The following is a 117,606-nucleotide window of genomic DNA, read 5'->3' as shown; positions in this document are numbered from 1 at the left end:
AGAAAAAGAAAAAAACTCCTCAAAACTTTTACAACCCAAGAAGAAGACAAACAACCCAATTTTAAAATGGGCAAAAGACTTGAACAAACATTTCTCCAAAGAAGATGTATAAATGGCCAACAAGCACATAAAAAGATACTCAACATCATTATTCACTAGGGAAATACAAATCAAAACCTTAATGAGGTACCACTTCACACCCACTAGGATGACTAGAATAAAAGTAAAGTAAAATAGAAAATAACAAGTGTTGGTAAGAATGTGGAAAAATTAGAACACTCATATATGGTTGGTGGTAATGGAAAATAGCATAAGCATTGTGGAAAACACTTTGGTAGTTCCTCAAAAAGTTAAACACAGAACTACCATATGACCCAGCAAGTCCACTCCTAAGTGTATATATACCCAAAATAACTGAAAGCAGATACTCAAACAAATACACATACACACACGTTCCTAGCAGCATGTTTCACAAAAGCCAAAAGGTAAAAACAACCGAAATGTCCATCAACAATGAATGTATAAATAACATGTGGTATATATACACAATGGAATACTACTCAGCCATGAAAAGGGATACAGTATTGATATACAATCCATGGAAGAACTTCAGAAACATGCTCAGTGAAAGAAGCTAGACACCAATGGTAACATATTGTACTAAGGTACTTCCAAAAGTTCATGGGAAAATAGAACTAAAAGATAATACAAATCTTTCCATGAACTTTTGGAAGTACCTTTGCATGATTTCATTCAGATGAAATATCCAGAGTAGGTAAATCCACAGAGGGAGACAGAAGATTAGTGGTTGCCAGAAGCTGTGGTGAGGGGGAATGAGGAATAACTGCTTAATGGGTACAGAAATACTTCCTGGGCTGATGAAAATGTTTTGGAACAAGATAGAAGTGGTGGTTGCACAACATTGTGAATGCATTAAGTGCCACTGAATTGTTCACTTTAAAATAGTTAATTTTAGGTAATGTGAATTTTATTGCATTAAAATAAAAGGGAATCGCCCATTCTCTACTGCTGCTTCAAAATGTCCAAGCAGTAAGTCTACATGATAGAAAAACTTGGGGTGAACCCATAATTCCCAACGCTGCCCCTCCCATCTCTTTCCACCATCTTTCCATGCTGCCGTAACGGTGCACATCAGTGTCCTGGCTGATGATCTTAAAAGCATCAACAATGCCAAAAAGAGAGGTTTTTACAGGTCATGCTCCGAAGTCACCATCCGGTCCTAACTCTGACGACGCATTGTTATGCTGGAGAATCTGAAATCACTGATGAACACAGAGCTGGGAAAATTGTTGTGAACCTCAGAAGTTAAACAAGCATGGAGTGATCAGCCCCAGATGTGATGTACAACTCAAAGATCTAGAAAAATGGCAGAATAATCTGCGCCTATCCCGTCAGTTCGGTTACATTGTACTGACAATCTTAGAGGGCATCAAGGACCACGAAGAAAGAAGCAAGACGAAAACATAAGGAAGGGAAATTCCTGGGATTCTTTTTTTTCTAGGAATATAATACATACATACAAATAAAATGCCTCGATGGAAAAAGGAAAAAAGAAAAACTTGGAGTGAAAAAGAAACCGACGTTATAAAGTGCGGCTTCTTCCCCAAGTTCTCCAAATGCAGGAAAGGCTGACAACCCCCAGTGTGTTTGAAGAGTAACTGTGACTACCTGCCAGTCTCTCCAGGGCCTGTCTTTGAAGACTAAAGACTTCGTCTAAACATTTTTTATGTTATATGGAATCAGCAAGTAGAGTCCACTTGCGCAATGACTTCTTCGCTCATCTATCTGCTTCCTGGAGGGAGGTCAGCCCAGATCCAAGTCAGACTAAGGAGAGGTTAAGGGACAGGCTGCCCAATGGTGGGCAATAAACCAGGACCCAAGTAACAGGTTATCATTTACTGAGGGCCACTGCTGTGCCAAGCAGTGGGGTAAGCACTCGACCAGCAGTATCTCACTTAATCCTCACAGCAGCACAACGGAGTAGAATTATTACCATGCCCATTTTGCAGATGAGGAAACTGAGGCTCAGCAGGCTGACTGCCTCAACTAAAGGGTGGGACGGGGTTTGGACTAGGCAACCTGGCACCCGGGCTGTGATTTTTCTGACCCGGGGCCACTTCGGTCACTGTTGACACGCTGGCCCTCGAGTTTGAGACCCTTGAGAGGCAGGGTGGGACCACGCCCGTCTACTGACTAAGCAAGGAATGCGGAGCGTTCAATATAGGCCAGGCCTTATTTCACTCAATTCTCACAGCCACCCTATAGAGTGGTCGGTCCGTTATCCCCAACTTACAGACGAGGACACTGACAAAGTGACGGTTCTAAGGCGCAAAGGGAATGAGGTCTCGGGCGTTGAGTCCGAGGCCACGTTCACAGACCAAGAGCAACACGTAACCCCTAATAAAATATCTCCGCTCCGCTCCCATATAAGCCTTTTTATACGCGAGCACTACGGGTCGCGCGCAGGGCCACGACCAGCCGCTATTTGGGCCCGCGCCAATCAGACTGGATGGCTTCACGGTCGTTGCGCGCGGCGTACTCTGGGAAAATAGCGGGAAGCGCCTTAGAAGGACCCTGCCTCCTCCACCTTAGTTGTCTTAACTTTTGCCTGCGAAAGATGCGTCATCATTGCACTCATTTTTGTCATTTCTTCCCCCAACAGCGACTGAGACTAGAACTGAAGGCCTTTCAGAAAAAACGCCTTTAAGCGGCTAAATGTTTTCAGGCGCATTAGGCATTCATTCGGACAGCTTGTCTCTCAGTGGTCCTTCAGTCCTGGCTCTACTGCTTTTTGACAACGGGCGGAAGCAGCTGCCAATGAGCTCCGCCAAGTAGCAGAGGGGGCAGGGCTAATCCTTAAAGGAGCCGCGACCCGTTAGCAGACCAGAGGGTGACCTGGATGATGGCGGCCGGCACGGCCCTAGCCCTGGCCCTGGCCCTGTGGCTACTACTGCTGCCAGTGGGAGTGGGTGGGGTGGGACCCCCGCCGATCCAGGACGGCGAGTTCACGTTTCTGTTGCCCGCAGGGAGGAAGCAGTGTTTCTACCAGTCCGCGCCGGCCAACGCAGTCCTCGAGACCGAGTACCAGGTAGAGAGGGTCTCGGGCCAGCAAGGTAGAGCAGCCAGGGGAAGGGATTACGGTTAAGCAGTGGCTTTAAGAGGGAAAGGGGAGGAGTCCGTGCGTGGGAGCGCAGGGGGTGGGGCTACGGAGTGCTAGTAGGAGGGGGCGGGGACGGCGCGTGGGAGCGGAAGTGAAGAAGGCGGGGCTAGGGCGAGACAGCCGGAGGGGGCGGGGCCAACGGGAAATGGAGGCCTCCAGAGGGCAGGACCCGCGCTAGCGGGCGTGGCCAGAATGCTGATAGGTAGGCTGGGCGAATAGGCGTGGTCAACACGATGATTTCTCAGGGGTTGAGCTAAAGAAAGGGACCTATATAGTCTTACTTGGAGAGGGGCTAAGACAGAGGGCGTGGTCAGGTAAACGTCGATCAAGGACTTTAGACGAGGACGTGGCCAGAGAAAAGACCTGACCGCGAAGCTCGTTGTCAGTGCGGTTGTAGGCAAGGGGCGTGGCCGCAGAGACAAGTAGGGGTAGGACCGGGTTGGAGGTGGAGGTGTACGCGGTCAGGTAGGCCTTTGGTAGTCTGCATGGGTGTGTGCGTTTTGGTCCGGTCCTAGTCTTCTCTTCAAGGCGCCCTTGACCTTCCCCTATCCCTCCACCCGCTCTTACCTGCCCCGCAGGTGATCGGAGGTGCTGGGCTGGACGTGGATTTCACGCTGGAGAGCCCTCAGGGTGTGCTGTTGGTCAGCGATTCCCGCAAGGCTGACGGGGTGCACACGTGAGTTAAGTCCTGCTACCTGCCTGGGTTCGGTTTCAGCCCTGCCCCTCCCCAGCGGCCTCGGGTTACCACCCTGCCTGCCCCGCAGAGTCCGACTGGCTGGCCACTCAGGGTCAAGTCTGTGTGTGTGTGTTTGGTCAGGGTGGAACCCACGGAGGCCGGGGACTACAAGCTGTGCTTTGACAACTCCTTCAGCACAATCTCCGAGAAGCTGGTGTTCTTTGAACTCATCTTCGACAGCTTGCAAGATGACGAGGAGGTCGAGGGCTGGGCAGACGCTGTGGAGCCCGAGGAGATGCTGGATGTCAAAATGGAGGACATCAAGGTGGGCCCAGGCTGAGCTGGGGCCACTCCTACCAGATCTCTGGCATTGGGTAGCAGGGTATCCCTGCCCTTCTTCCTCGACTGGGGTCCTCCCCTTGGCCTGACCCAGCCTTCTCTACCTAGTGGTGCTCCCAACTTAGTTATAACATTAGTAGCTCAGTTAAAATAGCTAATTTCTAGGTGTAAACCCTGTTTTAAGGGCTTAAATGACTCATATCTCATAAATAACTCGTATCATAAATCTCCATAACCACCCCATGATGTAGGCCCTATGCTTTAATTATCCCCATTTTACAGTTGGGGAAACTGAGACACAAGATGGCTAAGTAACTCTCACCCAAGGCCACACAGTGAGCAACAGGCAGAGATGTTATCTGAACCCAAGGTAGGCTGGCTTCAGCAACTATGCTGTTAACCACTGGTAAATATATTCTGTATACTTATGTAGGCATTCAATTTTCACAGTAATATCTGAGGTTTATAGAAGAGGAAACCGAAGCTCAGAGAGGTTAATTAACTTGCTCATGGTCACACAGCCAGTGAGTGGCAGAGCAAGGATTCGGACTTAGGCAGCCTGGCCAGTCTGTGTTCTCAGCTGTCCCTCTCCCACCTAACACAGTCTCACCCCGTTTTCCCCGGTTTTGTTGGTCTCAAAGCACAGAAGCCTGACCCTTCTACTCCCTCTGCTCTGCAGGAGTCCATTGAGACCATGAGGACCCGGCTAGAGCGCAGCATCCAGATGCTGACACTGCTGCGGGCCTTTGAAGCACGTGACCGCAACCTGCAGGAGGGCAACCTGGAGCGAGTCAACTTCTGGTCAGCTGTGAACGTGGCCGTGTTGCTACTGGTGGCTGTGCTGCAGGTCTGCACGCTCAAGCGCTTCTTCCAGGACAAGCGCCCCGTGCCCACATAGCTCCTGCCCCGAGAGGAAGAACGGGGAAAGAGGAGGGGCAGCGGGTAGTGTGTGATTTGGGGGTCCCTCCCCAACTTAGTTTCCTGCAGGAGGGGAGGCTGTGCAGCTGGGGCCTGAGCTGTGGCCCAGTGTATCTCATCCCTTCCCAGGTGGGCAGGGAAAATCACTGGCTTGCAAGCCCGGGCCCTGCAGGATGGGTGGCTCGGTGGTCACACCTACTTTCCTGGAAATCATGGATGATGGAACTCATGGATGGATGGATGTTCTGCCCCCCCCCCCCGCCACTGTAAATGTGCCTTAGCTCAAGTCTTCCAGCTTGCATTGGTGCGGGAGGGGACCCAGGAAGCCCTCTTTCCCCTGTTCTTTCCCACCTGGGCCCTCTGAGCCAGGTCATGGTGGGAGGGGGGCCTACTGCTTGTTGAACCCTGAGCCTTCCTTTCTCTCCTAGGATGGGGGAGGCCTGCTCATGCCAGGGGCCAGGAAGGAGACACGGCTGCAGAGTTCTTGCCAGGATAGTCACTTTATTTGACAAGAAGGGGCCCTGGTCCCTTGGCCCAGCGGAGGGCCAGCTGGGTTTGAGGTCTAGTAACAGAACTCCAGGAGGGAGGCCTGTGCGACCATCTGCCCCTCCCCCTCTCCCTGCAGGGGCCCCAGACAGGGTGGAGGGATGGCCCGGCCAAAGCCTACGCAGGCGCCTCAAGGAGCAAAGGGCCATCTGGCCTGGGCACCAAAGTCAATAAATTATGTTCAGAAAATCACAGAGCCTGGTGATTGGGGCTCAGGGACACCAGCCAGGACAGAACTGACCCCAAGGGGGCAGCCAGGCAGGCGGGAGGGGTCTCCCACGAAGCTCAGAAGAAAGGTCGGGCAGGAGCCGATGGAGGTGGTCGCCTGGGCACAAGAGAAAAATCAGAAACAAAGTTTAACTGTGTCCCTGGCTGGGCCACCAGGCCTGGGCTCCCCAAGATGGCAAGAGAGGGAGAAAGGGGGCCTGGGAGGGAGGACTGGGATTCCCTCTCCACAGCCGCGCCGCATCGCGGCAGCAGTCAGCCTGTGGGTTAGTGGGGTTGGGGAGAACAGGGAATATTTGCCCCCAACTTCCGAAGTGCTAAGGAAAGTAAAACTCTCCCCTCTAGAGTGTGGTCCATCTCAGAGCAGAGCCCCCAGTGAGCGAGGTGTGGGGGGCCCACACTGGGAGGGACGGGGGGAGTCCTCATAGGAGGCCTACTGGGGGAAGGTGACACCAGTGTCCTCAGCCTGAACACCAATACATAGGCCCACACAGCAGCCACCAGAAGCTTTTTCCCTTTATTTTACTTTATTAATAGGATACAGAGTGCAGGCACTTACAGTGGTCAAACTGGGCGAGGAGCGAGCGAGAAAGGCTCAGAGAGAGGCTGCCCAGGCCCACCCTGTGGGGTAGGCCCCAAAGCCTCCCCAACCCACACTGCCCCTGAAGCCCAAGCCACCCTGGGGGACCCAGGAGGAGGCAGGGACGGAGACAGCAGAGAGCGAGGCCAGCCCGGGCTGAGGGTTCCAGGCCTGGCGAAGGCACCTCTGGCGGCTGAGGCTGGGCCAGGCTAGGCTCTGTGGTTAATGTGGCTGAGGAAGGAGTATGTACAACTCGGGCCGGGCAGCCGGGGAGCCCTGGCTAGCTGCTGGGGAGCTTCCACTGATAAGAGGCGGTCATTCCTTGCACTCCAACAGGGTCTGGGGGATACAGGTACCCTTGGCACCCCAGCTTTCAGTAGGCCTGCTCTACGTGGGTTTGCCCAGCTAGAGAAGCCCCTGGCAGATCCCTCCAGCCCTGCCTGGATCCCTCATTCGAGATAGCACCCAGGGTACAGTTATCCCCTCTGCCCCCTGGAGACTCCATCCCCCAAAGTGCAACACCCCAGTGCCCCCCGCCTGGGGCTCCAGGGTCCCTTCACTCTGTGGTGTCCAGCCAGGGATGGGGGCCAGGCTTAGGGAAGAGGCAGGGTATGCCCGCGGGGAGCCTGGTCCCAGCACAGGGGTGAAAGGGCCCAGGCCACTGAAGCTCCTGCACTGTGGGTGCGCGAGGCCCCCGAGATCATGCCCCCCGCGCAGCCTAGTCGAGCAGGGATGGCTCGGCTGGGCGGATAATGGTGGGCCGGCTGGGCGCAGCAGGGGGTCTTCTGCTGCAAAAAGAATAAAGACAGATGGGGAAGGGGAGATGGTGGTGAGGCCAGAAGCAGGGCCAGGATGAAGCCCCCACCCCCCACCCCCAATGCTGGGGTGTTCCCAATGCTGCATGCCAAGGTGGAGTTTGCCAAACCCAGGCATCCAGGCCTTCACTGTCACTCGCTTGCTGTGTGACCCTGGGCAAGTTCCCTGCCCTCCCTGGACCTCAGACTGCTCATAAGAGAAGTGGGGAGAATAGAGCTTGGCCTGCAGGGTGGGTTGAGGTGGGCGGGGTCCATGATAGCTGGCACACATTTGTCCTCAGTACAGGAACAAAGGTAAGTGGTGGGACGAGGTGCCCAGTGCAGAGGCCCCAAGCCCACCCACTTAGCCAAAAGAGCTCTGGAGTCTCCCTGACCCTGACTAACACCCTATGACTTCGGGCAAGCAACTTGGCCTCCTTGGGCCTGAGTTTCCCCAGCAGCCATATGAGGGTGTTGATGGCAACTCCACTCTCTGCTTGGCACATGGTGAGGGCTCATTAGGGAGGCAGCTTCAAGGAGAGACCCCACAGTGCAGGCTGCTGGTTCTAGGTGGCAGGCAGGCAGCAAGGGGTGTCAGCCTTACCTGGGCACTCCAGGAGGTATGCCAGGGGGGATCCGAGCTGGCCGAGATGGGATCTGAGGTGGGGCTGAGAAGGGGTCATTGTTGGCAAATACACTCTGGGGTCCAGGCCGGGATGGGATGGGGGGTGCGGTGAATGAGGCTGCTGTCCCCACTGGCATGGGAATCAGGGGGGGCCCTGGAGTGGGGCCCCTCACCGCAGGAGGCCGGCCCGGGGGGTGCATGCTGGACACAGGTCGACGCTGCGGAGTGGGGCTGCAGAGGAAGGAGAGGGCATGAGCTGGACAGGGATGGCCCTGGTGGGATTCTTTGTCCTCCCCCTAGACCTGCTGAGCAGTGGCTGCCCTCCCACCCCCAACCTGAGCCCTCGCCCCAGCACCACCATCCTTTGCCCTTGGCCCAAGGGCTCCTGTTTCCCTCTGACCTCACCCCTTCACCTCTGCCAAGTCTTTGTAATGGTCTCTGACACACCCTCACAGCTGAAGATACTTCTAGAGCCCAGCCCTGTCCTCTAAATCAAGCCCAAATGCCTCTGGAGGCCACAGAGCTCGCAAGCCCCCGCCCAGGCACCACAGGCCCTCCAGGCCTCCGTCCCTACTGCTCCTAGGCCTGGGTGCTATGTCCTCTCCCTAAAAAACTCCATGGCACCCTGATGCCTCAGCAGGGCTGGCACCCTCTGAGATTCCCTGACCTACCCTAACAGGAGACAGGAGGGTAACAGCAGAAGGGAGCTGCAGCTTGACAGGCACCTTTAACCCCTCCCTCCCCTCATTCCTTTAGGCCTAGGCAGGAGAGCGGCTCCCACTGTGGCCAGGCCTGGGTGCTGCACCATCTGGGTTGGGTCCTGCCAGTTGCCTGCCAGGACTCTGATGGACACTCAAGGGAGCTGGGAATCCATGGGCAGCAGCTTCCGCAGCACGCAGGTGAGCAAGCCGCCCGCACCTGTGGCTGCTTGAGCTCTGGAGCCAGGTGTCGTCAACGGGTGGGGGCACAGGCGTGGACACAGTGCTGGTGCTGATGTCCCCGATGATGTTCAGTGCCTCTTTGAGTGCATGGTACATGCGCAGCATGTCGTCCCGCCGCTGGGCCTGGTCGGCTGACTCCTCCATAAGGCTGCTCTGGTCTGCAGACGAGTACAGGTAGGCCAGCAGCTCGTGGTGGATGAAGGCCTTTGTCTGCGGGCAAGGGTAGAGAGGTCAGGCCTTCCCACCACCTGAGCAAGAACTCACCAGGCCACTGTGACAGGCTGGAAAAGCACCTTCTCACAAACTCTTATTAAACTTATTCCCAGCATCTTATCTGTTTTATTGCTATCTTTTCTCCCATTATGTTTCCTAACTGGCTTTTGTTCAAACACTGCTAGTTTCTGCTCATTCTTTTTATACTTTGTCCCTTTTTGAATCTTCCTATGGGGTACAGTAATTTTCATTTTTCAGTTACTTTTCTTGGGGATTCCAGGTACACAAGCTCATGTGTACCCGTTTCTACAAATTGGTGTAAAATTGTTCCTGTTGTTTTGTCAATGTTCACACATCTAAAATTCTTTTTCTTTTCTAACTGCATTGACTAGTAACTCCAAAATAAAGTTAAATAAAAGTGGGAATGGCTGGGCCGGCCCGTGGCTCAATTGGGAGAGTGCACTGCTGATAACACCAAGCCCACAGGTTCGGATCCCTATATAGGGATGGCTAGTTTGCTCACTGGCTGAGCGTGGTGCTGACAACACCAAGTCAAGGGTCAAGATCCCCTTACTGTTCATCTTTAAAAAAAAAAAAAAAAAAAAAAGTGGGAATGGATGACTTCTTGATTTTAAAGAGGGTACTTCTGCTTCTGCATGAAGGCAGAGTGCCTTTGAGACTGAAATACATAGATTCAATGGATAGATGGTATCTCATGATGGAAGACTCCTTCTCCAACTGTCTTATTTGGAATGCATGTTGACTGGTTACAGCATGGTGTTGTAACACCGGCACAAACATAAAGGGTCCAGACCTCTGTACTGGCCAGCCTCCCAACAACAACAACAAAAAGAATGACGTTGAGGCTGGTTAGCTCAGTTGGTTAGAATGTGGTGCTGATAGCACCAAGGCCCAGGGTTTGATCCCTGTACCTGCCAGCCACCAGAAAAACCCCCCAAAACAAAAAAACGAATGGATGTGGAAGTTTCTCAAGTGCACTTTCAACATCTGCCAAGAGGACCACAGCTAGTGGTTTCTGAACTGTGAACTATGTGAATGCCTTTGCTATTCAGAAACTTAACTTTTGAATAACTAGTTAAAAGGGAAAATGAAATGCGGGTTGAACATACCTAATCCAAAAATCTGAAATCTGAAATGCTACAGAATCTGAAACTTTTTGAGCACCATTCTGGATTAGGTATGTTTGACTAACATGTATTATGCAAATATTTCAAAATCCGAAAAATCTGCAATCCAAAACACTCCTTTAGTCCCAAGTATTTTGGATAAGGATATTCAACATGTATAAACTAAAGGTACAAAAAGGGTACAGGGAAACGTCCTCCTTACATGCTGGCCTACCAAGCCCCTGAACTTCCTTCCTGGTAAGGTGTTCTCACCAGGTCTTATACAAACTTCCAGAGATTTCTATGCATATATTGTATACAAACATACACATGTATATATTTTCCCTCCTATTTTTTTTTTTGTAGCTGACTGGTATGGAGATCTGAACCTCGGACCTTGGTGTTGTCAGCACCAACCATGCTCTAAGCAACTGAGAGCTCACTAGCTAGCCCTTTTTTTCACTTTCTTTTTTTCTGGCCCCCTCCCCCACTTGGTACACAGATGGAGACTTCCTATATATTTTGTTCTGCTCCATACTTTTTCCACTTAATAATGAATGTTATAGACCTGGAGACGGTCCTCATAATTTTTTTATATTATAATAGATATGAATATTTACTAAGTGGATAGTTATTTCTTATCTTTGGCTACTATAAAACTGCTGGAAAGAATAACCATGTACATGCTCATTTTGCATGTGAGCAAGTGTATTTGTGGGAGAAATACAGGTTTCTATCTTTGACCATCATAACACAAACCAAACCCTGTTTATAGATCTTTTCTCAGTGGCTAGTGCTGGGCTGAAACATGGACATCCCCCGACTCCTCCAGACATGGTGGCCTGCACCTTCTGATTTCCCAAAAAGAACAGCAAGTCAGACTCATTCTCGATTTTAATTTCACACTCACGTTGTTGATCATGAGGTGCATGATGGTCTTTGGCATGAGGTCGCGGATGGACTTGTTGATGATGGCCACGTACGAGTCCACCAGGTTGCGAATGGTCTCCACCTGCCGCTCCAGCTGCGGATCCATGGAGAAGGTGTTCTCCTGGGCCCCGTCCTCGTTTTCTGCCTGCAGGCGGGGAGGGGAGGCGGTGAGGGATGACTGCGGCCTGAGGCGAGTGTGGCAGGTCCTTCTCCTCTGGGAACTGCTTGCCCTGTGCAGTGACAACTGACCTTCTGGGGCTAGCCCCTGACAGTCCTATAGGCACCATGTGGGCCCTGCCTACTCCTGGCCAGAGCTGCCCAGACCTGAGGTGACCTGATGTAAGCCAGGTTGGATTCTCTCACCTGTGGATTAGAACATGTTCATTTGGGGTCCGTGGATTGGCATGTTCACTCCACCTCAAGGATGGAAGGTGACGAGAGAAGAACAAAGCAGACAGGATCTCAGTCCATGTGTGTTTCTGTCCTTGGCTTCAGGTGGAGAACTTTCTGGGAACTGATGAGCCCACCCCTACCCTCCTGCTTTGCTTGCTCAAGTGGGTGTTGGTTATGTGCCTTCAGAGAGTCCTGGCAAACGCGGCCCAGAAATGACCACGGAAAGCCGGCTCTCCTTTCTCTCCCAGGTGAGGTATGCTCAGCCCAAGAGTGCCAGCTGAGCAGGGAAGCTCCTCACCTGGTCCTTCTCGGGGTAGACCCCAGCTCGGAGGAATGAAGCCTTCCAGCTGTCCACATCCTCCTGGGAGTCACAGGCCAGCTCGATCTGCCGCAGGTCCTTGTAGACGTTCCTGCGGTGGGAGGAAGGGGCATGCACTTGACCTTGTCTGTAGACCTGGCCAACTGCTGAAAGGCATGGGCTCTGGGGTCTGTTGGACTGACCAGGGACCCAAACCTGACCCAGGCACTCACGACGGAGGCCCCAGAATGGTACCAGCACTTTCAACCACTCGTGCTGAGGGGTCACTGTGAGTTAGTGCCTACAGCATACAAAACAGTGTCAAGCACAGGGCACAAACTCTGAGTGTCTGCACGAAGTAGCATCTGCTAGTTTTTGTTTTTGTTGGCTCAGCTGACTCCTCTCCTGTTCTAGAAACTGCCCATCCATCCCCCCTCTTTTGTGATCTTCTGTAAAGGCCAAAGACTGTCAACAAGCCCCAGAGGTGGGCATGTGTCCCATGACCCCCTGCCCTGCTTGGGGAGCTCCCATCAAGGTGTTTGCAGAGAAGACTGGAGCGGTGCTGTCCATCAGAACTTTCTGTGATGGCAGAAATGTCCTCTACCTGCACTGTCCAGCACGGTAGCCCCAAGCCACAGTGGCTTCTGAGCACTAGGAACAGGGCCAGGGTGACTGAGAAAGTGAATTTCAAATTTTATTTCACTTCAATTAATTTACATTTAAATAGCTACATGTGTCCAGTAGGTACTGCAGTGCACATCTGAGGTCTAGAATGTGCAGTGATTCCTGCGGGGCAGGTGGGGATGGGGAGCTGTTCAGGGACAGGACCAAGACTCCTGGCAAAGCCTTGTGAAATGTTCGGCCCATCCTCAAGACTGGAAGAGAAACAGGATGGACGCTAACTAGTGTTCATGGACAGTGTTCTACAGGCCAGGCCCCACGCAACACACCACACACACTATCCTGTCCCACACACAGGTATGGCCCACACGCCACACTGCCCCCAAAGCCTTCAAGTGAGACCTGGGCTTGTGGTTAGGTGCGGGCCCATAAGGGAGCTCTGGCCAACCAGAGGTCAGTGACTGGCTGCCCTGAGAGACTTCTGGAAGGAGTCATGAAGAGCAGGGTATGACCTCGTTGCTCCTCCTCCTCCTTCCCACTGCCTGAAACGTCATGATGGCTGGAGGATGAGCTGCCACCTTGGACAAAGAGGAGGAAGCCATGTGTTGAGGAAGACCGAGGACTGTCCCAGGCCTGAGGGCAGGCACTCCCATCTATTTTGCTCTCTGCTGACACGCAGTGGATGCCTCAATGTCTCTGTCTTCCCCATCTCAGCCAACGGCAGCAGCTTGGTCCCTGCTGCTCAGGCTCAAATCCTCAGGGTCACCATCGACACCTTTCTCTTACCCCCACATCTGCCAGGAGGATTGGGTTCAGGTCTGTCTGACTCTACCTGCATCGGCCCCCCCACCCTGTCTTCAATGACCTTGGCCCCACCCAGGTCTGATCCCATCACCTCCCACCTGGCCCAGCCCAGTCGCCTCTGCCTCGGTCTACCCCAGCTCCTGTTCTGTTCCCCCCACAGCCGCCAGAGGGCGTCTGTGCACACCTGAGCCAGATCCCATCCCTCTGCTCAGGAACCCTCCAGGCTCCCACCTCACTTGGACCCACACTTCGTCCCTGTTCTCTGCCCAGTCTTCCCTGACCCAGCATCAGAAGCACCCATGGCACTTTTCTGTTTCTCACTCCACTCCCTTTCTAGAATGTGATAGCCCAGGGCAGGGCCCATTGACAGCAAGTGCTCACTGAACGCTGTTGAATGTCTGTGAATGAGGCCATTGGTCTTGACCCCAAGCCCTGCCAAAGCCCCTGTGGGCCCCTCACCTCTGCTCCGTGTTGAAGATGGCGAAGACGTGCTTGTTGGACATGAAGCCCTTCTCCACGTCGCGGATTTTGAGGTTGTCCAAGGGCAGCATATACTTCTTCTCTTTCTCCTGCGGGCAGAGGAGGAAGAGGGCTGGCCGGTTAGCTCAGCTGGTAGAGGAGGGTGCTGACAACACCAAGGTCAAGGATTCGGATCCCCATACTGGCCAGCTGCCCCAAAAAAGGAAAGAAGGGAGAAGACACCGTGGACTAAGTAACAACTCAAGGGTGCTCTGGGCCAGGGAGTGCAGCGAGGGCCACTGCCAACACCTGGTGTTTCTGTGCTGGCCGCTTTACACGGATCAACTCATGTGCCACTGCACTTCTTTCCTCACACATCCTCCTTGACACTCCCTGAACATCCCAGGAACATTCCCCCCCCAGGGCCTTTGCACAATTGGGGCCTCAGTCTGGAACATGACTCTCTCCATGTCTCCTTCAGGTCTTTGTGCAGAGGGGACACACCTGCCCTCCCCCTATCCTGCACTTTCTCTCCCCCATTCCCCTTGGTGGCCACCCCCCATAACATAACACACCCCATATTGTGCCCTTATTGACCTAGGTGACTGCCTGTCACCTGGACTCATTGGTCTGGGGGCAGGGACTCCTGTCTTTGTTCACTGCTGACACAGGGGATGCTCAGATCAGTAGCTTTGACTCCACCCAGAACACAACCGCTCCTTCTGTCCAGGCAGAGCGAGTAGAACCGTGAACTGGGCTGTTTTCACAATGAGCCTAGGAGTGAGTCGCCACTGTGACCCTATTTTATTGAGGAAGACTGAGGCAGGAAGGAGCAGGGGAGGGGCTGGAATTTAAACCTCAGTCACTTCAAATGATCCCAGAGCCGGGACACTGATGCCAGGGCCCCTGTGCTACAGAAGTGTCACTCACATTCTAAGGGTGGCCCCATTCAGGAAGTGCCAATCAAGCGTGGGGCATGGCAGTTCCCTCCGCTTCTGGGAAGGGAGCTCAGAGACAGTGCTCCCTTCAGCCAGGGGTGTCATGGAGCTGGTGGTGGCACCCCGGAGCCTTGGGCTCACCCAGAGACATTGGCTAAGCAGTTGCAGTGTGCCCAACATGGAGCTGGGTCCTTTCAGGGGCATCACCATGGGTCCTCAGTCTTTGTGAGTGTATGCACGTGTGTGGCATGAACCAGCTTTTCTACATCAGGAAACCAGAGTCAGGGACCCTGACTTACATGCCCACATGACCCACAGCAACAATAGTAAGAGCAGCTCTCAGTGACCAGTGCCAAGCACTGCTCGTCCATCAGCTCCCGTAATCCTGCTCTCCAATCTGACACTGTGCTCAGAGAGGGAAGACGGCTGCCTAGGGCCACACAATGGGCAGCATGGGCCACAGAGGGATTTCAGAAGCCAGGTCCCTGTGACCCAAAGTCAGGTTCTCACATCCTGTCACTGTGCTGCAAGAAGGCCCCAGAATGGAGCCTACAGCAGCCCAGTGATGGAACGCTAGTTCTGCTCCTTCCCGGCCATGTGCTCTTGGGCTAGTCACTTCAACCCTTTGAGCCTCAGTTTCCCAATCTGTCAAATGAGGACAGACATGAAGTGTCAGAGTGCTGAACCTGGTGCCCACCACAGAGCTGGTGCTCATGAGGCACGGGGGCTTTTCTTTTGAGGCTCTTGTGAGTGGCTCCAGGGTAAGCCTACCAGGTGCTGGGCAAGGAAGGGGCAGGGAGGGGTGCAGGAAGGTGGGCCCAGTGGCCATGGAAGCGGAAATGCCCCTGCTCCCATTCAGGCTGCAGAGTGGGAGCCCCAGAGAAGGGGCTATACCATTCATCCCAGGCAAGGCCAGGGAATGCAGGACCTGGGCCCCTCCAACCTCTGGGGAAAGAGCTTTGGGGGCTTTTGAAGGGGCCAGGATGGGGGGCTCTGCAGGAAATCCTGCCCCCTGCCTGGAAGTCTCTGAGGGGCCTTTGCTACGCCCACCCTATCATGTCACAAGGCAGGAAGCTTCCAGTCAGCCCACCAGGCCAAGTAACTGAGTCACAGTCCATTTGGGCTCCAAACGAGACGCCACATCTGGAACTGTTTATAGTATGATTCCGCCCAGAACGCAGCGGCTGCCTTCCTGATGCTGCCGGCACGCACACGCGCGTACACGCGCGCGCACACACACACACACACACACACACGCATAGCCACGGCGGCAGGCAGGCGCCCTCCTCCCCAGCCCGACCCCCAAAGAGACCTTGTCCTGTGCACAGAGGCCACGGACCCAAACCCGCCCTCACGCCCACCCTCCTCCCCACCCCCTCTTTAGGATTTCCTGAAAACCCACAACTTTCTCCAGATGCGAGCTGGCCCCAGCCTTGCCACGTCAGAAGAGACGGAGTGGATCGTCGCAGGAGGAGCGGTGGCTTCCTCGCCTGGCATGGTGGCCCTGCTGCTGCCTGGGGGGCCTGCAGGATGGACAGCCGGCCCCGCCAACCCAGTGTTCAGACTACCTGTTCAGGAGGCTCTGAATGTGTACAGTAGTCTGCACATTGGTTAGGCTGGGCTCGGGCAAGCGGCGCGTCAGGATGGGCCCCCCACCAGCCCCCTAAGTTTGCTGCCACCATCAGAGCAGGGCAGACCCAGAGGTGAGTGTCATCTTCCTGTTTCACACTGGGGTGGAGACTCAAACAGAAGATTCTGGAGGGAAGAAGGGCCTGGACAGAAGAGGCTTCAGGAAAAGGCAGTGGGAGCCCTGAGGCCAGCTGAGGGGTTGGGGGACTCTGGCCAAATTGTCCCCCTATCCCTACCCTGAGGCTGTAAATGTCTCCTCTTGTTTATCGTTTAAATAAAGAAATACTGATGTCTCGCCTCTCACTGAGGCTTTTCTAAGTTAGCCTGACCCTTGGGGGTGGCTGCCACATGTGACTCCAAGGTCCCTACTGGGATTCTCACTTGGGCAGTGGGGGGACAAGATTTCATGCCTGCTCCTCCACCGTTAGGCTGCTTTGTGTCTGGGACACACACAGGGCCCCTTTCACGGGGCTGCTGGTTCTCATTACCGCGGCGCCCGACCCTCCGCCCAGTGTTTCCCCTGCCTCCAGTTTGGGGCCCTCAAGGAGGGTTGGGGCTCCTGCTTTCAACCCACAGTCAAGGGAAAGACAAAGGGCCCCTCCCAAGTTTAGGAAGAAGAGCTCTTAAAACTGGACTTACCATGCTGCCAGGCAGCAGATCACCAGGCTAGGGCTTGGGCCCAGGAGCCCCCAGGGCTCCCTGTCCCAGGCCTGGTGCTCCCAGTCTGAGTACCCCAATAGATCCTCACACCCCTGAGCCAAAAGGCAGGGGCTCGGCCTTCAGCTTGCCTGACAGCTGACATACCACAGAACAGACTGAGATTCAGCCCGCCAGGAGGAAAGAGCCGGGAGAGGTGAAAACGCTGCCCCCCGAACCTACACCATTTTGAGGAGCAATCAGATCCGGATACGTGGGTTCCTTGAGGAGCCTGTGGGGGGAGGAGGCCCCAGACCTGCCAGGCCTCCTCCTCCCTCTACCTCCCAACCCTCTGAGGCTCACTGGATCTGGGGTTCTGGAGGGTTCCGTGGGCACCTCAGAAATGCTTGTATGATGGCTCTGCTGACCCCAGCACCCTGGGTTTAGGAACAGTCCCCACCCCCCACCCCCCAGGGTCCTGCAAGGGGCTGAGGGCTCCTGAGACTCCAGGAACATTCCAGGGATCAGTCTATGGCCTCCTGTGGAGGAGGGTGATCACACTTCACCCCAAAACACCTTCCCTTGGAGTAACCGCATCTGGCCTGGGCCATGGGAGAGTGTTCCAGACATGGGGCTGAGGTGTCCCTCCAGTCAGAGAGCACATGCCTGCAGATGTCCACACGTGAGGCACCCACAACACAGGAGATCCTCTCCTGCTCTATGGAATGGGGCAAATCACTACTCAGATTTCTTACCTGACAAATGGGGCAACAACAGTGCCATCTGCAAGGTGAAGGTGAGGACATACTGAGGACGGGGGTAGGGTGTCCTTCACATGTGGCCTCCGTGGGCTCTTATAGCCAGTGAGCCTGGCACGGGGCGGGGGCTTCATAAACATGAGCACCCTCCTCCCTCTGCCCCTCGAGGGGATGGCTGCGGTCTTGACTTTGTAAGTGGGCAAACACGAAGGGGTGAGGCCATCTGGGTGAGGCTGGTGAAATTCCGGGCAGCGAGCCCCAGCTCTCATGCTCAGAAACTGCTGATCCCTGCTTCCCTCTTAGATAGTGCTAGAATTTTTAGCTGGCCTTGCGGTTCCCACACGCAATGGCTGTGTGACTAGGTTCTGGTCAGAGGCCTGAGAGTGGAGCAAGGCCTTCCTCGCCTCGTTGGGGCTGCTAGACACCACGTGGTGGGGGGCACAGGCAGCCATGTTGGACCACAAGGGGGAGCCCTCTATTAAGGTTGCACAGAAGAGGGGGAGCCGGGCCCTGGATGGCCTCACAGCACAGGGCCACCCAGCTCACCAAGACATGAGCAAGAAAGACTTCCATCTTTGTAAGTGCCTTCATTTTGGGTCTCTGTTACAGACCCCAATTAATAGGCCAGCTAATATGGCATTGGCTGTGGACAGAAACAGCTCCCCCGGTTGGTCACCCTCAGACACCAACCTGGTGAGCATCAGAGCAGCAACAGTCACATGCAAGAAGTGGCTTCCCTCCCAAGCTGCCAAACAGTGGTTACATGGTTACGTTGTTATGTTAAGAGAACTACGTAGGAAATGGGCCAATCAGGACAGGAGGCCAGGCCAGCACAAGGGGGAGTGACGTGGATGGCAGTTCCTGGCCATGCTGCCCACAGAGGGTGCCGTGGGGCTGGCTGCCCCCAGGTTCATCACGATCGCAGCTCTCGCGTTATTACAGCCACTGGTCCCAGAGGCCTCCCTACCTCCTTCTCATAAAGACAAGCATGCGTGGATCATTCTATAGACACCGTGGCTGAGCACCTCATGGTGGGCAGGGACCATTCTATCCAACTTTACAGACAGGGAAACTGAGGCCCAGAGAGGTTAAGGGCCTGGCCAAGTCCAGAGGAAATGGAACCTACACACCCCAGTAACCTGGCCATGAGCCTGAGTCCCAGACCCTTGGTGGTGCCCCTCTCATGACAGTAAGGGCCCCTCACAGTGGCACTGCAGGCTAGGGTCCACTTCCAGCCTGCCCTCCAACCCTAGCTATTACGGCCCTAATGGTCAGCTCTGAGCACACACAGTGGGCTCAGAGAACCTTTCTCAAATGCACGAGCAGTCAGTGAGAGAAAGAATGAATGAATGAATGAATGAGTGCTGCCCAGAGGCAGAGGGTGTGAGGAGCGCCCACCCATTCTCGCCAGCCACTCACCTCATCATCCTTGTACCAGGACAGTGACTCGGCTGTCAGCACAAACCAGTACTCCTTGGAACCGCCCTTCATCAGGCTGATGTTGTTGATGGTCAGCCAGCCCCTGCGGATCACCTGGAGGGGCAGGGAGCGCGGCTTAGAGGGGGACACCGTCCTGCCACCCCAGCCTACCCCCAACTGCAGCGGCCAGCACCCTTGCCCCACAGCAAGGCGGAAAGCTGGGGACCACGGCAGAGATACCACCAGCCCCAAGCCAAGAAAACCCAACTCCACCTTGCCCCAAGCATTTCCAGCTGGAAACCAATGCGGGATGCCTGAGCAGGTGAGCGGACAGACACTGAGTCACTGGCCCAGGGCTGATAGGGAAAGCAGGTTCCCCCAGGCGCCCTCCTGCACTTGGGGTTGTTAGGTTGAGTTAACTCAGGAGGCAAAACATGCTCTCAGGCTTGTGTGGGAGGCAATGGCACTTGAAGCGTGACATTAAAGGAATTACACTTATTTGGGGGATGCCCTGGCCCCCTCACACCCTCTGGAAGGTACTGTTGCAGGAGGCCTGGAGGAGTCGCCCGTGCTATAGAGTGGTTCTTTCTATTTAGGGGGCCAGCCTGCAGAAGTGCAATGTGCCCAGCTCACAGGGGTGGGAGACACATCCACCCAAAGGGCTGGGGACAAAGGTTTGAGCCCAGGGGACCTCCCCAGAGATCCTAAAGGGGACATCAGGGGCAAGGATCATGCCATAAGGTGGCTTCAAGCCCTGCAGTCACACTTTTCTGACTGACACATCAGGGTTCTGAGCTGGGAGGCTCCACGATCGGGTTGTCTAGCCGTAGGTATCATTAGAGTGGGGGTCAGAGCCCAGGCCTGCCCGGGGGACTCACCTGACAGCTAAATACATGCAGGCAGCCTGGGGAACCACACTCCCACACTCCCTGGGCCATGGAAGTACATGTGGGCTGGAGCCCCCCACCACTCTGGACTGGGGACCCTGGGGCAACAGGAAGCATGAGGACGCACCAGCAGGGCCCCGTGGACCAAGGCAGCGACAGACTCAACCAAGCTGCGGAAGGTGGGCTGACCGTGGCCAAGGACAGCTGGGAAGGGCTGGTGTTGAGCCCCCGTGGCAGGGTGTAGCAGGAGCACCAGAGACAGGGCCTCATGGGATGAATCTGGGGCATGGTGCCTCCCTAGTGGGTGGCTCTCTGGAGGAGCTCCACCTTGCCTACCCTGACCTGCCCCCAGGCCTGTCAAATCTGAACAGGGCCTCCAGTCTGCAGCCCCTGCCTCTCTTTGGTGGCTGGATGTGGGCCCCAAGCCTCAGAAAGCCATAAAGGTGGATGCAGTGACAGGGTGCCCAGGGAGCCCTGCGCCATGCTCAAGTCCCTGCCCAGGCTGTGGACAGCATGAGCGGGCCCTTGTTAATGCCAAGGGCACAGATGTCTCCCTTCCTGGGACAAGACAGATCTCGGGAGTGGGCAGTTACCTCTGGCCCGTGCTCACCCACGGGCTGCTTGGCAGGCAAAGGGGCAGAGGCTGGCAAGCCCAATGAGGTCATGGTATCCTCCCTGGCAACAGGGTGACTGGCTTATCCCAGTTTGCCCAGGACTGCCTGGTTTTAATACTGAAGGTTAAATTGAGTGTGTTCTGGGAATGCACTCAATCCTGGGAAAACCAGGATGGTTGGTCAAGCTACTGGCAAGACTGGTCTCCAGACGCAGGCCAAGGCTGACCTGTGCAGGACCCGGAAGGGAGCCCCCCTTCTAGCAAGCACACCCCACCCTGCACTGAGTGGGTTTCTATGTCCTATGTTCAACCGAGGCGGGGGGAAGCGGGAGGTGGGGGGTGCCTTGTCTGGTCTTAGCCCAGGGCCAGGCATAGAGTGAGCATTTAGCAGACAGTTCAGTCACTGAGTGACAACCAGGGAAACTCATTGTTGGTGCTCCCCCAGAGAAGAAATCCCTCCAAGTCCAGGCCCCTGCACTCCCAGGCCCAGCCATTTCCCATGGGGATAGATAGGCCCCCCCCCCCCAACCACCCCTGGGTGGCTGAGCTCACCTGCCCTCACCCTGGTTAGCAGTAGTCAGAGCTGGCAGAAGGCCCTGGCTGTGCTTCGGGGCTCAGAGCCACAGGGTGGGGCACACCCGAGCCTCAGGGCAGGAGGCTGGGAGCAGGGGCTGCTGGTCAGGCCTGGTAGAAGCCCCAAAGGCGCCCTTCCCCTCAAGCCACCGAGGGCTGCCTGTGTGGGAGCCCAAGGGGGATCAGAAACAAAATCCCACCCTGGGGATCTGCAAGTGATGGGCGGCAGACACAGATGCTGAGTCCAGAGAGAAGGAAGGCTGCTTCCTCATCCAAAAGCCAGATTTGTGCCCAGGGGGCACAGCCTAAGGGGACTGGGCTTCGAAGGAAGTGGCGTGGGGTGGGGGTGGCAGAGACTGAGAGGCAGGCAGGCTACCGTGGTCCGGGATGCACAGTGACAGGCATGCAGGTACGCAGGGACAGGAGGGAAGCCGGCCCCAGCAGCAGCAAGAAGCCAAACAGCAGGGGTCTACGGGTGGGCTGGGCTGGCCTCCTCCCCGGGCAGGGCTGGGAGTCCCAGGGCCCAATGGCCACACTCATGGCAGGGCTGGGCTTTGTGGCCAGGGTGTGGAATCTCGTAGGAAAAGAACAACTAAACCTATTGGGGTATGGAGAGTAGCAGGCTCCTGGCTTGGCCTGTTGGGGGAAGGAAAGCATTCAAGTTCAAAGGTGACTGGGGGCAACATGTGAGGGAAGTGGGAACCATGGGCCCCAGGCCAATTTATTCCTCCCACCATTGCCCCCCACCCATCCAGGCTCGCAGTTCAGCCCTGTCTGCGTCTTCCAAGACCTGGGCGCAATGAGGGCCTGGCACAGGATCGGCTCAGCTACCGGAAAGATCCAGGGTTGCCAGAAGATCTCTGCCAGAGGGCAGCAGCAGAGCCTGCCCAGTGGCCAGAGAAAAGGAGCCTCTGTTAGGGCTGGAGGCCTGGGTGGTACTACCCAAGGTGGAGAGCTGGGGCTGAGGCCAGCTACCTCTGGTGAGCAGCTTGACATGGGCTCAGCTCTCAAATTTGAGCGGTGTGTGCTCCCCACTGGGCTGGGCCAGGCCTCACACCCTCCTGATGCCCCAGCCCGGGCCCAGCTGAGGGCTCCGCACAAGGGGGAGAGATGTTCACTACAGCAGGGATGGCAAATACAAATCATATTGGGGGGCCACGCCAATCTGTGCAGTTCCTACACAGAACACTGCAGTTAGAATTCTGGATGTGGCAGGAAAGTGTGCTAGAATCAATTGGTGATGTCTGTCACAGGTAAAGGATAAGGGAAGTGGACAAGTAGAACAGAACAGCTTCATCAATTGTCCTATCTGCTATGAAGGCAGGAGGATTTTGGCAGCATCTAGGAAAGAGGTCTCTGATCAATTAGTCATGCCTGCCATGGGCAAAGGAAGGGGTACCATGTGGAAGAAAAAAAGAAAACCTTGATCAGTTAGTCACATCTGCCACAGAACAGGGAGTGGTGGCATGCTTATTAGGGAAAAATGCCAGGACTGATTAGCAACGTCTGCCACAGGCACGTGATGGGGAAAGAGTACGGGATTCATTAGCCATGCCTGCCATGGGCACAGGAGGGGGAAATCCACATATAAAAAACAAGCTCTAATCAACGAGTGATGTCTGCATGGGAGACAGAAGGAGATCAGCAGTGACAAGGAGGAACTCCAGTGGGGCATGAGCAGAATCTTCCGTGACCAGGGATGTGACAGGGGGCAGGGACAGTGTGTAAGCTGATATTTGCCATCCCTGACCTATAGCAAACCAGGTAAACTGCCAGGAATCAGGTGGAGGGAGGGTGGGCCTCCGACAAGGGTGGCAGGCAGGTTAGTGTCTCAGTCAACTTACAAAGAAGCATGGGATGTCCAGGTTAGCTCGATTTTTAATGGGTTTTTTTTGTTATCTTGGAAAGGGAAGGGAATGTTACAGGGTGGGTGGGGTCTCCATCACTACTAGAGTCTCTAACGTTTGCTACCACACTAAACAGGTACTTACCAGGATCTCCCCCTTTGAAAACGCAAAGTTAGGGTTGTGGGTAAATCAGGGAAGAGCAGGCAGAGGAAAAGAGACGGAAGGGACGTGACGGGACAGAGAAAAAGCAGGAAAAGCACAAAAAATGGGAGAAGAGAAGAGCAGGGGAAAAACAGCAAAAGAAAAAAAAATTACATGCTATTAATTATATTCATGGTGTTAATATTTAATTCATTATCATCATCAGAAACAAAAAAAGCAACAACATATGTATTACCTAAGGCAAGCGCAAAAAAAAAAAAATCATGCAGTGGTTACGTTCTTCTTTCCAAGGGGCTCTATCATCGTGCAAGATAAACAGGAGAACCCCCGCCCCACCCCCATCCCACATGGACGAGGGGGAAATATAAGCAGAAATTTTGCAAAGATGATGTGCTTTCTTTAAAAAGGGGGGTGGGGGGAGGCAATGAAAACTGGCATTTATAACCCATTCATATTTCACAAGGCCCCTGGCTGGGCAATGTATCTAGGTACAAAACCTTGTGGCCCAGCTTTCTCCAGGCATGGAGCTGGTGCTGGGAGACCCAATTTGGTCTCAGACTACACTGTGCCTGTCTTGAGGATCAAGTTCTAACCCTGCCTTGGATGTCAGACAGGGCCTTCTGGGGTGAGTAGAATTTGCCCCCTAGGCCGTGCCAGAGCTTAGGCTCTCAGACTGTTTTCTGGCTGGACCTCAGTGGTCCCTTAGGGCCCTCCCACCCTCAGGGTGCAGCGTTAGCCATGGAGGGGTGGGCTACCTGATTGGGGATGGCTCTCTTCTTATTCAGCTGCGTGCTCCTCTGCTGGGCGCTGAAACCGAAGTACAGAGAAGGGTCATGTGGACAAGAACCTGGGAGGGATGAGCAGCAGGAGGCCCCGGTGGCCCACGTGGGGGTTCTCTCCCTTGGGGGCCAACTGACCAGCTACAGGTAGAGGCGGAAAGAAGCCCCTTGCACACAAAGAGCTGCCCAAGGACAACAGCTTGGGCATGCGGAACAAGAAAATGTATCTGGTTAAACTGAGGCTTCTAGCCTCTGAGCTCAGCCACCCCTGAAAGTGCTGGTTATTTCCACAAGTCAAGGAATCCTGGAGCTTCCAGGAGGGAGCATGAGAAGCTGGAGTCCCAGGTGACCTAGAGGTAGCCAAGGTGGCTCTGGGGTAATAGGAGCACCAGGCTGGCTGGGCATCAAAACTTGAGGCTTCTCGCTCTATCTTCCCATCCCTGACCCCAACACCAGCATGGGAGTGGCTCTACCATAAGGTCCTCCAACCCAGGTCAGACCGCGGGAAAACTGCTCACCATGAAAACACCACTCATCTTGCATGGCTCCTGACCCAACGATATTCAAGGTCAACAGGGTTTCTACAAGGTCCCTATCTGTCCACAATCCCAGATCTCTTTTCTTTATCTATCCTAATTCCTGGCTAGTTGGTGCTGGCACAGATGAAGGCCCCTGGATTTAATACGTGGGCACCTACTCAACCCCATTGTTGGTTCTAACATTTTCTGCTCCAACAATCATATCATGAACCTGCAAACAGTTTATAACTCTTGTGACTTATCCATCATATTTTTTTTTATCTTATTGCTTTAGATGGAACTTTCAGAACAATAAGAAAAAGCAAACCAGCTTTGTCTCATTCCTTTACTAACCACCTCTGGAGTGTTGCCTTAAAGTTCACATTGGCTGTTGGGTAAGGCAGACTGTGGGTGTGTTAAGATAGGCTTCTATTCCTAGAGCAGTAAAGGCTGGAAAGTGAAGAATGGATGTGGAATTTTACCCAACAGTTTTCTTAACATTCGATGAGTTTATTACAGGGCTTCTTCTCTGGGTCCTGCTTTAGTGATTAGAGGGCATAAGAAGCCCAGAACATCTACACACAGGAAGGACTTTGACCAACAGCATCTGAAGGAGGTGTGACCGGGCGATAGCTGGGTGATAAGAAGTCCCAGAGGAGATACGTGCTAAGGGCTTCCTGGTTCCCACCCTCACCTGCCTCCCTTAAATGGCAGCCCACATGGTGGCTCCGCTCCTATGCTTGGACCCAGTCAGATTTCCCACTGCTTTGGGGGAAAGTCCAAAATCCTTCCTGCGACCTTCAGAGCCCTCTTGGCTAAAGAGCCTGGCTGCCACCTCCATCACTCCACCTTGCCTTGGTCTCCCCATGCTCTTGCCTCTCAGCCTTCCTTCCCTGTCCCCAATTCTCTGGGTTCCCCCACCTGTCACCTGGCTGTCACAGCTTCCTCAGGAAAGTCTCTCCAGGCCACATCCCTCACTCCCCTTTCCCACAACCCTCACCTACTCTCTGCCAACCTCATCTTCCTTGTGACAATTTGTAAACTGGCTCCATCTCCCTTGCCTGTGGGCTCTGCAAGGACGGGGGCTGTGGCCAGCTCGTTCACTGTCCTAGTGCAAAGACCCTGCACTGGACTTGGCTCCAAGAAGGTGCTCCATAGCTACTCAGTGGGCCCCTGGGACATCCCACCCAGGGCTGGAGCCACCCAGCCAGGGCGTCCCCATTCACACACCAGAGAAAAGGCACACAGCAGGCAATACCCACCCGGTCACCAGCTGCTCAGTATAATAACAGCTGGGGAAAGTGGGAAGGCCCAGGAATCCAGAGGAAAGAGTGGTCAAAGGAAAAACAGGAGAGATTGTGAGAAGGAACTGTGGATGAAGTGTGAGAGCAGAGACATCACGGTGAGGAGAACAGCAGCAAACCAAAGAGGGGGGCGGCCTTTTCAGTCCATACATGGCTGGGAGAACAGGGGCAGGAGGGGCTCCCTAGCCCACCCAGGGCCCTTGGTTCATCTGGGCTCAGAGAGGAGCTTCTGATCACACCCCCAACTGCTCACTCATTCATTCCTCACTCCTTCCTTCTGCTCACCTACCATGTGGCCAACCAAGCATAGATGCTCAGTTAACTTTGTTGAGAGCATTGATAAATGTTCTACCCAAGACGTGGCTCTAGCAGGCCCTCCTCAAGGAGGCCTCCCTGGACCTCCAAGGCCAGGACAGAAGGACACCCTCTGGACTCCCACGGGCCCTGCATAGCCCCTTCCCGGCACTGAGCATGCTATGTCTCTCTCTCATGTGGGGCCTGTTGAGGGTGGGGACCTGGGTCTGGGCTTGCTCGTTACTCTATCCCAGTGCCTGGCACACCAGCAGTATCTGCTAAATGAATACAAGGAAGCTGGCTACCACTGGGCAGTGATTCTATTAGCCTCAGGCAAGAAGACCTGCGTGAGCTACCAGAACAATCTGAAGGACACCCAAGCTCACTGAGGGGGCCCAGGGGCTGATGGAATCAGTGGGCAACACCCGAATCCACCTGCATTCATGTCTACACCCTACCATAATCAGAGGTCCCCACTCTGGCCCCTCACCTGGGTGCCATGGAAGGTTCTGGTTTTAAGCCTATAATGTATGGCTGGAAGCCAGAGAGATCTTGAGCAGCACTTCCCTAAGAGCAGCCTCTGGAACCCTGAGCCCATGATGCATTCCACCAAAGGGCCAAGTTTAAGAAAAGCTACACATAGGTCTATAAAAGCACTGAGAAGTCCTGCAAGAGAGGAAGCACAGGGCTGGCTGGCCTCACCCTTTCTCCACGTGTCTAACCACAGGACCTTTTCCTTTAAACTAACCACTGCGATGCCCCACAGAAGGCAATGTTGGTTGGGGACAATGGGATGGGGGCCAGTATTGGCCCAGAAAAGCTTGCAGATATTCTCAGATGGCTCTGCCTTCACCCTCAGGCGGATCCCAGCTCCATTGCTGCCCTCAAGGACTGGCTCTGAGGGCAGGAAGTGGCACCCACCAGCCACTGTGCTGAAAAGTACATACTTGGCAAATCCAATGAAGTCTTCGTGGTTGGTGTTGATGTAGGACTGCTCGATGTCGATCAGAAGAAGAATCTGGGGGAAAGTGGGGGGCGCTGTGAGTATACACTAGAGTGTGGCAAGAAGGGATAGCAGCTGGAGCACTTGCTGCACCCGCCAGCACGGGGGGCCCGGGAACCAGGCAACTTCCCAGGCAGGGTCCAGCCAGCAGGGATCACATTATGCACTCCGCACTCCCTGGGCTAGATCAGCAGGGGGCAGGGGGTATGGGGCATGAGTGCTTCCAGACGTCAAGGCCCAACAGAATAGAGCCAGGCAGCCCAGCGTGGAAGTCACAGGCATGGCCTCTACAGCTGACCACCCAGGCTGGAGTCTCAGCTAGACCACCAACAAGCCGTGTGACCCTAGGCCTCATGTCGCCAAGCTGTAGAATGGGGTGACAGGAGGCCCAACTGCATAGGATTCAATCATTTATAGTACGTAAAGTCTTTATTTTTGCTGGCTGGTTGGTACAGAGACTGAACCCCAGACCTTCATGTTATCAGCACTTGCTCTAACCAACTGAGTACATAAAGTCTTTGGCGCCTAGCATGTTGTAAATGCTGCATTAAAACTGCAAGCCAACTTGGCCCAGTGAGAATGTTAAAATAAAATACACACACAAACGGGCACCCATGCACGTGTGCACACATACATACACACACAAGCCAGTAAGAACACAGTCTCAAATAAGGGACAGGTGCGTGCAAGCCCACTGTACTGCTGAAACTCTCCCTCCCTGCTACTGGTCCTATTTTACCCAGGATGAGGCTGGTCTATGGGAACAATGGGCCAGACAGCTCACTGGCTTGGTTCCCGCTAAGAACAAGCCAAGCTTCTGGGGAGGAGGGGCTCTGGGTTCCCCACTGGGCTCCCACTGGCCCTGGCCAATCACTTCCCAACCTGTGCCTCCAAGCCCTTGAGCATAAAACAGGGCAAAGCACTTGGACCTGGTGGGGCCAATGGAAAATGCCAGGGTACCCCATCCGTGGGAGCCACTGTCACTGGTTTTTTGAGGCCTGAGTCTCATCATCTCTGATCTCTTGGATCAAGCCCGGCAGTATCAACAGGGGGGCACTAGGGGCTGTGGTGGCTTTGAGAGACACAGCAGCATTCTTGGCAACCACCTCAACGAAATGAATTGGAACTTCTCAGGCTGTTGGTACAACTTCCAGGCAACAGAAGCTACAAGACAACAAGGACAAAGTGGACTATTTCCCCAAGAAAGCAAGAGAAACTTGGGGACACTCTGAAGGACAAATGAGCTGGTTTCTTCCCCATCAATGGCGAGGGCACAGAACCGTTCCTGACAGTAAAATAACCAGTAAATACAACACGTAGCCTCATCAATTTGGTTCTGCTTTGAACAAACAGGTGCAAAGCGCTGGCCAGTTAGCTCAGTTGGCTTAGAGCACGGTGTTGTAACACCAAGGTCAAGGGTTCGGGTTCCTGCACAGCCAGCCACCAAAATAAATAAAATAATGAGAATAACAAACAGTTGCTAAAAGGCCACAGAAGACAACTGAGGGAAAGTGACTTGAAGCAGGTCGTGGGCCATGAGAAGGTGTGATGACGGCCCAGGGCTTGGCAGGTGACAGATGAGACTCATGCTGCAGAGGCAGCTGGTGGGAGCATGTCCCCCTCTACCTTTGCGTGTGCTTGGACATCTTAGCGAGAAAGGGCTAAAACATAAAAAGCAAACGTCCAGATGTCCCCCAGTGGGCAAATGGATAAGTGAGCTGTGGCCCATCCATACCCCGAAACACTATCTAGCAACAGGAAGCAACAAGCTACTGACATGCACAACAGACCACATGGATGAAACTACAAAGGCAACACGCCAAGAGAAGGATGTCAAGCATCAAAAGGCTACTAACTGTAGGCGTCTATTCAAAAACTGGAGGGACAGAGAGCGACCAGTGGGTACCAGGGCTGAGGGGTTTGGGAAGTAGCTACAAAGAGGCACAAGAACAAGAATTTGGGGGTGATAGAACCGTGCTGTATCTCAATCAAGGTGGGAGTTACTTAAGTTGCTGTGTGCATTTGACAAAACCCACAGAACTGTACACTCAACATTTACTGCATGTGAATTACACCTGGAAATAAGAGCAAAAGCCAATACCTGGTCCTTGGTTCTCCCCTCCCGTTCCCGGATGTAAGTGGTGACGATCCGCTCTGTCTCCTCTCGCAACCGGGGGTAGGAGCTGAGCTGGGGGGCAAGCAGAGTGTCCGCGTTGGCTGAGTACTCGTGGCACAGGAAGCAACGTGAACCACACAAGTAGAAAATGTAGGGGGGTAGGGGGCACACAAGGGGTGTTCCCACCGAGTCCTCACCCTGCACCTGTGTCATAGCTGCTCCAGCTGGGAGACAAGAGCAGGACAGTGGGGGGACGGTGGACTGGAGGTAGCAATAGGGTGCCCATGCAAGAGCAGAGATGCTTTTTGGGCTAGCAGCTGGGAGGGGGAAGGTGGCAGAGAAAGCAGGTGGCATGCGTTTGCCGCCTGCAAGTCCTGGGAACCCCCTCCCACCCAGCACCGGGTGACAGCGGGAATAGTGAGGGCCACTGCCAAGCTGGTGAGCTCATGTCACCTGTTCTAGAATAGTGGGGGTGGCATCTGGGCTATCGACCTCAGAGGGACCCCCTTGCGGAAAACCAGTCCTGATTGTTGCATCATTGGCACCCACTCTTCTCCCCACCACCCCCTGGCCTTCCTCCGCAGCAGTAACCTAACCAGACTGTGCTCACAGGGGAGTCACATCTTCCGCGGTGTGGGTGAGGCCCACAAGTTAGGGACAATGGAGTGAATGGTCAAAATAGCTGGTGAGACCCCCTCAAGTGCCCCCCTAAAGTAAGAACACAATGACAATGTGTTTTGCTTCTTTGGTGACAGCTGGGAAACCCATTTCTTTGAGGGTCCCAGGAACAGGCATTGCTTAGTAAATGTGATTTATCTGGTCATGTCAAGGGCTTCCTGTCCCCGCCAGTAGCCAAAGACACAAGGGTGGGACCCCTGCACAATACAATTCCCCGTTTCATCTGCCAATGCAAAGTCTCAACTTTGCTAAGCAACAACTGTTCCGCAGAAAGGGGTTCCTGCTGAGGCAGAATTTTCCAGATGCCCGGGTTGAGACTCACAAATGGAAGGGAGAAGACGGGAGGAACAAATGCATGGATGATAATAACGAAACCTGTTACCTTCTCAGCACACTTTTTAATGACCGTGGCCAGTTCTGAGACCACGAGATCAACACACTTCAAACTCGGCTCTTTGAGTTTTACAATCTGTTTTTTCACAATGGCTTCAAAGGCCATGTCGGGGGTGAAGAGCCCCGTCCTGGGTCATGTGGAGGGCGGGACGAGGTAGAAAGACACCCAGGGACAGTGCAGGCCACACACATGGGACGGGAGACAGAGAGAGAGAAGAAACGAGAGTCAGCTTGTTAGTTCATGCATGAGGAGCCTGTGCCCGCATTTGCCCCAAAAGCTGCTTCAGATCAAAGAGGCCTGAGCTGGGGGTGAGGGGTGGCTGGGTCTGGGGTTTAATGACATGACTTCTACAGGTTGTTGTCATCATATGGACAACCAAGGTGTGCAGAGGCCTTGAATTTTCCTATCTGTGACAGGCTCTGGAATGACAATCTCCAACCAATCTGGGTTTTTTTTCCCTCCCTTTTCCAGTCGAAGAAGCTTAAGAAGCAAATGAGGGCTTTTCCAGACTGAGAACAGAGGGCTCAAGCAGAAATTCCCTGCCAACCCAGAGCGCTGGGGACACTGGTCGTGCAAGCACAGACTGCCCACTGGGAAGCACTTCAGCGGCTCGGCCAAAGCGTGCTGCCCTGGGAAACAGGTCCGTGGGAGGATCCCGCAAGTCCTGCCCAGTGGAGGTAGTCACCTGTGAATAGTGGCACAGAGGCACTGGTGACGGAGTGGATCTGAGGACGGCTGCCCAGGGGGGATGGTATGGGTGTAGGGGAGCTGGCGGGGGCAGTTAGGAGCCCAGCCAGCTTTATCAAACCAGGCACCCAAGTGCTTATTATGCTGTGGGTGTTCAGGCCTTTTCCAGCACAACAGGGACAGAGAAGTGGCTGGCTCTGGCGCAGCCTGAGGATGCTGGACATCTGTCAAGAAGAGGTGATGGCCAGGGAGGTTCAGGGAGTTCAGCCTCCAGCAGCTGACACGGGGTTCCTCTCTGCTTCCCAGAAGGCAGCAAAGCAACAGCCCAGTGAAACCCCCAATCCCATCAGACACATGCTAGGCTTGGTATCAGGGTCCTAGGGAGACCTGTCCACCAGTCTGGCCAGTTCTAGAGGCCCAGCACCTCCCCGATGGGCCCAGGCTGACATGCTCCCGCCTCAGCCTCTGGGTAGAGGCCACATGCATGGACACCGAGGCAATGTGGGGTAAAAGGCACCAGTGGGGGCCGATGCAGCACTGGGAGCCTGATACCAAACCCCCGAACCCCGTGTCCACAAGGCCAGGAGTCACCCTGCCGAGGGTTCAATACCTTACTGGTACACTGCCTAACTGTATTGATTAGCTCCTGGATAACCAGGTCGACACATTTCAGACAGGGCTCTTTCAGCTTGACGACCTGTTTTTTCACAATGGCTTCGAATGCCAAGTCCGGGGTGAAGAGCCCGGTCCTAAAAGCGTCCAGACCCAGGGGGCAGGGGAGATAAGTCAGAGAAAAACAAAGCACGGTCAGCAATTTCACAGGTACTGGCCGGGTCCCCAAGGGGGAGCAAAGACACATCAAGTCTGGGGGTCAGATGCCTGAGTCCGCTGCTGGGAAACCCCTAGGGTGACCTGAGGACCCTATGGCGATGCAAGGCTGGACAACTGGAGCGACCCCCTGGTTGGAATAAGGAGGGGACCCAGGAAGCTCATGGGGGACCCGTGCTGGGGACAAATGCTGGGTTCCTATAATCCTGACTTGTCACTGACCCCCTGCCCAACCCCAGGCAAATCTGCAGTGGGCTTTCTTAGTTAACCATAGTGATTGAAGCTCATACCAACCAACTGGGCAGGAACCCAGTCATGTTTAACCAGGAGCCATGACATCCCTATGGCCTGTGACAGAGTCAACCAAGACTGAAACACATCCGCCCTCAAGTGTCCTTAGAGATCTGCAGAGAGGCTTACAGCTACTGAAAACCACCTAAGAGCCCTCTCAAGGCCTCATAATTGGGGCACCCAGAGTTTTGGGGGGCCTGATTGGAGACGGGCACTGCTAAGGGAAAGGGGACATGGTGCCTGTCCCTGTGGAACTTGCCTGACTCCATGGATGTTCTTAATGGCGTAGCTAATCTCTCGTCTTAGGTCCTTCTCGTCAAACTCCATCTGAGAAGAAATAAACCAAACCCATGCAAAGAGGTACCTGGGGCACCCCCATAGCAGGTGTGTATCTGGGAAATGTTATCTCCTATGTGTGGCTGTAGTCACAAGGCAGAATATTTAATTGGTCAAAGTTTTAAAAAAAAATTAAAACCCAATTTCAGCAAAGGATGCTGTGAAACCAACACTCTAGCTATGCTGGTAGGAAAATGAATTCATATAAACTTTCTTATGGAGGCTGGTCTGATGGTAGTAGGTTATTAGAACTTATTAACGTTAGTGTCACTAAAGATGGTATACGAGCCCCTCGGCTAAATTTGACTGGCTTTAAAACAAATTTTAAAAACTTTCTTATTCTCATGGACTACAAATCAAGAACCTTCAAAAACATATATACACTGTCAGACAGTAGTCCTAATGCACTAGAAATGTTATCTTGAGGAATTTATGAAGATTTAGCTACAGAATTATTCGTAACTACTGGAAAATATGAACACAATCTAAATGTCCAGCAGTGGGAGACTGCTTAAATGCACATTGGGACATCTATAAAATATTGCTTTGCCATTAACAACCCACTACATGCACGATTAGTTTGGAAAGACAGTCACCATGTAAAAAAAAGTGGCACAAAACACATAATTTGTCTGTTTGTTTATTTATTTTAAAAGATGACCAGTAAGGGGATCTTAACCCTTGACTTGGTGCTATCAGCACCACGCTCTCCCAAGTGAGTTAACCGGCCATCCCTATATAGGGATCCGAACCCATAACCTTGGTGATATCAGCACCACACTCTCCCAAGTAAGCCACGGGCCGGCTCTCATAATTTGTTTTCTGATTAGAAAATATATATAAATTCACAAGTATGGACGAAGGCACATGCTGTGATTGTGGATGCTGGCAGGCTTGTCCACTCATACAGAAATAAGTCTGAAAGCGTGCACACACACCGGCCTAGCAGGCCTTGTCTGTGGGTATCAGGATTATGAGTGTCTCTCTCCCTTTAGTGTATATTCTTTTATTGAAAAAAAAAATTTTTTTTTAAATAAAAATGCTCTGTGCTCACTGCAAAAAGTGTAAAACTTTGAGCAAACCACTCTCCCAAAAGGAAAAAAAAAAAAGTCCAAAATCCCAGTACCCAGAGCTGATTATTTTCAGGAACATCCTTGTTGATCTGTCTACACAAAAACATACGTGAACAATTTCATAGGCAAGGATGTTATATATGTCATCTATATGCTGTGTTGCACGTGCTGGCTCTGTAACCTGCTTTTTCCTTTCTTCACCAACATGATGGGGACATTTTCCCATGTGAGTTTACCTATATTTTCTGTGTTTTGCAACTAACACGTATTGGGTTTTTTGTTTGGTTTTGTGGCTGCCTGGTCTGGGGATTCAAACCTTTGACCTTGTTGGTACTAAAATATGTACTGGTTTTTCTCAGAGGCAAAAAATGGAACTTTCATACCCATCTGCTCAAAACCTCTAAGCTGCCCGCTCTGGGAAGGAAGCCCATGGGGACACCTCCTCCAGGCCCTGCTCTGCCCACAGGAGGCTCAGGCTGGGAGGTAGGAATTCAAAGCCTCGTGACCTGGGAGAAGGCTGGGCTCAAGGGCAAGGAGGAGGGTGCCTGACCTGAGACAGGGGGGCCCAGCCCTGGGAGTGTTACCTTCACCAGTTCAAAAGGAAACCTCTCATGGAAGATGCGATTGATTCGGGCGCCCCCGGAGAGCTCCAGAGTGTCCACTTGGTCTCCCGATCCCTCGATCCTCTTCTCAAAGTCCACCCCAAACTGCTGGACCATCCTACAAGAAAGAAGAAACAACATCACAGCGGAGTTTTTGAGACAGCTCTGGAATTATGTTCCAAGTCAAGACATGGCTTGCTTTTCTTTTTTCATTTTTTTAGTAGCAAAATGCACGCAGATGTTAAAACAAATAAAGTACGAGAGCTGCCAATGGCAAATACTTCCTATGAGCCAGGCCCATGCTGAGCCTGCTGTAATCATTCACTCATTGAATCTGAGGGGGGTCAGTTATTACTTCCACTTTGCAGAGTGAAGCTTGGGGGTCACAGCTCAGCAGCTTCTGCCCAGAGACTCAACTTGATTTGGCAGGAAACCACAATTCAGGTGGTTTCTGCAGGTTCCTTTCACCTCCCAGCCTACTTGCAGGGGCACTCCAGCACTGATATACTGTGAGGACTTAGACAGACAGCTTTGCCCCGCTGAGCCTCAGTTTCCTCATCTGGAAAGTGGGTGGATGGTAACAGTATCGACCCCACAGGATTGCTGTGAGCACTGAAGGCATTTCTAGATTCCTAGATTTCTAGAATTCATCAACTCTAAGAACGCACTGTTATTTGGTGTGCCCACAGAATGGAAAAATGCTGCCAATTAATGGTAATTCATCTAAGACTCCTGATTTCAGAAATGTTAACATATTGATTTTCTTTAAAGTGCTCACATAATGGACAAAATGTGATAATACCAGATGCAGCCCCTCAGAACCCAGCCCGCCCTTAAAAGGTCCCCTCAGCGTTGTCTACTAGCTCTGTAGCCATGTGAACAGTGAGGAACTAAGATGATATATATTATTAGCCTTTTGGTTTTCCTTAGCATTCCAAACTGCTCCCCTCAGTACCTGCACTGTCTGCCTTAATCAGTCCCACCCCCCCAAATTCTTGATTTACTCTAGTATTCTGTGCACTTTTCCCAAAAAAGCAGCTGCTCCAATGGGGACCAGTTCCCAGCTGAGCCTGTAGCTTCCAGCTTGCAGTTCTCTAGCATCTTCTGGGCAGGTACAACTAAAGGAAGAGAGCTGCTGGGGCCACCAAGGCCTGGCAGCTGATGAAGTGGTTCTCTTCCACGCCCTGGGGGTGGGGCATGCACAAGCTGCCCGGATTCCAAAAAGCTCTTTGCCCACATGAAGTGGAGGGTGTGGACACTTGATTTCTTTCCAGGAGACACAGAAAGGCCTGTGTTAATGCCGCACCTGTAATGGGGGCCTTAAATCGTGGGCCAACCCATGGCCAAGACCCTGAAAGGAACAGCCCTGAAGTAACAACAATGGACAGGGGAGTGGTTTGGGTGAGGATAGAGACTCTGGCCACCTGCCGCCGGCCGCAAGGAGGAGGAGGTGACTGACGCAGCACACAGCAGAGCCAGCCTCCTGGGGCCCTGGGGTCGATTTTGGGGCCCAGCCCAAGCTGCACACACAGAGCATCCTGGACCGCTGTTATGGGCTGAATGGTGTCCCCCAAAACTGGGGTTGAAATCAGCCTCCAGAATCTCAAAATGTGACCTTATTTGCAGATATAATTAATCAAGATGAGGTCATCTTGGAGTAGGGTGGTCCCTTAAGCCAGTATGACTGGTGTCTCTATAAAAAGGGGAAATTTGGACACACACCTAGGCAGAATGCCATGTGAAGATGAAGAGAGAGAACGGGAACACCGAAGATTGCCAGCAAACCACCAGAAGCCCTCAGAAGGAACCAACCCTGCCAACGCCTCCATCTCGGACTTTCAGTGTCCAGAACTGTGAGAGGGTAACTTTCTGTTGGTTAGGCTGCCCACTTTGGGGTTCTTTTGATACGGCAGCCCTAACAAACTAATGCAGCAATGTATGGGTCAGGTAAGAAATCTACGAGGGCTGGCTGGTTTGCTCACTTGGTTAGAGGGCAGTGCTGGTAACACTGAGGTCAAGGGCTCGAATCCCTAAACCAGCTAGCCTCCAAGAGGAAAAAGAAAAAAAAGAAATCTGTGAATGACTGGTAATGACCATTGGTCATCAGAGATTGGCAGTCACAAGTTTACATCCACAATCTCACAGCTAGGGAACATGGGTCCCTATTTCTGGTCCTAGAGGCAGAGAGACTCAAGGTGCAAAGCACAAAAGCTGAGGGAGGGGAGCTGGTCCCCCAAATGCCCCTAGGCACATGCTTGGGGAAAGATTCTGCCAGGGGCTTTTCAATGACCTGCATTCTATTTACAGGATGGCATTTATAGGTAAAGAAGGCTATGTACAATTTCACCCCACACGGAGTGATGACCAACCTGAGTGGGGGTGCAGAAAGCAGACACACATCTATCAAGATGGTGATGATGATGATGATATGATGATGAGAGTAGAAATGGCAGGTTCTTCTATCAGTGGCGTGCTATATGAGCCAGTGCATGACCCAAGGAAGATCCAGAAGCCAATCCAGGCTGGCAGGGGCACTGATTATGCTGCTCTGGAGACCGAGTTAGTGATACCCATTCAATTTTCTTTTTGGCAGCCGGCCAGTATAAGGATCCAAATCCTTGCTTGGTAATTCTAAGCAAGTGACCCCATTCAGCCAGCCCCCATTCAAATTTAAATGTGTGTGCACCTGACCCAGAAGAGATCCCTCTTCTGGGGTCTGCCCTGTAAGAGTCCTCCCCTGTGTACTCAGTGAGGAACGGGCAAGTATCTGTTGAAGCAAAAAAGACCTGGATGTCCCCTGTGGGCGGATGTCCCCCTGTAGGCATTGGGACACATCAATAACCTGTGGAATCCTCCAGGCAGCCCCCCAAAGGAAATGGAAGACTGGAGACGATGCTTTAACAAGAAGAGAAAAGTGAAAGAGCAAGCCTGGGGAGAAGCTGAGGCTAGTCTTCCTACTCTTTCGTCAGGCAGGAACCCGGAAACATGGCTCACGTCTGGAGACAGGAACTGGTGTGCAGAAGAAGAAGGGGGAGGCTTTCACAGTCCACCCCTTTGGACCACATGAAGGGAATCATTTTTATATTAAAGGCCAAGGCAGAGGAGATGCAAGAAGCTAATAAATACAGGACCACTTGTGGGGAAGGAAGGAGTAGGGGCCTCGGCTCGTCTGTGTGGCCTGCAGTCTGTATGACAATCTCAGACCCCCAGATGCCAAAGAAGGAAGGCCCAGCCCTCACTGGGGGCTGCAGAGGACAGCAGCATATCTCCACCATGATGTCACAACTACCTGGGCAGGGCCCTGTGTGGCACTGGTTACCAATGACACTTAACCTGCTAAGCTCCAGGGGATGGGGACCGTTCATGGAGGGCGTCTCCTGGCCTGGTCCTGCCAGGGCTTCACGAGCAGCAATTTTTTTTTTTTTTTTGTAGTTGGCTAGTACGGGATCCGAACCTATAACCTTGGTGTTACCAGCACCATGGTCTCCCAAGTGAGCTACCGAGCAGCGTTTTTCTCCCAGGTTTTCCCAATGACGACAAGAGATGAGAGCTGCTGCCCCCCTCATGTTAGGGGTGCAGAAAGCAAGGTCCAGAGAGGCATGATCACCTGCCTGTGGTCGCCTAGCAGGTCTAAGCAAGTGATCTAATTGGCCAGCCCCCCATTCACCCTAGGCCGTGGCCCCCAGAGCACACACTTCTTTCTAGCTATCAGACCGTGTCTCCTCTTGAAGTCTGCAAGGGCTGGCATGCGCTCTGCAGAACGCTTTCCAGGATGAAGCCGAGATTGTCTGAGCATAAAGGCATTCTCACCCACAAGCCTACTAGCAAGCACTGATACATGGCAGAGGGTGAGACAGCCATCAGGGGCAGTGTCCCTCTTGTGTGCCCATGGGAGGAGTCTCATGCATAGCCCCATCTGCCATGTGAGCTGCCAGGGAGTCTCTGGCACCCTGCTCAGGCCAAGCCATCCCAGCCCCCCAGGGACCCTTGCAGGCCACAGACCAGGAAGGCAGGGGTAGGAGGGGACCTGAGTGAGAACTTGAGATTGTGGGGCACACTCACTCCCCCATGTCACGGCTGGGCAGCTGCACCAAGTCAGGGTCACGAAGAGGATTCCAAGAGGCTTAGCAGCAGAAGGATCAGATGCAGGATCTGGCTTCTCCCCTCTCCCCTCTCTGTTTACCCACAACAGCCAGAAGAGCCTGGATATACCTAAGTCAGTTACCCCCCTCCTCTGCTCAGAACTTTCCATGGCTCCCACCTCACTCAAAGCAAAAGCCCAAGTCCTCCCTGTGGCCCACAAGACCCCAAACATTCTGCCCTGTCACCTCCCTGCCCTCATCTCCTCTCTCTCTCAGCACACTGGCACATTCCTGCCCCAGGGCCTTTGCACCAGCCAGGCCTCATCCCCAAGAAGTCTGCATGGCTCCCTCCCTCACCCCCTTCAGGCCTTTGCCTCTCACCTTCTCAGGGAGGCCTTCCCAGACACTCCCACTCTTCTACAATCTAGCCCCTTCCTCACTTTAACATTTTGCCACTTAACACACTATACATTTCCTTATTTCCTGTCCCATTCCTTCCCCTCCCCCCTTTCTGAGCACCCCAGGGACAGGGATGGGCACCTGCCCTGCTCACTGCAGTGACCCCAGTGCTTTGGACAGGGCCTGGCACACAGGAGGCTCTCGACACACGTTTGTTGAGTGAATGAATGAGTGCCGATAAGCGCCTAGCCCTCCAGACGCTGTGGCTGGTGGAAGGCAGGAGGTGGCCAGGCTGGGAGGGGCGGGGCACGTACTGCAGCAGGGCTTTGGTTTTGCGTGTGGGGTCGTCAGGCCGGAAGTTCTTGTACTCCTCCACCTCCTTCTCCAAGGACAGCAGCTGGCTTTGTAGCTTGCTGCGCAGGGTCGGCAGCAACTCCCGGATGTGGTTGGTCAGTTGCTGCAGGAAAGAGCCAGAGATGAGAGAGGGCAGCACAGGCAGGATGCCTGGAAGGGGCAGGCCTGTTCTCCCTGCCACCACTCTGAGCCTAGCACACCCTGTGGCCTCGAGAGAAAGCAACAGAAACATCCAGCCACAGACACATTTGCGCCTGGGGCAAGGAAGGGTAGCACAGCTGGGTGCTGGGCAGATCAATTGGAGCATCTACACCATGGAGGATATGGCTCCTCACAAGGACCAGGCAGCAAGACACATGTGCTGACCTCCTACTCAGTTCAAAGCCCAGGAAGCTGCCTCAGGGCCCATAGGCTGGAGGACTGACGGACAGGTGACAATCCATCCAGACCTAGGAACACTGGGCCAACCTACAGACACAAGGATGGGCCCTACAAACTAAGATGAAAAGATCTATCCTGAAAAGGCAGGGAAGCTATATATGATGGGCTCCCTTCTGTGAAGGAAAGGGAAGAGTAAGAATATATTTTCATAGTGCTTGTATGAAGGTACTTCAAAGAGTTTGTGTAAAAATGGAATTAAGAAAAATGGAATTAAAAGATAATATAGGGCTGGCTTGTTAGCTCAGTTGGTTAGAACATGGTGCTTATAACACCAAGGTCAAGGGTGCAATCCCTGTACCAGCCAGCTGCCCCCGCCAAAATAAAATAGTGTAAAAAATAATGTGAATCTTTCAATGAACTTTTTGAAGAACCGTTGTACTTTGCTATTTGCATCAACAGAGAGAGGAAAGATTCAAAAGGAAGAAATGTAGAAGTAAGGGTAGAATGGAGCAGACAGGCTGGAAGGAGACCACACTCCCTTTTCACTCTATGGCTCTGCTTTGAACTGTGGGAAATGTTTGTTGTCACCAATTTTAAAAGGAGGTAGCACTGCATAAAAGGACAGGGAATGACCCTCAAGACATGTTGTTAGAGACAAAACTAGATACGTTAGAGTGGGTAAGATATTACCATGGAGGGTGGAAAAAGAAAGGAGAAAGGGAAGGGAAGTAGGGGGAGGGGGGGGGGAGGAGGGAGGGTCATAAAGACATGTCCACCTCTCCAGGCTTTGACTGTCACTAGAAGGAAGCACAGGGAAGTGGTGACACTGGCCACCTCTTCGCCTGCCTATCACAGGATGGGAGGAAATGGGACAGTCACTAGAATTGGGCAGTTTGATGTTTTTAAAACTACTACAGAAGAAAGGGGGAAAAAAATGAATGAAAAAACCAAAAGCGATCAAATCAGCTAATACCTGAAAAGTGAAAAGCCGAGTTTGGTTCCCATCTGTCCTCCAATAGAAAAGAATTTATAAACTATCCATCAAGCGAGAGAAGAGGCATGAATGAGCCTCACACTCCCTGGGCCACCCCAAAGTCCTCCGTGGCAGGGTCCCTAGCCTGCAAGTCCCTCTCTGTGAGAGCTACAAGTCTCCAGAGGCGGAGATCGATGTTGCAAGCTCTGCAGACCTTCCCTCAGGTCTCACAACATCCTGGAGCATTTAACTCACGGGGAAATGGTGGAGTGGGGGACCGTTGTCCCAGGAAGTGGCCCAACTTGAAGGGGACCAAGCCCTTCCAGGCTCCCAAGAGGCCAGCTGGGCTGCTCACGTGTGGGCTCGCCAAGGAGGCCCCAGCTACCCGCAGTGGGTTTTACTTCCCTCCTTCTCCTCCTCCCCCTGCCCAGGCCAGCCTGGCTTCCTTCCCTGGAGGCCCCTCCCAGGGGACTCTTACTTCCTCTTTACTCTCCTGAGCTGCCTTCTCTGGGCAAGTCCTGTCCGCTGCTAGCTCTCTTCCCAGCCCCCATCCCTACCTAAGGCTTGATAGTGCATTTGTCTGGTGGCTTCTTTTGCATCTGTCCTCCCCCTCCTCAATTAGATATACACCCTACTTAGGGCCAGCCCCTGGCTCACTTGGGGAGAGCGTGGTGCTGACAACACCAAGTCAAGGGTTAAGATCCCCTTACCGGTCATCTTTTAAAAAAACAAACAAACAACAAAAAAACACCCTACTTGAGGACAGGGCCCTGCTATCTCACTGCACTGTATCCCCAGTGTGTGCATGAAGGAATGACTATCAGATTTCACTCTGAGGCCCTGCCATCATCCTGGAAGCTGCCAGAAAGCAACTAGGTGGAATGTCTTGCACATTGGGAGGACAACCTCAGCCAGGTAACCCCAACCGAGCAAAGCAGGACAGCAGCTAAGGACCAGCACTACCTGCTACAGTGTTGCGACATAGTGGGGATTTTAGCGTGCATGCAAACCCATGTTATTAACTGCAGCCTTTTATTGACTAGGAAGATTAGAAAATGGTCCAAGGGCCCTGCAAAAGAGACTGGTTAAACAGATCAGGGCCCATGTGTTCAGGGACTACGACGCATCCACAGAAAAGCAGCGTGGTAGGGCTCTTTACTGTAGGGACAGAGCTCCAGGACATACTGCTAAGGAGAAAAGATCAAGTGGGAAGGTGATTTGTGACTGTCATTGTTTATGATAAGAAAGGGAGAAGTGTGACTTTTTAAAGTTTGTTCTGCTTTTGTGGACAGAAAGAAACTCAGGCTGGGCAAGGACGATAATCACAGTGGTGCTCTTGGGTAGAAGGGAGGGGACAGACGGGGGCACAATATTGTATACCATTAGATACTGGTTTTGTTTTATGCACCCTGTGAATCTATAAAAAAAGAACAATAGCAAAACAATCAAGTACTGGCATGGCCGGTGTTGGATACTGCTGTATATCATGCAGCGTATGTGCTATGCACTGAACAGACACAGTTTCACTGACTCCAGACACAGCCTTAGGGGGCAGGGATGGTGGTCATTCTCCATTGATGGATAAGGAGAGGCTCAGAAAGGCTGGGCCCCTATCCTAGGGCCTTCCCCCCACTATAGCCTCTGAGCTGGACTTGGACCCTCGAAGGTCAGATTTCAGAGATCTCCCATCCAGCTACTGTCCGGAGCTGCTGGCGCCCTGCCTTGGTTCAGCCCATGTGTTCTTAATCAGGTCACTGGCTCCACGAACTCTATGCAAACTTCTGAATACATGCTAAATAATTACAATGATAATTAAAATAATAGTAATAATAACAGCAATATTAATAACAGCAGCAGCTGACTTACTGAATATCTATCCTTCACCAGGCCCTGAACAAATGCATTTATTACGTGATTAATAAATGTGGATTGAACCCCATTTGCTAAAACAAATGCTGCTCATAGATGGCAGCTGTTGTGCAGTGCACAGCCTGTATAACAGTCTCTACCTGATTCAGGATCTTCTGCAGGTGCGGGGTGCCCATGCGGTCAGCCATGTGCCGGTAGGCCGGGTGGGAGAGAAAGAACTTCCTCTCGGCTGCCAGTGCTGCTCGGATGTCCTTCTTGCCCTCGATGTCCTTCTGACTGCGGTTCACCACGCCAATGTAGCCTGTAGGGAGAGCAAGTCAGGGCGTGGGCAGTGCCAGGTGGGTCAAGGTGCCCAGGCACCCACTGTGGACCTGGCACGGGGCTGGGCAATTTTTCTGCGCAGAGATGGGTCCTGCCCCATGAGTCACTCACAGATGGGGTCATAACTCGTTACTCTGAAACAGCACAGAGGATGTAAATGCAGCAGAAGGCCACGCTGAAAAACATCGTTAAGTGTTTGGAGGAAGGAGAGATCACATCTAGCTTGCATGAGGGAGGGGGCAATAGAAGAAAGATTTGGGGAGGATGAGGTCTACAAGCTGAGCTTCAGAGACAGGTAAGAAAAAAAATCTTAAAAACATGGGAAGTGGGGACAGCTAATCTTGACAGACATTAAAACCCATTATAGGGCAGCCGGTTAGCTCAGTAGTTTAGAACACGGTATTATTATAACACCAAGGTCAACAGTTCAGATCCCCGTACCAGCCAGCCACCAAAACCAACCAACAAACAAAACCCACTTTACAGTTAGTATACCTTAAACAGTTGGGTGTAACGGCACATTCATGCCTAGAGAGATGAACGGAACATAACAGAAAGTCCAAAAATACACCCAGAAGGAGGTGGGAGCTGAAGGTTAACACTTCAAAATCAGTGAGAGAAAAGGTGGACTGGCTAGTTAGCTCAGGTGGTTAGAGCATGGTGTTGAAAACACCAAGGTCCAGGGTTCGATCCCTGTACTGTCCAGATGGCAGTTCAATGGACGCTATTGGCAAAGAATCAAAGTTGGATGCCTACCAAAATGTGATCTCGAGGCATTGTAGGTTTACACATAAAACACGGAACTAGAAAAGAACTTGAAGGACCGGCCCGTGGCTCACTCGGGAGAGTGCGGTGCTGATAACACCAAGGCCCCGGGTTCGGATCCCATATACGGATGGCCGGTTCGCTCACTGGCTGAGCGTGGTGCTGACAACACCAAGTCAAGGGTTAAGATCCCCTTACCGGTCACCTTTTAAAAAAAAAAAAAAAGAAAAGAACTTGAAGAAAACATGAGCGATCGTAAAAAATTACTGTCTCTGCATTAAAGCTTTCTGGAATTAAACACAAGTTAACAGTGAGTATGTGAGAACTGGGACTTAGAGGGGGGAGTTGGGAGACAGATTCCTCCACACACAGCCTTCAGCGTCATTTTGGAATTTTCTAACCATGAAAAGAAATTTTTAGAATAAAAATTCCACTTTGAAGAAAAGATTTGCTATATTTGAACATAAAGAAACTGGGAGAGGAGAAGGCAGGGGGATAGCTTTCAAAAATTCACCACAGCCTGCAGCCCTTGAACATGGACATAAGCCACCCAAAAATGGTGGCATACGCATGGGTATCAAGGGAAATGGAGAACTTAGCCTAGTGGTGGACACATGGTAGGTCCTTAATAAACAGATGTGGTTGTTTATTCATTGTTATTAACATAATTAAACTCGGGGGCTGGCTAGTTAGCTCAGGTGGTTAGAGTGTGGTGTTCTAATCGAACCCAAGGCTCAGGGTTTGATTCCTGTACTGGCTAGATGGCACCCCCTCCACCCCCACCCCACCCTGGCCCACCCCTTAAAAAATTAAACCTGGAAAGATAGATTGGGGGTAGACAGCAAAAGGCCCAAAGTAGTGACACATATTTATGCTCCATGTTTCTTTGGGTGTCTGCCCTTTATCCTGCTGGGCCTTGTATAGACACACTTGCTTTTATCCCCCCCCAGATCTGTCACTGTGTCCATTTAACAGATGAGGGAACTGAGGCATGCCACGGTGAGGTCACAGCAGGAGAACCAAGATCTGAACCCAGATCCGTGCAAAGCCAGACTCACTATCATCTATATTACAGGGTGTAGATGGAAACAGCAGGGGGCAGAGAGAGGCAACTAGCTTGGGTTTTGATTCCTTTAAAGGCAGGAGTTCTAAGCCTTTTGTAAGCCAGGAAAAGGATCCAGTGGGAGGGATGCTGAAGCCACGTGGCAGTGAGGAGAGAGAGCCCGGGGTTTCAAGAGCAGGCCCACAAGGGAGCAGGAGGAGGAAGTGCAATAGTTCTTGGAAACAGGAAGGAAGGAAGGCAGAGGGGCGACATGGACATCGGTGAGTCAGGAGGCAGGAGGCGGAGGAGAGCATGTCATCGGATTCTCAGCCCAGCTAGCCCCGCAGACCCCAGTGCCCTGGATGTCTAAGCTGGAGGCCCAGACTGTGTTGGGGGCTGACAGAGGGAGCGGGGCTGGTGGGTCTGCTTCCTGTTCGGCACTGCCATTTCCTCCCTAAACCTCGACTGGCCACAGACTCCTGTCTCTGCCCCTGATCCCTGAAGCCAAATGGGTTTTTGGATTTTGCCCTGACCATGCTCCCTTGTAATCCAGGGCTACCTCACCACTCCATGTCTCAGCAGTTGGGGGAAGGTGGCAACCACAGTCTGGATGTTTTCCCCCTGACTATTTCAGACATCGAGGCAGGAGCCCCAGGAGCAAAGGAAAAGGTCTAAGTGATGCTGGCAAAGCGTGAAGGCCAGAAAGTGCCCACAGCTGAGAGCAGATGCCAGAGCGAAGGAATTAAAAAAATAAAAATAAAAACCTGAATGTATATTTAACACTGTGTCACAGTGACCAACAGGAAACAGCCTAAGTGTCCAACAGATGGGGATCGAGTGACGGCCTATGTGCCCCCATACAAGGCATTCCACAGGACCTTAGGAAGTCATCTCAAATAACATTTACCTGTCATGGTCACAAAGCAGGTCACAAAGCTGGAGACATGTGGCTCAAAACCGGTTTTGCTACTTTGTAGCTCTGAGAGCTAGGGCAAGGGATTTAGCCTCCCCATGCCTCAGTGTCTTCATCCCTAAAATGGGGATGAGAACACGGCCACCTCGTTGGACTGTTATCAGGATTACATGGGTTCATACATGTCAAGAGCCTTGAACAGTGCCTGGTACATAACCAGGCTTTTGAGAATGTTGATTTTGCTTTTCTCATGTTTTGAGAATAAAAGTATTTATAACACCATGAGTGAACCCTAAGGTAAACTACTTCACATACTTTGGGTGATGATGACGGGACAAAGGAGGTTCATTGATTGTAACAAATTGTGACAAACTGTCACTGGGGGGGGATGTTGACACTGGGGGAGGCTGTGCGTGTGTGGGGACAGAGGGTATATAGGAAATCTCTGTATCTTCCTCTCAGTTTGGCGGTGAACCTAAAACTGCTACTCTAAAAAACTAAAGTCTTAAAAATGTTTTTCAAATAAAATAAGTAAAACTACTCAGGCTACTCCTATCAGACCTGCACTCGAACTTGTCCCTGAAACTAATCAGGCCTCCATCTAGATCTAATAACCAGTTTATGTTGGTAATTGGCCAATGTGGATCTGGTTTCTTCCACAAGTAAGTGGTAGAGAAAGAACAAAGAGGATGGGAAGGAGAAAGGAGAACTGGTTGAAAAGAAAGGTAGGTATTTTTGTATAAAATAACATGTGCCTAGGACTTGCTTTAAAATACCCCAGGAAGAAAATAACAATAGTGGGCGGGGCCACGCCGCAGATTTGTTATTATCTGCATACTGACAGCCTCTGAAGCTGGGTAACAGGTCCACAGAGGCTCTCTGAGCTTTTCTTTCTACTTTTGAGAATGTCTGAAACTGTTCATAATAGAAAGTAATAAGAAAAAAAAGAATAAAAGTTTCAAACCCTGGGGACTGTTGGGAAGGAGAGCCACAAAGAATTAACTGGTGGCTATATAGGGGAAGTAGGGGGGCTGTGGGTGTGTCCCAGAAATGAGCAGGTGTTAGCCGTGTAACTGAAAAATGAATACAAACGAATCGCAACAAAAAGATGCATATGTTCAAAGAAAAACAAAGTCAGAAGGGTTTATAATGAAATGTAAAAGCAGTTACTTCCAGGCAGCTGGGAAACAGGTAACAGTGCAGGTGCCTGTGTGTACCTCCCTTGTGTCTTGTGCATCTGCCAAGGTTTTAGTAATGACAATGACAATGACAAATACTGTTTTTAAAAAGCAGGCAAGCTCCAGGTCTCCCCACCAGCACCCTGTGGCCCCTCAGCTACTGGCTCCCTGCCCTGGGGCCCCCTCCTCTACTCTCCCCCCAGCCTCACCTCTTCTCAGTGGGAGCAACTTATTCTCCAGGATGTCCCTGGCATCAGTGCCTTCGTCCATCAGGTCGAGTTTGGTGATGACGCCGATGGTCCGCAAGCCTGAAAGAGCCCAGAAGTCAGATGGCACCATGAGAAAGAGTATTGGTTGGTGGCTCCAGACCCCGACACTGCCAGGTCAAGCAACCTGGGACAAGCCATAATGGTGCCTGCCTGGAGCCCAGTTTCCCGCGTGTCACATGAAGACAGTAACAGCCCCAATCTCAGAGGGTTGTCTGTGAGGATGAGCCTGGCAGGTGGCAATGCTCAAACAATCAATGTTGGCCACCATCATTGTCACTCATATCGTAAGTGACAGCATCTGCTGCTGCACGGTCTGGGGGAAACCTCATGGAAACACCAGTCCCGGGTCACAGTTTCAATGTTGTACTATCTGAGTTTTGGGCAAAGTCCTAAACTAACATGTAAACCTGCAGCAACTGTTACCAGGGCTACCTCTTACCTGCGCGGCTACAATTCCACTCTGGAAACCACCCATCGAATTTCTCCTCTCCCTAAGTCCTCCGGAATCTAGCAAAGCCTCACGCCTGCAGATCTACTGCCCCTGCTGGGAGGGCTGGCCTGTGCCTGCCATGTGTGTCACATGGCGTGTGTGCGTGTCACATGTGTGTGGCACAGAGGGGACAGATGGAAGCCCAGGGGAGATTGCTGGCAGATGCCAACCTGGGCATTGCAGGAGTGACAGCCCTGCCCTCCCTGGGGCCCCTCCCCGCCCACATTCTGCAGTGAGAATATGAACTGGTATCACCTTTACAAAGGGCAGAGGGCCCCATCTGTGGATATCCACCAAGCCCATGCCCAAGCACAGAAGGGGAGAAGCCAAGTGAGGTAGAGGGATGCGACCAGGGAGGGTTCCTGGGGGCATCAACTCTGATGGGGATGGCTGATCTCCCTGCAGCACTGTTCATGAAAGACCAGAAACAACCCACATGTCCAAGAACAAAGGACTGGGTGAGTAAATCATGGGTGGTATGTGAAGGGCCACATAGCCCTCACAAGGGATGACTTACGCTGTCACTATGGTATAGGACAGGGACATACACACACATACACGACAAAAAATTTAGGAAAGCTCACCCCATTTTTAAAAATGTGACTTTACATGTAAGAACAACTCTGGAAGAACCTTGACCAAGTACGGCCACCAGCATCTCTGCAGGGGAAGGAGGGCTGTCACTTTGGAGTTCTATATTTTTCAGTGGTTGACTCTTTTTTGGGTAATAATTGTGAATAATTTCAAAGGCAGAAAAAAAAGCTTTTAAAGAAGGCCAGCATCGTGGTCACAAAAGGTGCTTCACTGTACTGATTCCCATTTTCGCACCGCCTGATCAAGCCTCTGATGAGTCTTTGTCAAGGTCACGCCCCGTTTCAGAGGACATGACTGGGGTTGACTGAGAGGCTGTGGGGAGCTGTAGGACCTCGGAACAGGGCCCCTGGAGGCTGGGGCAGCCCCTCCTGGGAAAGCGTGCCTAGAAGATCCTGGGGAGGAGCTGGCCCAGCCTGTTCACCAATGACACAAAGCAGCTCAGTACACAGCCCTGGACTTTGAGGAGCTCGCGGTCCATGCAGGACAGGGCCATCAGCAGCCATCACTCTGGAATCCTGACAGTCAGAGGACATTTTACAAAACGTATTTCCATTTGTGTCATACCTGCCTAAAAACTCCCAACATGCTCAGAATAAATCCCAAACCCGTGCAGCAGCCCACGTGGTCCTGCGTGACTGGCCCGCCCCTTCTGCCCTCCCTTCGGTGCTGTGTTCTGGCCACACGGGCCTCCTTGCTGAGTCCTGAGCACCCCATACTTCAATGACCCCTACGCTATTAGCACCCACTGTCCATTTTCCTGGGTTTTGCCTCTTCTTATCATTTTGGTCTTGCCTCAAGCCTCACTTCTTCAGAGGCCCCTGACCATCCAACTCTAGCCACTCTCAAAGGGCTCTCTTTACTCCCCAAAGCTTACTGCTTCCTGAAATCATCTCACTTGCTGACTTGCTGGTTGTATTTTGTTTCCCCCACTGGAATATTTGCTCCCTGGCAGCCTGTTGATTTTGTTTCCTGCTGGATTCCTTAAGCCAAAACAGAGCCTCGGGGCCGAGCCCGTGGCGCACTTGGTAGAGTGCTGCGCTGGCAGCGCGGAGACGCTCCCGCCGCGGGTTCGGATCCTATATAGGACTGACCGGTGCACTCACTGGCTGAGTGCCAGTCACGAAAAAACGACAAAAAAAAAAAAAAAAAAAAAAAAAAAACAGAGCCTCGTGTGCAGCAAGTGCTTAACTTTTACTGAATAAATGGCCACCTGGAAAGTTTGACTCTGAATGCCCGTGGCCAGGGATGCCACAGTCCACACTATTTCCTATTGCCCCCAACTTGCTTCTGTAATCTGTCACTCTTTTACTTTACCTGCCTGGCCCTGATCAGATTATGAAGATTAGCTTCAGTCCTCACAATAGCTCAACAGGTCGGGATTAATGTTCCCATTTAAGAGAGGGCAGACCAAGCCTCAGGGACAGTAAACTACTTCTAGAGGTGAGATTTGGACTCGTATCTGAGCCCTGTGAGGGCGGGGCTCTTCCGTTCCCCTAGACTAATTTCCTGCTCTGGTAAAGTGGGCACCATCACGTTGGAGGAGGAAAATCTAACTGCCACACAATGGCCTCCTGGGGGATGCCCACCAGCACTACCAGCCCTTGTGGGAAATGCTGTGTCCCGGGAGTTCTTTTCCTAAAGCAACCGTGTGCCAAAGAGAAAACCAATGACTTGGAATGAAGGATGCTGGGCAAGTCTCAGGGCCCAGAGGCACCAGGAAGAGGGAACTTTTGCCATGAGGCTTGGTGGTCACCTTGGGGATCGACCTCCTTGGCCAGCTTTAGGGCATCCGAGTTGGCCAAGTCCATGTTGGCAGGGGTGACGGCGAGGATCAGGCTGCTCTCTCGACTGATGAACTGCAGGATCATATCCTTGATCTGGTACTCGATGTCTGCGGGCTGGTCCCCCACGGGCACCTTGGTGATGCCCGGGAGGTCAATGAGAGTCAAGTTCAACACTGGGAGGGAAACCAGAGGTAAAGGTGGTCAGAGTCGAGGGGACAGGAGGCACATGCAGCCCTGCAGACACGCTGCCGACTTTCCCAAATTCCTCAGGGGTGAGATCTCAGGATGTCTCCTGACACTCTCTGTATACCACACCTTTGACCTGATTACTCCCCTTCTAGGATCCCATCCCAAAGACACCCTCTATTACAATGACACACTTCTAAATCAGGACATCTGCACTGGCAGATTGGAGTTGATCTAAATGGCTAAATAAATTTCAACCCATCCATTCAGCCAACACCAAGGAAAGATGATACTGTGATAAGAAACACTCTGAGATGCACTCATACAAAAAAAGAGGCATAAACAACTTTTATGTTATGCTACCATTCGAGTAAAAGTGGTGATACACGCATACACGATTTATGTACGTATATATTCATAATTTCTTAGATATCATTTGGAGAACATGAAATATAATTGTAATATTGGAGGCACAGTGAGTTTTTGCTATATACCCATTTGTAATTTTTGAATTCTAAGCCATGTGCAGGCATCATTTATTAAAAAATAAATCAACTTTAAAACTGATCACAAGGAACCCATCCTGAAGAGGTAGAGTATGTTGGAATATTCCCCAAATGCTGTCCAGGGTAGCAATCCATCCCTCTGGGCCAGAGGCTGTATATGGCCACATGCTTCTGTTTGAATGCAGATTTTAAAAATCAGGACATTTTGCAGAGAAGTCTGGTTTCTGGCTCCTCTTGGGGAACCAGCAGACCTGAGTCAAGCAGCAGCTGCCCTTTTATAAAGGGGCACGTGAAATACTACCATTTGCAGAACATGGATGGACTTACAGAAAATTATATTAAGTGAAATAAGCCAGGCTCGGAAAAAGAAATACCATATGTTCTCACTTATATGTGGAAGCTAATAAAATAAATATACAAACAAATAAATGGAGGGAGGAGGGGGAGGGGGGAAAACACAATAATCACAACAATTCCTTAAACTTGTTAAGATAAGTGAACAGATATGATGTTGATGCGGAGGGAAGGGAGGAGAGGGAGGTGAGAAAAGGAGGAATTGGTAAAGGGACATGAAAGTCAATTACATTGTATATTCATAAATTTAAAAATTTTTAAAAATTATATAAAGGACAAGAAAGGGGTGGGGGCACATGGTGCAATTTGGCCAGTCCCCACCACTGCTAAGAGTCTTCCTGGCATGCTGGGTTTCTCTTAGAGCTGAGATCGATTTCTCCTTACCATGTACCTATCAAAAGTGGGATGATATGTATCAAAAGGAGAGGGAGAGAGAGAGAGAGAGTGTGTGTGTATGTGTGTGTGTGTGTGTGTGTGTGTTTTTAAAGAAAACTGGGAGGTAGTGTTTTCTTTGTGACTGAGCAGATCCTACCCATGACTGGCAGCCAGGGTCGGCAAAAGGTCCCGGCCAGTGCTGCCTACCGTGTGGCGAGTAGACCCGCAGGTTGATGGGCATTGGGGAGATGCCTTTGTTGGTCCCCGTGACCCTGTCGGTCTCTGCTTCGATCTCCTGCCGGACTTCATCAAAGTCTGTAAACTTTTTGGACTTGCAGTGCAAAAACTCGGCATATTCTAGAAAGGGAAGAAAGATGCTCAAAATTAGACAAAGAGGTCCCACTGTAGGTGGGGAGCAGATGGACTTCTGAGACAAGCACCTTGTCAAGCAGAGAAAGAAAAGAATTAAGCACAGTCACTTCAGGAAAGTGGGGAGCAAGTCATACTCATGACATGTATTGTGGCATGGTCCTACAATCTAATCACCTCTTCAAGGCACCACCTTTCAATTACCTTCATAGGATTTCTCACCCTCAACAGTTACAGTGGGAATTAAGCTTCTAATGTGAACTTTGGGACACAATTCAATCAATCCACGGCAGGCTCCTATAGACCAAGCCCCCTTCCAGACCTCAAAGATTCCACCAGGAACAATACTGGCAAAGACTGTCCCTTTGGAACAGACAATCTCATCCAGCATCTTGCAAACTGTATGTCATAAGATGAGACAAAAAAAAAAAAACCAAAAACAAACAAACAAACAAAACAATGGGTGGGTGTGACCAGTGTGTTCATTGTTCATTCTTTTTTTTTTTTTTTGAGAGCAGACTAGAAGAGGAAATACTGAATGTGTCACCTAGAGAGAGGGTAAGTACATTTGATGAAACTTCTGCTTGGGTGTTTACATGAGACTGAGTCTTGGGCAATAACGTAAAACTCCCTGGCGGTGGGTCACAGTCAAATGAGACAGAAGTCACTGTCCTATTGGGACCATGAGCCACAAGCACATTCCAGCTCCAGAAGATCTCCAGGTGCATGTCCATGGGAGTCATTTGTCATTTTTCCCCAATGCACCTGCAAGGTGTGGGGAATGGGATGCCCCTGCTGGCCTCACCGAAGCCCATCTTGCTGTCCCTCCTTCCCCTCCTGGCTGTTCAAGGGGGACCCCTACCTAGACACGAACCCCTCAAGAGAACTACTTTCTGGGCATGATCTCAAGTGGACGCCCGGGGGTGTCTGAATGTTGCATCGAAACTGAGATGAAGGGGAAGAAGCAGGTGACTAACAAGGTAGTGCAGGTCCTACCACCAAGCTAGGGATCCAGTCCGAAAGGACAGATATGGGACAAAGCAAATGTAAAACATGTCCATCGTGGAACACAGGTGCTGAATGCACAGACACTCATGATACAATTCCTCAATTTTTCCAGAGGTTTGAATTTTCACAGTAAAATATTGTGGAGGATGGCCCCTCAAGGCTCAGGATCACAGCTCCTGTAGGGATGCTAAAAGGAAAGGGGGAATAAATCCAGAGAACTGGCTCACCACTAAGATGCAAAGATGTGCACCATTGCGATGTTGCTAGGAGTAAAAAACTGGAAATAGCCCTGACATCCACCAGGAGGAGACCTGACTACATAAATAGCATAGCCATCCCATAAAGCTGCCTCAAATGCAAGGATGGAGATGCACCCCTGAGATGCAGAAAGCCTGGCCAAGCCTCAAATTTCTACCCACCGGCATAACGAGGCAGAAAGAACAGAGTGCAAGGAGGTTCACCAGCCTGTCATCATAACCTAACAAACTATGGCCAAAGTCCAGCCTTTGCTCACTCTGGCAAGGCCCTGCTTGTGGTCCCATCTGTTCCTCACGGGTCCCTTTAGCAGGTAGGCATCTCCATGATCCCCATTTCAAAGATGAAGAAACAGATCCAAGAAGTACAGTGACTCAGCCCAAGCTCAGTGATGGAGCTGGGATTTGGAACTGAGATACTCTGGCTCCAGATAGTGGCTCTCAAGCCAGATAGTCTTTGTGAGGCCACCAGAAGGATCTTCACCTCTCTGAACTTCTGCTGCAGTCAGGGAGACTCGATGGGCTTGGATCTAAGAACTGCATTCAGCACAGATACTGGCTACCGGGCAGCAGGGGGTAACGATGTGGGTTGGAGGATCCAGGATCCCTACTCCCACCCAACCCTACTCTTATTATCAGCTGATGAAGTTACCAAGGACAGTCATGCTCTGGCCCTTCACAAGGACAAGCAGAAACACTCAGCTGCTCTTCCTGCAGCAGCCACTAAAAATGGAACAGTCCCCCAACCCCCTACAGCAAAACTTAGAGTTCTCTTCCGGCTCCAGGCCCCAGGCTGAGTCCCTGACAGAGACCATCCCCCTTCAAGGAGTTCAGGAAACATGGGATGGGAGAGGAGATGCAGGCCAGAACATGGGCCTTTGTCCCTACATGCCTCTGCCCCGCCAGGCCTGGTGTCTGGAAGGCCCAGCCCCACTTCGTCCTTCTCCTCCAGGGCCTTCCTGTCTACTGCCTCTTCCAGGCAGCCTTCCCTGAGTCCTGCATCTTGGCCAGGTCACTCTGGGTCCTATTAATGGGCCAGGACCTGCCTGCTGCAGCACCCCAGAGCCCGGCGTGCACTGGCAGCATGCTGTGGGTGGTTATGAGCTCAGTCTATAGGCAGAGGGCCCACCCAGGTCTCAGTCTCCTGATGTATAAAATGGGCATCACAACAGGGCCTGTATGAGGACTCGATGACCCAACACACCTGCACAGCAGGAGCAGCAGCCAGTGCTGCTACCACCTGAGCAGCAGGTGGGCAGAGGACCCCAAGGTGAGAAATGGCAAGGAGAGCACCAGGAACAGAGGGCTCCATCGTTCCCCAAACTTGCACAGGAGGGAGCCTAAAGAGGGCAAGCCACTCTCAAAGTCACACAGCATCCCCACCACTTCCTGCAGTCTTGAAGTGAACGTCCCCCTGCCCACAACTGCTCCTCTTGCCTTACTTCTCCCCTCAGCACTTATTACCATCTGACGCAGGGTGAGTGTCACTAACATATTTGTCTTTTGTCTGTGCATGCCACTCGCACCCCTGAATGTCAGCACCACCAGAGCAGGGATGCTCGCCTGCCTTGGTCACTGCTGTTTCCCAGGGGCACACTCATGCATGTCAGTTTAGCAAACAAAGGCATGGCCTACCTAGTCTTTTGGGAGGCATTTATGAATCCCCTGAGCCGGCCCTTGGCGTCAGGGCTGGAAAAGATCCCTCTGGATCCACACACCAGCCTTGAAGGCAGGGACTGGGAAATGCTCCAGTCAACAATGAAGAAACTGAGGCCCAGACAGGACCACCTGCCTGGCCCAAGATCACATGCTGGTCTGGTGTGAGTATGCAGTGGGGCCAAAACCAGGCAGCCAGAGCCACAGGCTGGGGTCTGGACCTCACACCCTTCCCGGGTGTCACACACAGCCTGGGAAGTGGCAGGGAACCAGGGAAAGTGAGTGACCTGTTCTTTGTTATCTCCCCTCGTAGATCCCTTTGTTGCTGCCTGCCAACCCCTTCAAGTGGGTGAAAGTTGTAAAGAAGGTGCTGGAAAGACAGGGCTTCTTCCCTAGTGGATCAGTGGGCAGCAGACCCACACCCCTCTGTGCCCAAGAAGAAGGCCGAAGAGCTCACTAGGTCGGTCTTTCCTTCTTGAGCTCCTCGTCACTTTGGAAGCGTATGCTGGATTGCAGGGTCAATACCAAGGTTAAAACGCTTTCACCGGGTCCGCTCACCCTTCACAGCACTGACTCTCCTAAAGCCAGACCTCGCCCCTCCTCTGCTTGGAACCCTCCGTGGCTCCCACTTCACCAGGAGTAAAAGCAAAAGTCTTCACCAGGAGCCACAGAGCCCTACAAAACTTCCTTCTCCCCAACTTCCGACTTCACCTCACTCCCCCCAGCCTGCCCCAGCCCACCTCAAGCTTACAGAGGCGGGTAAGGCCAGGGCGCGCAGAGAGCTGCTGGGGCCCTGCAGCCCTGTACATGCTCAAGTGCTGGAGATTTGTTTGTTTGCTTGATTTTGGGGGGACTGGTGGGTAAGGGAAACCAAACCCTTGACCTTGGTGTTATCAGCACCATGCTCTAACTGAGTTAGCTAACTGGCCTGGAGATGTTTTTTAAAACAATCCACTGGCTCAAAGAATAAGTCAAAGGCCTGAAGGCTGAGTTCCCTCCCAACATGTCCCCAGCAGCCAAGGTCAAGCCATGGAGCCACCACCCGCTCTGCTGGTCCTGGTCCCACCACTGAGCTGCACCCCTCCCTGAGTCCCTCCCGCCCTCCCCTGCCGCACCATTTCCAGATAACAAAGCCAGTTCTTCCACTCCCTGGGCCAACGCCGAAACGTTTCGACAGCCCCATGCACACCCCCCAGTGCAGAGTGTGTTGTCCCCACCACCACCCTGCACTCGGAGCCAGGCAGGCTCCCCAGGAGGAGGGTCCTTTCTGGGAGGCTCTCAGCCCATGTGTGATCAAGCCCTGGGGACTCTGCAGATCCCAGCCCAGGGCCTGGCACAGAGCAGGAATAAAGGAATAAACTGGGCCCTTGTCCAACAGTCACACTGCTAACCCCAGGGGGGGCCAGCCACCCTCACCTACCGCAAAGCTCCCTGACCACGTCCTAACTGTAGGCTCAGAGGATGCACTTGTGGGTTTTTTCTAGAGAGAGGTTTGCCCTCCCTCCAGGCCTGTCTGCCTGGACTGAAACCAGAGCTGCAACAGAGCAGGGACCTGGTTTGGGCCACTGTTCTCCCAAGTGCCTGTACACAGTAGCTCCTTAATAAAAACTTATGGATCGGCCTATTATAAGGCATTAGATATTCTAGCCTAGGAAGCCATCATCTCTGTAACCCCCAAGTGGGCCAATCCCTCACCTCGGACCCTCTGTGAAGGTGTCCTGAGAAGGACTTGGCAAGTGCACACTGCCACCTTCTCAGGGTCAGGCTGCCCAAGGCACAGGGAAGCAGCCTCTCAATAGAGGCCATCATCACATCTGGCCTCCCTCATGGTCTTCGGACTCTCCTTTTTTTTTTTTTTTCCTGGTGGCTGACTTGTATGGGGATCCAAACCCTTGATCTTGGTGTTATAAGGCTATGCTCTAACCAACTGAGCTAACCGGCCAGCCCTGGACCCTCCTTTTTGAGAGGAGCTTGCAGAGGCCCACAGTGACCGAAGGCACAGTTAGAAGATGACCCTCCCAACCCCAAAGGCAGACTGGGTCACGTACCTGCTGGCATTTCTTAAGAATTTCAAAATGTCAAGGTTCTGCTGGGAAAACCTGCTATCAATCTGGGCCCTCAGGCTTGGGGAGGGCACCACAAGAGGAGCTGGGGAGGTAACGAGGAGAAGAGAGGGAGGTGGGCTTGCTCAGGGTGCCTCATGGCTCCACAGCTTAGGGTTCTGGCCCTTCTCTCAGCACCTTAGTTTCCCCACAGGGAAACAGGACAACACAGAAGCCAGTGCTGGGGCTCCGGGAAGAGTACAGTCACATTCCACAGGGAGCCCACAAGCAGCTTAGCTGTCACTCTTAGGGAAACTCGGGAGGCTGCCACAAGGGTCTCAGTGCTCTGCTCCCCACCTAAGCAAAGAGCAGAATAACCAGGCACAGTCCACACTGACAACATGCCCGGGAGGAACTACTCAGAGCTCAGACACACTCAGGAAATCCTGGGTACCACATGATCAAACAGAATTCCTTCGTGCAGGACTTGTCAGAGCCTTTGTCCGACTAAGAAGGGGACACAGTACATGGTATTTTCCATGTGTGTTTGGCCTTCAAGCTCTCTCTGACTCGAGACAGCTCATGAACATTTCCCAGTCCAGGACAAACTGCCACTGAGAAGGGGACAGCCTGCGCTGGCATCCCAGCCAGGCCCCAGCCTGACCTGAGCCAGCTTGTCTTCCTTTTCCAGACACGGACTACAAACAGAACCTATCAGGTTTACAGATAGGGTCCTGCCAGGGCCAGGCTCACCAGGGGAAGGTGCTGGATGAACAGTTGTGATAACCCCACTACTTTTCACCGGGTGACAAGGCATTAGAGTACACCCAGGATGATGGCATCCCTGCCCTCCTGGGCTGACACTCATGGGGAAAGAGACCATTAAGAAAACACAAGAACATGATGATGTCACCTTCACCTAACACGTGACCAGTATGGGGTGGGGGCGGGGGTCACCCAGCAGAGGAGGAGGAGGAGGAAGATCGGGGCAGGGTGTTCCACACAAGATGTCTCAGGCAGGGAGCAGAGTGAACACAAAGGCCCGTGAAGATCAGGAGGGAGACTGGGGCTGTAGCTGGGAACCAGGAGTAGGTGAGGTCCCAGAGACTGGCCATGCCCTGTCAGGGCCACAGAGCCTCAAGAAGGAGGCCGATGAGAAGCCTTGCAGCCATGTCCTCACATCTCTTCTCTGGCTCCAGTGAGCACGTCAAGGTCAAGGCTGGGTCGGGATGGGGGGTTCAGGAGGCCTCATCATCCACATCGTACATAGGGACAGTTCCCAGTACCCAGGGTTTATGAGGCTTAGGGGTGGTTCCCAAGGAGGGCAGGGTTCAGCCACAGGCCACCAAACTTCCTGGTAGCTGTGGTCTTAGATAAATTTTAAACTAAGCTGGTCAAAAGTAATGGTTCACTAAGTCCAGTATGAACAAGGGGAAGCTGAGCAACACTGGGTGTCGCAGGAATCAGAGGAGGGTCTTTGGACTCTGGATCTCACAGAAGAACAAAACCATGCCACAGCCACACAGGGTGCCATGGCCGTGAGGGAGGCACCACTATCACCCCATTTAACAGATGAGGAAACTGAGGCACAGGGAGGGAAATCACTTGCCTGAGACCCTGGCCAGTAATGGGTGGCGGCCTGACTCTGAGCTGGGTCACTGAGAGCCAGCTTGATGAACTTCTAATCTGTAGGATCAAAACAGCCCCATGTATCCCCCACAGGGCCCTGCAAGGCCCAGCAGTCACAGAGTCCCATAATGTGCTTATCTTCCTCCCTCCTATTAGCAGGGTGTCCCACCGCCACAACCACCTCCCCCAGTCCAGGGACCGGCCTCTCACCCTCACAGCACCACCTGGGCCAGGCCTTCAACACCCCTTGCCTGACACCATGCCAACCTCTTTACCTCTCCCTGTCCCCCACTCCCAGCCTGTGCTCTTGTCCCTGCTTGTCCCTCTTCCACACAGTAGCCAGTGGGCTGAGCTGGTTTCCCCCAGTGCCATGTGCCACCCAAGCTCCCACTGCCTGAACCCCTCACCAGGCCTGCCAGGCCCTGTCCCACCTGTTTCCTGGCCCCTCCCCAGCCTCGCTGCTTCCCCTCACAGCTTTGCACACATTGTTGCCCCTGCCTAGAATGTTCTCCCTGGGCCCCCAGCTCCAAGGTAGATCCAAAGCCTGGCACCATCTCTCACAATCTCTGAGCCTGACCACAGCGGCTCCACGTCTGCAGCCCCCACCAGGCCAGGGCGTGGGGGGACCAGGCTACTTTGGAGTGCTCACGTTACCTCCCTGGCATCTGGCTGAGGCCCAGCACAGTGAGTGGACACATGCTTGGAGCAATATGAGACTGGAAATGCCATGATCAGGAGTAGGGTGGAAGGGCCACTCCTGGGGCCCCCTCTCTTGCCACAGCCCCCAACCCAGCTCAACAGAATACAACTATGTCTCCATCTTCATGGCTGCCACCAGGTCCCTGGCAACCCCCACCACTCCTGATGCCTGCTTCCACCTCCTCCCAGATGCCCCACCTTGGCACTGGTGCCTGCAGTCCCTCCTCTGAGAGCAGCCACAGGGATCTGGTCAAGCTACACCTTGGCATAAGGCCACATTTCCCAAAAGGGGGCTTAAGACTGGGCTTTAAAGACCTTCCCATGGGCCGTCAGGCTGGTGGTCGGGAAGCCTCAACTCCCTACTCCGTAAGGTGGGAGTGACAGGAATAGAGATTTAATCATTCATCTGGGTCAGGCACTGCGCCCTGCTCTTGGTGCTCCCAGATTGCAAGGTTCTTCATGTGCTTCTCTCCCTCCATCCCCCGAAAGAATTTCAGTTCCTCCAACAGGCCACCCTGGGCATCAGGCTTTTATGCACTAACTCTCTGCTAGGAAGAATAGTCCTCTCTTCCCCGACACAGCCCAATGCTCTTGTCAGCCTCAACTCCAACGTCACTTTCTCAGAGAAGCCCCAGGCCAGCCCTGACCACCCAGTCAGTTAGGGTCACCCTCCCCCACTACACACAAACACACTCCCAGCTCCTAAGGGATAGGCCTGCACATCACCCTCCTGGTCTCACCCCCCTGAGCCTCCCAACCTGTCTCCTGGCACTAAAGGGAGCACAAGGAGGGCAGGTTGCTGGGTAGTGGCAGCAGCTCTGGTCCTCTTCACCGCTGTGCCCCAGCCACAGTAAGTACTCAGTGGACTAACTGGGTGACATCCACTGGAGAAGATGGTTATGTCTCACCATGACAAAACTGGCAATGTTCCAGTGCAGGAAGCCAGCTGATATTCTCCCAGCAAGCTGTCCCCAAGCAGGCTAGCAGCAAGCACAAAACCACAGCCACTGGGACAGCATCACTCTGTAAGGGCCTGGTGTGTGCCAGGCACGTGCATTAAATAACGTGGATTTCCCTGCAACCAGCAAGGCTGTACTATTATCTTCACTATGCAAACAGGAAGCACAGCCGTGAGCAGCGGCCCCTCCCCAGGAGTAGGGATTGGAACCTGGGTAGTCTTGGCTCCCAGCCCCCACCCACCAGGCAGGGTTTCCCAGCGTGGCAAGGGGCCAGCAGTATCAGCATTCCTGGGAATTCATTCAAAATGCATCCTCGCCCCCGCCCCCAACCTGCTGAATGAGAAACAGAACTACAATCTGATCCCTGCAAACATCGGAAACCCGCAGTTCCGCCACTGCCCACAGCTGATTGGACACCTAAACCCAGAGGAGGCAGCCCAGGCCCACCCGTGGCCTATGACACGGCAGAGCGCACTAAACTGGGGCTGTTCGACCAATCCGCTGCCGTCTCTCACTGGAGCCACGCCCACCCGGAGCTGGGATGGACGGAGTCAGAGGATGGGGAGAAGGCAGGGCGGGGTGCAGCTGAGAAAAGGGTCTACGCAAGGCAGATCCGCCTGGTGCGGAGCCCAGATCTACAGCCTGCTGGAAAGGTGGGCAGCCTGGCTACGCCTCAGTTTCCCTGTCTGTACAATGGGGGTGTGTCAGCTGCCTTCCCTGCGTGGGAAGGTTTAACAGGGAGTGAGGAAAAGGTGACACACCCAGCGCTGAGCCAACCGGAGCTGATAATTCCAGGTCAGTGGGAAGCGGCAAGGAGACTCCTCCCAGCTCTGGAGAGGGGAGGGGAGAGGCCCCACCTCCAAGGGCTTCCCTTTCCAAGGTCCAGCTTCGGTCTGGCCCCAAGATGCTTTCCAAGGAGGCCTGAGTGGGTTTCAAGCTGGAATACACACTCACATTATATCATACTCGTATGAGAAGAACAGAAATAAACCGAGCCCAGGGAGGAGAGAACAGAAAAAAATCCACACGTGGGTCATTCTATATTAAAGTGGCTGGGCCTCTCCTGAAAGTCAATGTCATGATTAAGAAAGAAATGGAGGGAATGCTGCTCTAATGAAAAGAGAAGGAAACATGACAATGCATATTGATCAGAGCAGCTGCAAAGGTAGCCAGAGGCGATATCTGGGTAACAACTGGCAACATATGAGTGTGGACAGGGTGTTAGATGACACGCAGGGATGATTCCTCTTCTTGAACATGGTTCTGTGACTATGTAGGAGAGTGTTGTCACTGCACAGGAAGGTGCACTGAAGCATGTAGGGTTGATCTGTCACAATGTCTGCTACTGATTTTGAAAGTGTTTAGCAAAAATGTGTCATCTACGATACAGAAAGCAAATGTGGCACCTGGTGGCCTGGTCACAGCTGAGGGCTCTCAGGGTGGGTGTGTGAGTGTTCACTGAGCTGTTTTTCAACTTCCCTACACACGTGGAACAGTGGAACACATGAATTCAAAGCCACATGACAGCACAGGACCCAAGATTGTACTCTCAGGCCCCAGCTCCTCCAGGGCCCCATGTCCACGTTCACCTCCCACTGAAGCTGCGGGCTGCCCCACTGTACCTGTTTTTGAGAAGATGAGCTGCAGAATGAGAGGTCGCCGAGTGACAATTCCTGAACCACGGGGAAGGAAATCCCTGTGGGAGGAAAAGGGACAGAAATTACTCACACGTCCGGCTCCAGGGGCAGGAAGTATGACCACACGTGGTAGAGCAACTCTGTCTTGCAATTTGGGCAACCTCAGCAAAGACACCAACCCCAGCTGCGCACTGGGAAATGCTCCGTCTTGGAGGGTCCTGAGGCCAGGAGGGCAGGGGTGGGACTGGACTGAAGGTCATGGCGAACAGAACCATTTCCCATTGGCAGGCTGTGTCCCAGCACTCAGCAGGCTGTTTCCTTGACAAGTATGTGGACAACCTCCCCCACATTCAAAACACAGCAATACAGTTCTTACATGTTTTAAATTAATATAATGCCACACGTATGACATAAAGGTGAAATAAAAGGAAAGTAGTTGATGACCAAATATGATGTTTCATGTCCAAAAAAGACAAATTGAGAGAGTCAGAAGGCAGATCTGTGGTTGCCTGGGGGTGCACACAGGGACTGACTGCAAACGGAAGGAAGAGAGCTTTCTGGGGTGATGGATACGTTCTAAAACTGGCTTATGGCAATGTTTACTAAAATTTACTGTAAATTTACTAAAAATCACTGGCTTTGAAATGGGTGAATTTCATAGTATGTAAATTACTCAATAATGCTGTTTAAGATAGAAAAAAAAAATCCTCTGTGGGCTGGCCAGTGAGCTCAGTTAGTTAGAGCGTGGTGCTATAACACCAAGGTCAAGGGTTTAGATCCCGTTACCGGCCAGATGTATTTCACAATGGAAATACTCAGGCTAGATGTAAGGAAGTAGCCTGCACTGATTTACACTGAATACACCTGGATTCCAGCAAGTAGGAAGACCAGAAGCCACCCTGTACCATGAGAAAAGAAGCCAAAAGTGTCTGGGGGACACTGAAGTAGGATCAGCATGTTCGGAGAAGATTACAGCCTTGTAAAGGACTCTTTGTTGTTTCACATGAAATGGAAAAAGGTTCTAGGCTTGGGAATTTCAAAAACGGTTTGCACCTAGATGGATGTTTGAATTGTCTGAAATTCATGCAGAACACAGACAATTGGTACTGGGCAGGTATATTTCACTTATAGCAAGACAGCATCCTGGGTCCCCCAACCAAGTGCCATTGGTACCTCAGCCCTCCCCAGCTAGGGGGTGCCCTCCCATGTTGGGAACCTCCTGATGGGGACCCTGGAGGGTCCCAGAGGAAACCACTGGTTCTCAGCCAGGGCCAGGCATCAGAATCTCCAGGAACATATTAGCCCAGTGGGTGGAATGAGGGTGGAGATACACTCTTGCCATCCAGTGTGCAAGATGAGGTTCCTGTTCCAGCAGCCTGTGTTCTGTCCTACCACGCTACATAGTATTCTCCCCTGGATGGTCACAGGGACATTGCACAGACCACACAATGGGTTGGCTCCAGCCCTTGAGGGCCTTGAGGCCCAGCCTGCAAGACAAGGGGATTTCCACAGGCAGCAGGACTCTGAAGGTCCCCATGGAGGCACTGCTAGTGAGCAGCAGAGTGGGCACTGAAATTCCAGAAGCAGCCTTGAGTGGACAAGTCCAGGGGCAGAGGGGGAGGGTGGTGCTGTGGTCATAATGAGGACGCTGGTTGTCATTTTAGGCCATGTGATGGGCTTTAGGAATAGCCAGATATAACAAATGCAAGCTTTTAAAACACTCCTCTAGCTGCTGCAGGAGCCAAGAGGCAGACAGAAGGTGGCGGGGGCAGGAGAGGGGGAAGATGGCAGGACACCAAGGGCAGTGCACAGACCCTGAACAGAACAGAGACAGTATAGGAGATGCACAGCCATGACCTGGGGGCAGGCTGGACAGAGAAGAATCAGGGAGGGCAGGAGGGACTGTGACAAAGGGGGCCTGCCCTGATGACATGTGCCAGCCCCTGGAGGGCAAAGCCCTTGCCTCTGCATTCCGTCTCTCACAACCCTGGGTGGCACAGTCAACCCTACACACCCTGGATGCTACATGTCATCATGTCACATTTCTGAGGACAACAATGAGCCCAAGGGCCCTGCCTACCCCACTGTGCACTTCACATCATGTGCCTACTTCACAATGACACTGAGCTGTGCTCTACTCCCATCAGTCCTCCATTTGGATGACAAGGCACATGATTTGGCCAAGGTCACATGCTCAAGTTCACTTTAGTATTACTCACTGCCTACCAAGCACTTTGGAGGTGCTGCGGACAGTGGCACTGACATTCTAACAGGGTGGGTATGAGGAAGACCCACTAGGGGGTAAGAGGGCTTGGGGACTGGGGGGATCAGGGAGGGTCCTCTAAGAAGAGGGGAACAAGGAGCAAGCTGCATGGAATCGGGAGGCAGAGTAGGAGAAAAGCAAGGAGGCCACACACAGGTCACCAGAATCCAGAGGGGGCATCCCTGTGTCTCCCCTTCATAGTGGACACAGTGGACACCGGGCTCTCCTGGGGGCTGGCAGAGGGCTCTTAACCTACGTGAGCACCACACGTAGCCCTGGCCTTGGACTTCCCAGAGCCCCAGGTCACCTAGGTCACAGGCTGACATCCTGCACATGAGAGAGGTAGCATCTCAGAAACTGCAGGCACCCCCCTGCCACAGAATCACCACCAGCAGCAGTGACAGCGTGTGCCCCTCACAAGAATCCCCACCCCTACCCCTTTGATAACTGTTGTGTTTTTTGGGCAGCTGGCCCATACGGGGATTGAAGCCCGCACCTGGGGGTTATTGGCACCACGCTCTAACCAACTCAGCCAACCAGCCAGCCTTCAATGACTGTTTTTGAAACGTTGCAAGTGGAACATATCAATGACCAAACAACATAGGGGCAGCATGTAAATGGAATCATGAGCACCTGTCTGTGAGGCACTTCCATGCTGCTGAATGTGTCCAAAGTGTGTTCCTTTTCAGTGTCAGATAGAGTGTGTTCTATTGCAGGGAGGGACCACAGCTGGTTCGTCCATTCACTATCTGATGGACCTGTGGATCTTCCCAGCTTGGGGCCATGACGAATAAAGCTGCTCTGAACATTCTTATACATGCCTTTTGGAGACATATGCCCTTGTTTCTCTTGCTGAGTCATTGGGTGGACTTGAACTTGAACCGGCAAAACTAGTCTCTGGTGATAGAAATCGGAGTGGTGGTTCCCTTAGGGGGAATGACTAGAAGGGGCATGAAGGAACTTCCTGAGATAATGAAGATGTCCTCTATCTTATCTGTCCAGTGGTGACCAGGGTACCTGCATTTGTTAAAAAATCAAGGTCTGGCCAGCCACCAAAAAAAAAAAAAAAAAAAAAAAATCAAGGCGTACACTTAACATTTGTGTGATTTACCGTATCTAAATTAAATCTCAGAAAAAGGTCACAAATAGGCTGGCCGGTTAGCTCAGTTGGTTAGAATGTGGTCTTGTAACACCAAGGTCAAGGGTTTGGATGCCTATACTGGCCAGACACCAAAAAAAAAAAGAAAGAAAATAAAAAGGTCACAAATACAAATAAGTCCAGGAGGACGTGCTCATGGAGGTTCAGATACTGAAGCACAGAGTGAACGTTCCATTAAAATTTTCCCACAGAATTGTTACGATCATGTTAGTTTCCCAATAAGAAGAAAAGCTCAGATCTAAAGAACTTTAAAGCCCAGCAAGGGGGGACTCATTAAATAAATTACAGCCCATCCATGACACTGGGTGGCCACATACAAAAAAAAGAAAGAGCCTTTTATCTCTTGACATGCACCTTTCCTTCTGGGTGTGCAAGTTCAGGAGAGTGTGTGTGATTTGCCATTGAAGAAAACAAAAAGGAAACAAAATAGAGGCCAGGAGGCTGGGGCCTAGCTGGAAGAGAGTCACTTCATGTTCTGGGACATCTTTGAATTTTGCATTGTACACATGCATTACTGATTCCAAGAAATTATTATTATTATTATTTTAATAGAGTAGCTAACAACTGAGCTCTGACTGTATGCCAAGCAAGGAGCTGAGAACTTTCCATGGATTAACTCATTTAACCACAACAAGAGCCAACGGGATGTGTCTGTTGGCTCCATTTTACAGATGCAGCTGAGGCCCAGAGGTTGGGTGCCTGGCCAAGGTCACATGGCTTCTGGAAGTGGCAGGAACATGGACTGAAACCCACGGGGGGGTCTGAGCACCAGGCCACCTGGCCTTCACCTTGCACGTCTGATAGAGAAGCCTCCAGTGACTCCCCAGCCAAGCCAGGCCAGGCTTTAAGCCCCTGGTGTCTGCCTGTGCTATCCTGTGACTGCTTTGGGCGTGTCTGAGGCACCAGGCACAGAGGACAATGGTGACGTCTCAGATGCCACTAGTGTCCAGTACACACAGCAGACAACTGCAGCCTCAGAAGAATATGAGGCAAGTGGGGTGCCCAAGAGAACCCAGAGAGCTCTGCACACATGCAGGAGAAGGTGGCGGTCAGGCTGGGCTGGGGCAGAGCAGGCACATGGGGCCTTGCACTCCAGGCTAGGAGCACCAGAAGCCCTGAGACTCATCCAACTGATTCCAGAAGCTCCCGAACTGCTGAGTGCAAAGGGCGGCAACACCTGCCCTCGGCCTAGACAGTCCCCAGAAATCTCCTTGGGAAGGGGGCCTGGCCCAAAGGATTTCCTGGGGCATAGCAGCAGGAGTGCTTTTGGGCCTTCCAGAAACCACCTCCCAAGCAACTCTGCCCAGAACGCTGACTGTGCACTTAGCTGGAAGTGACTTTGAAGTCTCAGTCATCTGCTTCCTCCTCCCGGATAACACCCACATTCCACAGGTCACCAAGTCCCTCTAGGTGACTGAGAGCCACATACCCCTCTTCTCTCTCTTTGTTGCTGCTACAACGGCCCCTGTGCAGCCAGGCTGCCCTGCGTTCCAATCCCTGCTTGGCCACCTCCATGCTGTGTAACCTTGGGCCAGCTTCCCTGACTCTGTCATCTGGGTTTCCTGGTCAATAAGATGGGGTACCTCCACTGACCTCAGAGGGCTCTGGCTGAAATGACACCTCCTCCGAGAGACTTCTCTCATTCCCATTCACACCTCTGACCTGCCCCTTCCTCCTGAGCCTCATTTTTCTCCATAGCATGAGCACACTCTAAATGTCATGGCTCACACATACACACACACACATACCGCCCCCCATGTCAGCTCCCCAGAGCAGGATCTTCCCTGCTGTGTCCACAAGGCATAGAGCAGGGATGGCACACAGTAGATGCTCAATTAAGTGTTAACTATTCTGTCATATTGGTACCTGGCCTCTTATCCACACATAGCCCAGGCCCGGCCCCAGGCTTCCCAGCCATCCTCCCACACTCCCCTGGTATCTTTCTCAAGCAAAGACCCTGCCTCTGACCCTCTCTCTAGCCAAGTGACCAGGCCCAGCTTGACTGGTTCCCACAGCCCCACCCCCTGCACCCTCGGCCTCTGGGATCCCTCTGGCATCTCTGGCCTCTGAGCCTTTGCAGGGGCTGTTCCCTCTGCTAAGAAATACTTCCCTACAGGCCATGTTTGCACCCCTACTACCCAAAAGCACATCCCTTCCCACTCTCTCCAACATGGCCTCTGACAGAGGTCTGTCCAGTCCTGTGACAAGCCAGGACTTTGGCACCTGGCCTGGTCACTGGATCTCTGACACCAAGAACAGTGCCTGGCAGATGGCAGGTGCTCATCAAATGTTTGTTGAATAGACAAGAACGTGGACTCTGGAGTCAGAGCCAACAGCTCTGCCCCATGGGCTGTGAGGCCCTGGCCAGGTATCTGCCCCTCTCTGGGCACTAGTTTGGCCATCTGTAGGATGGGAAGACACTACCTGTCCACCACGGAGAGCCCAGCCAGTCGTGTAGCCTGGCCCCTTCCCCACTCCGGAGCCTCTGGAGTGAGTTCTAAAATGGGCCATCTCTCCCTGGAAGGGGATGACACTCCCAGAGGGAGGTGGGGCGGGGAGCAGAGGGGGAAGGGTGCGGCCAGGAGGCGGTACTGTGCGTAGATCAGAAGCCCAGGCTGTTTATTTACTGTCTTTTGAACACAGCACAAGGCCCTACCGGGAGCCCTTTGACTTCCAGCCCCCAAGAGGGTGGGGACAGCTGTGTGCAGGAACAATGGAAGCTTTCCCAGGGGAAAGAAAATACACAGATAAGCCGCAGAGGATGAATCAGCCCAGGCCACCCTCACCTGGGCAGCCTGGCGCCGGCCCGGCAAGGGCCCTGGCCTTGGATCCCTTCTTCCTCACCATATACTCTGGGGACATTTAGGTACGGTTTCCCACAGCCTGAACGTGGCTGGGAGGACTCACGAGATCCCACAGCTGGACCCTCAGCACAGGCGCCCCCCTCACTCAGGGGAAAAGCCCAAGCCCTCCCTGTTGCCCACCCTGAACACCCAGCCCCCGCTCCCTCTCCCCACCACACGCTCTGCTCCAGCCACACTGGCCTCCTCCGCATTCCCCAAACACACCAGGCACAGTCGCGCCTCAGGGCCTTCGCATGGCTCCCTCGGCCTGGCACCCTCTTCCTGCAGCATTCACACAGCAGGCTGGAGACTCCCAGGCCAACTCTCTTCTCCCTCCCCCAACACACACACACCCTACTCAATTCCCAACTCCATTCTAACTGCCACCGTCTGGATTCCTGACTGTTCATGTGGCTGTGGTCTGTCCTGACCCCCACTGCCACCCCACCAACCCATTAGAGTGGCAGCTGCATGGGGTAAGGGTCCTGTGTCCAGCATGTTCTCGTCTCTCTCCCCAGCACCCAACAGAGCCAGGAAGAGGTAGCTGACCAATGCTTGTGGAATGTAGGACCAAACCTGCCATTTTGCAGATGAGAAGACAGGCTCAGACGGCAGGGGAGACAGATGCCTCGGTCTCATGCCTAGCCTCACAACCCCTTAAATGGCGAGGCACTGCTCCCTTACAACATTCCCAGCTGGGCAGCTCCTCCCTGCTCAGGAATCCTGCAGCTTCCAGAGCAAGCCCCACCCATGGCACTCAAGCCTTAATGTCACCTGCTCCACGGTCTCATCGGTCTCATCGGTCTCATCGGTATCATCTCATCGGAGGGACAAGGCAGGCTGGGAGCAAAAGCAGGAAGCGGCCCAGGGCAATTTGTGGCCATGGCTCCAAGACTCTCCAGACACCAGATGGAATCTAGGTACTGCCAATTCCTTTCTGGACAAGCTGTGCAGGGCAGGTTGCCTCTTTATGCCTCAGTTTCCATGTCTGTTAAGTTGCAATAATGCCACCTCCCTCACAGGGGAGATGGGAGGGTTAACAAATTTCTTACCACAGTGTCCCAAAGATAGCACTGGCCCCATACAAAGTAAAATCCAGTACAATGTCAGATCGTGTCCCTCCTCTGCTCACAACCCTCAAGATCTCCAAAGTGCTCCAACAATCACCCTGTAACCTCCCAGCCCTTATCCCCTGCACCTCCCCCTCCCTCCCTCTCTCCAGCCACATTGGTGGTCAAGGGACAGCAAAGAGACCAAACATGCTCCTGCTTCAGGGCCTTTACATTTGCTGATCACCTGCGTGGAATGACTCTCCTCCAACTATTTCCTGTGGTCACTCCAGATTCAGCTCAGATGTCACCTCCTCAGAGAAGCCTAACTGTCCCCTGGTCACCCCCCAAACCCACAGCACTCCACTTTCATTCTCCACACAGCACCATTCTCTAGGTGGTGCTTTTCTGATTTATTTGCTTATTTATCTATCAGCCCCAACTAGGATGTCAGCACCTTGAGGGCAGGGGTGTTAAGCATCTGTCCTGCCCCCCTCGGGGCCCAGCACCACGCTGCTGCCTGGCAGATGTCCACATTCCAGGACTGACTGCTGAGTGGGTTTGCAAAGACAGCCGACTCCCTGCACTAGCACTGTTCACTGTGAAAACCGTTAAGGAAGGGCTGGCTGGTTAGCTCAGTTGGTGAGAGCACGGTGCTAATTACGCCAAGGTTAAGGGTTTGGATCCCTGTACCAGCCAGCTGCCAAAAAAAAAAAAACCATTAATGACCTAAATGTCCATCAGCAGGGAACTGACTAACTCAACCTTGGGAACTAGTCTGGGAAGCAATCCAGGACACAGCGCTGAAGGCGTAGACTGGATTATATATGGAGAGTGATACTCTCTAATTTGGGGTTTTTTATGCATGCCCACATTTCCTTCCTGTGTAGACGGCAGGCTTGATGGAGATCATCTATGGGGTGGGACTAGAAAACTTTCTGTTTTGTTTTTCTTTTTTTGGCAGTTGGTAGGGATCCTAAAACCCTTGACCTTGGTGTTATCAGCACCATGCTATACTAAGTGAGCTAACTGGCCAGTCCAAGACTTTCTGTTTTACAGTCTCCAACATGATTTGAATTCTGGTCTTTTATAACTTTATTGTAACTTTATTATTTATTTATTTATTTATTTATTTATTTATTTTTTAAAGATGACCAGTAAGGGGATCGCAACCCTTGGCTTGGTGTTGTCAGCACCACGCTCAGCCAGTGAGCCAACCGGCCATCCCTATATAGGATCCAAACCCGTGTCCCTGGCGTTATCAGCACCACACTCTCCTGAGTGAGCCATGGGCTGGCCCTATTTTAACTTTTATAACAGGTAAATACTTACCTTGTAGCTTAACAGTTGTACTGAAAAGCCCCAAAGCAACTGGTTGGCCAAGCGGCATTTTCAAAGGTGACAGGGAACTGCTCAAACTTTGGGACCCTAAGCTCTAAACTCCACCTTCCTGGGGGTCTCCTTGGTGTTGTCCTACACTGCAGTAACAGGTGGCCTGGGTCTCACGGCTGGGCCTGACGTGTGCCAGCTGTGTGACCTTGGCAGCAGAGCCTCTCACATCCTGGCCTAGGTTTCTTCCTCTGTGAAACAGGGTGTAGTGTGGACAGGAGGAGGCAGTGTGGGTGCCAGGGGCGAAGTGGGCCCAACTGAACCCCTAGGCAGAGGCAGGACATGGTAAATATGCAGGCCATACCCTACCCCACCTGGAACATTCCAGAACCATCCTCCTTGCATTCCCCTTCCTTCAAGCAGGAGAGTGGGCAGTAGCCTCTGGGCAAATGAGTCCCCTTTCCCTCCATCCCAGAGTTCCTCCCAGCATGATGGGATGCCACATTACAAAGGACTGTCCAAGCAGACCCAGTCCACAATGTCACATAAGACAGGACAGTCTCCCCTCCTTTCCTTGGAGTTGTCTCTTTCCCACCCTTTCCTGTGGCACTGCCTTAAAGGCATCCCCTTCTCCCCTGCAGATCCTCATGTTCTTAGGCCAAGTCCCCTGGGTCAGGGCAATGCCATCCAGTCTCCCTGCTCCTGCCCCTGATGTCAGATCACACTGTGCACCAGCTTCCTTCAGCTCATGACGAAACCCAGTCCCCTCCCTGTGGTCCAGAAAGCCCTGCGTTATGGGCCCCGTCCCCTCCCTGCCATTCCCTGCTACTCCCTCAGCTCCAGGCACATTCCCGCCTCAGAGCCCCGCACTGGCTGATTCCTCTGCCTGGGCAGCTCTGCCACCAGACACCCACACAATGCCCTAGACTCTTCCTTCAGACACTGGCTCCATGGCACCTCTGGGACCAGGTTCTGTCCCCTCCCCTGCATGATCTCTTTTCTCACCAGGGCATCTATGCTACCTCCCCACTGCCCCACTAGACTCAGCCCCACAAGGACAGGAGCCGGGTCACCAGAACCCAGACAGTGTCTGGCCCATAGCAGGTACTCAATAAATGCTTGCTGAACAGCAAGAGCAGCTGACATCTCCAGGGCACACAACACAGAGGCATTGTGCCAAGCTCCAGGCATACAAGGTCCTTGTTTCATCCCCACAGGGGCTCTTGTAAACCCCATTTTGCAGATGGGGAAACTAAGGCTAGAGAGGTTACGTCATCTAGACCAAAGTGACAGAGCTAACAGCAGCCCTCCTGACCACTGAGGCACCAACCCAACCTACCTTGTTCCTGTTCCTGTTTGCAGGGCACCATCCAGTCACCACATAGCACATCCGGGAGCAAAGATGGAAAGGAAACCCTAAACTAGGAAGACAGGAAGTCCAGTCGTGGCTTCCTCATGGGAAAAACTGAGTGAGCAGATGGTCAGGTGCAGATTCTGCAGCCCAACAGCTCAGCCACAGCCCTACCATACAACCTGGTTGATGACTGTCACTTTCCTGGTCCTCAGTTTCTCTGTCTGTAAAATAGGGATAGTAACAACACCCACCCTGTGAGATTGTCAGCAGGACTGGAAGGATGAGTCACGTGAAGCCCAGTGCCTGGCATATGTAGGGCCCTATCCCATAGGACTAGTTCACAAGGGTGACGGGGGTGGGGAGGGGTGTCAACCTTTGGCACCACTACAACACGCACGGATTCCTTGTCACCCCAGCAAAAGACCTTGACCCAGCCTCTCCTAGCATGCCTGGCAAGACCATTCTAAATCCGCTTCCTCTCAAATACAGCAACTCCTTCAGGGAATCAGCCCTGAGCAGAGCAGACATACAGCATGCCACCCCCAAGGCACCGTGAGGAGGGTGAAAACTAGAAACGACATAAAGGTTCACATAGGACACTGACTGGACTTAGTGGGACCAGGCCAGACCACGAAATACTATGCAGCTGTAAAAAAGCACTGGGAAAGGGAAATCTAGGCTGACAATAGCTGGAGACTTCAATATCACACTTTCAGTAATGGACAGAACAGCCAAGCAACAAATAACAAGGAAATGGAAAACATGAACAACACCCAAAACTAACAAGAGCTAACAGACATGTACAGAATACTCCACCCAACAATAAAATACACATTCTTATCAAGTGCACATTGGAACATTCTCCAGGATAGATCTTATTTGAGGCCAACCCATAAAACAAGACTCAATAAATTTATTTTATTTATTTTTTGCAGCTGGCCTATACAGGGATCTAAACCCTTGACCTTAGTGTTACAAGGCCGTGCACTAAACAAAACTCTTCTTTCTTCAGTTGCTGGCTGGTACAGGGATCTGAACCTGTTATGTTGGTGTTATAAGGCTGCACTCTAACCAACTGAGCTAAATGGACAGCCCTGTGACTCAGTAATTTTTTTTTTTTTTTAAATCAAAGAGGGATTTATTTTTGTGACACAACAAGAAATCCAGAGAGAAGCAGCTCAAGAAAAAAATAAGGAGCTCAGTCTCTGTCCAGCACCCTGCTTTGCCCTCCTAAGTATGAGACTCTCACCCTCACAGTCACAAGCTAGATTGTCTATCTTCAGGCATCCAATGTGCACGTGTGGCATTCTCTGGCAAGAAGAAGGGGAAAGGAAAAAGATGTGTGTCACTTTTATCTAGAAAACAATAGGTTTCCCAATAAGCCCACCTCTAGACTTCTGATTCCATCTCATTGCCCAGAACTGTTCTCAGAAGAGTCTGGATACATGATTAAATATTCCTGTAATGTATTTTAGCCCCATTAAAACTAGGGTTCTATTGGTAAAGAAGAAAGAATGGACATAATGGGATAAGTAGTTAGCAAATGTCACCCTGACATTTGAGGGATGGATGGAGAGAGAGGAGCACAGAACGGGAGCAGAGAGATGCATTACGAGAAGCACAGGGACAGATAAGAGTGTCACAGAAGTATCAAACACAGCCTCAAGTTCCATTAAGGAGCTGACAGAAACACACCTGCTGCATTCAACAATCAGGACCTCACTGGTGATGTCTGAATATAAATGGAACTAGACTGCTGAACAAAGAATTAAAACAATTTAGTGTATCCAAAAGTATGAATACTAAGATAAACAGCATTAATATGTGTGACTCAGTAAATTTAAAGACTGAAATCATACAAATAATGTTCTCCAACAACAATGGATTGAAGTTAGAAATCGATTACAGAAAGAAATTTCGGAAATTCACAAATATGTGGAAATTAACACACTGAGAAATAACCAATGAATCAAATACAACATATCAAAACTTATAGGATGCAGCTAAAGCAGTTCTTAGAGGGACCTTTATAGATCAAAGCACCTATATTAAAAAAGAAGACTTCAATAATTTAATCTTCTACTTTAAGAACCTAGAAAAAAGAAGAGGAAACCAAACTCAAAGTGAACAGAAAAAATGAAATAATAAAGATTAGAGAAGAAATAAATTAAATAGAGAATAGAAAAATAATAGAGAAAATCAACAAAACCAGATTGGTTCTTAGAAACACCAACCCAAGGTCAAGAGTGTGGATCCCTGTATTGCTCGGTGAAAGAAAGAAAAGAAAGAAAAGAAAGAAAAGAAAGGGAAGAAAGGGAAGAAAGGAAGGGAAGAAAGGAAGGGAAGAAAGAAAGGGAAGAAAGAAAAGGAAGAAAGAAAGAAAGAAAGAAAGAAAGAAAGAAAGAAAGAAAGAAAGAAAGAAAGGAAGAAAGGAAGAAAGGAAGAAAGGAAGAAAGGAAGAAAGGGAAGGAAGGAAGGAAGGAAGGAAGGAAGGAAGGAAGGGAAGGAAGGGAAGGAAGGGAAGGAAGGGAAGGAAGGGAAGGAAGGGAAGGAAGGGAAGGAAGGGAAGGAAGGGAAGGAAGGAAGGAAGGAAGGAAGAAAGGAAGAAAGAAAGAAAGAAAGAAAGAAAGAAAGAGAAAGAAAGAAAGAAAGAAAGAAAGAAAGAAAGAACCAACAGAATTGATTAACCTTTAGCTAGGCTGACCAAAAAAAAAAGAGAGAAGACTCAGATTACTAAAATCAAGAATAAAAAGAAGGGACATCACTACCAACCTTACAGAAATAAAAAGGATTTATATGGCCAACCACCATTAGAAGAAAAGGATCATAAAGGAATACTAAGCCAACAAATTAAATACCTTAGATGAAATGGACAAATTCCTAGAAAGACACAAACTACTGAAACTGACTCAAGAAGAAACAGAAAATCTCAATAGACTTATAACAAGTAAAGAAATTGAATCAGTATTAAAAGAAAAACTTCCATGTAGCATGCAGTTGTGCACATCTGTAGTCCCAGCTATTTGGGAGGCTGAGGCAGGAGGATTGCTTGAGCCCAGGAGTTCTGGGCGATAGTGTACTATGCTGATTGGGTGTCTGCACAAAGTTCAGCATTAATAGGGTGACCTCCCAGGGAGCGCTTGCCTAAGGAGGAACCAGAACAGATCAAAATTCTGGTTCTGATCGGTAGTGATACTGTGCCTGTGAATAGCCACTGCACTCCAGCCTGGGCAACACAGCAAGACTCTGTCCCTAAAAAAAAAAAAAAAAGAAAAAGAAAAAAACAAACAACTTCGCACAAAGAAAAGCCCAGGCCCAAATGGCTTCAATGGTGAACTCTGATAAACACTTAAAGAAGAATTAACACCAATTCTTCCAAGAAAAACAGAAGAGGAAGAACACTGCCTAACTCATTCTATGTGGCCAGCATTACCCTAATAGCAAAGCCAGACAAAAACAAGACAAGAAAATAACCAACCAGTATCACCTGTGAATAGAGACACAAAAGAATCCTCACCAAAACACTAGCAACTCCAGTAACATATAAAAAGGATTATACGCCATGGCAAAATGGGACTTATCCTAGAAATGAAATGGTGGTCCAGAATGCAAAAATCATTGGTAACACCAAGGTCAAGCATTGGGATCCTTATGCTGGCCAGCCACCAAAAAAAAAAAAAACCAAACTGTAAAACTCAATCAACACAATACACCATATTAACAGAGTAAATGATGAAAACTGTCTGATCATCTCAATAGATACAGAAAAAACATCTGACAAAATCCAACACCCTTTCATAATCAAAAATACTCAATAAGCTAGGAATAAAACGAAACTTCCTCAACCTGAGCTTCTACACAAAACCCATAGCTAATATCATGCTTAATGGTGAAATACTGAAAGATTTCTCCCTAAGATAAGGAGCAAGACAAAAATGTCCATTTTTGCCACTTCTATTCAACGTCATATTGGAAAAAAATAAAATGAAATATAAAAACAACCAAACAAAAACATTGTACTGGAGGTTCTAGCCACAGCAATTAAGTAAGAAAAAGAAACAAAAGGCATCTAGATTGGAAAGGGAGAAGGAAAGTGATCACAGACATAATAAAATCTAGGAATCCATTGAAAGAAAAAGAAAACTATTTGAGATAATAAATGAGTTCAGCAAGGTGACAGAATGCAAGATCAACATACAAAAATCAGTTATATTATTATACACTAGCAATGAACAATCTGAAAATGAAATTAAGTAAATAATTCCATTTATAATAGCATCATAAAGAATAAAATACTTAGCAATAAATTTAATAAAAGTACAAATCTTTTACACTGAAAACTAAAAAACTGCTGAAAGAAAGACTTAAATAAATGAAAAAAAAATCTTGTGTTCACGGTTTGGAAGACTTAATATTATTAAGATGGCAATACTCTCCAAATTGATCTACAGATTCAATGCAATGCCCATCAGAATCCCAATGACATTTTCTGCAATAATTGACAAGATGATCCTAAAATTCACATGGAATGCAAGGGGATCTAGAACAGCCAAAACAAGCTTGAAAAATAAGAACAAAGTTGGAGGATTCACATTTTCTAATTTCAAAGCTCACCACAAAGCTACAGTGTGGTACTGGCCTAAGGGTAGACATATAGATCAGTGGAATAGTATTAAGAGTCTAGAAATATATTCTTGCATTTATGGACAACTGATTTTCAACCAAGGGAGCCAAGATCAATTAACAAGGAAAGAATAGTCCTTTCAACAAATGGTGCTGGGAAAACTGGATAGCCACACATAGGAGAATGAAGTTGGACCCCCTACCTCACACCATATACACAAATTAATTCAAAATGTATCAGAGACCTAAATGTAAGAGCTAGAACTATAAAACATTTAACAGAAAATACAGGAGTGAATCTTCATGACCATGAATTAGACAATGCTTCTTAGATAAGACACCAAAAACAAACAACAAAGAAACAATAGATAAAATGAGGCATCATCAAATTTAAAACTTTTCTGCTTAGAAGCAGAAAAAGGACACTATCAAGGAAATAAAAAAACAAGCCACAGAATGGGAGAAAATATCTGCAAATCATATATTGCAAAAGGGACCAGTATCAAGACTATATAAAGAACTCTTTACAAATCAACAAATGAAAAGACAAATAACCCAATTTGAAAATGGGCAATGGATTTGAACAGATATTTCTCCAAAGACAGACAGACAGAAAGCACATGAAAACTTTCAAGAGTAGGAATCGCGTTTCTGGAGGAATGGTGATAGGCACGGACGCAACGTGGCTTTTGATGGCATTTTATAGAGAGTTATGTGCCAAGGAGGGATGAAAATGGCTGCCGAGGTCCTAAAAACAAGCTTTTCGTGATAACCTGGGCACACAGGCACTAAACAGCTGAAAGTTGATGTGGTGTGAAGTCTGACTTGTCTGGACCATTTTTTTTTTTAACCACTGGTTTCACGTTTTTCCAATGGATGGCTTGGGTGCAGATTTTGGAGACCTTTTAAATAAAGGTGTGAATAATCTGCTTGGCCACAATACATGGAGCACGAAATTTCAATCAAAAGGAATGAGAACTCCTATGTGAAGTGCAGGTTATTTTCCGTTATCCTGAAAACTTCAAGGGCTTTTATGACTACAACAAGCATGCAGCTTACCCATTGAAAGGCAGCTGGATGGATGCTCATGGGATAGAAGATTAAGCATCTTTCAATTGGAATTTCTGTAAACCTTGTGAGGAGGAGCATCCTATTTCAAATAGGGTGGGGGAAAGGAGGAATGTTTTCAAATAATGAAGGAATATTCTATACTGGTGCTTTGTCTGTTAAGTTAATTGGAAATAAAAGTATACAGAAGTCAAAAAAAAAAAAAAAAAAAAGAAAGCACATTAATCATTAGGAAATGTAAAAAACCCATGATGAGATAAACACCACTTCATATCCACTAGGATGCTAAACTCAAAAAGACAGATAATAACAAGTGTTGCCAAGGATGTGGAAAAACTGGAAACTTCATACTCTACAGGTGAGAATGTAAAATGGTGCAGTCATTTTGGAAAGTTCTAGCAGTTTCTCAAAAGCTAAACAAAAGGATTACCATATGACTCAGCAACTCCACTTCTAAGTATATATGCCCAAGAGAAATTAAAACATACGTCCACACAAAGACTTATACACAAATGATCATAGCAGCATTATTCACAGTAGCCCAAAGTTGGAAACAACCCAAATGTCCACCAACAGATGAATAAACAAAATGTGTCATATCCATAAAATGGAATATTATGAAACCATAAAAAGGAATGAAGGGCTGGTGGGTTAGCTCAGTTGGTTAGAGCACAGTGTTATAACACCAAGGTCAAGGGCTCAGGTCCCCTTACAGGCCAGCTGCCAAAAGAACACACAAACAAAACAAAGAAAGAAAGAAAAAGGAATGAAGAAGCACTGACACATGCTACAAGCATGGATGAATCTTGAAAACGTTATGCTCAGTGAAAGAAGCCAGACACAAAAAGCCACATATTATATGATCCCATTTATATGAAATATTCAGAATAGGGCAAATTCAGAGACAAAAAGTTAGACTAGTGGTTGCCAGAAGATGGGAGTGGGACGTGACTGTTTTATGGGTATGGGGCTTTGGGGAGATGAAAATGTTCTCAAATTAGATAGTGGTGATAGTTGCACAATTCTGCGAATATACTGAAAAGTACACTTTGAAAGGATGAACTTTATAGTATGTGGATTATATTTCAATAAAGATATTTAGGAGGGAAAAAAAACACGAGTTCCCCATGCATCAACAAGAAAACAAGTCCACCTTTAAGATAAAAAAGACCACAGCGGGGGGCTGGCCGGTTAGCTCAGTTGCTTAGAGCATGGTATTATAATATCAAGGTCAAGGATTCGGAAAACCACTGCTGGCCCACACAAACACTCCTGAGAAGGGCCCGGACTTGGACTGCGGCCACTCCTCCTTCCACCCTCCTGTAGCCTTATCCCCCTCTCCTGTAGCCTCATCCCCTCTGTGACCCTGATCTTAGCAACAGCTGCCACTCCTTTGTGCTGTGTCTGGCCAACTTGTGCTTCCTAGCCTAACTCCATGAAGTGGTGACCGGGTCTGTTCAGCTTCAGCTGGGTGGCAGCCCGGGTCGGAGTCCTGCTTAGTGATTGAGACGTGGACCGATGGGTTTACGTAGAGAGGGAGGTGGGTTTCCCAATCACCTCCCACACTTCAGGCACTGTGCCAGGGCCCAAGGCACACCCAGGAGCAAGGTCCCACCATCAGGCACTATTCTTCTAATGAAGGGAGACAGACACTAAACCAAATAGGTAAAACAATGATGAGGAATGACAAGTGCTTCTAAGAACAATTAAGCAGTGTGAAGGGACAGAGTGACAGGGTGGGGGCATTTTAGCAGAATGGCCAGGGAGGGACTCTTGGGGAGGAGACATTTAAGCAGAGGCTGGTGGAGCTGATGAAAGGAGGCCCAGGGTTATCTGACGGGAAGAACAGTCCTGGCAGCAGGAATAGCACATGCAAAGGCCCTGAGGTGGCAGATGGGACAGAGACTGATGTTTTAGGAACAGCAAGGAACCCAGTGTGGCTGGAGCAAAGCAAGTGAGGGAGGTGTGGGAGGAAGCAAGGGGAGAGGGGTGTGAGGAGATTGCACAGGGCCTTGTGGGTCACACAGGACTTTAGTTTCTACTCTGAGGGAACCAGGAGCCATGGAGGGTTCTGAGCAGAAGAGGGATATATTCTTAGCAGGCTCGCTCTGTCCATGGTAGGGAGAACAGCACGGGGGTGGGGACACAGTCAGAACATGCAAGACCAAGGAGGCAGAGAATGCACTGGTCCAGGTGTGCAGGTGACTGTGGATAGGAAAATACAGTTATAAAAACTGATAACCCAGGTACAAAAGTCAGTTAGATAGGAGGAATGAGTTCTGATGTTCTATTGCACAGCAGGGTGACTATGGTTAACAGTTAAGTTTTGTATATTACATAACAGCTAGAGGAGAGGCTTCTGAATGTTTTTGCCACAAAGAAATGAGAAATGCATGAGGTGACTGACACATTAACCACCCTGACCCAATTATATGACATATGTATGCGTCGAAACATCAGATTGTACCTCCTAAGTATGTATAATTACAATGTGTCAATTAATTAAAAAAACAAAACAAAACTAATAACCAAGCTCTCCATGTACTGATACACAAAGATCTCTTTTTGTAGGAATCGACAAACTGAAAATGTATATGTTAGGCTGGCCAGTTAGCTCAGTTGGTTAGAGCTTGGTGCTGATAACACCAAGGTCCGGGGTTCAATCCCTGCACCGGCCAGCTGTCAAAAAAAAAGTGTGTGTGTGTGTGTGTGTGTGCATATATATATATGTGTTAACGCAAAGGTGTGTGTGTGTGTGTGTGTGTGTGTGTGTGTGTGCGTGTGTGCGTGCGCATATATATATGTGTTAACGCAAAGGAACTAGACTAGCCAAAACCATTTTGAAAAAGAACAAAGAGGACTCACATGGCCTGATTTTAAAACTCACTATAAAGCTACAGTAATAAAGAAATGTGGTGCTGGCGAAATGACAGACCCACAGAGCAATGTGAGAGCCCAGAATGGACCCACACAAAGATGGCCCATTGAGGATCCCCTTACCGGCTAGCTGCCAAAAAAAAAAAGGTGGCCCATTGATTTCTGACAAAGGCAACCCAATGGAGAAAGGATGGACTTTCCAATAAACAGTACTAGAAAAATTGGACATTCATACACACAAAAAAACCCAAAATAAAATCTCAACCTATACCTCTTAACTCACACAAAAATTAACTCGAAATGGATATTTATGAGCCACACAGAAACCTGCACATAAATGTTTACATTAGCATTACTCCTAATGTTGGGCTGGCTGGTTGCTCAGTGGTTAGAGCGTGGTGCTGGTAATACCAAGGTCCAGGGTTTGATTCCTGTACCAGCCACCTGCCCCCTGCCAAAACTTTTTTAATTAAAAAAATAAAAATACAATAATAATTTTTTAGAAGTACATGACATTCTGAAAAAAAACCAAAACCCTGGGGATGGGGAACAGCTCAAAGCTGACAGGTGCAAGGGACCAAGGAGAGATGACTTCAAAGGGAGATGGGAGGACTTTGTGGAGTGAAAAAGTGTTCTGTATCTTGACTGCACTGGCAGTTACACATTAAAACTTGTAAAACTATACTCTAAAAGGGTGATATTCCTGTATGTAAATTGTAGCTTGAGGGGGGGAAAAGAACAAAGCAGCAAGCTCTCCATGTGTTGATACTTAACGGTATTCCTTAGAGATCTTAATGTAACAAGGTCACTGTGCAAAATAAGGTGTAAAACTGTGTACGGGGGAGGGAAGAATAAGACACATCCATATTTGCTTCAATTTGCACAGAGAAACTGAGGGAAGGCATGGGAAACTCTCAAGTCTGGTTAGCTATGGGCAGTGGGTAGCTGGAGGAGCTTCCAGGCAGGAAGTGAGGCTTCTCTCTCTCCATCTTTTACATATATATTTTTAACTTGGTGCTCTGTGGACATATGAGTATGACTTACTCAAACAATCACATTAAAAAGAACCCTCCAAGCTTCCAAAGGATCGAGTATGAGAAGAAGAAAAACAGTAACTTTCTAGTAGAGAAACCTGGTAGACCCCACCTTGACCGACAGATCAAGGTCAACACCACAGGGAGAAGTCTCGTTGCTATCACATACTCCTAATAGTATTCAAGGAAGACAAGGGCTGCTCACCAATGTGGTTCTTCTTCCCCACAACTCATAACCCCAGGCTAACGATGGGAAAATACCTGATAAGCCCAAAATGAGACACATTCTATAAAACACCAAGGTCACGAAAAACATGGAAAGACTGAGACGCTGTCATAGACCAGAGGAAATATAACAACTAAATGCCGAGTGGGATCCTGGGACAGAAAAAGGACATAGTGGGAAAAACTGGAGAAATCTGAACAAAGTCTGGCTTTCCTTAATTGTAATATAGCAAGGTTAATTTCTCAGCTGTGAGAAATGTACAATGAGGGAGAGCTGAGTGCAGGGTAGATGAGAGCTCTCTTACTATTTTTGCAAATTTTCTCTACCTTTAAGATTTTAATTTCCTGTAAATCAAAAGTTACTCCAAAAGAAAAAAATTATTACAAACAAAAACAACAGAAAAACAAAACAAAACAAAAAAGAAAAAGAGGAAAAAAAAAAACCAAAAGGCACTAAATAGCAGCACCCTGGAGGCATGGAATCATGGGGACTTGGTGAGAGGCAGTCACATTCTAGGAGACTTTGGACTATCCAGCTGAGAGCAGCTGCTGCCGACCTTACAGTGGCATTGGGTGGGTAGGCAGGTGGGTGGGTAGGGGCCACCCACATATACAGATATAGAAAAAGGATCATGTAAGGGACACACACTGATAGAGGGGGTCCCATGCAAAGGGCAACAGGAATTTCTGTCTGTGCAATTTTGTTTATTGTTTGTTTTGTATCTTGCTCTGTGCACTCTGTACAGAGTGATTTTTTTTTTTTTTTTTTTTTTACAATGAGTAGTTGAATAACTCCTTTAATTTGGAAAGACTTTAAATTTAAAATTCAAGCTGGTGCACCATTTTTCACCCAGTGCAGGGAGCGTATTCCAGGTGGGACCTCCCCACCTCAGAAGGCATCCTGCCCTCAGCTTCCCAGCAGCCTGTGCCAGGCAAAGCCACCAGGCAAAGCCACCGGGACAGACGCTGCAGAAGCCAGACTTCCGTCTGACTGGCTTCTGCCCAGACGATGGGGAACTTGGTGTTGCAGGACGAGAAGTACCAACCCAAACCACAGGAAGACTCCCTCAAGCTGAGCGGGTGGCTTGTGGCTTCCCGTCATGGCCCCCCAATCTTGATTCATAGCACTCCATTGCCCTACAAGCTAGAAAAGAACAACTTGTAAAGCCACTGTCCTCACAGCCAGCATTTCCTGGCTGCAGGGCCAGCTGGGAGGCCTCTCCCCGGAGGTTGCGACCCTCTAGAAGAACCCTGTCTATGAGCACAGAAGACAGAGGCCCCATGACCGGGACAGATAGGGATGTGTCCCCAGTCTGCCACGGGGGCTTCCTCTGGGGTTGGCCTGGTCGTGCCAGGGCGTATCACTCGGCAGGCGGCTGTCATCCCAGCTGGGATTGTTCCTGCCTGCTTGGCTCGCCCGCCAGTTCAACAGCCCTGAAAGACCTATCACTGATAAAATGTGTCAGGGGGTAGAAGCCTCCCCCTTTGTCTGGTCGTGGGGGTGTCACCAGGGCCCTGGATAGCTCTACTGGCCTCTTGTCTACAGCCCCATGGGTTCAGGGCAGGTTCAGGTTTACCCAAAGGAGGTCTCCCATTACAAAAAGAACCACAGTGCCCACTCTTGTCAAGGTCACCTGGCACCCAGGCAGGCAGCGAGAGTCAGAGGGGGCATCCTACAGGTAGCTGTCTGGGACCTCACTAACCACACCCGAGGAGGAGACCCTACTCAGCCACATCTTACAGCTGGGGAAGCCAACCCAGAGAGCCAACCCCGCGGCCTAGTACTAGCTTAATATTGTGATACTCTTCACATCAGCAGGGGCACATCCCAGCCCTCCCTATAAGGAAGATGCCCTTGCTTCAGGGTCCCTGCACCCCCGAGTGCGCTGTGAGCCCCCAAAGGTGAGTCCTAGGACTGTCCTCCGCCCCCCTTCTCAATGAATGTCTGCACCGTGAAATTCATTCAATTCTGGTTTCCAGGTACATTCAACAAATATCACGCTCCTACTATGTGCCAGTATAGCAAGAAACAACCAAACCAAAACCCCTGCCCTTGGGGAGCTGATGTTCTGAGGGACACAATGGTGATGGAGAGAGAATACGCACATGCAAAATAATTTCAGGTCTGTACCACCCAGCTGCCAGAAAATAATAATAATAATAATAATAATAATAATAATAATAACTTCAGGGGCTAATAATAAGACCTCTGAGGAAAACCCATCAAGGCAGCTGGCCTGACTGGTGGGGGTTCCGTGTGCACTAGGGTAGATCAAGGACAGCCGCTCAGGAGACAAGATCTGAGTAGGACCAAGGAAGAGAAGGGCAGGTTGTACAGAAATTTGCACAGAGAGGAAGAGCAGAAGCCCTGGTGGGAGCGAGCCTGGAGGGCTCCCAGGAGGCCACGTAGCTGCAGGGGTGAGCCAGGAGACAGCAGAGGAGGTGAGGTCAGGAGATGACAGGGCATGGTGGGCCATGGGAGGCCTTGGGTTTGCTTGGAGGTGGGAGCCACGGAGGGTTCTGGGCAGAGGGAGGACATGCCCTGACTCAGGTGTGTGCAGGTGCGCCCTGTGGTCGCTGTGGGGGGGCAAGGGCAGGAGCTGGGGGACCACAGTGGGAGAAGGGGGTGGAGTGTGGACATGCTGATGTGAAATTTGGGGACACTGGGGAGGACTCTCTGACCAGGTCCAAACCTACTCTTTCAATCCCTGCAGTGAAGCGGCCACCACGGCCCGGGAAGGTGAGAGCTCACACCCAGTGCCAGCCATCAACCCTTCTGTGGCGTCCCCTCTACATTCTACAGGAGTCTCCCGTGTCCTGGGGCGACACCAGGCAGGATGGGCACAAAGGTACAACAAAGTCAGCCTGTCACCTCTCTGCTTCTGCCCATCCTTCTCACTTTCCTGGCAGGAATCCTGGCCACCGCCTCCAGGAAGCACTCCCTAACCACCACTCCCGCTCCAAGCCCTGTGAGGGCATCCGCCTTCTACTCACCTCCACCACCTCTCACTAGCACATGACTCCTGACAGGTCAAGGGCTCCTGGGTCTCACTCACTGAGTCATCTCCATTCCAACCCAGCCCTGCCACGTGCCAGGGCAGTGCCATTCTCCCCTGAGGACAAACTTGTTGAGTAAACCAGTGAGTAAGTACAGGGCTTAGAGACTCCCACCTTCCTCGTCTGTACGTGGGCCAACCCAAGAGGACATACAGACAGTACTGAGCACCTGGCACGCAGGGAGTGTGCCAAAGCTTCCAGGCCAGGGGGAATAGGAAGTTTGGAAAATCGGACAAAGCCAGGGCTGAGCTACAAGCCAGTAGGTCTTGGGGAGAGGCCATCCATGAAGGCTGAGGCTTTGGGTTCAAGTCTGACCACTCAAAACCCCAGCATCTTGAGCAAGCTCTGTCTGTGCCTCAGTTTCCTCATTGGTAAACGGGATCAAGCACGGCCTCAAAGTGGTGGAGGCACCTTATGCCAAGTCCCCAGCATGGATCGGGGCATGTGGAGGTGCTGTTGTGTCTCACTGGGACAGTCACAGCAACTCCCTGATGCCCCGGTCCCTGCCCCCATTCCTTACCACTCTGGGGCGGTCAGGATGCTCCAAGTGGCAGTTACAAGTACACCAACATGGAAAGAGCTCTCAAGTGTGTAGAGTGGTTGGAAACCAGTTGTTAATGATACAAGCAGGGTGATCCCAGTTCCAGAAAGAAGACACACGGAAAAAGGACCAACCCATAACAGTGCTACAGGCTGAGTAGCCCTTATCCAAAATGCTTGACACCAGAAGTGTTTCAGATTTCAGATTTTTTCAGATTTTGGAATATTTGCAGAATACAGAACAGTTGAGCATCCCTGATCCGAAAATCCCATATCCAAAATGCTCCAATGAGCATTTCCTTTAAGTGTCAAGTTGGTGCTCAAAAAGCTTTGGATTTTGAAGAATTTCAGATTTCAAATTTTCTCATTAGAGATGCTCAACCTGTACATATTTTCTATAGGTACCAGCACATACATATGTACACAAATACACAAGAGGGGTCTGGCAGTGCTAACCCAAAACTGACAATGCTGCTCCCACGTGGAGCTGGAGGAAGTGACAGGGCGGGTGGTGTGTTCTTCCTCATCTGTAATGCTTTCCCATTTTATAAGAATGCTGTCTTCACTCCCTACTTGTGTGATTCAAATTTAGAAAAAGTTGGAGGCTGGCTGGTTAACTCAGTTGGTTACAGCACAGTGTCATAACACCAAGGTCAAGGGTTCAGATCCCCATACCAGCCAGTTACCAAAATAAAATAAAATTTAGAAAAAGTAGGCATCTGGGGCCAGCCCCATGGCTCACTCAGGAGAGTGCAGCGTTGGTAGCGCCGAGGCTGCAGGTTCGGATCCTATATAGGAATGGCCGGTGCGCTCACTGGCTGAGCGTGGTGTGAACGACACCAAAAAAATAAAAAAAGGAAAAAGTAGGCATCTGATGGGCAGTTTCCTGACCCCCATGTGCCCACCAGTTCTTTCCACGTCTGCAGTGGGCTCCCAGCAGGCCGAGCACGTGGGGGACGGGCCTTTGTACCTGCTGCTCCCTCTGCCTGGGATGCTCCTCCTGCTGGTCTTTTACAGGGCTGGTTCCACTGCAGGGCACAGCTCCATCTGAAGCAACCCCCCAGCCACTCTCTCCCTCCCCCCCATGTTCACTGCCCGTCTCCCTCTTCAGAATGTTCTTGCTCACATAACTGTTCACCTGTTCTCTGTCCATCTCAGTCGCTGCTGGGTCCCCAGCACCCAGCACAGAGTAGGTGCTACAGAAGGCATGCCGGTCAGACACACAGCTAACAACCTCCAAGGATCCCAGAGGCCAGAAGTCACTGCATCTGTAACCTCTGTCCCATACTCGGACACAAGTGCCACAGTGGCCACCATTCCTCCCCATTCCCACCAGCCAGGCCCACAACTTCTCATTCTTGCTGTCCTCAGATGTCCTGCTCTGGAGGACACAGACCTGGCTCAAGCTCTAGCTCCTGTGTATTCCTCCCTGTGCCACTTCAGACCAGTCCCCCCTCCCCCACTGGCCTCAATTTCCCCACCCGGAAAGCAGGGATGCTAAGAGCAGCAGCTGTCCCCCTGGGGCTGCTGGGACCATGAGGTCAGGTTTTACACAAAAGTCCCCATGCATGGCAAAGGGTGATTCTCCACAAAGGTCGCCTCTTATTATGTCATAAACATAAAATCCAGCAGCAGGTGAAGCTGAAACAGTCATCTAGCTCCTGGTTTAAGCTGCAGGGTGACTCTGGGAGAAAATCCCCCACCACCCAGAAGGGACCTAGTGCCAATACTGACAGGAACCTAAAATGCCTGGACAGTCTTTTATCTCACGTACCATCTTGCTTCGGAGGCAGGGCCATTTTCCTCTTTTATGCAGATTGCAGCTAATCCCCTATAAATATCTCATTATTGGCTTGTACTTTTCCAAAGCTTTAACACAATAAGGGCTTAATTACAGCATGCCGTTGGCAATCCCAGTAAATTAAGGTTTAGCTGATGTTTCTTTTTTTCCCCAGCAGTTGAGGAGCCTATAATTTCAGCATTTTCATTCAAATTGGGCAAAAGCTTGGCAGATGTGTGTGGCTCTGAGCAAAATCCAAATGCTGGGAGAGAAACAGGGTTCCTTCCATTCAGTGACCAGCCCCTTCCTCCCAGGCTGCCTCTGAAAACTCTAAATCTAAAACTGTCCCATCCTCTGCCCTCACCCAGAGATGACCCAGCTTATTACTAGGGGATTTCAATGTTGTGTACCTAGAGAGGGCCATTATTCCTGGACAAATAATCCTGAAAAAGCATTTGGACAGCCCAGAGCTGAGCTTTGGAGAAATTTGTCTTTCTGGTTACAAATGTAATAGCCAAACGAGCAAAAACAAACTGCGAATCACATGGAGGGACAATTCTCGTGTGGGATTAGGGTCATGTACGTCTTTCCAGGCTTTTTACTAGCCAAATACAACTGACTGGTTGGGGTTTTTTTTTAGCAGCTGGCCAGTATGGGGATCCAAACCCTTGACCTTATCAGCACATGCTTTCCCAAATGAGTGAATGGACCAACTCTCAAACACGACTGTTTTAAACAAGATGGGATCACACACCCATTGGGTCAGGTACCTAACAGGTCTTATGCAGCTCTCTGGGTCATTAAGTACTCTCCTAGATCACTCTGAGTAGCTATTAGTCAGTTGTCTGGCCACATTGGCCAAATTCCCCACTGTTGGGCATTTTTGCTCCCAATTTCCCACTACCATACGTGAAATGGATGTAATTAACTGTTAAAGCCAAATATTTGCTTGCAGCTTAGAAACTTTGACTCCCACTTAAAAACGAACCAGGAACAGCCTCCAGCTGGCATTTCAGGACCTGGGGGACAGAGTGTGTGTATCCTGGTCCCTGCTGTATTCCCAGAGCTAGAACGCTGCCTGCAACTGATCAGCACTGGATTGTGTGTGTGCTAAAATGAGGTGTTATTCACATTAACGAAGTAATGATGAATTCCTTTTCTTTAAGGAAAAACAAATGAACAATGACCGTCAGAGCCCTGATCCAGGCTAAAAGGAGATGGAGCTAAACACCAAGACTGCAAAGGCAATGTCTGATGTTTCACGAGGATTAGCTCATTTGATTCTCAGTCTGCTCCCAGTAAGTAGAGACTATCATGATCCCATTTTGCAGATGAGGAATGAGCAAACTGAGGTCACTCATTTGGTGTGTGGCAGCACCAGGTCGGCCACATTCCCACAGATGCCTCTGGACTCCACCCATTCTGGCTGGCCCACCTGGGCAGAGCTGTGCATGGCATCTTCAAGATGCGATTTGGTTTTGCCCCAAAGGAAGATTAATGGAAACAGAAGCCATCATTCCACGTGGCTCTAAACACCTAAGATCCGTGAAGGTACAAACCAGCCCAAGGGGCAGATCATATGCCCCTCGGTCTGGCAGGGCCATGTGTCAATGGATGGGCATTCATCTGGCACCCATCAAGGCACAGGCTGTGGCCCTATGGCTCATCCATGTCTCCTGGGAGGGAAACATCACCAAGGGCCAAACAGAAACACAGCTGGTGATGGGAGAGTCTCAGGGGCAGCTGCTTCTTGTTCAAAGAAAAATGGCACAGGGCCCCCACACATGGAGGTAAAGCTGAAAATCAGAGGAGAGAGCCCTCAGCTTGCCCAAGACCAGCCCTAGAGAGATTGTAACAGTGCCACAGCCACTTTCCCCCTGCTCAGAGCCCTCTCTGCCCCCACAGCTCCAGTGGCCTGTATCCTTTCCTACCCCAACACCTCCCTGACCTTATCTCCCTCCATTCTCCTGCTACACTGGCCTCCTCAGGGCCTTCACACAGGCTGTTCCCACAGCCCGGAATGCCTTCCCCGTGGTCTCTACAGGGTTCTTTCCTCATCCTTCAAGTCTCTGCTCAAATACCACCTGACTCCCCGACTTAAAATGTAATCGCCCTCTCTGCCACAGCTCTCCTTTATCCTTTCTTCTGTAACAGTTACCACCTTCTACCATATTTCTCCTTTATCTGCCCCCTTCTGGAAGGCCAGGTCCCCCAGGGCAGGGAATGTGGTAACTTGCTCAGAGCTATGTCTCTAGGCACCCAGTAAAAGTGCCCAAAAATCTGCTCAGAAAACATTTTTCAATGAACAAAGAAACAATGCCTAATGTTTTAAGCACTTTTTCTGTGCTGGACATTGTTCCAAGCACTTCATATGGTCTCATTTAATCCCCACCCAACCCTAATAAAAAGGTACTTTTATAACTCATGTTTTAAAGAGGGGGGATTAAGTCCCTTGCACCAGGTCTCAAAAGTATGTAATGACGGGCATCAGTCCCTAGCCCCTCCCTCTTGCCAGCTCCCAAGGCTCAATGACAGGTCAAGCAGGAGCCATGTCCTCCCTTCTTGGGGCCATAGGTTTATCTGCTGATGAAGGACAGACAAGCCAGAGGTCTCAACTCCAAGATTTCCAGGGCCAGGAAGCTCCAAGCAACTGCAAAATGGGCCTAGGTGAGAGCTAGGGAGAGTGGGGACTGTGGCAGTTCACGTGGCCACTCCTAGTCTGGTGGGGCTGTGACTGTGTGACTGCCCCTTCTGAAATCCAAGCAATTGGTGCCACACAGGATGCAGGCCAGGCAAGGCCAGATAATGATTATAATGACAGCAGCCATGGGTACAGGACCCACGTGTTAATTCATCCAGTCCCTAGGGGAGAGTCCAGTTATCACCCCCATCTTACAAAAAAGGAATCTGAGGCCCAGAAAGCCAAATCCATTTGGCCAAAGGTACACAGTCAAACACGATAGAGCCAGGCCTCGAGACGACAGCCTGTGCCCTACACCACTAAACTCTAAAGATCTGAGTGTTCATGGTGCTGATAACACACCAAGGTCAAGGGTTCTGATCCCCATACTGGCCAACCACCAAAAAAAAAAAAAGTCTGGGTGTTTTCTAGCACTGCAGAAGTCCGGACTTTGATGTGAAATCTAATTTTTAAATATTGGCAGCTCATAAAAAGGAAACTTTATAAACACCATGAAGGTGAAACAAAAGACCCAGCAGGCAAGCCTCAGCCTCCAGGGCCAGAGATCTGCAACCCGGGCTACAGGGCTGAGAGAACTGGGCCATTCCCACTCGGACCACATTCTTAGACAATCCACAAGGAGAAGGCAGTGAAATGAAGCAGCCCATGCTAACCCCCTGGGTGCCTGGCCTGGCCACAGGCCCTTAACACACTCTCTCGTGCACTCCTTGAAACCAGCCAGGATGCCCAATGTACACATCTCCACGTGCAAGGGAGGAAAAAGGATCTTGACTAGAGATCAGTTTGGCTAAATTTGCAAAAAGAAGTAGGGAGTGGGATTCAAACTGTGGCCAGCCTGCAGTCCCCTCCTAGCGGGGCTTTGTAGCTGAGAGGTCTTACCCGCATTCCAGAAATAAAAAGAATTTAAGCTCTGTTTGAGCACCCCATACCCGAAGAGAGGCATTTTTACAACTTCGGTTTTCAGGCGCTAAATTAATGCTCTTAATAAGCGATTTCTGGCTAGCTGGTTGACACACTTGGTTACAGCACAGTGTTGATAACACCAAGGTGAAGGGTTTGGATCCCTGTACCAGCCAGCCACCAAAAAAAAAAAAAAAGAGAGAGAGCAATTTCTACATTGCAGGATTCTGACAGAAGGCTGTCACAGGAGCTAGCTTAGTAGTGGCTGGCAGTCACCAGATGCCAGGATGAGCAGGGGGGAATGGCAAGAAGCAGAGGGATTGAGGAAAAGTGGGGAAGGGAGAGAGACCCCAAACCAGAGGCCCCAATTCCTCTCTGAACAGCAGAGGAAGAGTGCTCTGCTCAGCTATCTGAGCCTGTTTCCTGTTCTACAAGATGGGATATCACAGCAGTGCCACCCCCATAAGGTTTAACTGAAATCCATTACATAACTTGAAAGGACTTTAATTCTGTTTAGCTTTGTCCTTGATATGAAAGGAACCAGCCAAGTGGACAGCCCCGTCCATCCATGTAGACCTACTGGGTGCTGGACATTATGCTAAGTAAGCACTTTTTTTGGGGGGGTGGCTGCCAGTACAGGGATCTGAACCCTTGATCTTAGTGTTACAACACCATGCTCTAACCAACTGAGCTAACCGGCCAGCCATAAGTAAGCATTTTCAATGAACCATGTCACTGCACCCCTGCAACAGTCCTGTTGAGAGGTGGTCACCCCATTTTCAGGAGGGGAAGCACACGCTTAGAGAGGCCAAACAACCTGTGCCATGACACAAGGCAAGTGAAGTAGACACAGCTTTGCGAACGCCCACTGGAAGCCTGGGCAGGCAAGACGACGGCCATGCAGAGGGGCCCAGAGCCCAGCATGAGATTCAGTCCAGGCCCAGCTGACCCCCAAGTCTACACCTTTCCACTACAGTAGACAGAGGGCAATGTGCCAGAGACAAAGCAGCAGAGAAGGAAATTCATTCTGCTGGCAGCAAAACCCCAGGGCTCTGGGAAGGCAGGGCAATGCTGGGTGCCCAGCCAGGCTCTGCTGTGTGCCAGCCTGCTGGCCTTGGGTGAATGGTGAGTCCTTTTTGAGCCTCCTCCAGCCTCCCAACTCATCTCACAAGTGGGGATGATAACAGAACCTCCACCCCACTGGCTCATTGTGGGACTCAAGATGCTGAACCAAGAAAGAGCTCAGTCTGGGGCCTGCTGGATGAACACTGATAACAGTAATAACTATAACGATGATGATGACAATGAGGATGTTATCACTTGACAGCCACACCATCAGAAATAAAGTACTTCCTGGAATGGAGAAGTGGCCACCCATCTGGGAGGCAGAAAGGCAAGAGGCGGGGGGAAGGGCAGGGGAGAATCAAGGTCTGCCCATGGCCACAGGGACTGTTTTCATTCATTAGCTTCCAGAATCTAGGAAACAGCCCAGAGAGTGGAATTTGCCCACTACACAGCTGGGCAAGCTGAGCCTTCTCAAGGCTGCCCAGGAAAGGGTGTGTCCCAGCTCTTGCCATTGAGCCTGATCAGACAAGAAGCCCCTTCCTAGGCTCCAAGGAAGGCCCACAATTTGCAGGCTTTAGCTTGGGGGCTGGCCCTGTGTTCCAGGGCTCTGGAGCATACTGACATGGGCCAGAAAAGAATCTTGCAGAAAGTTCCCCTCGGTGTCCTACTTCCAAATGAGAAGAGAAGGTATTCACATCCTTCAGTTCCCTTCTCCCCTCCACCCTCCTGCCACACCGACAGAAGGGTTGGGACAGTCAAGGGCTGCTGGGTAGTGACGGGCAGACTAGGAGATGGACAGGCACCAAGACAGACAGACAGACAGAAGGATTCACTTGGAAGAGAGAAGCCAGCGTTCCCCAGGTACCAAGCTGAAGAGTCAGCCTGGGAGAACCAGACAACAGAGTCCCCTAGGGTGCAGCCAGTCAGACTGCGGAGACCAGCTAGAGTAACCGGACAGAGGGAGTGGTAAGTGTTAAAGTCTGTGAGGGGCACGGATGGGTGACCAGACAGCAGAGGTCACCCTGGACAGCTAGCCAGACAGCCGGGGACTTCCAAGTGAGACTGGACAGATGGATAGCCAAATGGTGGTGGTAGGGAGATCTGCCCAGGACAGAGAGATAGCCAACCAGGCGGCGGGGGCTGCTCCAGGTAAAAGAACAGCCGCAGAGATCGCCCCAGTAGTGGCAGGTTTCGCCCCTGATAGACCGACAGACGGAGGAGAACGGGCACCAACCCCTGACCTACAGGCAACCAGATGGCAGAGTTGACCCACGAAAGCTGGGATAAGACAGACGGCGGGGTCCACCGCCCCCCGGTCCGTGCGACCGCCCCAGGGCCCTGGACCAGCCCCGCAGCCCCCAGAGGGAGCCCTCCGCCCGGGGCGTCCCGCAGGGCCCGCCTCCCTCTCCCTGTCCCCGTCCCGGGCACGCAAGCGCCGCAGTTACGCCGGCGGCGCAAGGCGCGCCATTCCCGGTCCGCCCTCCGCGCCCTAGGCCGCCGCCCGCCCCCGGTCCCCGCCGCGCTCGCTCACCGGCCCACGAAGTTCTCGAGCACCGAGCTCTTGCCGGCGCTCTGGCCGCCCACCACGGCGATCTGCGGCAGGTCCAGGTGGCAACTCTGGCCGATGGAGCTGAAGGCGTCCTGCAGCTTGTTGACCAGCGGGATCAGCTCTTCCATCCCGCGGTTGCCCATGGCACCGGCGGCCCCCGGCCCGAGCGCCCCGCGCTCCCTGCCCGTCCCCGGCCCTCAACGACCTGACCTCGCGGCGTCTGTGGCCGTTGCCCCCCGCCCGCCCGGACCTCGGCGCAACGCCTGCTCCCGGCTCGGCCTCACGGTCGCCGCCTCATCCGGTTCTCAGGCGACACCCGACCCGAGCGACCTCCCGCCCGGGCTCCGGGTGCTGCGCCCAAAGCCCTCGCACCGCCACTGACTGGCCGGCTACGCTGCCACTCATGCACACAAGCCAATGAAAGCGAGGCACGGAACTACGACGGAGTAAGCCTGCCCCTGGGAACCGTCTCGCGGGTTCATTGGATGCAATAACTGTCACTATTGTACAAGAACCAATAGCGGTGGAAACCGAGTTGTCAAGGCCGGGAGGTGGTCTTGTAGAAAAGGCATGTTCGCTCCTCCCACTGGGGGAGTCCCGCCATCTTATTGGCAGAAACACCCGCCAATAGACAAAGCTGGCCAATGATCCTAGGGATCGATCTTTAGACATGGTTTTGTCACTTGACGGTACCTAGTTCCCTAAAAATTTCCCAATAGCTTATGAAAATATTACTTCGCTCCTTCGGCCAACAAAACAAAGGAGGGCGGGATTTAGCATCCGAATCTTAACTCTGATTGATAACTGTACCTGTCAATCAAAAGAGCTCCCCTTTCTTACTTGTGAATGTTGTGTCTATCACTCTTAAGTAGACAGGGCCCACCGTACTAGCCGAAGGGCGACACCTCGTGGTAGGGACCAGTGATCGTCATTTCTGAGTTTCCGGGCTCTAGAGAATACTACAAGTTCCAGAATGCATCTCGGCTCCTGGCCTGTAAACCTGCTCTGGGAGCCGGGTCCCCATGTGCTTTGAAGCTAAGAAGCGAGGCAGCGCGAGAAGTCTGTGAAGTGACGCCTCCACGCCTTTGCAAGTGCTCTGCCCCCTTCTGCTCACGCTTGATGTGGCTAACCCTCCAACAATGTTCCCCTGCCTGTCCCACTCGAGCGCATCATGGATCTTCTTGAGTGCTCAGTGAAATTCCACGGATCCTCTCCCCAGTGAGAAGACGCTATTTTGCAGGCAACGTTGGGAGTTCTGGGAACTGGAAGTCTTAAGGTCTTTGATGGAGTTTGGATGTGTTGTCCCCTCCAAAACTCATGTGGAAATTTGATCTCCAATGTGGCAGTGTTGGAAACTGATTGAGTCATGGGGGCAGATCCTTCATGGATGGATTAATGCTCTCCCTGGGGGAAGGGGGATTAATGAGTGAGTTTTCGCTTTATTAGTTCCAGTGAGAGCTTGTTGTGTATAGGACCCTGGCACCTCCTCTCTCTCTCTTGCTTCCTCTCACCCTGTGATCTGCTCGTACCCACTGGCTGCCTGTCACTTTCTGCCATGAGTAGAAGCAGCCTGAGGCCCTACTTGAACCATGCTAGATGCAACTGTCCCAGAATCATAAGCCAAATAAACCTCTTTCCTTTACAAATTACCCAGTCTTGGGTAATTCTGTTATAGCAACACAAAACGGACTAAAACAGAAAATTGGTACCAAGGAGTGGGGTGTTGCTATACAGATACCTGAAAATGTGGATTCAGCTTTGGAACTGGGTAATGCGCAAAGGTTGGAGGGGTTTGGAGGACAGAATAAGACAAAAAGACAAGGGAAAGTTTGGAATGTCTTAGAGATTTATGTGGTGGCGAGCAGAATGCTGACAGAAATGTGAACAGTAAAGGCCATGTGGATGATGAGGTCTCAGGTAGGAATGAGGAACTTATTGGGAATTGGACAAAAGATAACCCTTGCTACACCATAGCGAGGAACCTGGCTGCACTGTGTCCATGCCCTTGGACTTTGTGGAAGTTGGAACTTAAGAGCTGTGAACCAGAGCATTTGGCCAAAGAAATTTCTAAGCAGCAAAGCATTAAGGAAGCTGCATGGTTGCTTTTAAGAGCCTACTCTCAGTTATGGTCGCAAAATCATGATGTAAAGCCAGAATTTAAAAGGAAATCAGAGTGTAAAGATTTGGAAAATTTGCAGCCTGGCCATGAGGTGGAGAAGCTGAGAGCAGGAGAAAAACACAAGGGTGAAGCAGATAAACTGGTTGCTAAAGACATTATCTTGGCAGTGAGGCAGCCAGATGCTAAGAACCAGGACAATGGAAAAAATGCCCTAAAGGCATTTGAGAAGTCTGGAAGGGTGCCTCACCCATGACAGGCCCTGAGGCCTAGAAGGACTGAGTTGTCCCAGAGGACAGACTTGGGGTGCAACTGCCCTTGGGAACCTGCTCCCTGCATCCCAGCTGCTCCGGCTAGAGCGGCCCCAAGTGTGGTTCATGCAGCCGCCCTGGAGAGTAGAAGCCTGAAACCTCAGTGGAGTCCACATTGCGTTAAGTCTGCAGGCCGGCAGCATGTGAGAGCAGTGGAGGCGTGGCAGCCTCCACCCAGATTCCAGAGGATGTATGGAAAAGCCTGGGGTCCCAGGCAGAGACCTGCCACAGGAGCAGAGCCACAGCAGAGGCCATCTACTAAAGCAATGCCGAGCAGAAAAGTGGGGTCAGAGGCCCCACAGAAAGCCCCACCAGGGAAATGTCTAGTAGAGCCAAGGGAGCAGGGCTGCTGCCAGGACACCACAACTGCAGGGCCACTGGTAAAGTGCAACACAGGCCTGGAAAAGCCACAGGCACCAGCACGGCCCACTGTGCTCTGTGCCTGGCAGAGCTGTGGGAGTGAGGCTGCCTGATGCTTTGGGGGCCCACATGCCCCATCATGCCCAGGATGCAGGACTTGGAGTCAAGGAAGATTATTTTGGATCTTTAAGATTTAATGTTTGTCCTTCTGGGTTTTGGACTTGTTTGGGGCCTGTTTCTCCTTTCTTTTGGTCTATTTCTCCCTTTTGGAATGGGAATGTGTACCCAATGTCTGTTCCACCATTGTATCTTGGCAGTAGATAAACTTGGTTTTGTTTTTCAGGTTCACAGCTGGAAGGACTTTTGCTTTTGGTCTCAGATGAGACTTTGGACTTTTAAGTTGGTGCTGGAGCAAGGTACAATGTTTTGGGACTGTTGGAATAGAATGATTATATTTTGTATGTGAGAGTGACATGAGTTTTGGGGGACCAAGGGCAGAATGATGGAGTTTGGATGTGTTGTCTCCCCAAAACTCATGTGGAAATTTGATCTCCAATGTGGCAGTGTTGGAAACTGATTGAGTCATGGGGGCAGATCCCTTATGGATGGATTAATGCTCTACCTGGGGGTGGGGGGGAGTAATGAGTGAGTTCTTGCTCTATTAGTTCCTGTGAGAGCTTGTTGTATATAGGACCCTGGCACCTCCTCTTTCTCTCTTGCTTCTTCTTGCCGTGTGATCTGCTTGTACCCACCGCTGCCTGCCACTTTCCACCATGAGTAGAAGCAGCCTGAGGCCCATGCCAGATGCAACTGTCCCAGAATCGTAAGCCAAATAAACCTCTTTCCTTTATAAATTACCCAATCTCAGGTATTTCTGTTATAACAACACAAAACGGACTAAAACAGTCTTGAAACTGCAGATGGGGACAAGTGGAAGGGTTTTAAGAAAAAAAGTGATTTGATCCAGGGCTGGATTCTTAGCTTAGAGCGCACCCTTGTTGACACCAAGGTCACAGGTTCGGATCCCCGTACTGGCCAATCGCCAAAAAAAAGTGATTTGATCCTTCTGGACACAAATGGGCCAGAGAGCAGGGAACCCAAAGAGGTGGCAGGTGCAAAGTGGTGTGGGGAAGTGGGCTGACAAGGCAGTACAGGGGATGGACAAACAGAGAGGAGGAGGATGGCACATGTCAGCTCCATGACCCAAAACCCCAGGTCTCAGAGAGATGGGCAGAGTCTGCAGCATTGACCAGCATCACAGAAACCTGGAAAAACCCTCACTGCCCATCCATGGAGCTCGTTAAATACTATGCAGGAGCTAAAAAAAGATTGAGGAAGCTCTTCATGTACTGAAGTATAAACAACTTGAGAGAGAAAAAGAAAAAAACAAGGTACAGAACTGCGTGTAAAGGATGCTGACATTCACAAAAAGTATGTGCACATGGAAAATTTCCAGGAGAATACACAAACTGATAAAGGAAGGTGCACTTTTTGTGCTATATGAACTGTGGATCCTACACATGTATTACTTCTTCAATTTCGAAAAACTTTTTTTCTAGGAGGATCACCTCCTTGGGCCTGTTTATTTACTGGATGATTGGTATGGTCTGAGTGTTTGTATCCTCCCCCAAATTCATGTTGAAACCTAACCTCCAAGTGATGGTATTACTAGGAGGCAGGGCCTATGGGAGGTGATTAGGTCAGGAGGGCAGAGCCTTTGTGAATAAGATTAGTGCCCATATAAGAGAGACCCCAGAGAGCTGCCTTGCCTCTTCCACCGTCAGAGGTTGTGGGAAAAACAAGGCCATCTAGGAAGCAGGCCCTCACTGGACACCAAATCTGCCAGCACCTTGATCTTGGACTTCCCAGCCTCCAGAATTCTGAAAATAAATTGCTGTTGTTTATAAGCCACCTAGCCTGAACAGACTCAGACAGTGATAATGACCAAATGACTTCATTCCTCTGAACCTCACTTTCATCATCTGTAAAATGGGAATGTACTAGGGCCGAGCCCGTGGCGCACTCGGGAGAGTGCGGCGCTGGGAGCGCAGCGACGCTCCCACCACGGGTTCGGATCCTATATGGGAATGGCCAATGCGCTCACTGGCTGAGTACCGGTCACGAAAAGGACAAAAAAAAAAAAAAAATGGGAATGTACTATCCACGTATCAAAGTTCCAAGAATTAAATACACGTGACGAGCATTTAGAGCAGTGCCAGGCAGAGTGTCAGCACCTGCTAGATGACACCTATTATTATTAAGGTGTTTACTGAGAGCAAGATTGAGCCATATGTCTGCAGACAAGCTGCCACTTCCTTCACAGTGAACTTGGGCAAGCTACTTCCCCTCCCTGGGCCTGTTTCCTCACCTATAAAGAGGGGGAAGACAAAAGTGCCCACCTCCACGGTGGCTGGGGGAGCCACAGGGAAACGAATACAGCTCCCACTCTGGGGGGCACATCCTACATGCTGGGCCGTGCAAGGTGGTTTCTAGCTGCTGCCACAGTTACTTGTTGTTGTTATCAATGTTGGGGACGGGCATCCAAGGGGAGACATCCAACTGCAGTGATGCTCAGACCAGGAAGGGGGTCAAGACTGGCCACCTCCCCAAGAAGAAAACAGACACACTCTATAAGTTAGAATAAAAAAACCTTCAAAAATCCTTCTGTATCTTCCAGCCCCTCCCTCCCTCTCATGATGCCAGGTCAGCCCAGTGTGATTCCCACAGAGGCCAGGGCTTCGGTGGCCCAGGTGGGGCAGAGGGTGGGGTCCCCATACATGGTGCCCATGAAGTCCCGCACGAAGTCAGGGAAGCGTTTCTCCATGATGCTGGTGCGCATGGTGGTCATCAGCTGCAGCTGCAGGCAGGGATGTCAGCATCTGCCACAAGTGCCCCAGAGACCCTTGCCCACCCTGTCCCCAGGTACCGGCCCACCTGGTAGGCGATGTTGTGGACAGTGAGGTGGTGCAGGGCGGCCGTGTTGTCACTGTGGAGCAGTGCATGCAGGAAGGCCCGGCTGTGCCTGTGGACCCACAGGTGGTGGATCAGCGGAGCCCGGCCTGTCTCCGCAACCCTCCCTCAGCCCCCTGCAGACCCGCCTACTTCTGGCAGGTGGGGCAGGTGCACTCAGGGTCTATGGGGCCAAAGTCCTTCTCATACTGCTTCTTCTTCAGCTGCAGGTTCCCGGTGGGCACCAGGGCAGAGCCAAAGCGCTGGGGGAGGAGAGGGAGGGGCAGGCGTGTCAACCAGGTCTTTACCCTCCCTGGCCCCACCTCATGTTGTCACCCCCAGTCCTCCACCCCTGTCTGCCCCTGGCCCAGGGCCTCACCGCAGTCCGCGTGGGGAAGACGCAGTCGAACATGTCACATCCAAGAGCCACGCAGACCACCAGATCAGTGGCATAGCTGGGGGGTGCACCCACGGAGGGAGGGGAGCAGAGAGTCTCAAGCCCTGATCCTGGGCTTCTGAGGCCTCCTCCCAACCCGCAGACTCCCCCAACTGGGCCACATTCCCTCAGAACCTCCCCCTGGGGACAGCCATGTCCTCCTTAGCAACCCCTGGGCAGGGCATGGGGTGACCAGGAATCCTCTCCTCCCAGGTGGGGCTCTGTCTCCGTTCTCCCTGACATACCCGACCCCCATCAGGTATCGGGGCTTGTCCTTGGGCAGCCGGGAGGTGCTCAGGGCCACCATCCTCCAGAATTGAGCCTTGCTCTCGCCCCCGCTCAGGCCCCCGATGGCAAAGCCTGGAACGTCCCTCTTGGTCATCTCTGAGGGTACAGAGTAAGGTCAGGAAAGGAAAAGTGCTTCGTACTCCACTCCAGGACAGAGTCTACCCCGACCTCTACAGTCCTCAAGGAGGGAGGGGGAGAGAGAGAGAGAGACTGTGTGTGCGTGCATGCATGCGTGTGTGTGTGTGTCTGTCTGAGGGTGGCTACTGGTGTTCTCAGCTATTATTTATTGCGTGCCTGCTGTATACAAGACCCTCTCCTTCAATCCTCAGGGAGACCCACAGCCCACACTCCCTTAGCTGAAAACTTTGGAGCCAGAGGTGTTTCAGAATTCAGAATTTTTGCAATTTTAGAACAGTGAACACCCCTGGGTAATAGCCGATCATCAAACACCATAACATTTCTGCAACAAAATATATAAAAACTTCTAACAAGTGGGATAGAGAGAGATCCAGTTTTGCTACCCAATGATTTGCAAGTTTCAGAACATTTAAGATTTTAGAATTGGACCATGAGGCTCCAGAATGACCTAGAAGGGGGCTGCAAACCTGTACTGTTATTCTGTTCACCTGACAGATGAGGAAACTGAGGCTTTCAGAGTTGAAACCACTGGCCCAAGGCCACATTGGCCAGAGGCTAGATTCGAACCCAGGCCTGGCCTCCAAGCCCGTACTTATCTTGGGCCTCAGCTGTCCAGTTCTGCCCAGGTGAGACCACAGCATTGACAAAGCAGGTGCTGTCTGGGGCCAGGTTTTGAAGCTGATGTGAGCAGCAGGTTCAACAGGGGACCAGTTGTTTAAATGCAGATTCCCAGGGTTCGCCTAGCCCCCAACTCTGATCCAGTCATGGGTGGGGGGCCCAGGAGGCTGCATTGTACCACAGACCCCAGGAGGTGTTCTACAGCAGGTGAGTCTTGGAGCATTTTGAGAAGTGCCGCCAGGGCAGTGCTTATCAAACTGCGGGTGGCCAAGAAATTAATTTGAGAGGGCAAGACCTGCACGGTGTTTTTTTTTTTTTTTTTAATGAAAGAGAACAGAAAATACCAGAAAGCATCACATGTATAAAGGTAATGCTGGGGCTGGCTGGTTAGCTCACTTGGTTAGAGCACAGTGTGATAACACCAAGATCAAGGATTCCGATCCCCCCACTGGCCAGCCACCAGAAAAAAAAAATTGTTAAAAAGACTTACTGGAGTGGGAAGCGGGTTTGAGGACAAAGCAGGACTACAACAAGGACAATCTTTATAACGGTGCACACTGATGCCAAGAGCAGGTGGAACACTTTGAATGGATTTCTCATTTAACCCTTACTTCGACCCCTGGCATTGGGAGTACAGTCCCATTTTACAGAGGAAGAAGTGAGGCTCAGAGAGGGGAAGACACTGGCCCAAGGGCACACAGCCATAAGGGAGCAGATCAGAAGCTGGCATCCAGTTTAATGCCCACGACACCTCCCTGACTTTAAGCACCCCATCTCTACCTCCCCTTCATCTCCACGGCCACAGCCTCAGTCCAGGCCTCCTCGTCACCCTCCCCCTGGGCAAGTACTCCAACCTTCCTGCTGGGCCCCCTGCTTCCTTTCCCCACTGGGGATTTTTCTATGATGCCCCTTGGTTCCCATCACTCTCCTGCTCAGCAGCCTTCTATGGCTCCCCAGCGCCTCGGTGCAGTGTCCCAGGGCCTCCACCATTGGCACAATGCCCCAGGCTTGGCCCCTTGCTCTTGACTCTGTGTGTTCTAATCCTCCCTGGGCAGGAGCAGCACAGTGTAGCAGTTAATGCTGTACATTCTGGAGCCCAAAGCCTGGGTCCAAATCCCAGCTCTGCAGCATCCAAGCTGTGCAGCCTGGGGTAAGTAATATAACAGTTCTGTGCCTCAGTTTCCCCATTTGTGATCTTGGAAGCCTGGCAGTCCCCACTTTACAGGATGGTCGTGAAGACTCAAAGTGTCAGTGTGACTAGCACTTGTCATGGTGCCTGGTAAATACCTGAAAATGACTAGGATTGGGATCACTGCTGTTCTCTAAATACACCCTACTGCACACTGCCTCAGAGCCTTTGCTTCGGCTGTTCCTTCCACCTGGAGTGCCCTTTCACCCCTTCACAGCCACTGCCAGAGCTCAGTCATGTGCCGGGCCCATGTGGGCGCTTCAGTGATGGGCAACTCCTGGCCCTGCCAGCCCATGGCTCACCTTCAAGGCAGGTGGCCCGGAGATCCGCATCCAGCCCACCCTGGATGATGGCGAAGAGGTTCTGCTTGTCTGGCTGCTGATGGGCTGCAATGCACCGGTCCAGCCAGCGGATTGACCTGCAAGAGGGCCCCAGTCATGAGGGGAAGGGACACAAGGCTGCAGGACCAGGATCCCCTCCCCCAACACACTCACACACCTGTACATGGCCTCCTCCACGCGTGGCCCTGTCACAGTGCTGCTAACCACGTCGTCCAGCTGCATGATGATGTCTGAGCCTAGGGAAGGGGTCAGACAGGGGCACCATCACTGGGAAGGCCCCCACCTCCTGGTACGGACAAGCTGGACCTCAAAAGCCTCCCTGGGTCTTGCTGATTCCCACATAGCTGTCCCAATCTGTTTAAAGCAGCCAAAGGGAGATTTTCAGAATGTGCATCTGGGCTGGCCAGTCAGCTCATTCAGTTAGAGCGTGGAGCTGATAACACCAAGGTCAATGGCTGGGATCCCCATACTAGCCAGCCACCAAAAAAAAAAAAAAAAGAAGAAGAAGAAATGCATAAAACCCCTATTTCAAGAAGGGGGCAACTGAGAACTAACTCCCCCAGTTTTTGATTTTTGTTTTAGATTAAAAGAGACTAAAGATTTAGGGCAGTGAAACTACACTGTATGATACTACAATGTTGGATGCATGTCATATACATTTTGTCCAACCCCGTAGAATGTACAATACCCAGAGGGAACCCTAATGTCGACTATGGACTGTGGGTGATAAGGATAGGTTAAGGCCAGTTCATCAATTGTAACAAATGGACATCTCTGGTGGAGATGTTGATAATGGGGTACACTGTGGGAGGAACAGAGGTTATATGGGAACTCCCTGTACTTTCCATCCAATTCTGCTGCAAACCTAAAACTGCTCTAACAAATAACATCTATTTTTTTAAAAAGGGTTTTTCTTATGCTTATGGCACACTCATCTAGCAGAAAAACTTGAGATGGTTAAAATCTTTTCTAAAATCCAATTTAGGGCTGGCCGGATAGCTCAGTTGGTTAGAGCATGGTGCTGATAACACCAACGTCCAGGTTATCCCTGTACCAGCCAGCAAAAAATAAATAAATAAAATCCAAATTAGTATGAAGATTCATAAGTGTTAATACAATAAAAGAGAAGTATATATACCATATGATCAAGCAATTTCACTTTTATATACCTAAAAGAGATAAAAGCAGGGATTTGAACAGATATTTACACACCCATGGGCATAACAGCATGATTCGCAATAGCCAAAAGGTAGAAGCAACCCAAGTATCCATCAATGGATAAATGGATAAACACAATGAGGTATATCCATACAATGGAATATGATTCAGCCTTAAAAAGGAAAGAAATTCTGACACACCCTACAATATGAATACACCTTGAAATGAAACCAAAATGAGATACAAAATGGGAATAGCCCTATCAAAATGTTAAATAAATTGAATTCATGACCACAAACCTTCCCATGACAAAACTCCAGGCCCAGGGTGTTTTGATACAGAATTCTATGAGACATTTAAAAAAGAAATAACACCAATCTTAGGCAAATTCTATCAGAAAACAAACATAGGAAGAGCAAATAAACATCAGAGGCCTGGGCTACTGATGAAACATACTGACCATGACCTGGTAATTGCTGGAGCTAGATGACAGGTATATGGTGTTCTGTCTACTTTTGTATATATTTGAAATTTTGCATAATTACAAGAAACACAAAGAACAGAGGAGTGTGCTCTCATAAGGAGAAAATTAGAAGAGATTTGAACTTGCTTGTATTTGCATAAACTCTGGAAGGATTTACAAGGAACTAGTGACAGTGGTGGTATGCGAGAGTGAAGGAGATAGACGGTGGAAAGGAGAGGGAAAGGCATTGTTTACTGTACACATTTTTATACAAACACGTATACAAAATGTATTCTTGTTCAATTTTTTTTTTAAAGAATAATTCAGTGTTATAACACCAAGGTTAAGGGTACGAATCTCGCACAGGCCAGCTGCTAAAAACGAAAAACAAAACACTCTCCTACCAAGGACGGGCTATTATTTATCCCCCTTTAAGTGGGCTCAACTAAAGCTCAGGGCGAGGGAGTGACTTGCCCCAAACCACGCAGCAGGGCCGCCTCACCTCCACCCACCGACAGAAGGTGCGCTCACCCAGCGCGTTCTGGATCTCCACGGACTTCTCTGGGCTCAGAAGGGTCTCGTCACCGTTGTAAGGGGAGCGGAAACGGACTCCCTCCTCCGTCACCTCGGACAGGGACACCAGGGACACCATCTGGAAGCCGCCGCTGTCCTGGGGGAAGCCCCACCGCAGGGCTGTCAGGGGATGGAGATGGGGGAGTCCTCACCCCAGAGAAGCGCCCTGGGATCCCGGTCCGACCCCACCTCACCGTCAGCAGATTGTGGGGCCAATTCATGAAGCCGTGGAGACCGTGGGCTTTCTGGATCAGCTCGGGGCCCTGGGTTGGTGGAAGAAAGTGTCAGGTTAGGGGTGAGGGGGACGCTGGGGGCCCGTGTTGGGGGACTGGGCTGGCCGGCTTCGGTCCCCGCCGCCGCTCTCTCACACCCAGTCCCCGGCCTGGGAGACCAGGGGCGCTCTCTACGCGTTTGTCGATTGACTTTTGGAGGCGTACCCGAGCCTGGGGGACGCCCTAGGGCTCCTCACGCTCAGCAAGCGCCCAGCCCGGGCAGAGCCCACCCACCGGCCTCAGACCCAGATGGTAGGTGTTGCCCAGGCAGATGCGGCAGCCCAGAGCGTCCAGCTGCTCCGCCGTAATGCCTTTCATGGTGGCCTGCGTGCCCACTGGCATGAACACCGGAGTGGCCACCGGTCCGTGCGGCAGCCGCAGCTCTCCCGCCCGGGCCCTGGAGCGGTTGCATTCGGCCACCAGCCGCAGGATCCGAGGCGCCGACTCTAGGGATCCTTGGCTGCCCGCTGCAGCCATCTTGACTACCGGAACCACGTGAGCCGTGGAACACCATGGGCGGCGCCATATTGGCTGAAGTCACGTGACGCGCGAGGAGGGCTGAAGCCCTGGGAGCGCGTCCGGGGACCATGGCAACAGAAGCCGGCCACCTAATCCCTGCTGGGCTCCCAGTTCACTCCACCCGCAGCGCGCGAATGCGAAGAATCGAAATTGTTCTGGGTACGAATCCTATCCTGCCACTTTTCGCTCTACAGTCATTTTCTTCTGCATAAAATGTGGCGAATTTTAGCATCTCGGCATAAGGACGTTGTAAAGATTGAGTGACAGCCATGAATGTGTAGATCCTTACACACTGCCTGGCACAGGCTTTTGTCTTGTCTTGTTCATTGCTTTGTCCGGAGAGCTTAGAACAGGAGGTGCTCAAAAAACATTACTTTATTCAATAAAAGAAGGAATCCCAGGTTTATAGAAAGGGAGGCTAAGGCCCAGGACCAGGCTACATTTATTTGTTCATTCAGTGTAGACCTATATATATATATTCCCCACTAGTGCCAGCCTCCAGAATGTACAGGAGGTGAATGAGGCTGGTCACAAACTTATTCAGCGCTGGTTGCGTTCTATTAATAATACATAATATTACATAATAAATGATGATCGTTATTGTTGGAAATGGAGCTTGTATCGGACCAGCAGAGAGCGCCATTGTCCCAGAACACTTCCTCTCAGACGAGGACTGTCTTGAACTGGGCTGCTCGTGGTATGACTGCCTCTCAGGGGAGCTTCGAGCCTCCTATTCCGCAAGAAAGGCTAATGATGCCAGTTTTTCAGGGTGGTGGAGTGTCCTCAATGAGGCCACGCCTGGAAATCACCCACCCAGAAAACCCACCTTGGGGCTTTGGCATTTGCTGCTGCCTTTGTATGCAAAGCTCATCCTTTTCTGATTCCCCATGTGTGGCTCATATTTTTCACTGAGATTGCTCCCCCTCAGAAACTTCTGATCTCCCCGGTCTATTTTTTTTTTTTTTTTTTTTTTTTTTGGCGCTGACCAGTGTGGGGATCCGAACCCTTGACCTTGGTGTTATCAACACCATGTTCTAACCAACTGAGCTAAACGGGCAGCCCTCTCCAATCTTAAGAACATTCCACCCCTTATCACTCTGTGTCACATCACTTGTAACTTATGTTTTTAAAAACCTCTATACATAGACAACGTACACGTTTTTATCCCAAGATCAGTCCTCTCCTGTGAACTCCTGACAGCCTCTTTACAGATGCCTTCTTGACATCTCCCACTGGGTGTCTGTAGGTATCCAAACCCCACCCCCTTCCCACCATAAGCTTTTCTACCTTTCTCTATCTTCCCCTTCTCGGTAATAGCCGTGGTATGGTGTCTGCTGTAAGTTTTTTGAAGATACATCATGTCAGGTAAAGAAAGATCCTTTCAATTCCTAGTTCATTAATAGGTTTTTATCATAAATAAGTATTTATCAAACGCTTTTTCTACATATACAGAAATAACCATATAATTGTCTCATTTAACCTGTTAATATGTCAAATGAGGCCTGGCTGATTGCTCACTTGGTTAGAGTGTTGTACTAACACCAAGGTGAAGGGTTCAGATCCCCTTACCAGCTTATCCGCCAAAAAAAAAAGAAAAAGAAAAAGAAATACGTCAAATGACATAAATTTATTTTCTTTCTTCCTTTTTTTTTTTTTTTTTTTTTTTAACGATGACCGGTAAGGGGATCTTAACCCTTGACTTGGTGTTGTCAGCACCACGCTCACCCAGTGAGCGAACCGGCCATCCCTATATGGGATCCGAACCCGTGGCCTTGGTGTTATCAGCACCACACTCTCCCGAGTGAGCCACGGGGCCGGCCCAACATAAATTTATTTTCTAGAGGTGATTTCCATCCCATAAACCTACCTTGGTCATGATATACTTTTTACATGTTGCTGTATTATTTATTTATTTATTTATTTTTGGTGGCTGGCCAGTACAGGGATCAAACCCTGGACATTCGTGTTATCAGAACCACGCTCTGCTGAGTGAGGTAAATGGTCAGCTATTAAATGATATTTCATTTTATATTTTATCAATATATTATTAATATTTTAAAAGAATTTTTGTATCTCTATTATAAATTATATTGGTCTATAATTTTCCTTTCTTGTACTGTCTTTGCCTGGGTTTGGTGTTCCAATTATAGACTAAAGAATGTTCCTGCTCTTTCTATTCTCAAGAAGAAATTGTGCAGATTGGAATGATCTATTTCTTGAGTGTTTCATTTCTCTCAGCTGCAAGTCCATCCAGTTATGTTGCTTTTCTTGTAGGAATATTTTAAACTACTGATTTAAGTTTTGTAATGATTATAGAGGACTGTTCAGGTTTTCCGTTCCTTCTCAAGTCAACTCAGGTAAGTAGTATTTTTCTAAGAAATTATTTATTTCATCTACATTGTCTAATGTATTGGCTTACAGTTGCTCCTAATTACTTTATATTATTTTATGCCCCTCTTTATGGATTTCAGATGCAGAGGTTTGAGTTATTCATAATCTTTTGATGATGGCACATTATCATTAAGATCCATGTAAGACGTCTCTTTTTTCTTTTCTTTTTTTTTTTTTTTTTTTTGTCTTTTTCGTGACCGGCACTCAGCCAGTGAGTGCACCGGCCATTCCTGTATAGGATCCGAACCCGCGGCGGGAGCGTCGCCGCGCTGCTAGCGCAGCACGCTACCGAGTGCGCCACAGGCTCGGCCCTCTTTTTTCTTTTCTTTAATCACCGGTACTCTATCTCCATAGCATATCTTTTTCTTTGATATTAAAAGAACTACTCCAGCTTCGCTTATGTTATGATAACCTTTAAATATTTCTGTACATCCTATGACTACAATTTTCTGCCTTATGTATGATGTGTCTTTAGAAAACAACAAAGTTCTAGATTTTGTACTTTTAACCATTCCAATAATCTTTGCCTTTTACTTAAAATTTATTCCATTTGCATTTATAATGGTTACTGATATATTTGGATCTGATTCTGTCTACTTAGAAGCTTTCTATTTGTGTGGCTTGTTTGGCTTCTTTTATTTGCTTTTTTCCTCCCTCCTCTCTTGCCTTCTTTATTTTTTTTTTTTTTTTTTTTTTTTTTTTTTTTTTTTTTTTTTTTTTGTCGTTTTTTCGTGACCGGCACTCAGCCAGGGAGTGCACCGGTCAGTCCTATATAGGATCCGAACCCGCGGCAGGAGCGTCGCCGCGAGCTCCCAGCGCAGCACTCTACCAAGTGCGCCACGGGCTCGGCCCTTGCCTTCTTTAAAATAGATCAAAAATGTCATTCTTTTTTTTTTTTTTCTCAATTAACTTTTTACTCCTACTGGCCTGAAATTTTTATGGATACACCCATTTATATGCAGTATTTTTGCCTGTAATTTCTACTCACTTAGACCTTGCATCTCAGATCCATTTCTATTTGTCTGAAGTAAATCTTTGAAACTTCTTTCATTAATAAGCACTCTATAGGAGCTGGCTGGTTAGCTCACTTGGTTAGAGTGTGGTTTTGGTTAACACCAATGTCAAGGGATGAGATCCAGTACCAGCCAGCTACCAAAATAAATAAGTAAATAAATAAGCACTCTGTGTTGAAAAACTCTCTACAATGTTGTCTGTCTGAAAAGAGATTTATTTTGCCTAGTTCATGAAAGATAGTTTCATTGGGCATAGAATTCTAGGTTGGCTATTATTTTCTTTTGGCACATTGAACACATTGTGGCTTCTGAGAGCACTGTTAAGAAGTAGGGTCTCAATCTAAATGCTATTTCTTGTGATCTGTTTTTGCCATGTTGGTTTTTTTTTTTTTTTTTTTTTTTTAAAGATGACCGGTAAGGAGAACTTAACCCTTGACTTGGTGTTGTCAGCACCACACTCAGCCAGTGAGCGAACCGGCCATCCGTATATGGGAACCGAACCCAGGGCCTTGGTGTTATCAGCACCGCACTCTACCGAGTGAGCCACGGGCCGGCCCCGCCATGTTGGTTTTTTTTTTTAAAAAAACATTCCTTTTTCTTTGCCATTTTGCAATTTCCCATGATGTGTCTGTGGATATGATCAGTTGTACAATGGAGTCACTTATGTCAAGCCCTAATAAAAGAGAGCTGGGAGACAATGAAGGGAGGGCCCTCACACATTTGCCTGAAAACAAGAACTATCACAAGAGACTCTGCCAAAACCACGACATAATACAAAGGTTATCACAACCTTGCACAAAGATTACTTCTAAAAAGATGCCTGCCCAGCAACTGCCTGTTCCACTAATGCACTGATATCACTCTTGTTATTAATGCTTGTAGCCAAGGATAATTGCTTTAAAACAACTAATGTAACCTTCCTCATTTGACCTTTAAAAACTCTTGCATTCCTTTGCCTCCCTAGATGCACCTATGACCCATCATGGTACACATATCCCAGAGAGCAATCTCCTGCTATTTCTGAATAAATTCTTTGTTCTGGAAAGCTAGTCTCTCTGCTGTTTATTTTAGGTTGACATGGCTAAGCATGGATTTCTTTTGTTTTTTTAAATCCTGTTTGGGATTTCCTGAATTTCTTGCCTCTGGTAATTTGGGACAAATTACCTTTGAACAATTTTGAAAAAAGCTCAGTCATGATCTCTTTGAAGAACTGCACTCGTCTGGAACTTAGCTTCAGCACATGGAGCTGAGGGCAGGATGAAACGCTGGCCTCCTGTCCCTCCTGAGAAGATGGCCTTCCAATTCAGAGCTGGGGAGACAGCAAACCCTTTGATTTTGGGTGTACCAGCCTGAAGGGGAGTTTCCTTTTCCCCAAGTTGCTAGAAAGGAGTTAGATAGGAAGTAGCAAATATCACAGGCTCTCACTTTTCTAGCCAAATTTTAGTAGATTTTCTTGATATTTCTTCATTTGCCATATGCCTTTAAGACCATTTCCAGAGACTTTTAAGTGTTTTTTTTTTTTTTTTTTTTTTTTTTTTGTCGTTTTTTCGTGACCGGCACACAGCCAGTGAGTGCACCGGTCAGTCCTATATAGGATCCGAACCCGCGGCGGGAGCGTTGCCGCGCTGCCAGCGCAGCACTCTACCAAGTGCGCCACGGGCTCGGCCCCCAAAGTGTTTTTTAAAAATAGTTTTGACTAGTTCCGCTGGGGAGTGGGTCCCTGAAACACCTCACACTATCGTGATCCTCTTTTAATCTTTTTTTTCTTGCGGGGGGGGTTGGTGGTTGGCCAGTATGGGCCAATCCTTTGACCTTCTTGTTATCAACACCATGCACTAACTGAATGAGCAAACTGGCCAGCCCTCCTTTTAATACTTTTTGATGTTTGAACCAGGTCAATTTATTTCTTATTTGAAATATTAATTAAAAAGAAAAAAATTAAAAGACAGGTTAATAACATTTACTTATGATTCAAATTAATCGAATAGATTTATTTAAGTTGTAGTTGGGTTTTTTGTTTGTTTGTTTGTTTTTTGGTGGCCAGCTGGTATGGGGACCCTAACCCTTGACCTCAGTGTTACAATGCTGATCCCTAATCAACTGAGCTAATCAACCAGGCTGATTTATTTAAGTTTTTTAAAATAAATATTACCACATAGTTAAAAAAAAAAAAGATGAAATGGGTACTATAAGTTCTTTTCCATTTCTGTCCTCTGTCCAAATGGTCCTCACCCCTTAATAGTAATATTTAATATTCATTCTTATCTATATTTACAGATATACTGGTAAGCATATACAAGCAAATTTAAAAATTATTGCTGTTGTTGTTTCATATTGGATGTATTAATTTAGATATACTAATGGAGGTTTTTTTTGTATCTTGTAGAAGCTTTAGTATTGTCATTATAAAATCATGGGGTTTCTGGGCCGGCCCATGGCTCACTCGGGAGAGTGCGGTGCTGATAACACCAAGGCCCCGGGTTCAGATCCCATATACGGATGGCCGGTTCGCTCACTGGCTGAGCGTGGTGCTGACAACACCAAGTCAAGGGTTAAGATCCCCTTACCGGTCATCTTTAAAAAAAAAAAAAAAAAAAAAAAATCATGGGGTTTCTGAACTGTCATTTTCCACTTGTCATGGATTGTTAACTCTTGGAATTGTGCAAACAATGTCCCAAAACCTTACGACTTACTCCAATACATTTCATATCAATTCTTTTAATTCAATGGCAAAAAGAAGGTGTGGGAGAAACTGCTGGTTGTCCTTCCACATGTATTGCACTAGCAAAATTATATTCTATCATACCTACCCCCTGAGACTTGCTTTATGTTACTTACAGTTATGCTTCTAAGAGTCTCTTGTGTTGTGTGCAGTTGTAATCTGTTCATTTCTTCTGTAAACCAATATAAAAGTATGTACTGCTATAAATATATCACAATGAATTTATCCATTCTCCAGTCAATGGACTTGTGGACTTTTCAGTATTTTGTTTGTTTGTGTCTGTTTGTCTTTTTCCTACCATAAACAATACTGCCCACAAACATTCATGTACGCATCTCCTTGTACACCTCTGCAAAAATCCCAGGAATAAAACTGCTGGACTCTAGACCTGGTGGGTATTCAACTATACAAAGTGGGACCACCTTTTTTCTTTCTTTTGTTCTTCCTTCTTTCCTTTCTTTCTTCCTATTTTGGCAGCTGGCTGGTACAGGGATCGAACCCTGGACCTTGGTGTTATTAGCACCACACTTTAACCAACTGAGCTAACTGGCCAGCCTTGACCACCTATTGTCAATGTGATTACACCAACTGACACAAAGCTGTGTAGAAAAGCTCTCTTTATGTCTCATTTTTGCCAGCTCTTGGTATTTTTGTTTTTATTTTATTATTTATTATTTTTTTTAAAGGATGACCAGTAAGGGGATCTTAACCCTTGACTTGGTGTTGTCAGTACCACGCTCTCTCAAGTGAGCTAACCAGCCATCCCTATATAGGGATCTGAACCCATGGCCTTGGTGTTATCAGCACCACACTCTCCCAAGTGAGCCACGGGCTGGCCCTCTTGGTATTTTCAGATCTCTTAACTTTTGCCAATCAGGTCTGTGTGAAATGGCATCTTATTGGGGTTTTAATTTGTATTGCCTTGATTGCAACTGAGGTTGAACATCTTTTCAGCAGTTTGAGCCATTTACTAACATCTCTTATTACTCAACTTAGGTGATTTCCGCAGCAAAATTCAACATGGTTGTAAAGCTCAGCACTTCTTTTAATTTAATGTTTTGAATTTTTATATTTTATTTATTTTTCATGTGGACCAACATACAAAAGGGTGGTCTTTGGAGGGTGTGACTACAATTTTTTTTTAATTAATTTATTTTTTTGGTGGCTGTCTGGTACAAGAATCAAACCCTGGACCTTGGTGTTATCAGCACCACATTCTAACCAATACAAGATTCTTCATTGAAATGTATTTTTCTATGACTGGCCAGTTGGCTCAGTTGGTTAGAATGTAGCCTTATAACACCAAGATAACAGGTTCAGATCCCTGTACCAGCCAGCTGCAAAAAGAAACAGAAATTTACTTTTCTGTTTTATGCACTGTCCCCTATTTTTAATATTTTGCATTTTATTTATTTATTGCTGGCCTGTACAGGTATTGAACCCTGGACCTTGGTGTTATCAGCATCACACTCTAACAAAGTGAGCTAACTGAACAGCTTCATATTTTAAAATGTGGAGAAATTAAGTAAGTGTAAAAGGCAAACAAACTCCCACCTCATTTACCCAATTTCCACCTCAGACTTTCCCTGTAGTCTCTTTTATTAGATTCTTGTGTCCTTCTAGGATTTCTTCATGCAAACAGAAGCAAATACAAATTGGATTAAGGGTTGCCTGGATTTGCTCTTCTGAAACTGCTATATCCCCTGCTTTTTCTTTTCTTTTTCTTTCTTTCTTTCTTTTTTTTTTTTTTTGGCTACCTAACACCTAACTCCCTTTGCTCAACCCTGTGACTAGGGAATATCATGTCTGTTGATAGAATTTGCCATTGCCAGATACTTTCCTCCTGGGCAGCCAGACAACACAAAGCTCTGGTTCTGTCAATCACAATTTGGATCAAAGGCCAATGATAAGAAACAGGCTCCTGGGCTATAGTCCATTAGGGACCAGGGTTGGAGGCAACTACATCCAAGCTACAGAGATTAATGGAAATAAGAATGCTTCACGTCAAAACTTAAGACATGCAATTGAAGCTACATCCAGGGAAATGTATAGGGGGTAGCAAATCCGATGTACAGCCACAATGATCCTTGCAGTGCCAGCTATGGTCTTTGCATGCAGTCATTCACTGTGACAAAGGTTTCTTCACTGGGCTATTTCTCAAGAGGGCCTGGGTATACCACTCCTGGCTGTGTAGACCCCAGTTCTGGTTCTCTACCCCTCCTGGAGATCTCTGTGTCACCTGACATTCTTTATTACATGTTGTTTAAACATAGACAAAAGTAGTGAGAGTTGCATAATGAATGCCTTGTACTCAGGAAGAGCTTTTTTTTTTTTTTTTTTTTTTTTTTGTCGTTTTTTCATGACCGGCACTCAGCCAGTGAGTGCACCGGTCAGTCCTATATAGGATCCGAACCCGCGGCGGGAGCGTCACCGCGCTCCCAGCGCAGCACTCTACCAAGTGCGCCACGGGCTTGGCCCAGGAAGAGCTTTAACAATTATCAACACATGGCCAATCTACTCATTAAAGAAAAACAACACAGTTTATTAGTGGCTGGCCAGTATGGGGATCTGAACCCTTGACTTCGGTGTTATAACACTGAGCTCTAATCAACTGAGATAACGGTCCAACCCTTGGTTTTCTCATCTTTGAAATGGTACTCTGGGTCACTGTGAAAATGCACAGGGCATAGGACACAGTAAGTACCCAAAAACATTCATGAATATACATCCAAGAAACGTTTATGAGCTACCACTCTGTGCCAGGCACTGTTCTCACTCCTGGCAACACAACAGTGAACAAGAGACAAAAATTTATGCCTTCGAAGAGTGAACAAAGATAAATAAGTAAAATGTACATGTCACGTGGTGATAAGTGTGGGGAAATAAGAGGGCAGGGAAGAATAGGAGGTGGGAAATGGCTATTTTAAGTAGGAGAGTCAAGACCCGGCTACTGATAAGCTACTTGAATTGAGACTTGAAAAGATGAGGGAGAAGCCATGCCGAGATCTGAGATTACTCAGGATAGTGCGGACAGTAAGAGAAAAGGCCCAGGTCAGGGAATTTGCCTGGATTGTTCTGAATTGTTTGTAGTGCAGGGAGGTCGGTGTAGCTGGAGGGATTGAGAGGAGGGGAGCAAGAGATGGTGGGAAGTGACAGTGCGAGGTCTTGCAAGGCCCTGTGATCCGAGGCAAGGACTTTGGCTTTTCCCAGAGCTAGATGGGAAGGTAGGGCTTTCTTATAGGAGGTTGGAGGGAAGTGAGCTCTACCACCAACAGATAAACTGGAGGGTGGGGAGGAAGCAGCGGAGGCTCAGGGACACCTGCTTCTCAGCGTTGGCGCTGCTCAGCCAGGAAGGCTGGGGCGCCCTGAGCCCGCCCCTTGGGGCAATGGGAGCGCGGCTTCAGCACGGCGGACAGCGCCGCGCACGTTGCCTGGAGACTAGAAAAGCGGTCGCCTCGGGGGCGGGGCCTGCGGGAGCATCCTATCAGAAGAGCTTGTTGACGGCGCAATGACAAAGCAGGCCTAGTTCACAGGGCCGGGACTCTCAGGGGCGGAGCCTAAGAGATTCTACTGAGGGCGGAGCTCGATCGGGCTCGGAAGGGGTGGTGCGCGCAGATCGGCCCAGGGGCGAGTAGGTTTGGAAGGCCTGGTGCTTGCGGAGGCTGGCCTGGCGCGGTTTCCGTGCACTTCGCAGGGAGGACTGAGCATCACCCCAAGTATGTGACCAAGATTAGGGGCCCTGAAATCCCCCTACCTTGTATTCTCTGGTATCGTCCGCGGCTACCCTGGGGAGCCCCCAAACGGGGAGCGAGAGCGGGCACTGAGGTCCTGAATCCCAGACGGGCCAGAGCAGGATTTCAGAGAACTGAATGGGGAGTGAGAGTCTCCGGAAGAGTAGGGTTAGGGGTTTGGAACACCTCTAACGTTGAAATGGGATCCTTCAAGCCTTTAGAGGTCGGGAAGTCGTCACGGAAGCGTGGAGTATGTTTTCTGATCTATCCAACTGAGCTGTGGGGGCTGTCCCTCTGTGTATTCCCGCCTTCCAGAGCCCTGTGACAACCAGGCTGAGCTTAGATGCCAAATCTTGGAAGCAGCCAGCTGGGAAGACCTCTGGCCCAGGACTTGCCATCTCAGGGGAATGACCTCCGTGGCCACACCAGAGATCACTCCCTGGACGGTCCTGTTTGTCTCCCCACAGAAGATTGGGGTGGGCCAGTGAATCTGGGCTCCTCTCCTTTCAAGGACATGTCTTTAAGGGACCCAGTTTTCGACCCTCTCATGTCCAGGAGCTATTCTCTTATCAAGTCCAGTGGACTCTGCCACCTAAATCACTCTGAACCTCAGCTCAGATGTTCCAGAACTCATTCTCATCTAGCCCTACTCTGCCACACCTCCTCTGCCCAACAGCCCAAAGAACTATTATGAAGCACAGATCAGCCTGTGGTCTTCCCAGCTCTGAATCCTTCTATGGCTCCCCATTGCCATCAGAATAAGGTTAGAACTCCTCTGGCTGTCAACACCCTGCATTTGGTGCTGCCCCCCACCACCCTCCAGCCATACATCTCACCACTCCCTCCTTTTGTATAAGTCCCACCCAATAAACACATGTTGAGTGAATCAAACAACCAAAGTCTAAGTCTCCCTTTATTCAGGGAAGGGTTAGAGTGAGAACTGAAGCCTCCAATAAATCTTGCTGCTTTGTTCCAGAGGTTTCAGGCCAATGTGAGGATCCCTCCTGGAGACCGAATCCGGAGGCTGACAACCCATCTGCAGGGCGGCCAGGTCCTTTGAGCTGGGGCAGGCCCTGCTGACTGCACAAGAATGGTCAGTGGTCAGAGGAATAGTATGTGGTTCCCTGCCAGGACAGAGGGTAATCTGGCAGCTGGGTTGACCCATGCAGCCCAGAGGGACAACCAAGGCCCAAGTGGCTCCACTAAATCTAGAGATGGAAACCCTGGGTCTGTGCCCCTTATTGCTGGTCCTAGAAAAATCCTTCCCTGGGATCAGTCCAATTCCCTGCCACGCCTGCCCCTCCCGACAATGTCATCTCAAACAACCACGCAGGTGTTTAGTCATGTGGTCCCTTTCCCCTCCTTCCTTCCAGAGGCCTCCTGAGCCCCCTGGCGTGGTATGTGCCCAGTCCCTGGTCACTGACCCCCACGGCCTACCTATCAAGTACCCATCCTGTCCACTTGTGAAGAAGAGTGTGGGCCCCCTGTCCTTCCCACTGATATTCCTGGTGGCCTTGGTTGGTGACTTAAAAGTCACAGGACACCATCCACCTGAACCAGGTTGGCTGAGGTGTCTCTTCACTGTAAGACAGCTGTTGCCCACCTATTGCCCACCTGTTGCTAGACCTTAGCAGAGGACCTCCCCCAGGTCGGATTTCTGGGTTGGGAAGACCACCAGCCTGGAGGCCTTCGTCAGCTTCAAATGTATGAAGTGCCATTGCCAGGCCTTGTTTTTGCTCAAGGTGACAGCCACATCTTCCTGAACCCAGCTTCCTGGTGTGGCAGCTTCTGACGGCTGGGATACTGCCACTGGCCACCTGCACCACAGCACCACTGGCACCAGTGAGGCCCCCAAGTGGAGTTAGGGCACCAAAGGCACCGATCAGGAGCTGTCCCATTGGGACAGGTATTTGCCACTGATTCTCAGTGGGGGTGGATCCATTTCGACTGAGAACACAGCTGCTCGTCTGGAGTTCAGAGGGGTCTGGCAAGTGGGGCCAGGATGTTCCTCCCCATGGGTTTCTGAGTGCTGTGCCCGTATCATCTCGCCTCAAGTTCCAGGAACCAGTGATTTTGTCTGAGTCTCTTCTTGGCCTAGACCCTGGACGTAACTGGTAGAGATGGGTCAAAGTCACTTCCCATCAATGTCGGGGTTGGGGCCATCCCTCGGGACTGTCCTCATCCCTCTATCACTGCTGCATTGGTGGGATGCCAGGGCACATCAGGTAAACTCGAATGTTCGCATTGTGGGTGGTGCCATCTCTTAGCTTGGCTTCACATGGCCACCTCTTCTTCCTGCCTCTCCCTGGGCTGGGCCACTTGGTACCCAGGGCCTCCCCTGCTCCAGCAGAAAGAATTCCTCCAGTGTTTTCATTTTTAGCACAGACCCACTTTCTTTCACCTCTTCAAGAAGACAAATCTTCACCCTTCAAAAGCACACTTGATTTTCTGCATCAGCTGAGCAATTGAGTTGAGAATGGTTTTCACTTCTACTAATGGCCACGGTCCCCTGAACATGGGATACTGAGCACGGCCTGCGGCTCAGGCCAGCAAGAGCACCCGGTCTGAGGGGTAGGGAAGTGGCTCCCAACCCTGCAGGCAGCTGTCAAGCTGAGGTCTCTGGAGAGGTGCGGTCCCAGCCTGGCAGGCAGGACTCTTCCCAGACAGGCTGAAGTGGGGCCTGGATAAAGGTCATTTTAGCGCTATCCCTGTAACCCCACCACCCTGCACAGGGCCAGAGCTGAGATGGGCCACCCTAGGGTGGGGTTTCTCCACCTCCATGCTGTTAACGTTTTGGCATGGGCAGTTCTCTGTTGTGGGGCACTATTCTGTGCGGTATGGGATATTCAGCAGCATCCTCTACCCACTGGATGCCAAGAGTACACATGAGTTGGGGCAAATGTTCCCCAGGCATTGCAGAATTGCCCCAGGAGATAAAAATTGCCTCAAATTGAGACTCACTACTCTAGGGAAACCTGCTGGAGTAAAAAAACCTCCAGGCAATGGAAAAGAACCCCAATTCCCTACTCTGAGCCTCCAGGTGGCACAGACAGCCTGTGGCTGGGGTTACATAGCTTGCCCTTTTCAAACTGGGTTACGTGGACCCTACTGGGCCACTTAACTCCATGATCACATAAAGTTGCACTTAAAACTACACCAGAATTCACGGGGCAGAAAACTATGCATGCCTGAGTTTTGTGAGAACTGGAAGCCACCACAGGTAGCTCTGCACACTGCCTGGAGCTGGGAGCCCATCAAGACACCAGGTCTGCAAGATCCCAGGGAACCAGTAGCTGGCACCAGCTGAGCTCAGAGTAAAGTTGTCAAGAGGCCTGGAGTTGGACTCTCTCTGGTGACAGGGACCATCCTGCCACCCCCAACGCTGCTTTCCCAAGAGTGGGAACAGAGCAGAGGAACCTGCTCATCACACCGCTGGGGGGCCAGACACCCAGGCCTAAGACGGGCACAGTTTTCTTTTT

General features: G+C 50.4%; 3 protein-coding genes across 15 annotated transcripts; 1 reads left to right on the top strand and 2 right to left on the bottom strand.

Annotated features, from left to right (window-relative positions):
• The first annotated feature begins 2,859 nt into the window (after nt 1-2,859).
• On the top strand, nt 2,860-5,849 carry TMED1 (transmembrane p24 trafficking protein 1). Of its 3 annotated transcripts, none has more exons than XM_063112970.1 (5): nt 2,860-3,109; nt 3,760-3,857; nt 4,053-4,182; nt 4,876-5,043; nt 5,543-5,849. In XM_063112970.1, exons 1-5 carry the CDS (start codon nt 2,921-2,923, stop codon nt 5,621-5,623), a joined length of 666 nt encoding a protein of 221 aa, XP_062969040.1. In that variant the 5' UTR covers nt 2,860-2,920; the 3' UTR covers nt 5,624-5,849. The 3 variants fall into 3 exon arrangements, with proteins under 3 accessions (XP_062969040.1, XP_062969039.1, XP_062969038.1); XM_063112968.1 differs by having other exon boundaries at nt 2,864-3,109; nt 3,999-4,182; XM_063112969.1 differs by having other exon boundaries at nt 3,999-4,182; nt 4,876-5,631.
• On the bottom strand, nt 5,606-92,872 carry DNM2 (dynamin 2). 10 transcript variants are annotated; one of them, XM_063112962.1, is made up of 21 exons: nt 92,522-92,871; nt 61,109-61,182; nt 51,078-51,227; nt 49,419-49,622; nt 46,522-46,620; nt 42,234-42,394; nt 38,831-38,973; nt 34,018-34,153; nt 32,284-32,351; nt 31,516-31,654; nt 29,132-29,218; nt 26,975-27,045; nt 25,692-25,721; nt 23,888-23,939; nt 19,051-19,164; nt 13,671-13,780; nt 11,787-11,898; nt 11,076-11,240; nt 8,803-9,035; nt 7,864-8,115; nt 5,606-5,985 (listed from the first exon to the last, which is right to left on the bottom strand). In XM_063112962.1, the coding sequence occupies exons 1-21, from the start codon at nt 92,680-92,682 to the stop codon at nt 5,946-5,948; spliced, it is 2,601 nt and encodes an 866-aa protein (XP_062969032.1). In that variant the 5' UTR covers nt 92,683-92,871; the 3' UTR covers nt 5,606-5,945. The 10 variants fall into 10 exon arrangements, with proteins under 10 accessions (XP_062969032.1, XP_062969034.1, XP_062969033.1 ...); XM_063112958.1 differs by lacking the exons at nt 5,606-5,985; nt 31,516-31,654 and adding exons at nt 5,997-7,253; nt 30,207-30,345 and having other exon boundaries at nt 92,522-92,872; XM_063112959.1 differs by lacking the exon at nt 5,606-5,985 and adding an exon at nt 5,997-7,250.
• Nucleotides 92,873-97,697: 4,825 nt separating this feature from the next.
• On the bottom strand, nt 97,698-104,228 carry QTRT1 (queuine tRNA-ribosyltransferase catalytic subunit 1). 2 transcript variants are annotated; one of them, XM_063112403.1, is made up of 10 exons: nt 103,986-104,228; nt 103,674-103,742; nt 103,438-103,576; nt 101,443-101,521; nt 101,247-101,362; nt 98,957-99,095; nt 98,655-98,730; nt 98,429-98,538; nt 98,261-98,348; nt 97,698-98,183 (listed from the first exon to the last, which is right to left on the bottom strand). In XM_063112403.1, exons 1-10 carry the CDS (start codon nt 104,226-104,228, stop codon nt 98,031-98,033), a joined length of 1,212 nt encoding a protein of 403 aa, XP_062968473.1. In that variant the 3' UTR covers nt 97,698-98,030. The 2 variants fall into 2 exon arrangements, with proteins under 2 accessions (XP_062968473.1, XP_062968474.1); XM_063112404.1 differs by having other exon boundaries at nt 97,698-98,177.
• Nucleotides 104,229-117,606: the final 13,378 nt, after the last annotated feature.

Source organism: Cynocephalus volans, chromosome 10 (assembly GCF_027409185.1).
Source record: "Cynocephalus volans isolate mCynVol1 chromosome 10, mCynVol1.pri, whole genome shotgun sequence".
In the NCBI taxonomy this organism is placed as follows: Eukaryota; Metazoa; Chordata; class Mammalia; order Dermoptera; family Cynocephalidae; genus Cynocephalus; species Cynocephalus volans.
This window is presented reverse-complemented; position numbering and strand designations above follow the sequence as displayed.

Excerpts from the sequence above, each read along its gene's own strand:
- TMED1 (XM_063112968.1), top strand. The coding sequence starts at position 2,921 with ATGATGGCGGCCGGCACGGCCCTAGCCCTGGCCCTGGCCCTGTGGCTA. Across the intron at positions 3,110-3,759 it reads TCCTCGAGACCGAGTACCAG|GTGATCGGAGGTGCTGGGCT; the intron begins GTAGAGAGGGTC and ends CCTGCCCCGCAG. Across the intron at positions 3,858-3,998 it reads AAGGCTGACGGGGTGCACAC|GGTGGAACCCACGGAGGCCG; the intron begins GTGAGTTAAGTC and ends GTGTTTGGTCAG.
- QTRT1 (XM_063112403.1), bottom strand. The coding sequence starts at position 104,228 with ATGGCTGCAGCGGGCAGCCAAGGATCCCTAGAGTCGGCGCCTCGGATC. Across the intron at positions 103,577-103,673 it reads GGCCCCACAATCTGCTGACG|GACAGCGGCGGCTTCCAGAT; the intron begins GTGAGGTGGGGT and ends GGCTTCCCCCAG. Across the intron at positions 99,096-101,246 it reads CCGGGCCACCTGCCTTGAAG|AGATGACCAAGAGGGACGTT; the intron begins GTGAGCCATGGG and ends CTGTACCCTCAG.
- DNM2 (XM_063112958.1), bottom strand. The coding sequence starts at position 92,682 with ATGGGCAACCGCGGGATGGAAGAGCTGATCCCGCTGGTCAACAAGCTG. Across the intron at positions 46,621-49,418 it reads CAAGGAGGTCGATCCCCAAG|GCTTGCGGACCATCGGCGTC; the intron begins GTGACCACCAAG and ends GGGCTCTTTCAG. Across the intron at positions 8,116-8,802 it reads CAGAGCTCAAGCAGCCACAG|CCCCACTCCGCAGCGTCGAC; the intron begins GTGCGGGCGGCT and ends CTTCCTCTGCAG.